The sequence below is a fragment of the Pholis gunnellus genome (assembly GCF_910591455.1).
Source record: "Pholis gunnellus genome assembly, chromosome: 23".
NCBI classification, from domain to species: domain Eukaryota; kingdom Metazoa; phylum Chordata; class Actinopteri; order Perciformes; family Pholidae; genus Pholis; species Pholis gunnellus.
Window position 1 is genome coordinate 4,190,543 of NC_136550.1, and position 116,652 is coordinate 4,307,194.

A 116,652-nucleotide genomic window follows, 5' to 3' on the forward strand; every position below is an offset into this window, starting at 1 on the left:
ATAGTAGTATAAGTGTAAATATATATTAGTACCGTAAATAAAAAAAGAATAAATGACACATAAAGAAACCCAGGATTTAAAAAAAACAGTAACACAGCCAGAGCACGCTATTGGCCAGCCCCTTTCGTCTCGCGCTCGCTCTCTCGCTCTCTCTCTCTAGCTCGCTCGTGCGTTACGTTCTAACTGAAGAGGCGTTGCTCGTTGCTTTCTTTCCATTGTGCGACCGACTACAGCGAGAGAAATTTCCGCTTCCTGCACTGACAACCCCCCCCCCCCCAAACACCAACGCGAAGTTGCTCTAAGGAGAGGACACACAGACAGACGCGGGGATTTGGCGCCTGCATTTCGGGTTTAAACCCCCCACCCCACGACGACCGCAATGTTTTCACTATCAAGCGGAATAGCACGAGACCGTTCAACTTTCCGTTGACGTTGTACGTTGCGAGCGAGCGTTTTACGCATTTGCACCAGCAGGAGAAAAAGAGAAGCAAAAGGCAGGAGGAGGACTTAAAAAAAAAGGACAACACACACGGAGAAGAAAGCAGGCTACTCCGGGTATTCCTCCTCTTCAGCCTCCAGGATGTCGGAGCGAGGAGGAGGAGGGCTCCCGCGGACTGGGGGCGTCCCCTCTCCGCACATGCAGCCCTCCAAGCCGGTCAGCATCACCACCTCCAACCGGCCGGTCCACATGAACCTGTACGCTACCTGGGAGGTGGACCGCTCCTCGCCCAGCTGTGTGCCGAGGTATGTGGGAGGCGAAAGGGGGGGCCCGCGGGCGAATAAGCCGAGCATGACTTCTCATTTTTGTGTTGGGTGTTGTTTTTAAATGGGGAGGGGGGGGATGACCCAGTCTGTGTGTTCACACTGGGGAATGTCATACACATGTCAATGTAGGAAGGTCACGTTAAAGGCGATAATTACCCTTTTCTTTCTCTCTAATTTGGGTATTTATCTCCTTCCGATTGGACCACTGTAGCCCCCTTTAGGACCCTTGGAGACCCCCAGATTGACGACCACCACTTCACCTAAATGGTCATTACCCAGTGGCTTTTACAACCATAATCCGACAGCACAAACAGACATATACCCCCCCCCCCCCTGGTTTGTGTTGGGGCAGGTGCAGCCTTTTCCCCAGTAGTCTCAGCTGTTGCCCACCGGATCAATCCAGACACAAAGGTTGATGAAGCATTGGGGTTGCCAGCTATAGAAGGGGCATTTTTGTTTCCATACGTGACACAGCTGTGACACAGCTGTAACATCTGGCGCTTTGATATACATATATGGGTTTGTAGAAGAAGAGGAATGAAGGGAGGGATCTTGATCAAATCTTTCCCACGAGCAATTTACAGGCTGCGACGCGATGAAAGTGGTCGTTCGCGTGGACAACGCAGCAAAGGTCACAGTGGTGTCGAGACACCTCGTCCACCTCCACAAAGACGTCCGAGTGGGCGTGAAAAGGTCGCGTATCGGATGGGACGCGTATCGGATCTGACTCGTATCGGCTGGGACGTCCGATACGTGTGCCGAAGGGTCCGTTCCCCTTGTGTTTACGACGCCGCGGTAATAATAACCGAGGTCGTGAGTTAGACTCGAGGTCAAGGGTTAACCGCCGAGGCCGCTCGTGTGATTCACGACGATCTGTCAAACCGAGAAGATGAAAAGGAAAAGCTCGAGATTCATTCGTATTTGTTTTACGCTGACAGAAACGTTCACGCGTTTATATTTTCACCTGTTACACCCGGCTCGTAAATCTGCAACTTCTGCAAGTTTTCTTTTGCCCTTAAATTGTGTTTATTTTTCCTCGTCGTCATCCCTCCAGATGTTTACTGAAAGCAATTAGTGGGGAATAAAGCGTGCCGGTTAAAAAGCTTCATACAAAGCTCACATGCTGACATTTTAATGCTGCTTTGCTGGGTTGGAAGCAAAGCCTCAAGGGTATGTTTTGCCGGCCTCTTAATGTTTTTTTGGCAATGTGTGTCTGTGTGTGCGCACCATGCGCTTGTGAATAAATGATGCAGTCCTGGATCTATATTTTGGAACAGTAGCATGAATAAAACATCCATTGTTAGCCTAGATTTTAAATATTTTTCCTCCTGAACTTTCCTCCGAGACTACGGAGGAATTCACTTTTTTTCGTGTTTGCCTGCACAAACACAATTCACAGATGTGTTTTTCAGCAGGCGTCACGGTCCGTCAAATATATTTTGATTTCACTGCAGTTGCAGCAACACACAGAGACAGAGAGACAGAGAGAGAGAGACTCACAGAGCCAGAAAAAAGAAACCCCGTTGGGGATGGAGAGAGAAGTAGAGGATGAGAGACGGGAGAAGAAGCGGTGGCTCTGTCATCTCCATTTAAATAGGATTTCTCTCGGTGGGTAAGTCTGCAGAAACGCTGCAACTAATCTGTGGCGCAGTCCATCCGAGAGCTACAAGCGACCTGCGTCTTCTGAAAGGCTCACATTCAAAGTCCTGGTGATGTTTTTGCAGTCAGCTGAACGTGGCCTGTTGCTCAATCTCCTCCCCCCCCCTTCTCTAGCAGAGGTGTTGTTGCTCTAACCTCTTCCTGTCTACCCAAAATGCCACTCGGTATGCTGTTTACGCTGCGCCGCCGTGGGTAGAATTTGCCCTTGCAGGCACAGACCAACTCCGAATTTTGTAGTGAAACCTGGAAAAAAAAAACATGTCAACCCCCGAAGGCTGTTTGTTTTTGTGGCGGTGTTTTTTTGAGTAATGTTCAAGTGGGGGAGTGACAGGAAATATCATCTGTCTTCAAGTGTAAGCGACCAGGACAGCGAGAATATTTGTTTTGAAGGCACCAGAAGAAATCCGCTCCACGCCTGCCTCGTAACCGCCGCGTGCCTCTGAGGTCTGATGTCTGCGTTCAGCTCTCCTGACCTTCTATTCCACCGTTTACCAGGGAGGAATAAATCATTTCACTGGCTCTGAGCCAGCTCTTTTAGTCCGCTGTAGTGTGTGTTTCCTCTCTCTGCAGCGTCATCAACACACACACACACATACACAGGTGCATGGCACTACCAGAGGTGGGGTGAAACCTTCATTTTCTGCAGCCAAATAATCCCACCGATGAGTCCGTGTGCGTGTATTTGCCGTCTGGTGGAATGAGGACGGTAGCTGTTACGGTAGTTTAGTTAAAGCCTCCTTGTGCTGCTGCTGCTGCTGCTCGGCGTCAGGTATTCCAGGAATGGGCCCCCGTCGCAGAGCTCCTCGCCTTTTTGCATTATTAACGGAAGGCGTCCTCACAGAGCTGAATCATGGGGACTTCAGCTCGTGGGGGCTAAAAACGTGGCTTCCATGCCATTAGTGAGCTTTCCCAGTGCAACCACACATCTATAGGAAGCAGTGGAGAATACAGGAGAGGCAATGGTTTACGCTTTTCTGCTTGCGGTCCCTTTTAAATGGAGCTCTTGTCTACTTGTGACCAGTGTTGGGCAATACACATCCTGACCATGACCCTCTAAAACCCCCACAGTGTTTGTATGAATCAAACAAACAAGATAAAACGGGAGAATTGCCGAGTCTAGAGGTGTTGCTAGGTAGATTTTGAAGCTATGACTATGCTTTCAGTCTTCATGCGAGAAACAACCGTGAAAAGAGAATTCTTCCCTTTTCAGTTGAATGCTTCGCCACGAAAATCTCTCGAGGAAATTGCAAGTTGTGCAACCATGAAGCAAACAATCGGGAACCGCAATCCAAGATGTGAAAGATTTTGAGTAGCCCGGACAAGAAGATAATCGCCTCAGGAACCTTTGTTTGTGATGTTTGTAATGCATCAGATGTAATGTAAATAAGTGAAAGCAGCAGCGCATTAAAAATACATGCTTATCTACGGGCTCGGTAATGAATACTGTTGGCGTGTAGAGGCGGTGGCATAAATGCAGCGTGCTCTGAATTATACATCGTGCGTTTGTTACACCCGTTTGCTGTAATTGCCCTGAAACACAATAGTGGGACGACACTCGTTCCTCCAGTGTCAGCATTACATTATCCACCCAAAAAAACACAGCTGCTGAACACACACAAATGGAAAGAAATGGAGATAGTGCCAACAGGCTATCGCGCGCGCACACACACACACACACACACTGGCAGACGGGTGGCGGTGGTCATTAAGATGCTTTGCCACTTGCCTCGGTGCTGCTCGTTCTTCCGCACAGCTGAGTGGCCGAGAGGTCTGAAGTTTCCTCTGAGGCTCAGCGCGATGAAGACAGATAGGAGTGTAAAGTGCAAACCTCCTCCTCCTCCTCCTCCTCCTCCTCTTGACTTTCCACGGTTATTTACTCTTTCTGATAAAAGCCGACCAACCTCGAGCCTCAGGGAGAGATGGGAGATAATGACATACGTGGCCATTAGTGCCTTTTAATGATCTGTTTATCCAACGGCTTTGGAAAGATTCGGGAATGTGTTGCAGTCGAAACCAGTAAAACCGTCGCAGTGGAGAGAGTATTTTAATGTTGTTGTTTTTATCGGCTGCAGGCTGCAGTGAAACCTCTCACCAGCTTCAAAACGCTGCTAACCCACTCAAACCAATTCTCACTGCTACGCCTTTCAGATGTGATGTCCGAATAGTGGCACGAATGCTCTTTTTATAGGCTCTCCTAAGAATGCTATTCACAGGGTAGCAGCGTCAGTTTTGGAGGCTTGAAAATGAGTCAAAGGTGCAACATTGAGTCTTGAAACCTGTAATGCAACGCTCTGAGTATCTGGTGTTAGCGATATTACTCTGAGCCCACTAGTCTCACATTCAGGTCCGTACTGCTGCCGTCTACACCGTAGGAGTCAGTTGTGGAAGCGAAAGAAGCCTCCCAGTGACGAGTGTGTCAATAAGAAACCCTGTGGCTGGTTGTATTGCTCTCACACGGTGTCTAAAAGTGAGAGACAGGCGAGTAAAGGTAGTGAAAATGAGTTGTCTTCCTCCTCCTCCTCTTCCTCCTCCTCCTGCTGCAGCTGTGTAGACGTTGTGGTTGATTTGTGCTCCACCACTGAGGGGCCCTTTGTTATGGTGGAGGTCGGTGTGTTTGAGGGCTTATATGTGGATTCATAGACTCCCATCTGGCAGCTATCACACACACACACACACACACACACACACACAGATTTCCAAGGTGTAGTGACACCCATTCACGGACAATGTCACTGGCATATGCTTCGCTTTCACCTAATGTGTTATAAACAAGGACACAGTGGCATCCGGTTACATAAAACCACGAATCCTGCCGACAACAGGTACATAATCACACCGGATAATGTTATGACAAAGCGTTTTTTCCTCATAATCTCATTTTCAGCCTGTTGAAACATAAGCCGGATGCTTAGATGGGAATACGAAAGAATAACCATTCGGTGCGTGCTGGGGGTTTGTTTGTATTTTGTATCTGGGGAGGAAGCTGTCTGGAAGGTTTCTCTTGCCAGCGGCGCGGTCGCACATTTAAAATGTGGAAACAAAAGACGCACACACTGTGATGGCAAAAATATATATCAACAACACACACACACACAGATATGGACTCGCAGCAAACACATGAACCGCGTCGGGATGTAAGCAACTCGACACTAGCTTCATGTGCTGCTACTGTATACGCCGCACAGTCCAATGCAAACGATGTGTGTCCGTAATCCCTGAAGCTCTGGTTACACACAGTCTCTCTCCGGGTGATAATAACACAAGCTTGTAATGCACTTAACACAGACTGACCTTGACACCGTGCCTGTGAGGATTTACGGACATTCATTTAATGACATTTCTTCAATTCTTGGGGTCGTTACGCAGATGTTGTTCCACTGCTCTATTTATTTAATGCTACGACTCTGATTTATGATGACTATCGGTACTTTTCGCACTGTTTTGCTCGAGCTAACTACTAGTCAATATGTGTTTCATCGACCAGTTTTGGTCCTTTTGATTGGATCATTTTAACCTGACCCGCCAGGTGATTTGTTACTCAGAACCATCTGAGAAGCAGGAGACAGTTTGGAAAAAGTGGAGGCACTTGCCAAAAATTCTTAGCTGGGGATTGGATGAACCGTCTGCCAATCAAACTCTTGCCGTAGCGAGCCGGGAGAAAAGCATCCGGGAGGCAGTTAGTTTAGCATAAACACTGGAAGCAAGGGGAAACCGCTAGCCTGGCCCTGCTAATTATCCTGAGTTCAGGTAGTATATAATAACCAGTTCAGACACAAAAATATGACTGAATAAAGAGATGCACAATGGGAAAACTAAACCCTTAGTACCCTTTTTGGCTGAGCAGTCGCTGCTCGACTTGCACTCTTGATACTCGCTGCGTCGAGGCAGGAGCGGCTCTGATTGGCTGATAACCAGGAAATTCATACGATCTCCCATCCAGATACAGGTTTCCTGTTCCTCAGCTGTGCTGGGCGGCGGACGGCGGGCTCCGATGGCATTGTCTTTCTCGCGCTCGAGCTAAACTGGATTAGGCGGGTGCTCTGCTCATCAATCTGTAATCGCTCTAACGAAGGGTCAGTCATATAGTGTGTGTGTGTGTGTGTGTGTGACCACAAAAAGAGGACTCCTTCTGTATGTGTGAGATCTTTATTTTCATTGTAAACTCACACATATTTAATGAACACAGAACTTATGTACACAGAATGGCTGCAAGCATTTTCCACTTTCTCCCAGCACAGATCTTATCTTGTTTCTCACACACACACACACACACACACACACACACACACACACACACACTCGCACTCTGCAGGTCACATGCTCGGTCTTGCAGGCCTTGACGAGGAGGAGGAGAGGCCAGACTACAGCTCTGTGCTCTCGGTTAACAAAAGTGCAAACCAGCAAAGACACGATTAGCAAACTTGTCAACAACAACGGTGATGACTTGTGCTCAGGGTGTTTTTTTGTTGTTGCTGTTTGTTTTTTTCAATTTGGCTCATGAGCGCTGCAACACGTGCTAACCTCAATTCTACCCACACATGCTTCTGTTGTTGTTGTTGTTGTTGTGAACATACGAGATAGACTTTGACTGTGTTGAGTTTGCTGAATGAGTGTTTGAGTGCAACTGTTGGGTGGATTCTGCCCTCCTTAGAAAGTAGCAGGCCTCAGTGTGTCCTTGCCTGTGGCTGTGGTAAGTAGAGCAAGACGGATGGAGAGAGAGAGACGATGGAAAGCAGGAAAATATGAGCAGAGGAACAAGACACCTCGTGCCTCTCTGTGTTCATTTCATGTATATAAATACTTGTATTACTTGCGTTGTGAAGACTAAAATGTGTTCATACCGTCACATTATGGGGACTCGCCTCTCATTTTGGGACAATAAGCTGGACCCCTAACAATTGAACTATTAAACTCACTGGTAAAAGCTTGGTTTGTGGTTATGTTTAGGGCTGAATTATGTCCTGCCGCTCCGAAGAGGCACATACCCGTCTCTGCTGGTCTGTGCAAAATAAATATTGGTGGTGTGTTATTGTGTTTTGACACTTTAAGTGCCTTTTCTCTCTCAGCGTTGAATTCACAACGAGCACTTGAACCTGCATCTGATCCTCCGTCACGCGCTAGTGTGTAAATGGGTGTGTTTGTCATTGTCGTGTTTTGCATCATCTCAGTCATCTTGCACCTTGATACAACGGATGAGTGTGTGTGTGTGTGTGTGTGTGTGTGTGTGTGTGTGTGCTCGCACTGCATGCTGCCTTTCATGGTGTGATTTTCGTTGCAGCTACTTCTTGCCTCGCCTTGCTTCTGCAGTAAATGGTGTGTGTGTCTGCTGCTTTTAAGTACCCTCCTCACTGCATTCTTTGCCGCACTTGAATCTGGCCTGTCTCACCTGCACATTACATCAAATAGAGAGTGTGTGTGTGTGTGTGTGTGTCGATTTCTGTGTGTGTTGTTGTTTGTCGATGCTGGGCTTCCACATTGAACGCCACCTTCAGCGGTGTCATTTTCAGTATATGTTTGGCAGCGCTCGAACCAGCGTCCGGTCTTGAAATCGCACTTAAATGCTGCTTGTGTGTGTGTGTGTGTGTGTGTGTGTGTGTGTGTGTTAGTGAGCTCTTCCTGTATTTCTGCCTTGCTTTATCACTGTATGCTTCACAGGGTGCAAATCGTCTTGCCTCGCCGAGTGACTTGTATCAAACATCGCTTTGCTGTGTGTGTGTGTGTGTGTGTGTGTGTGTGTGTGTGTGTGTGTGTGTGTGTGTGTGTGTGTGTGTGTGTGTGTGTGTGTGTGTGTGTGTGTGTGTGTGTGTGTGTGTGTGTGTGTGTGTGTGTGTGTGTGTGTGTGTGTTCCTGGCAGGGGTTTCTTGCTTCAGGCGAACTGTCGGGTCGTGTCAGCAGAGCGACTGTCGCTCGCTACAGAGAGACTAGAGCAGAGAGGATGATGAAGTGAAGGGTGACGTTAGCCTGATTCCAGACCTCTTGACTGTCGCCCCGCATCTCCAATTTTGTCGGCCATTACGAGATGGTCTGGTGTTGCTCACGTGAATTATAGTTTCACTTAGTTTGAGAGACAAGCGAACCAGTTCGAACCGTTGCTGCAAAACGTACACTGGCCAGCGTAGCTGACAGTCCAAATATCTCAGATTGAAGTGATCTGTTCAAATCTACGGCGATGTAAAGCAGAGGAAACCCTTGTGTACCGTCCACAAAGCAGGAGGCGGAGGGTGGCGAGGATCGGTCTGTGGGAACGAGGAGAGGAGGGAAGTCAAGGGGGGAGGGAGCATGAAGCCGAAGGGTGAGATGAGAGCATGGAGGAGAGAGAGAGGGAAAAAAAGAAAAGGGATTAGGCTGTGAAGGAGAGAAAACGGTCTCGAGTGGATGAAGGTGAGAAGATGGGGGAGGAGAGGAGGGCGACATCAAAGCCGGGGTGATTTGGCGAAAGAAAAGGGAGCAGCTGGGGCAGTCCTTACTCCCCCCCCATCCCTCTCGTCTCCTTCCCCTTTCCTTGTCCCCTTTCCGCCTGTCTCTCCTTTATCCGCCGCCTGTCTCCCCTCAGAGTTTTTCCACTCGACGTGCAGCTATGTCTCTTTTGTCTCGAGTCTCGTCCACAACTCAGCCCTCCGGTATTCTGTTCTTCCTCCCGGTGCCACCGTTACAGCTCACATCCTCCTCCTCCTCCTCCTCCTCCTCCTCCTCCTCCTCCTCCTCCTCCTCCTCCTCCTCAACCCACATGAGCCGTGACGGATCCGCCGCCGCCGAGTGCAGCCTCACCTCCGCCGCCATTGTCTCTGTAGCAGTCAACACACCAAGGTGCCATTATTATGGCTCCTCTGAGCAAGCTGCGGATTCACATGCCTGTCACGGCTCATTGTTCGGTCAAATGTTACACTACAAAACACATTTCAAGCAGCGTTTTATTTCTGGAAGTCTCTGCGGCTAAATCTGTGTGTTGTAAAGCTTCCATTGGAGCCAGGTGCAGAGCGGCATGGCTCTCAAACCTGTAATGTTTTACTTCCTTTCAGCGTTTTGTTCTTCGGCGTGGTGTGACAGTCATTTTTTTTATCACATGCCGCTGCCAAAATATGTAATTTCCAGGAAAAAACCCTGAAAGGTGCGAGGCGTTCTATTTCTGCTTTCATGAGGGGATAATGTGCTGCACGTAGGAGTTGTTGAATGTCAGTGACACAAAAAACAATTCACCAAAAGAATATATATATATATATATATATATATATATATATATATATATATATATATATTGTCTTTTTTACTATGGTGCCCTCCCATACTCGTAACAGTGGCTTCTCTAAACACTTCCTTTTAAAATGTAATTTTTTATTGTATTACATGTTCCTATTGTATATTAGGGGCCTCTAACAGTGTTTAACTCAGCACATGAAAATATGTGCGAGTGTGTTTTGCACACTGACCGTGCTTTTGTTTTCACACTTGGTGCCTTCGCACATATTGTCCGATACATATTGTCAGATCAAGGTCTATAAACCGCTCTGGCAATGTTCATTCTGCTCCGTGCATCTGCACAGAACATCGGAACGTATATAGCCTACGTATGAACGATAAGATAAAGGCTCAAATATCACGGCGGACTCGTAAGAGACACATTTCTGTAAACACGGGTAGTTTCCGTCCCAAGAGCCCCTGAAAGTCCACATTGTTCTCCCTCTGGTGCCTTGAAATGAAAAGCTCTGTGTGTTTCAGGCCATATAGGCGGCTGCTATTTGTCTCCATCGCTGAGGAAAACACACTTTCCACTTATGTATTTCTGCAAGCCATTTGTTCAGAGGGTTGCGTAACACGTTTGCTGTTTGTAGCGGGAATCGGACGTGATCAGAGAACCTCGCTTTTTTTAAAATGTCTTTCTTTATTTCTACCAGTGCAGATGTAGAGCGGAGCTCGTCTCTCCTTCCCTCTTGTCAGTTCACGTTAAGCACAGAAACGCCGAACCACTGAACCGCCCCAAACCCTTGTCTTGGTCCATGTTGTTTACTTCCTCTCCTCTACAACCTTTCCATCTTTTTCTCAATGTTGCGTTTCTCCGGGGATCTCCATTATTAGTGAACATCTCGCTCAAAACGAGGCCGCTGCGCTTCCACCCACGTACCAAATACGCATTGGAGATAGCTCAGTATCACAACATCAAAAAAAATGAAGTGCCCACCCACCTACATGCAGTCACACGCTCAAATAGCTCCGCTGCTGTGGGCAGAAAAGCACACAGCGGAGAGATCCACGCCAGGATTCTGTTCTTGATGAGCACTGTGGTGAGCAATAGGTCCACACACACACACACACACACTTGCTGTGATGGAGGAATCACTTCTGCCCTGTTTCAGATTTAACAACACTGATTGACACGTAAACTACCTAACCTAAAGCCACTTACTGCATCCGTGGTACGCGTTACCTGTAACCTACTTATGCCAATGTACACTCACCCACTCTGTTTCTGTGGCTGTTGCTCCCACACACTCACACGTACACACACACACACACACACACACACACACATGTGCTGGGAGAGTGATGTGCTTATTCATCAATGCAAACACATGCATGCGTGGGAGAGATCATCGCATCATAAGGAGACATGGTACAGGCAGGATGGAGAGGGGGAGCAGAAGAGTGTGTGTGTGTGTGTGTGTGTGTGCAGCTAAGCGTGCTTTTGGCTGGCCAACACACACACAGAGGTCAGAAGTCTTGGTGATTTTGTAAGCTGATTGTGATTATTATTATTATTACTCGGCAGCCTTGGGCGTCTTCACACATTTGAGGTCTTTCAAAATAAAGGTCAATATAAAAAATCCTGTTGCTTTTACATCGTAATGTGGTGCTTTCTTTTATCGCCCAACCAATCCTGGATTTTTAAATAGATCACTTTGATTTTTTTATGTGACCCAGATACATACTACATACGTTACATACATTAGTGAGGGCGGACCTTACCGGAAATCCTGACTTGTCAATTAGACGGTGTGACTAGGAGTGAGTCATCCTCATTGGATATTCTGGAGATGAAGTTGGTCTCTTTATCCAGGGTAATGATCCACTTCTTATTTTTACCTTTTATCTTAAAGACGGGAAACCGTAATTACAAAAAGGGGATGTTCAAACACACGGTGTTCCCGGTAGACCAATAGATCAAGGGGGACGACATTCACTCGGCTGCAGGTCAAACCATCGCTATATTTGCTCGTGATCAAGTGTGGCAAAAATCCTCATACGTCATATTAATGATGCTAGTTATCTTAATTCCACGGACTGTAAGAAAGACAGACAGGCGAGCGTCATAAAGTGAAGATATACGTGAAGGGGAGAGACAGAACACAGAATAAATCCAAATCCTACGTTGGAGATAGATGGAGGTAAGCACAGATGGAGATCCAACCGACAAAGACTTTTTGTTAAAGTAAGGACCAGCATACCAATTAGACAGATTCTGCAGGGAGGAGCAGGGAGGAGCAGGCTGATGGGATGGAGGGGAAACGTCTATCAGATGAGGCAGATGGAGAGGAGGGAGCACACAGGAGAAATGAAGACGGCAGTGGGCAGGACATGAGAGACAGAGGGGGAGATAGTGCTGCCTTTTATTGGCGGACAGTGCGGCGGACAGCTAGAGATAACACACACACACACACACACAGAGAAACACACATTTTGGGGGGTCTAATGCATTGTGTCAGTGTGACCGTGACCCTGTTGTAAGAGCCTGCCATCCGCCGTTGCAGGTGACACACCTCCCAAGTTTGTATCAGATCTAGTTCGACGTTTACAGAAACAGCAATGTCGGCTCAGGCATTACACCGTAAAAAAAGAGCATCGAGACCGGCGCGGTTGACGGTGGGCTTCATTTAACGTCTAATCTTCCCGAACAGAATATTCCGTCTCTTTTATCACCCAGCCTCACGTCCACACAGTTCATCTAAGTATAGCCGCTGACTTGCAAAGCACTCCTCCTAGATTGCCATGAAAGCTCACCGTTTCACCAAAACAACAGAAGCAGACGGACGGACGGAGAGATCAGAAAACACGGGAGGCCATTAGCTGATGAGAGGGCACTTTTGACGGCGTTCTTTGCCGTTATTGTCAGTTGAAAGCTCACCTTGCAGCGTCGAGGTGGATCTATTATTGTCGTGTGTGTTGAGTGGATCTGAAAAGAGGAGGAACAGGAAGCCAAACAGCACATTTAAAGCAGTTTATTTTCAGCAGGAGGTGATTATTGTTCGCTCATATCCCTCCACCAGCCTGCCTCTAAAGCCTGACAGATTGAGCTATTTGTCAGCGTTCACAGGGGAATGAATGAGCAAATGAAGTCCAGATATGTTTCTCTCGCTGGCGTCAACATTTTGCACCATCATCCGAGCAAAAGAGTTATGAATATGAGAAGCTAATGAGGCTCCTCGAGGCAGGATGCACCAATGGAGCCGTTTAAAGCAAACAGAGCGTCTAGGCTACATTAATTCTGTATTAACAGTTAACCCCAATTTAATCCCAGTTAACCCTATTTAACACCCGAATACGATCGCTGAGATATAGAAATATGAACACCTGAGCGCTGCGTTTCAGTTGAAATGAGGACTTTAGATCTCACCTGATGGTGATGTTTAAAGCAGAAGGCTTCCTTAAACCGGGCTTTGTGGTATGCTTTACATAATTAACTTTGAATTACTATACAGACTTGTTAAATATGACCCTGTGACATCGTTTCCTGCTCACCTGTCTGAGCAAACTCTACCTGTCGATGAAAGCCGTGAGATGTGGTTGAAAGCTCCGGAAAATACATTTTTAGTCACAAGTCCTTTACGAGACTTGAGAATGAAGCACTCGACCTCCTGTCGACGTGAAACCAAGTCCTTAATCTCAACGGTAAACTCCAGTCACAGTGATGAACTTCTTCTTCTTCTCCCGGATCGGCCAGATTGTAGCCCTGAACTGTTTGGTGCTCATGCTGAGTCAGCTACATCTGGTGTAATGATGACGGTGATGATGTCGTCTTAGCCCTCAGATGATCGGGTTGGCTGACGACGATGACGACGTCGTGCTTGATGTACTGTACCTTGAGTGTTAAGTGAGTTTGAGTGGGAAGCGAATGTTTTCACATTTACATACGCTTAAACTTAAACGCTAAACATCTTTCAAAAAGTACACTTTAGCGTTGCACAGTTTGAAAACGCAAGAATCTAAATCGTCTTTTTTTTCTTGCTCGACAAAATATGGCGCCTGCATTACCCACGATGCAACGTGACTGCCGACAGTGAGGTTAGAGATCCAGGCGTGTTGTCCTAGTAGCGGCTTCATAACTATATTTCACAGATGCAGCAGTGCTTCCCAAGACTTTGATGTGTAAAATCAATCAGGGAAACATAAACTGGCCAGAATACGACGTCTCTTTCTATCTGTGTGAAGACATTCGGGCCTCATATGTCGATAAAGGGATTCTTCTATCTCTCTCACACACACACACACACACACACACACACACGCACACACGCACACACGAACATATTCTCCTCCACACTGTTTATTGCCTTTTTTATTCTCGTGTTACCGGAGCATTAGTCTGCTGCTGCGCCACTGAAGGCGAGGAAGCCTCAGCCTCGCTGGAATCTGACTGCCGATGTGACCGGCATGCTAATACTGTGTAAGACCAGACTAGAGGGGGTATAGCCTGTACACACACACACACACACACCTACACACAGTACACTTACACCCTCTCCTAGCTCTCAATTTTGCCTCAACCCCAATCTCCAGTCTTAACACAATTTCTCTCCTCAATGATTGATGCCTCGGCCACTAAAAAGCCACGCCCCCCCCCCTCCTTCCCTCCTTCCTTCCACTCTGTAAGCCCCGCCCTCTCCAGCAGCTCATTGGCTGTCAGTGGGTCACGGATGAGAAGCAGACTGCAGAGCGCTATGACTCATCCTGCTCCTATAGAGGGGGCTTCGGTTCACACAAAGGCAACAACCTCAGGTGTTTTCGGCTCTTCGCTGATCGGAGCCGGAGCTCCATCTTGTCCAAATCCACCAAGAGCCTCCGTGATGGCGGCTTTAGTCACCACCAGATTACACATACATATCTTAATAAATGTATCTGTAGAATATGTAAGGGGGCTGGGTATTGAGCCTTGATCAATGAGATAATACCTGATATAGTTAATGATTTTAGAATTGGTTTTATTCACCACTTACAATTTCATTTTCTCCATGACACGGATTGGCTCTTATTTCATTATATGCAAATATGAAGTATCAACCACGTCCTCTGTTTCTCCGACCGAGCGACGTCGTCTGTTATTTAATGCTCACGCTGTCGCTCATCCCGTCCTGTAATGACGCACATTGAGAGCTACAAGATCTGTTTTCAGATGAATTAGTCTGTTCGCATCTTAATATAAAAGCAAAAGATTCATCGCTGCTCTGCCAAACTGTTGACGTCCGTACAGGCGGTCTCCACTTAGCCGCGAGCTATTTTAAGACTGTTGTTAGTGGGGAACCAAATGCTGGTTGTTGTTGCTGCCGTTCTTTCTCTATCCTCTTCTGTCTTTACACAGAGTTTCCCTGCTTCCGCTTGTAAGTTGTGAGAGCATATTTGTTGTGTGTGTGTGTGTGTGTATGTGTACATTAGTGTGTCAGAGGTTAGCGTGTGGAGTCCACCGATAAGCTTATTGAGGACCTCGGGATCAAAAAAGCCCCCATGTGAGGTTTTAAGCCACACCAGCTTCACTTGAAAACACACACACACACACACACACACACACACACACACACACACACACACACACAGTTCAAAGTCTAAACTATGTGTGTCATCAGCATCGGAGCGCCTGCTTTTCGCTGATAACCGTGAACTTTCTTTCCTTTTTTGTAAATATGTTTTAATGATTTTCAAAGTTTTTATTCCACAAGGGTAGAAGAAACTAAATAATAACAACAACCATAGTAATTAAAGTTGAAATATTGATACCACACGTAATAATATTGTGTAAATAATTAATTTTGTTTTTACAGTTATGGTTACAGACTCTCACACTATTTTGAGTGTAATTAATTTGCCAAAAAAGAGACAATAGCACGATAAACAAGGTTAAATTTGACTAATATATTTTTTTAATTATAAATATCGTGATGACGTCGTCATCGTGAATTCTTTTGACCACAATAATCGTGTAGTAAAAATCCTAATATCATGAAAAAGTGTGTGTGTGTGTGTGTGTGTGTGTGTGTGTGTGTGTGTGTGTGTGTGTGTGTGTGTGTGTGTGTGTGTGTGTGTGTGTGTGTGTGTGTGTGTGTGTGTGTGGGTTCAAAGTGAGTCTGGAAAGGTGGCAGATAAGTGGATGAAGGGTTTGAAAGGACGGCTCGGCTGACTTCACCTCAACTGCTTACATTGAAACGCACACAAACATCACATTCTGCTGTTTGTGATATCTGTGTGTGTGTGTGTGTTACCTGCTGAGTGAGTGCATGTGTCAGTGTGTGCGTTGCCTTCAGGTTTCCATAAAAGCATTTTGTGCAAACTGTTCTGTTGCGTGTGCTCCCTCTTTCTCACTTCCCATATTTCCCGTCTCTGCTGTCAATAAAGGTTCAGATTGAATGCTTTCAAACCAGCCGTCAGTCACATCGTCAGTCCTTCAGTCCAACTGTCAAATATGCCCCTTTGTGTTCCCTCTTCATCATTGTCCTCAGAGCAACACACGATGAAGGTTTAGACTGGCGACTCAGCGTGAGTGGTGGCTCTGTTGTGAGCAGACTGCGTCTTTGTTTTCCAAATCTCACACGTCTGGTCTTGAAACTTGGTTAATCCGTCGTGCATCCAGCAGTACGTAACGTGTTTAACGTTGTCGTTCTGCGGTTAAGCGGCACTGCTTTGGAAAGTCCTCCTTGAGGTGCATTTGGGTACTCTTGGGAATTGTCGCAAAAGTGGACTCTAGCTTTGAATGTGGATAATATCCATATGTTGTTGTGATTCAGGTTTAGCACAGCAATAAATGTGGCCTTTGTAACGTTAACTCAACGCAACATTTCACTGTATTGTTATTGCTATCAACATGTGTTAAGCTGCTACTGCCGGGTGGCTTATTATCTTTAAGAGGAATCTTATTAGGATGGGATGATACAAGATATATATATATTTATATATATATATATATATATATACACATATATATATCGGACTCTTTACTCTTTCTGCCATCGATCGCTATCACCCAAGGGAGGAGGAGGGACGCCGCGTTGTTTAAGGAGAGGAGACGAGGGGAGGAGACGATTCACTCATGATGAGAGGAGACTGGGGGGAGATGGGAGGGAAGTTATTTAGAGGGTGAGAAGCCGAGGGGTGAGGATAAATGAGAGGACACGGCGTGAAGGTGCACTTAGCATGTTGTTTTGCTTTGTGACACAGCAAGGTCACACCTCCCATGATGCACCTTCCTCCTTAAAGCCACACACACACACACACACACACGTTTTTTAGCTTGAATTTATCATCTGTTTGTCTTGATGACACTTTTCACTGTTCTTTGACATTTTACAGACTAAATATTATTCAATATCTTGGTAAAAATACCGTAAATGAGCAGAGCTTACTTTTCCTTCTAGTAGCTTGATATTTGATGTGTGTGTGTGTGTGTGTGTGTGTGTGTGTGTGTGTGTGTGTGTGTGTGTGTGTGTGTGTGTGTGTGTGTGTGTGTGTGTGTGTGTGTGTGTGTGTGTGTGTGTGTGTGTGTGTGTGTGTGTGTGCATGACTACGGGTGACCGACCCGCTGTCTTTTTTTCAGAGACTGGCCTTTCCAAAATGTCAGAGGTCAATCTTCCCACAGACATTATTGAACCGCTGTCTCCCTCCGTCAGCTCCCCCGCTCTCATCTCACCCAGGCCGCCCTCTCTTCAGCTAATAAACAGACAAATAGCAAAGGCTGCTGGGAAAACACGAGGCGCCGGACGCCGGAGGGGCATTAAACATTTATTCAGTGGTGGTGAGTCAGGCGGGGGGGGTCTTCCCCAGTTTGTCCTGCAGGAACAGGAAGGCTTTCTATGACAAATTGATGCACTCAGTAACCCACTGAGGACGCACACACACACACACACACACACCCTGCAGACGGAGGTCTTTCCTGTCTTTTATTACGTAATGTCCAACGACCGCAGCTCAGTTTCACAACAGAGGACGGGCGCATAAATAACCGTCCTGCGTGTGGATTTAACTACCAAGGATGCATCAGACTGATTAATCAGTTCAGAAAATGTGAAAAAAAACATCAAATATTCAACAAAAAAAAGGATGTAAAACGGAGGAAAAACAGGAACTTGAACATTGGAAACGACTATTATTCGGCTTTGTTGAGTGACTTTCTTGATTCATCGAAATATTCAAAACAATCTCCAGTTAGGGTCCACTTATTTGCTTGTTTAGGAAGCTTATGTTTAAGACGTATGCTATATTTAGGAGATTGTCTACTGTCAACTGGAAACTGAACTGAAAGTGAAACCGAGTCTTTTGGATTTGAAGAGAGTTTCACTTTTAGTTTAGTTCCTCGTCCGACAGGGTTGTCTCTAGATAAAGGCTAAATGATAAATGTTCCCTCATTGTTGTCATCTTCTCAGCTGTTTGAAGCCAAAACAATAAAAAAATCCACATTTAGCACATTTAGGGTTTGGCTCGGACCTGTCAATAAAGCAAAGAAAGTTCTGTAAACTCCGACTTTCATCTTCACTGGAACTAGAGTCTGCAGAAGCAGAAGAACTGAAACTGTGTGTTTCTTTATCCTAGTAGGAGCGTTTCTAATACCCTGGAGCCAGCAGCCGTTAGAGGAACTGCAACCTGAGGCTCTGATGTTCACCTGTGGTGTCTGCGGCTTTATCCAGACATTATCGTTGTTGACATTGAGCGGATGAATACATCAAATCTTTCTTAAAAACAAGAGTCTGATCTAAGAGATTTAGATCCTGCTGGGAATCAATCGAAATCCCAGCTTAGCTGGACTCCCAAAAAGACAAATTTGGTTTCATGCATTGCAGCTTATAGTTGCATCCCAGCTGTTTCAGTGTAGACGCAGGTTCGTAGTTATTTGTCCTCCCATTGTTCCACTCTCCTCTGTACAATCAAAGGCTCTAGTGTTGTTCGTACACTTGTGTGGTTTCCCTTGAGTCCTGCTTCGCTCTGGTCTGTCCCTCTGTGTAGCTTGACGCTAACGCGTAGCGACGGTGGAGGTGTGGTGACAGGCTGGAGAAGTGAGAACCGGACCCGGGGAGGAAGGAGGAAGGACTGTTTTTGACCTTTTACGATGTGACCCCCCCTCGTCGTCTGTGGCGTAACAGTGTGGCAGTCGAGGCTGGAGCTCGGGGTTTTTATTTCATTTGAAAGCATTTGGCTGATTGTCTCATCCAGGAGGGGATTCTCACAGTAGTAGAGAAAAGAGTGACGCAGATACGAGTCAGAGAATGAATACAAACCAGCAGCTAAGGACCAAAGTTGTTGTTTATCGTCATTCCTCTCTTAGTTTTTTCATTTCAGACGAGTACAGAGGTTGAGGTACTGCTTAGATTTCCTTGGTCCTGATGTTCTTAGTTTATCCGAGGCACTGATGACGTCTTGTTCCAGATTCCATTCATCCTTTTAAAGGAGTTTAAGGACCCTCCAGAAGCTATAACGTACAGCTACGATGGCCGGCGATCTCGACAGCTCTGTGATGGATCTCGCTCTGGGAGGGAAGCCGAGCAGGTGTCTGATGTGTGCAGAAAGATGCCAAACATTCTTTACATTTCAGCCTCAGACGTGAAGATTTACTGCTCTTTCTTTCAGGTGTAAAGTGGTTTTTCTAGCCTCCCTAATGGCTGACCCCCATGTGCTTCAGTCCCATCCCTAAATCGACCCCCCCCCCCCCCATCTTTCTGCCTTGAATCACTCCACTCACATCCAGCAGGTGTAAGCAGAAGCTGCACTCAGCCGTTCCTTTCTATCAGAGGAAAGATTGATTTTGTTATTTTTTATATTCATATAGGTTTAGCCTCTGCGGGCCACTTTGATCTTGTGCAGAAAGCCTTTTGGGGGGAGGCTGAGTGTTGGGACGGTTGCATCAGCAGCCGTGGCCACTCGTCCGTCTCTGACAGGAAGATGAAAGGCAGTGTAAGTGGGGGGGGGGGGGGGGGGGGGATCTGGAGGAAGAGCCAGGTGAGATGAGAAAGTGGAGACTTTTCCATTCTGTCTGCCTTTCATCTTTACAGCTGTTAGTAGGAGTTTCAGTATTACTTCTGTGTATCAGCCCCCCCCCCCCTTCAGTCCAGCTCAGCCTATTGTTGTCATTATTGATCGTGTTGATTGCTTTTCTTCTTCTATTGTTTTCAGTCCCGTTGAATGGATTACTGTGTGACTGCAGGGCAGGCTGTACACAGAGCAGGGATACGGGGGACTGATAGCAAAATGTACTCAAATCAAAATGCTACAAAACACAGAAAAGCAGCCAATCTTTGAGAAAAGACAAAGTTGAGACGTTGGAACCAGCTCATTTTTGGCATTTTTACTTCATAAATGAATTAAACGGTTAATTGGTTATCGTAATTGTTTGCGACATATTTGTCCTACATACGTATCCTTTTATTTATTTACTGCTTATCTTCTTTCTCTTTTATCCCGATGCCAGATTAGAGCATTTTTATTCCCTTCTATAAATGTTTTAAATGATTAGGAATGTCCTCATTTCTGAGCCTGTTTGTAAACTACTTCCACAGGCCTGTGCAGTTAAACGTTACATCGTATGTTATCATACCTTTCTCTCCTCTCCTTCTTTGAGTAAAGATGATCCTGTCCTGGAAAATAAAGCCACGTCTTTCATCCTCAGATCTCAACTGTCTCCGTTTAAATGTCCCTCAGCCATTCATTCATTCACGTAACATATTTATATCCATCTTTGTGTTTCTCGCCATCACTCTGAAGCCCCTGCACGTCTCTGTTAGTGGTTTTACTTTCTGCCTCTAAAGCCCCGGAGATGAATTATTGAACGGACTGACCCGCGGCTGCACAGCTGCTGTTTGGCTGAAGTCTTTTCTCCGATTACATTTCAGTTCTTTTAAAGTGCTCGTATGCGTCGCCGTGCTTTTGGACAGTTTTCTGTCTCGGTGTGCATGTGTGAAGCGGTAGGAAGCTTGTGGCCGACGTTCAGATTCTACTTTCACGAGCTCTTCTTTCTTATACACTGTTGCTCATATCGAAGACATCGAGCATCCTTATTTGTGTGTGTGTGTGTGTGCTGACGAACGTGTTGTCTTCAGTTGGAAAAAAGGACACTTTTACAAGAATAGCAAACCATTTTCAGTCCCACCGGGGGCATAATTGAATTTTAACAGCTTGTCATCAGAAAGAACACAAAGCTGCACTAAAGGACCCTTCAAGTGTCCCTTTTCATTTCATTCTCCCTTCATGTGACGGTCCGCTGTATGAGGCACACGCATTCATGCTTTCACATTGCAGTTGCACGCAGTAAAGGTTACGTATGTACGGAATGAATGGAAAGTGCCGTGACGTCCGTTAAACCCGGGCCTCCCTGTGTTCTGTCTTCAGGCTGTTCAACCTGACCCTGAAGAAGCTGATCATGCTGAAGGAGCTGGACAAAGACCTCACCTCCGTGGTCATCGCCGTCAAACTGCAGGTAACTTGATTCGGTTTCATTCTCAAAACTATACTTCTGTACATGGAGATATATATAATATAACCTGAAATGATTCTATGAAACACAAAGATATTCAAACCCCAATGAAACAACGGAGTCAACCGTCTTTCAAGCTTGGCTTTAATCAGCAAAATTGTATTTTAGGACTTAACGACTTTAATTTCTCTTTCTCTTCAAGCGAATCAAACCAGTTGACCAGTAGATGTTGAAATGCTGCTGAATAAGCCACAAAATGAGCATTCTTTTAATTGTTTTTTTTTAGGTTTCTGTAGGAGTTGTTCATTGTTTTGTCGAGTCAGCTTGTTGGAGCTGGACACACTTCCTCCTCTCTGTTTACAGCCAGAATACTTGTGCAACTCCTCCACAGTTGTGTTCTCTAAATCAGGTTTTCCGTCCCCGTCTTGTCCGTAATAGAAGTAAAACAACTAAACCCTTCCAGTTTCTGACACATGATACGAATGAGGGCTGTGGCTCCGCTCCCAGTTTCTGCTCCTTGGCTTGTTTTCCCTCATCACCATCATCCCCATCTTGTTTTCTCTTTAAGTAAACTGACAGATTCTCTGCTGTCTCTGGCACATAATACACTTTAAGTGGTTTTAATTCCTCCATGCTGCCACTTGCTCACTCTTCCTTCTCTCTGCTCCCTCCTATCTGTCACTTTCTTCTTCTTCTTCTGCTTTTTTGCCCTGCTCCCGTGACGTTCTCTCCTTTGTGTCTCCTCCTCAGGGCTCCAAGCGGATCCTGCGCTCCAACGAGATCCTGCTGTCCTCAGCGGGACTGACGGAGACCGACCTGCAGCTCACCTTCTCCCTGCAGGTAAAGACAAAAGGTTCAGAGAGTGAGTCTGTCAGTCAAAAGTCAAACAAAAACTTTGTTCTTGTGCTTTTGACAAAACACAAGAAGTTTTTGACATCTTCCTTATGAATAGTTGAACTCGCATCAACAAAAGTGCATTCTCTCAAATTCTAAACTCTAAAGGTGGAAATACACAACAGATAAATGATGTCAAAAAACACAATGAGACTGGAAGAATGATTGACAGTTGAATACAAATCAAGCCTTGTTTTTCACACAGTGTGGAGTGCTTTCTTTTCTTAGCTCCTGGGTAGTGCTTGGCACCGTCTTCAACCTGTTTTTTGGAACTTGTTGACTTGCCTTATAGACTACATTCAGGGCAAAAAAACAACATCATAGCAGCTCTGTGAGGCTGCACTCAGGGTTAGCGGCGCTAATAGCATGCTACCATGCCCACAATGACAAACATGCAGATATTAAGCAGGAATAACATGTACAATGTCCAGGATCTTAACATGTTAGCATAATGCTACTTAGCACTAAACACAAAGTACAACTGAGGCTGATGGGAACATCTTTAGTTTTGTAACATTTCAATGCAATGTGTAATTGTCAATTTGAATAAAATGGTGTTTTTATCCTATCGTCATGAAAAAGTTGAACGTGTAATAAACATCGACGCTCACGCAGCGTTTCTCTACCTCTGTGCATTCAGGCCGAGCTCAGTTAATTTAATTCCCAGCAGGCTTTTCTTCTGCTCTAAATCATCCTTTTCCAATTTCCATCTTTCTAAATGCTGCTAAAAGGTCGGGGAGTTTCTCTCTCTGGATGTCACCGAGTGTGGTGAGCCAGACATTATACATTATACATTTACCTTCCGGCAGCAGCGCTGCGCAGTGGAAGCCCATTAAAAAGCGAGCGGCACAGTGATTTCATGGCCTTGAACATTGTTACAGGAGTAGGTTTTGTTCCATTTATAGTGCAGCCGGTGAGACACTTAATGAAGGGTTATGTCATAGTAAGGCTGTGACTAAGTGGTTTGACACGTCAGGACGCGGTTAAGCAGCGGTCGGCCTGATAATCACGACCTGGGGAACAAATGTCACTGCGTCTGAACCCGTCTAGCCACGGTCCCACCTGTGTTTGCTCATGTGTGTATTTGTGTGCGTTTGTACCCGCAGTACCCGCACTTCCTGAAGCGGGACGCCAACAAGCTTCAGATCATGCTGCAGCGACGGAAGCGGTACAAGAACCGGACCATCCTGGGCTACAAGACCTTGGCCCTGGGCCTCATCAACATGGCCGAGGTATCACGACTCGACTCTTTTAACAAACGGCGTGACACCGAAATGCAACATGGAGGTTTAAACGAAAACCCATCTCACTGTTCAGTGGGAAGAGAAAAACAAGGATCCGTACATTTCATTTAGTTAAAGTCTGTGTAGGAAAAGGCTCCTCTTTACAACCGCTCGGCACATTTTGAAGGTTAAGCTGCATGTGTGAAGGCATGGCGGCGGGCGAGTTTGTCGAGTCAGCGGAGTCTCGTCCTCTTCACCCTCACAAACGTCCCAGCTGACCGGAGCTGTTGACCCAACAAACCAGCGGTCAGAGGCTCATTTCCCTAAACATGCAGCCTCTGCCTTCTGCTTCACAATCTCAGTTGGACTTTGTTTCTCGAGGCGTCGTCACAAACCGATTTCCAACTAATATCAACACAAGAGACGGTCTCCTCTCATGCAGATCTGATATTCTATATTCCTCCGGTATCACTCGGGAACGTATTTAACCTTCATTTAACTTTCGTTCAAACTCAATCCAAGCAAGTGCACTTCCAGATAAAAACTCAGACTTCGATCTTTGTCCCGGCGTCCCTTCCTCTCATAAATGTCGCCATAAATCAAACCCCCAATAAAATGTTACGCCTCCGCCGAAAGCCCCTCGCAATATGAAACCTTTAAAAAAGGTTGTGATTGATGGGGTGTCGTGTCTGTACGTGTGATTGTCTGGTGGCGCAGAATTATTTACAGCTTGAAACACCTTGAACAAACCGGCTCTCCACGAAATAGACAGAAGAGGACGTAAATACAGACCTGATGAAGTACGAGGTTTGGTGTGAGTCTTTTATGAAATGGAAATTAAACAACAGTGAAATAAGCTGATAGACTACACAGATATAGAAATAGTCCTTGTGAACTTCAAGCCAAGGACCAAAATAATGTGTTGCTGCAGTCTTTGGCCCGCTGGCTGCCTCTGCATGCAAAATAAAGTCAAATTTGTATTCATGAAGCGTCTTCCAGCAGACAGGTTGTGCTTCATAGACGGCAAAAGGACACAAACGCAGACTCGTACGCATGAAAGGTTCAAACTCATTTCCCTTCACAGGCAGAGTGAAAGTCTGAACTCTGCCCAGAGCTCTGTGTGTGTCACAACAATCACATGCTATACGCACACGCAGTCCCATCACAAGTCACAAGGAAACGTCACTTTGATGGTGCTCCTGTGATACGACGTGTTGCTTCCACTGACTGAGGATGAACTGCTGAACCAGGAACGTTTCGCCTCTAAACTTAATCTCTTACAGAAGTTATTCAAAATGAAAACATGATAAAAGCACAACTTCATGTTTAATTCACCCGCATTTCCTGTGATTCTTATCATTTTTTTATCTGCGACATTCTGAAGTGTAACTACATTTATATTTGGACTGTGGAGGTTGCTCCGGTAGCTACCTGTCAATCACTAGATAGCTCCGCCCTAACCGATGCATACCGAGCAGCCGGGTTTCTTCTGTTAAAGGACACGTCGCTGGTTTTTACCTTTACGTGCACCATGAAGTCACCACTAAAGCAACATTTTACAGGAAATAAATGTCAGTGAGATCACATAAAAATGACAGGGCCTACATTTTTTTAAATTAATTTATCGTGCTTGTGCTTTTACGAGGCTTTAATTTGACTGAGACCTTCAAGGATAACAGTGTTGTAACCGCCGTTTTACAACCAATAAAAGCCTTTAGTAGCCGGAACATTTCCTCTGCAACGCATTAAAAACTGCTTACAGAGTCATTGTTTTTAACCGACGCAATTATTGCATTTACCCCCTAACACGACTTCATCGTGCAACATCTTGCGAGTTTTTCTTTTTATCTTGCATTTTACTATTATTTTGCTTCCTCAGTTCCACCCGCAGCACATAACGCTGTGGGATAAAAGTATGTTTTTTGAGCATAATGCGTTGCATGAGTCAATGCAGCATTTTCAGAAGCTCAACTGGCGTTTCCCAATGAATACGCACACACACAGCTCCTCAGATTTCCATAATCATCTCCCCGACTGTTCCAATGAGCCGCTGCGCGGGGCTTTTAGAGCTAACCGACGGCATCCGGAGCGTCTGACGCAGGTTAGCTGAACCTCAGCCAGCCGGATGGATGCACAGCAGTCATGTCTTCCCTTGTGAGGCTGCCTCCGTAACGAGCCGCTCAGACTTCATTAACTCTCTGAGTGTGACCAGACTGCAGAGAGATGTCACTCAGTTAGACGCACACACACACACACACACACACACACACACACACACACACACACAGGAGACTCGATGCTGCCATTTGCTGCAGAGGAATTGTTTGTTATGCCTCCCATGTTTGTGCTTTCTGTGGCGTCGTCGGTGACAGCTTCTGTTTTTTTGTCCCTCCTTTCTTCTTCAGCCTCCTTTTTTGTTTCTCCTCGTTCCGTTATCCACCTCCTCTCAACATCTGCTTCACGTCCGTCCTCGTTTCCTTCCCTCACTGTCTCTGTGTCTCTCTGCGTCTACGGAGCCTTTGTTAACGCCTCTCTCATCTGTCGCTCTTTAAATCACGTCCCGTGTTTATCCCCGCTGTGTGTGTACACGAGTAAAATAAGAATATTTCTGGTGGAAGTTTATGCAATCTGACTTTCTTTCCTTTGCATGCTCATATTTCAGCATTCAGATGCTTATTCAGAGTTATTTTAAACCACATCGGGACGCGTTCAGAGTGAAGACTGCCTTTTGCTTTCATTTGACTCTGAAATAATAAATAAATCTCAGAAAAACAACATTTTGCCAAAAACAATTTCACTTTGTGCGTCCCCCAAAGCATCATGGGAAGAACACGGCATCATCTTGTGTGCTTTTTTGTAAAAGATGAAGGATGTCTTCATAAATAATAATACAAAGCTCAGATTTAGTGCAGCTCACTCCGACGTCTGTCTGTCTTCCCGACGTCCAGGTGATGCAGCACCCCAGCGAGGGGGCCCAGGTCCTGGGGCTCCACAGCCAGCTGAAGGACGCCTCGGTGCCCGTCGCCGAGATCCGAGTCTACTCCCTGTCCAGCCAGCCCATCGACCACGAGGGGCCCAAAGCAAAGATGTCTGGTGAGCACGTCGTCTCAACACGTCCGTCTCTCTCTCTCTCTCTCTCTTTCTCTGCCTCTCTCCTCAAATGTCCTCCGTCTCTCCAGATCGCTCTCCGGACATCGACAACTACTCCGAAGAGGAGGAGGAGAGCTACTCATCGGAACAGGAAGGCAGCGACGACCCCATTCACGGACAGGTGTGTTTGGAGAAGTGTAAACAATGGCGTCACTGTTGCCCTGAGAGGTACGGCCTAACGTAGATAGGATCTGTCCTCCGCGGTCCTCAACGGGGAGTTTTTGGTTTAAATATTAAGCTAATTCCCTAAGATGTCTTTAATATCAGCCTTTCAAATAACATCTTAATACCCCGTCATGTAATAAAGACAGCTTGAGATGTGGTGAGGTCATAATCTGTGTTCTCCTCGCTCAAAGTGAAACGTCTTAGGCCGCCCCACTGCCATCTTTATTTGTTCCTGTTGCAGAGGTTGAATGAGCCGGGGACGAGTTCACAAACAACTGTTGTTGTTGTGTCACCTTCTCTCTCTCTCTCTCTCTCTCGGCTTATGAGAGAGAGAGAGAGAGAGAGAGAGAGAGAGAGGGGCGAGGAGGTTTGGAAGAGAGCTTGAAAGGGAGCAAACAGACAGCAGGGAGAGATAAGAAGGGAGCAACACGGCTTTGGAGGCCGCATTGAAAAGGCTGAAAGGAGGGGGAGAGAGGGGGGGGGGGGGGGGGAGTTGATGTTGCAGGGGTGAGGCAAGCTACTGCAGGACCGGAGCAGTGAGACGAGACAGAATAAAGGGGAAAAAGACCAAATTGGTCACAGCTGCTTTATAATTAGGATCTTTTTCTCACCAAGTCGACTGCTGAGATTTGAGGCCACGATGGCAAAACCGCTCAAAAAGAAGCTGATCGGTCACAGACAGGTTTTAAACACACTCACCCATGTTTCTGACCCTGTTTGACGTTGCTGTATGATCCCAGACCTCAGCAGCACAATGTTATCAAATAGGAAAATAAGGCTGTGAGAGTTTCTTATCGTCAACACTAAGAATACCGCCGTCCTTATCTGACTTCCCTACCTGCCTGTCTGCCTGCTTTCTACTAGTTTCGGTCTCTCAAACGTGAGTCTAACCAGAGGAAATGGAGCATTTGTTTGGGACTATTTGAAGCTGTGGATTAATATGCTTTGTTTGCACTCAGGCTTATCAGGAGCACCCGGACAGTGAACTGGATTACAAAGAACACAGAGTGCAACAATGGAGGCTCACACACTGCGCTTGTTAGTTCGATCTGTTCGTTGTTGCTTTTGGCTTTTTAATGGGATTCGTTGACAGCCTTATGCTTTAACACCGGAGTTGTAATAACCCGGAGTTAACCTCTCCTCTTCCTCCCTCTGCCTCGCTTCTCCTTTTCCTCCTCCCTCCCTCTCTCTTAGTATCTATATGACGAAGAAGACGAGGTGAGGAAGAAGAAACCGAGGCGCAAGCTCCCTTCCAATGCCGCCATCACCAGGGTAAGACCCTCCCTCCCTCTATATGTCTGTTTTTCTATCTGGTCGACTTGTTTTGCCTGCAAAGCAATTTGCGGCGAGCCCGTTTCATGAAAAAAAGCCCTTTTCAAAATAAATTTGATGCGACTGGACTCCGCAACCCTCGCCCTCATCTGCCTCTTACCTCACCTCATTCAACCTCTCCTCCTTATCTGCTCCTCCATCTCCCCCTCCCTCCCTTATTTCCTCCCTCCCTCCCTTCTTCTCCTTTCATTGGTTTTTCTAAAAATCCATTTTTTCCCTCTCATTCTCGGGACATGTAATTCAGGCCAATTTTCCGGGAGAAAAACATTGAAACAAGTCTCCACAAGCTCCCTCAAAAACATTCACCTTCTGTGTGTGTGTGCGTGTGTGTGTGTGTGTGTGTGTGTGTGTGTGTGTGTGTGTGTGTGTGTGTGCACAGCAGCAGCAGCAGGGGTTTGTCTCAGCAGGTTATTAATGGAGGTCTCTGTGAGATTGTCACTGCTGCTCCCCAACACCACCGCCTGTGGACAACAGACACACACACACACACACACACACCATAACCATAATTTCTGCGCTGCTTTAGTTGAATAACACACACATGTTGAACATAAGCACACACTCCAAAGACATTACAACAGCCCCGTACTGCAGTTTGCAGACACACACACACGGAGAAACATTTACATCCCCAGTGTCGAGCATGAAGTCGACGCTCTCCACTTTTCTAGCAGCGAATTAGGACGCGACCTCCAACACACAGCAGCTCTCTAACGCCTCTCAGACTTCCACTTACGTTGATGATGAAAGCTTCGCTCAAAGCTGATTTTCACCAAAAACACCCAGATCTGAACTTGTGTGCCCCCACGCATCCAAATATTGTTGGGCTCCCTCCGGCTAAAAGTTTGTGAAAAGAAAAACTGGAGAGAAATGAGCTTCTGATTATACACCCTTTGAATAAATATAAAGATAAACGCATTTTTACTAATCAAAATAAGAACAGATAATATCTCCAAATTAAAGAGGTAATAAAATGGCCCCTATTACAATCGTTTCAGGTAAAAATGTAAGTAAGCTACCTCAGTGTAAACAGTCCAAAAGCAAACTGTAAGTATGTTATTATGACACAGTCGTAAGCATTGCCGTATTAAGACGTGAGGAGGACTCCAAATGAATGCCGATGTTGCTCCGTCACGGCCGGATCAACCTGTTATTGAAGGGTTAAAAAAGGTTAAAATAGAAGTGTTTAAATAGTCCACGCAGCTGAAGACTCACTGCCTTTCATAGAACAATACAGTCGAGCTAACAGCCATCATTTATTTGTCAAACTTCAAAGACAACCCGAGCAGTCTCTTTTAATAACCTGTATATCTCTTTGTTAAATATATCTCTTTGTTAAATACATCTCTTTGTTAAATACATAAACAGCCCTTTGTACTCATGCAGGCAAACATCTGCGATGGGAGGCGTCAAATTGACAGCCTCAATAAACACGCACGCTCGCGCCTATTCCACTTAAATAACCCAGGATGCAATTCACAGAAACATCTGTATCGATAACACTTCTGCTGAGGGCGACATGCAGAAACATGTCGTGGTGGTGTATCCATTAAATCTCTCTCCCTCCCTCACACACACACACATACATACGAGCATCTCGTCTCCTCATGTTCTCTCTCTCTCTCTCTCTCTCTCTCTACACAGCAACCCAACATCAAGCAGAAGTTTGTGGCCTTGCTGAAAAGGTTTAAAGTCACCGATGAGGTACGCACTTCAGCCTTTTGCCCTCCTGATATCACACGTACACGCTTCATGCATGTGTGTGTGTGTGTGTGTGTGTGTGTGTGTGTGTGTGTGTGTGTGTTTGCTTCAGAGGTGAAGTCGACATGTATTTCAGTTTTGGCTTTGAGAGGTGTGTGGGAGAGATGTGGCGGAACAACTGAGGTTCAGCTGAAACACTAAACACAGAAATGTGTTTAATGTGTGTTCATGGCGCTGCTCACACTTCTGCATCTGAGTCTCTGTGTGTGTGTGTTTGTGTGTGTGTGTGTGTGTGTGTGTGTGTGTGTGTGTGTGTGTGTGTGTGCGTTTCTCTCCTAACATTGTTTTGTGTTAGCATGGCTGCTTTTCTTCTGTTTGTCTTTTTTAACCTTCATTTTTGCCTTTTATGTAGCAGATATATACGTGTTTTTTTGTCATTATTTGTCAGTTTCTTACTGTCATTTATTCTCTTGTAGTTTATAAAATAATGTCTTGTTTAATTTGTCCAGTACGTCTTTCCTTTGTTCTGTTTTATTCCTATCATGCTGTTGTATAGGGTTACACAAACGGACTAATCCTCACTTGCCCAAATGTGATGTTTTTGCATGAACACGTATATAAAAATGTACCGTAGATACGTTGATGAATTGCTTTTTCTTTCATGTAGATGAGCTTGTGCCTTTGCGAATAATCCCTCTGCGATAAACAGGTTTTAAATGAAATGCAGTTTAATGGATAAAAAAGAGCATTGGCACTGGATCTGTAATAGCTCTCTGTGATTGGTCTTCAGAGTTTATGCATCCGGATGTTTAGTGTCACGGATTGACGTGTCTCTTAGTCACTCGTGTCCCCCGTGCGTTCCCGTCCAGGTCGGTTTCGGCTTGGAGCACGTGTCCAGGGAGCAGATCCAGGAGGTGGAGGAGGACCTGGACGAGCTCTACGACAGTCTGGAGATGTACAACCCCAGCGACAGCGGGCCGGAGATGGAGGAGACGGACAGCATCCTCAGCACACCCAAACCTAAGCTGAGGTAGCGTGACTAGTCACACACCTACAGAATACTCTCCATTGACAATTCAGAGCGCCCTCTGTTGGTGAGAACTGCTAACTGCAGTTTATTTGAGGCTTACATGAGCCAGAATGGGATCAGTTAACTTTGAATCCATGCAAATGTAAACCAAAACCTAAAATATGTTGTATAAAAACACACAGCTGGGTTTTTATTATTTTAAGCCTGAGCTTCTGAATGAGTCAAAACTATAAAAACATTTTGTTATGACCCCCAGAAAGTCTTATTCTTAGGATGTCAATAACAGAACAGAAGAGCAGCAGATAAACCATTTTTTAAATGACTTATTTTTAGTCCTTTCTTTTTGAACTCGGCCTCAATTTTTGGGCTCAAAATATAATGAAGCGCTCTAAATAGCACTATTTGATGGTGTCAGCACAATGTAGTGCTATGAAAGCCTGCAAAGCAAAAGGAGCAATAAAAATAAATGTGATACAAGTCAAAATGTCATCTATAAAAAAGCCCCCGAAGAGAAGTCAGTTTTCTTGTGTTTCAGGCCGTTCTTTGAAGGAATGTCTCAGTCCAGCTCCCAGACGGAGATCGGCAGCCTGAACAGCAAAGGCAGTTTGGGTCGAGACACTTTCAGCCCGGTGAGTAGCCGAGGAGCAGCAGCAGCATCAGCAGGAACGTCACTCCTGTGACTGTTTCTTTGGTTTTCCTCCGTCTCATCGGAGCTGACGAGTATGTTGTTTATTGTTCCCACAAGAGCGTCCGTCTCCAGGTAACTCTGGAGCCGGTTCAGCCGCTAAACGGAAAGAACCCGACAGAAAACCTTTTCTCTTTACCCTTATTGTGTCTCGTTCTGAAATGTCGCGAGAGTCAAAATCATCTAAATATTCAGCCTTGACTTTAAGATATAAAGTTGCATGACACAACAACAAACAGACCTCTTTCCATAATGTTGTCCGATAACAATCTGAGCCTGTTAGTGGCTAATGGACGTACATCGGTTGTCCCGACTGATTACATTACGGCCCGTTTAGCTGCTGTCGTCTGCAGGGTTCGCCCTCAATAATGGACCTATTTCTAAAATGTTTGTCCCCATTAGTCACTTAGACGCTTAAACATGGTAAATAGTACTGAACTTAACCTTTTAAACCTTTTTGCATCATGACAGTTTAGAGTCCATTTACACGAATCATGACTGTTGTCATAACAAGCACACAGTGAGCTTTATTCACTAAGTCCTCTCCCAGTGATTCATTTCACACTCACTGTTTACACGCGGCACCAAGTAGCACACACTCACAGAATAACCGTGTAAAAATGCACCACGAACTGAAGCGGCATAAGCTTGGAGAACAGCGTGCCACTCCGCATCGACGAGGTAAACATCCAGACTCTGAAGCCGGTGGAAATGGCCCAGCAGGGAGGCAACTGTGCAAGTACAACAAATGTCAGCAACGTTTCCTTGAATGGAGCAGAAACCCAGCAGCTCTTTGACGGCTGCCATCTGCTCAATACAAAGTGTGTTTGAAAGGATTTCACTGGATGTTTTCGGCTGCATTCAAACAGCTGCAGTTCCTGCTTTCAGGGAAACACTGAAGTAAGCCTTTTGCTGTTGTGACACTTCCTTAAAAGTCTGCTTTTTATTTCTGTTAATGCGCCGCGCGCTAATGAAACTAATGAAAGAAGCGGAGGAAAACCAATATCTTTCGGGCATCGCAGCTGTTGCGTTAGGATTGTTATGTTGGGATGTTTATTTCTTCCTGTTGCTGCATAATGACCTATGTTGTTCCAGTTTTATTTACTGACTCCGGAGTGTCATTAAGCCTCGTAGACTGACTGCTGCTTCCTCGTCTCACCAGCAGGGGGAGCAGCCTCCTCTGGAGAAGATGAAACTGTCCCGCAGCCGCAACCTGGAGGAGGCCCTGTCTGAGACCGACACACTGGTACGGCTCTTATAGTGTGTGTGTGTGTGTGTGTGTGTGTGTGTGTGTGTGTGTGTGTGTGTGTGTGTGTGAGGGAGATGGAATTAATGGTGTGCCGGGATCTTTGTTAATATCACTCCGAGGGGCGATTAGCTACCATCTGTGCTGTAAGTGAGACAGATTGAGAGACTCGGAGAGAACAGAGGAAAAACAAAAGGGAGGAAGTGTCGGGGAAGATGGCTTTAGGATTGCCTGTATCTCCTTTTTTATGACACTGACGGTCTGTCATTGTGTGTGTAGGAGCTAACAGATCAAGAGCTGTTTGCTGAGGTGGGCCCCTGCATCACGGTGTCCGTGGCAGAGAAACCCCGTACACCCATGAAGAGCAGCAAAAGTGAAATCCAGGCCATGCCTTCGCCGAGGTAACGAAACTGCAGAAGATGTAACTATTGTGTCGCCTCTTCTCTGCATCAAACACCGGATATTTAGGAGATACGTGATGTTCCTTTGTCGTCTCACCCCCCCCCCCCCCCCCCCCCCCCCAGGTTGGACGGAGGCCACACGCCCAGGCAGAAGCGCATCAGCACCCCCATGAAGGAGCGACAGCTGTCCAAACCTTTGAGTGAACGCACCAACAGCTCAGACTCGGAGAGATCCCCGGAGCTGGGCCACAGCACGCCGGTGAGCGAGCGTTCCTTTTAGGATCATATCGGCTCCATTTTAACCTCGCACACAGACATAAATCCTCATGTTGCAGTGAAGGGATTCTCACTTTAAATGAATAAATTAATAAAAACAGCTGCCTTTGTTCCGTGGCCTCCTCTACTCGCTCCCTTCTGGTCTTTTCCCAAAGTAAAGAACACAAATGCATCCTGAGGATCTATGACTCGCCTGGAGCTCAGAAATGAATTATGTATGTGCTGATGAGTCATCTGAAGAGTAAATGTGTTGCTGTAGAGGGGGTTATGTACTGAGCGTGTGTGTGTGTGTGTGTGTGTGTGTGTGTGTGTGTGTAGCTCCTGAGGAAGGTCGTGTACGACCAGCTGAACCAGATTCTGTTGTCGGACTCTGCGCTGCCTGAGAGCCTCATCTTGGTCAATGTCAGCGACTGGCAGGGGCAGGTGAGTGTATTTGTGTGAGTGTGTGTGTGTTTGTGTGTGTATGTGTGTATGTGTGTGTGTGTGTGTGTGCGTGTGTGCGTGCATGTGAAGCATTTCTCCAACGACATCTGGTGGCCGCTTTTCTGTTTTGATCGTGCATGCTTCACCTTTCGTGTTGCAGTACGTCGCAGAGCAGCTGCAGGTGCAGAGACACCCGGTGGTCTGCACGTGTTCGTCGGCTGAAATCCAGGCGGTGCTGTCGGCTGTGCTCACCCGCATCCAGAAGTTGTGAGTCTTTTGTGATTCTCACACACACTCACACACACACACACACTCATTATCTGAGTTATAGCCTCCTTTGGTTTGCAGGATGACTCATTTAGTCTTTTCTTCTTCTCTAAAGCCTTATTTTTCTGTCCTCTGTTCGACCCTCTTCTCTTCTTCCCCCACATCTCTCCCTCCTCCTCGTCGTTGCCCTTATCTATCACTTTGCTTTATGCCAAAACAATACTTTTTATATCTCCCTTATATCTTCCCTTTTTTCTCCATCCCGTCACCCTCTCTCGCTCTCACGTATTTAGTTTACTTGCAGTGGACTTCCCCGAAGCATCTAAATACGATACAAATAGTGATACAGCGATACAAATACATTCATGTCAGAGGCTCCATTTGTTTTGGGTTGTATACGGTCATGAAACCTGGAACTCTTATCAAGAACAAATGCTAAACGCTCACAATTACCAGCATCTCAAATGTAAGGATTTTTAGATGAAACGATTCAGTATAAATACCTGTTTTGACGTCTAGGTGAGGGATTCCATGATTTCAAAAATGTGTATATTTATATGTATTTGATGGATGTGACAACACAGCACTGATAACACCCCCTCCCTCTCTCTCTCTCTCTCTCTCTCTCTCTGCAGCTGTAACTGTAACTCGTCCATGCCCAGAGCGGTGAAGGTGGCGGCGGTGGGCAGCCAGAGTTACCTCGGAGCCATCCTGCAGTTCTTTGTCACTCAGCTCGCCAACAAAACGTCCGACTGGCTCAACCACATGCGCTTCCTGGTTGTGCCTCTGGGTAAGAGGGTCTCTCCTGCAGAGTCATGCCGCAGCGAGGTTTTTATCACTTTGCGGGGGAAACCATCTGGGGAGTGACAAACCTACTGTTCTTTCCATTTTCCAGACATCCATTACACACAGTCACTTGTATCTTGAAAGGTGCACTGTGGCGCTACAGTTCCACCTCATAAAGAGCTGACTATGTCTCGTTTTTTGTTGTTGCTCAACTCCTTCCTCTTTCCTTCCCTTCCCTCCGTCCTCTTCATCAGGCTCCCACCCGGTGGCCAAGCACCTCGGCGCCCTCGATAACCGCTACAGCTCCTCCTTCCTGGACGGGGCGTGGAGAGACGTGTTCAGCCGCTCCGAGCCGCCGCAGACAGGTACCATCCCCCCCCCGTCCCCCCGTCGCTTCAGATAAACACATGCAGCCTCAACGGCTGACACAAACACTCATTTGTTTTCCCTCCCCCGTCACCTCCAGATCAGTTGGATGTCGCGGCAAGAATCTCCCAGTACATCAGCGGAGCCACGGTCACGCACCAGCTGCCCATCGCCGAGGCCATGCTCACCTGCAAACACAGGACGTGAGTACAGACGCCACTTCAACACACAAGTGACTCTGTGTGTGTTTACTCTGATCTCTGCTCTTTCTGTCCCGCTCCAGGCGAGATGAAGACTCCTACCAGAAGTTTATTCCGTTCATAGGGGTACGATTTCACTCCTAGGTCACCAATAAAAGTCTAAAATGATAGATTATTGATGATCATTTTCATATTTTGCTTGTTTTTCCAGGTGGTGAAGGTTGGTCTTATCGAGTCGGGTCCTTCTCCAACAGGTGAGTGTTTGAAACAGTTTTAACGGACGCCACAAACTCATCATTGCTGCTGCCGATGCGATAATGTTCATTTTCGTTTGGTGTTTTTCTTTTTAAGGAGACAATGAAGAAGGCGTGGCGGTGAGCTTGGCTGTCCCCTCCACATCTCCCCCCTCCCACGGCTCCCCCACGGGGATGATTAAAGAGGCAGCCACGCCTCCCTCCTCCCCCTCCATGGGCAGCGTCCTGACAGTACAAGGGTAAGACTCGCTTCCTCCCTTCTTTCTCTTCCTGTCTAAGACGTTGATGCTACTGAACAGAAAGCCAGCCTGCCTACTGAAGACGGAAGAAGAAATGGAGACTGTGGTTTCTGTCCACAGGAGTCCCAGCATGTCTCACGGCGTGGACGCCATCGGCCTGCAGGTCGACTACTGGCTGGCCTCTCTGGCCGAGAAGCGGCGCGAGGGCGAGCGGCGCGACACGGGCTGCAAGAACACGCTGAAGAGCGCCTTCCGCTCGCTGCAGGTCAGCCGGCTACCAGGAGAGGGCAGCAGCGAGCCACAGGCCCAGATCAGCACCATGGCCATGACCGTGGTCACCAAGGAGAAGAACAAGAAAGGTGAGCTCAAAAGAGTGGAACTCATCAGATGGGAGATGTCAGAGGAATGCTCTAGGTCCAAGCACGTAATCGTGTGAACACACGCATAACAATCCCTCTCCCTGCCTCTCTTCAGTTCCCACCATCTTCCTGGGAAAGAAGCCAAAGGAGAAGGATCTAGACTCCAAGAGCCAGGTCATTGAGGGCATCAGCCGCCTCATCTGCTCTGCCAAGCAGCAACAGACCATCCTGAAAGGTAGCCTGGAGGATCGGGACGGTCCCGTACCGCCATGTCCTGAAAGCTTTGTTTTTGCGTGGCACTGTAGTGGTTTTTCTCTTCTTGTTTTATTTCATTAGTCTGTTATCCAGCTGATGTTTTGAACTGTGTTGCTTCCGTTTCCTTCCAGTGTCCATCGACGGCGTGGAGTGGAACGAGGTGAAGTTCTTCCAGCTGGCCGCCCAGTGGCCCACTCACGTCAAATACCTGCCTGTCGGACTCTACGGCTACAGCAAGCCGCCCTGCTAGGGGTGAGCGCCAGCCGACTCCTTCTGACCCCCGACTGGACCATCGACTCTCCCCGATCCCGTTAACACCTCCGCCTCACAGCACCCGCTGATGTGAGGGAAGACGTCCGGGGGGGGGCTGGACTTTCTTTCTTTCTTTAGTTTCATTCAGGCTACAGTCGTCTTGTTTCTCTTTGGAGAGGAGGAGGAGGAGGAGGAGGAGGAGGAGGAGGAGGGTGTTGTTACTAGTCACTTTAATGCCCCTTTTAGTGTGTTTATGTGTGTGGCGAGTGTGCATGCACACGTGAATGTACAGTGTGTGTGTGTGTGTGTGTGTGTGTGTGTGTGTTTACAAGGGGCCCACAGCACAAGTTTATTAGCTAACTGCCATTTACGTTTCCGTTCTAAGGAATGCAATAGCATGCAACGACTCACCGATTTTCAAGCCCTTAAAGTCTGACCCTCGACCCCTCCGAGGTCCCGCCCACCTCGAGACCTGACCCGGACGTACAGATACACCACTCATGTGCCAGACAACGGTAACTCAAAATACAAAGAAGCAACGCACACAGGGCTTCAGTGTCTGCATGAGCCGGTGAAAGTCTCCTCTGCTTACGCAGTCAAATAAAAGCATGTGATGAATTTCTGCTCCACACATCAACAACACAAACAACACAGGCCCGGTGTTTTAGTTTTTATTTCAAGGGCTTCCATATCATTTAAAATATTTTCTCTGTACCAAAACCAGTCATTTGGATGTCTAATGCCAAACGATTCTTCTCAAAAGAAAGAAAATATATTAAAGGGTCTGTTTTGTTTAATTGTGCTCTTGTGGAGAATAGTAACGCCTTCCCGTTAACGCTGTGGTGTGACGCATCGTGTTCATTTCTGTGAAGAGTTCCAGGATCGCTGTAACGTGCAGTGTTGTGTATCTTCTTATTTGCTATGCCTTACGAAGACACATCTGGGTTGTTTGCAGAGAGTCCAGCCAGTAATAATATGATTAACTCGAGCAAATATGCAACCGCAAGCTTAAACCACGATATGCATATTTAGTCCAAAACCTGGCAGCGTTGATGGGAATATGATGGATAGACTTTGCTTTTTCCATGAGTGTCTGCACCGCAAAGATGGGATTCAAACTCCTGCAATAAAGCACAATGTTGTTAGCCAGTTCCCCCCCTAATAACCCGTAACAGACCGGCATCTTTCTCTGCATTGAAAACAGCCCACCTGGTCAAAACAATAATTGTTTTTAAGCATTTTTATCAGGAAAATGAAGTGTTTGGGTTGATGTCAGTCCGCTCCATGCTTTCTCTAGGGTGTCGTGAGGTGACTAGTGAGTGTACAGTAACTGGTAACAACTGTGTGTGTGTGTGTGTGTGTGTGTGTGTGTGTGTGTGTGTGTGTGTGTGTGTGTGTGTGTGTGTGTGTGTGTGTGTGTGTGCGTGTGTGTGGTGAAATCAATGTAATGTGGTCTCAGAAACTTTGAAAACAAAAAAAATCACTAAATAGGAGGAATACTTTTTCTACCATGCGACAGAGGGCATGCAAATGGTGCGTGTGTGTGTGTGTGTGTGTGTGATGTGTTGACACTGTGTGTTGATGACGTTGTTATGTCGTTCTCAACATCATTGATTATCAGATTACGGCTGCACAAGCTGCAGTGGTCGTCCCGTTCACTTTGTAGTCTGGCACAAGGCGAATGCAGATCTTTTTTCCACCTCTAAAACACTTTGACAACAAACTAAATCACAAAATAAAATTCCGTTTTATTGAAGCAAGTAGCTTGAAATCCAATGAAATGATCTGCAGCAGCTGCTCTGAAGCTGCCTTGTGTCGCCTACATCGTGACACATCTCCATCTCCAGTAAAGTATTAGAAAACAAAGCTTTTATTTTTGAAATAGTGTTAATGCCAATGTCTTGATTTTACTGCTGTTTTTATTTCCCTGTGTCTAAACGACAGTTGTGTCACAACTCGGCTCACTGTTCACCTGTTACACTGAAGGTTTCACACTGAACAAGCGCTCGGCTTGATGTCGATTAGAAGTTCTTCCAAATGTCTGAATGTATTGAATTTAGTTTACATTTTGAGGCACAGGTAGACGCGTCGCTACGATATATAATCATTTTGTGTTATTTGGCCTAAAGCAGACTTTAGGAAGGAGACGTTCCAAGAAACTTTACTAAGAGAGAAAAGTACAATCATCTTGGTGCCACAAAAATACTTAGAAAGGGTTCATAATAAGCCACTAATGACTTCATTAATGCATTAAAGCTCAGGATTGAGCTGCTATTATGCATAAATTGGGTTGCCAAGTATTCCTTTGGTTAGTATATCAATATTAAAAACAATATGGTTCTGAAAGCTGCACTTCTCTCAGGAGTTGGTGGAGACTCAAACTGAGCTAAAATGAGTGAATATTGATCTGAGACACAAATCCTAACGAATGATAGTTTTCCAAATTGTTTACCGATAATAAAATGACAATATATGTCAATATTGTTTGTTTCTGCTGCCCCCAAGTGGCCAAAAAAACCCCAATAATCCTGCTTTATGTTGAAATTTAGCAGTCATTTTATGCATTGCGATCGCTTCCTGCTGATGTGTTTTAACCTTTTAATGAAGTCATTAGTGACATCTCGGAAAGCTTTTTTTAAATAAGGCTTCATTATTTATAAAAGGTGTTTTTAAATTTGAAAAAATGGATGTATCTGCTGTTAGAGACAGCCTCTACTAAATAAAAAAAAAAGCTCTTTGCCTTGTAGTAACGTTTAATTATTGCTATGACGTGAAAGAGGCATTACAAACTAAATCACTGCCAAAACCATCACAAGTTTAGATTCTATTCAGAGAGATTTGTGGGTTGAGGAGCTGCCGATACTACAAACTCATCAACAACAAAGTGATCCTTGTTCTGAAGTCATCACTTCAATGTTTTGGAGGAACTCCACCGTCACCACTTCACCTTTTATCAGCCGTCTTTTGCCGTCTCTCTTCCAGTTTACACGTCGTCCTAAAGTCTCTGGTTGTGTGTCGAACTCGTTCCGGTGTGTTTTCACCTGTATACCTCCGTTCCCGTGCTTGTGGCGGTGTAGCGATGGTTCCTCTGTCCTCGTTTAGAGACCAGGATCTGTTTTGGGTCCATCAATAATCTCCTGTCAGCGATCAGCAGTGTCTTGTCTCTTCACCTTCCTCAGATATACCTCTGATGATGAGAGTCTTCTTCACCAGGCTTCCACGAGCTTAGCTTACTGAAGTCACCTGAAGCGATGTTGTCCCCCTTCACTAACGGCTTGTACATGTTGCCTGTGACCGCTGTGATAGATCTAAAGCTTGTGGACTTTGTGGAGAGTATTTTGCACACGCTATTGTTTCTTCAGCTTGTTTGCCTTTTGCCTATAACGATAACTATAACAAACTATAATGCTTGTACATATCAGATAGTACTTGTTATATTGTATTCTAGTTCATGGTTTTCTTAATTTGACGTGTTTTGTAGTACTGCTTTTTCATGATTACGTTTGTCAATCAAACAGATGTGGGATGAAAAGTGTTCATTGTTTCATTTGTTTTTTTAAATAAAAATATTCCTGATTTGTAGCTCAGTCTCTTGTATTTTATTATTTTAATAAATAAACATGTTTTGTTGCTTCTATAGCTTCTATAGTGTTTTCCAAATAAAGATGATTATTACACCAAATAGTGATACCAAAATCTAGTGATACTCATGATTACATGAATAAAAGTGCTTTTTAACTGAGAATTAACCAGTATGATAGGTCACTATTGTATGATTTAAAAGGTGTAAATAAATAGTGCACATGATGCTTGTTTAGCAGGTCACTGATGACCTCTTTGGTCTCTTTGGATGAGGCCTCCACTGACTTCAGAACACAAAGAGTGTGAGCACAGCAAGAAGCTACTCTTCAACCTACTTCCTGTTATGTAAAAAACACCAGTTTAGTTATTTAGTTAGTTTTAATGTACTTGGTGATCATGAGTGATAACATTATTTTCAATTACAAATCAACCAGATAACATCATTTTATTAAATCACCTTTAAAACTGGAGATAGGGCTGATAGAAGATACTAGTCGAGCAAAGACTAACCGGGAGCAGCACTTTAGGCTATACGCATGCGCAAGATAATTTCCCGCCCCTCTTGGAAAATAGCCAACCCCATTCATCTTGATATTTCGCTTCATCTTTGATTGTTGGATTCTGGGAGAACAGCCGTTTTTCGTCTCCCATTTCTAAAATTTGAATCACATATACGATAACATCACTTTTTTATCACTGAATAAACATTTCTGAGGGGATGACCGGTCTGTAACGCCACATTTAAGCGTCTTTCTGCTGGCCTCAATTGTCAAGTGACAGTCTGGGTAAGTTAAGGTGAGGTAGACGGTAGTTACCGTAAGTATCGTTAGTACCGTTATAGGAGCACGCCAAGTCTGCTGTTAGCTAATTGTTTCTAATCGTATTAAACTAAACTGAATGATGTGGGAGCTATTTCGGTGTGCACGTGAGGAGTGTGAATCGAACAGGACAGATAACGGTAACCCAACGGTCGTTCACAGCAACTGACGTTAGTAGCTGCCTTCAAAGTAAAGTCAGAGCTAACGTTGATTTCGGCTAACGGTTAGCCATTAGCGTAACGCTACTTGGCTACTAACTGTCGTTAGTATCCGTTGCTTTGCTAAATAACGGTTTTCAAACATGCTTTCTTTAATAGTGTCATTTCCTATGTCTCTGATAACCTGCTTTGTCGTGTTTTGCAGCCTATATCGTCCTACTTTGCGGACTACTCTAACCGGAAGTGATCTTTTATTTTGAAAACTACATCCGGAAGCTGTTTTGTTTTGCATGAAGGCTCGCGGACTTAACGCTGGTCTGTCTTTGGAGCATCACAACATTGTCCTGCCGCTTTGTTCGAGGGACAGAAAAGCATCGCACTTGTCTTCGATGAAGGTAAATATACGGATACATAATATTTAAATGAGCATGAAGACGCAGATTTATAGTTAAAATAGATAAGATCAGTGCTCTCTATTGTGGGTCACCTTGATTGATACGCTGCCAACCCAAACACTGCAGGCCTCGACCATCCACCGGCTCATTTATTTATTTATTTATTTGTGGCCTAAAATAGTCCCATTAGATATGCCTGTATACGTGATAATATGAATTTCTGGATGCTTTTATTTTTGAACGTTTCACAGTTTTCCCTTCTCTGCATTAAAAGGGAAGTTTAAATAATAATGGTGCATTGCAGTCTGTGTATGAGGTGGAGGGGAGGATGGGGGAGAGAGGGTGAGGGAGGGAGAGAGCGCAAGAGAGAGGAGGGAGGGAGGAGGAGAGAGAGAGAGCACAAGAGAGAGCACAAGAGAGGAGGGAGCAGGAGAGAGGGAGGAGGGAGGGAGCAGGAGAGAGGGAGAGAGAGAGAACAGGTGCGCCTCCACCATCAAAGCAGGAACAGAGAGAAAGTCACGATGTTGCACAATTGGCTCCTCTGTCCTGCTGCTGCAACGGTTTCCTTTACAGCTGCTCAGTGTTGAGGCAGGAAGTGACTATTTACTGAGCCGGGCTCTGTCTACTACTGTGAGATCGATGTTTACGTACTGATATGGAACCAAGCATCAGATACAGCTCGAATGTTGTCTTTTCCTAAAGGCGACACCAGGAACGAATGCTGTATTTATCTGTGAGCTCTGGCTGAAGGTATTAACAGTGAAGATTAATTAATAAAGAAAATAGTCATTAGTTTTTGTCACTAATTAGACGCTCAGTATTAAGGCACCGTGTCAGTGTGTTCAGATTAGTCCACTCATTTGTTATTAGCATGAACATTAATAATTTATCATAAACACGAAACATCAACATTTTATTATTAGAATGCTTTAAATTGTGTTGTTAAAAAATGGTGACTGTGCTGTTTTTGATTTAGTCATCATCACCTCACTCTGAATCTTCCTTCCTCATCCAGTGACAGCATCTCATTTTAATTGGCTTTACTGTTCAACAGCTGCTGCGTCAGGTTCAAGCTCGGAGGAATCCTCTTGTAGTAATCTGAATGGGTTTTACATGTACTACAGACACACACACACACACACAGGTTATCTTTTCTTTTCTTTTTCCCCGCAGTGTGTATGAAACCAGGCAATGTCCGCTATGGTGTACCCACGTGAAGAAGCCCTGGAGCGCCTGAGTCAGGATGAGATCGTCCTCAACACGAAGGCCGTGGTGCAGGGCCTGGAGACGCTGCGCGGCGAACACGCCCAGCTCCTCAACTCGCTGCTGGACTGCACCCAGCCGCCCGCCGCCCAGGAGAAATCAGGGCTGCTTCGCAAGAGCATGGAGGCCATCGAGCTGGGCCTGGGAGAGGCTCAGGTGAGAGTGTGTGGGATGCTTTTAAGGAGACAAACATATCTTTACAATTTCATTTCAAGATCAAGTTCCCCTTTTCCCCTCCCCCCCAGGTGATCATCGCCCTGTCGAGCCACCTGAGCGCCGTGGAGTCGGAGAAGCAGAAGCTGCGCGCCCAGGTGCGCCGTCTCTGCCAGGAGAACCAGTGGCTGCGGGACGAGCTGGCGGGAACGCAGCACAAGCTGCAGCGCAGCGAGCAGAGCGTCGCCCAGCTGGAGGAGGAGAAGAAGCACCTGGAGTTCATGAACCAGATCAAGAAGTTCGACGACGACGTCTCGCCCTCGGAGGAGAAGAACCAGAGCTCCGGCGGAGGAGGAGGAGGAGGAGACACTTCAAAGGACAGTCTGGATGACTTGTTCCCCAACGATGATGACCAGGGACCAGGTATGACGTCAGCCGCTATTAGACCACAAACATCTTTGTGTATTTCAGAAAATCACTCGGAGCTCCATACAGTCATGCCTTTCAGGAACAGAAATGTTGAACAGGAGCTGTGGTTTGGTTAATGCTAACTGTCTAAACAGAACCTCAGGCTTGGTAATGGGCCTGTGTCAACAAAGTGAAGTCAAATTGCAGATATAAAAAAGTCACTTAAGCTTTAATGCTTTATATAGCATGTTCAGCGCTCCTCCCCATTAGACAGTAAGTGCTCTTACTTGCCTTCAATAATTAATATCCTCCTCCTCCCTCCCACAGCCCAGCCCAGCGGAGAGGTGGCCGCCCAGCAGGGGGGCTACGAGATCCCGGCCCGCCTCAGGACGCTCCACAACCTGGTGATCCAGTACGCCTCCCAGGGCCGCTACGAGGTGGCGGTGCCGCTGTGCAAACAGGCCCTGGAGGACCTGGAGAAGACGTCCGGACACGACCACCCGGACGTGGCCACCATGCTCAACATCCTGGCCCTGGTGTACAGGTGGGGAACGGAGACGAGGGTTTCTAGATGAACATTTAAAATCAAATTTTACGGATTTTTAACGAATTGCTGCGGTTGCGTTTTTGTCCTCCAGGGATCAGAACAAGTACAAAGAAGCGGCTCACCTCCTGAATGACGCGCTGGCCATCAGAGAGAAGACTCTGGGGAAGGATCACCCAGCTGTGGCCGCGACCCTCAACAACCTGGCTGTCCTGTACGGCAAGAGGGGCAAGTACAAGGAGGCGGAGCCTCTCTGCAAGAGAGCGCTGGAGATCAGAGAGAAGGTAAAAAAAAAAAAACACCACCAAGCCTTCATTCATCACAACCAAGTCTCCAATCTAAATGAAGGATACGTGATTATACATCTGTCTCCAGGTTTTGGGGAAGTACCACCCGGATGTAGCCAAGCAGCTGAACAACTTGGCCCTGCTGTGTCAGAACCAGGGCAAGTACGACGAGGTGGAGTACTACTACAGGCGGGCCCTGGAGATCTACGAGTCCAAGCTGGGAGCCGATGACCCCAACGTGGCCAAGACCAAAAACAACCTGGTAGGGGGGGACGGATGGCATTAAGACATACTTAAAAAAATGTATCCTTCACTTGTTTCCTGCTCTTCTGTCAGCTACTCTCACCCTGTGATTGCGTGTTGCTTCTCCTCAGGCCACGTGCTACCTGAAGCAGGGGAAGTTCAAAGATGCAGAGTCTCTGTACAAAGAGATCCTGACCAGGGCGCACGAGAAGGAGTTTGGATCCGTCAACAGTGAGTAGAGTCAAGAAAGGACTTTGTTACGGACTAAAAGAAAAGATCAAAACTCTGAGAGCCATTTCTAATTCCTCCCACAACTGCCGTGTTTTTTTTTGATGATTCGGCCACGCCCCCGATCCCTCCCGTCCTCCCTCCGTTCTCTCAGCAGATCAGAGGATTATTTAGTGCTGTATGAGCGTGCGGAGCGGCTCAATGTTGATGTTTCCCTCCCGCTGCTGCTAAGCCTATCAAACCCTGATGTGCTCACATGCCCGACACGAGACGGAGGGAGGAATGTGGCGTCGCCCCGGTTTGATGAAACACGGTGTTTTTCTATTTATGGGCAGAGAAGCTTCAGGTTGCTCCAGGGATGCTCGTTAGCAAGTTTCAGTGCAGTCGTCCACTCTCACTATTGTTCATCTAAAGCATTTATATGATTTCTTTTGTTGCAGATGACAACAAGCCAATCTGGATGCACGCAGAGGAGAGAGAGGAGAGCAAGGTCAGTCATTCTTTTTTTCGTTGGCGGCGCAGCTTATTATGGAAATTGATTGATGGAGAGCAGCGGGCTGTACAAATGACAACAAGGACATTTTTAATAGGCTGTTTAATATGGTAATGGTTGATGCTTTGCTCCTCATGCTCCCTCTCTTTCCTCTCTCTCTCTCTCTCTTAAGGGTAAGCGCAGGGACTCTGGCCCGTATGTGGAGTATGGAAGCTGGTACAAGGCCTGCAAAGTGGACAGGTGGGTCAGACGTGTGAATTCACTGCAATCAATGTTCACAAATCCATTCCTGTGTAACACAGGCTAATCGTTGTTCATTCTTACATGGGGTTTGTCAGTCAACGGAGAAGGGAAACAAGAAAAGGAGACGGTTGTTTCAGTAAAAATAGATGAGAAACACAAAGAGCGTGCAAGCAACACATCAAGGCAACAGGCTCTAACCGTGGCTGTGGTTTGGCTCGACTATGTATTACAGTAGAAATCCCCAAAAACCTTATGTTTCACTGAAAGTGAATAGAACCAAGACTAACGTAGTTTAGCCTTATTTTAACATCTGGTTACACACGTTTTAAATAGTAAATAAAAACATGTTTTTTTTTGTGGTTTTTCTTGCAGCCCCACAGTGAACACGACCATCAAGAGCCTGGGAGCTTTGTACCGTCGCCAGGGCAAACTAGAGGCCGCAGAAACACTGGAAGAGGTCGCCACCAAGTCCCGCAAACAGGTGCTGCACAAACCCTCTGAATTACTGCCGTTAGATTAGTCGTCTGGGCTCAACGGCTCGGTCAGTCTACAAGCCTGATTAGCTCAGCGGGCGTTCCAGCTGTGATTTATTAGCCCGTAAAGTATGTGTGTGTGTGTGTGTGTGTGTGTGCTGTAGATGTGCTGAGTGAGCTATTGTGGAAAAGCAGTTATTTTCCTTTCAATGCCTTTTTAATCACTCTTCTACAATGTTTGTCTTTCTTTGTCTCTTTGTGTGTCCTCTTTCTTTCTTTCTCTCTTCTCTTTCTCTCGCTCCTCTCTTTTTCTCTCTCTGTCTCTCTCTCTGTCTCTCTCTCTGTCTCTCTCTCCTCTCTTTCTCTCGCTCCTCTTTTTCTCTCTCTCTTTCTCTCGCTCCTCTCTTTTTCTCTCTGTCTCTCTCTCTCTCTGTCTGCCCCCCCTCTCCTCTCCTCTCTCTCTCTCTCTCTCTCTCTCTCTCTCTCTCTCTGTCTGCCCCCCTCCCCCTCCCTCTCCTCTCTCAGGGTATTGATGCCATCAACCAGAGTAAGGTGGTGGAGCTGCTGAAGGACGGGGGAGCCGGAGGGGGAGACAGACGACACAGCAGGGAGGGAAACAACGGGCCGGGGGGACAGCGGAGGGAGAGCGAGGGCGACGACTCCGCTGAGTGGAACGGGGTCAGTAAACGGACACCAATTCATTACACCACTAAGTAAACACTGGAAGTATTAATCATAGTTCATCGTGTACATGTACATGATGCAAGGTAAATACAGCTGTGCACACAAGGCAGATAAAGTCCTTTTTAATAATGTGATTACATGAAGAATAATTTCCAAAGTAAAGGTCTCTCGTGCCTCGTAACGGGACATCTTTAGTGTCTAATGTCTCCAGTAAATGCTGACTGGTTGTGTTTCATGTTTCCTCAGGACGGTAACGGGTCTCTGCGTCGCAGCGGCTCCTTCGGGAAGATTCGTGACGCCCTGAGGAGGAGCAGCGAGATGCTGGTGAAGAAGCTGCAGGGGAGCGGACCACAAGAGCCCCGCAACCCAGGGTTAGAGATGTGTGTGTTTGTGTTTGTGTGTGTGTGTAAGCTTTCATGGAGATATGATTGTTGTTAGTCTGGCTTTAGGTGTAGGGCTAATGAATGATTTTTCCATTAGTTTAATATCATTTAGTCTAAATTGCCTCTTTTGTCTGACCAACAGTCCAAAACCCCAAAACATTTTACAATGAGCCTGAAGGCTTATTCTTAATATTCTTAGAAATAACAGTTTAGTAAAACAACCTGTCTGGACCTCCATCAGCCAACGAAGGCAAGTGTAAGTGGCTGAAAGCTCTGGAAAAAACAAGTCAACCTTTTTATACATTTTCTGTTCTATTTGTCAATTTCCAACTAAAACAATTCCTCACATTTGAGAAGCTTTAGCATTCTTGCTTGATAAATGAGGATTGATTAACATTCTTGTCAATACACCTTTTCTAGTGAGTGAGTGAATTAACCGATACAAATGTCTCGGTAAAAGTCACGTCTCTTATTTTGAAATCAGTTATGGAAGGCCCTTACAAGCATTTAATTTAATTTAATTATGACAGGAATTTAAATGTTAGTTGGTCATATTTGATTTAATAAATATGTATAAGCCTTGTGTTTAAGATTAGTCTTAATATCTTTTTTTATATATATTATGCTTTTAATGAGTTTTTAATGGCTCATTGTTTGATTGTTTTGTTTTGTTTTGCTCAGAATGAAGAGAGCAAGCTCCCTCAACTTCCTCAACAAGAGCACTGAGGAGACCACACAGGTATTGTTGTTATTATTATTTATTTAATACTCCTCTACAGCAGAGCACATGATTTAACTAGGTCTGTGCAGTATGAATAATATTTTGCACTTTTTCCAAACCGTACATTGTTTAAACTGATTTAAAGATGAAATGACTACATGAGAATATCAGTTTTGTAATAATCCAGTAATCTGAAACTATATATTGTACAGTAGTTCTATAAAACAGTAGTTTTAACATGAACTGGTCTGTTCTTAGGACGCAAACTCTGGCCTCTCGGACTGCAGGGGACTAAGCGCCAGCAACGTGGACCTATCCAGACGCAGCTCCCTGATTGGCTAGTCGGAGACAGGAGGCGGGACTCAGGCGACAGAAAGAGGCCCGGGGCGAAGGGAGAGGCTGTTTGCAGCTTGGTTTGATCCAACAAACACACTTAAAGCTTCAAAGCGAGATCAAACACTTGCACCTGCAGCATATTTTTTAAAGAAAGCATTAAAAAACATTAAACGTCATCCCGTCAGACACCTCGCTGTACAAACCGCTGCAACCCGTCACAAAAGAGAATATTTAGATACACATTAATCCGCATGCTGCTTACTAGAACGTGGGATGTCTGCACCCGAACGCCTCGCGTTCTTGACTCGTAGCTCCGCGTCGTAGTCCGTTCCTCAGAGCTCCGCCACGTGCAGACACTCGACCGTACGCAGGCTAAATGTACTCCGGTTTCAGTTTCAGCACTCCGTGTATTTCACCCGTAGCATGAAGTCTTTTGCCGATGCCGAGCGCCCATCGAACGCACATCCCAGATGGTAGAAATGGTACGATCCGCTTTGATTTGAACAGGCAGAGCAGAGGCATAAAAGAGAATACAAGCAATCTCTGGATTTTCAAGAAGACATTAGCACTAACCATTTAAACCTCACTTTTTGCCTTCTTCTTCTTTTTATGTATATACAGTTTTAAATTATTCGATATTTCATTCTTTGTATATAGAGCACTTTCTTCTTTTCTGTTTACACTATTGGGTTTAAGAAAGGTCTCAGTAGAGAATACTGCTTATCTGAAGGGGGGAGGACGGGACAAGAAGGAAAGGAAGAGAGGGAGTGAAAGAAGGACAGACACGTAGTTCATCGTGTCAATAAAAAGGTCGAGCTCGCTGATACATTTAGTACCTCGATCACTGAAATCTGCTGTCATTCGGACCAATGATTCAGTCTAAAATGTTCTAAAGCACTTTGAATGCACTGGTGACACGAACATCAGGAGAATATCTGTCAAATGAAAAAAAGGGGCCAGAAAGTTTATTTGAAATTTACAAATGAACCTCAATCATTTTCAAACCCTACTAAATACTACCTACTGTCTGTAACAGGAAGTTGAATCAAACACCGTAATCATGACCTTTTTCCTCACTTCCAGGCTTACGGCCATAAGTCTGAACATGAAGGTGAAACGCTGTGAAAGAGATTTAAATACCGTTTGTTTACAATCATTAAATCAGGATATTCAAAGCATCATCAGCACTCATTGAAGATTATGAGTATCTATCTTATCGAGGCCGACGCAGCGCGTCAGCTACAATCTGTTTACTTTCATCAACGGGATTTTTCTCTTGTGAATTTGTTTTTTTCCTTCATTTACTGCTGAACATGTAACATTTTGTATGAAACAATCCTCAGTGTGACGTTTGTAACGCTGAGCAGGATGGACTTCATCAGCTGTGATCAAACAACATAGACATCCGACTGTTGACCGTCCGTGCTCACTGACATCTTTTTTTGTTTTTTTTCCCTGAGCTTTTATGTTGAAAGTACTGATTATGTGAATGTTAGATGTGGATTTTGGGATCTGGTGACATTTACACTGGATTTTCTTTTCTTTGTTGTTTGTGCTGTTTGCAAACTCCACCAAAATATGACCGGTACCAAGAGAACTGTCCACGGAATGTACACCAAGTCAAAAACGAGCTCGGCGGGTCGTGACGTCACTTCCTCGTCTGTCATCAGATTGTCAAGGAATCGCTTTCGATTACAAGAAAGCCGAAAAAACAGCGTTTCTGTCCTTGACAACCTGAGTTTGATTTCAAAGAGAGGACGACGCGGGTTTGTTGTGAAGGCGTTTTGTCCACGACGGTGCGTGCACACCGTCGCCATACGCCCCCAAAAGACCTGAGGTCGGCCTTCTGATGAAATCACCTTTGGATGACGTCACACTGCCGAGTCTAAACTAGTGCTGACTGCTCGATCGGCTGCTGATTGTGCTGATTGTGCTGAATGTGCGAGGCGGAGCAGGTTTGGGATCCTAATGAAGAAGAGGAGTGAAGTGTGTTACTAAAGAAACAATGAGAAGTGGTTTTGGAAAGAAGTGCTTTATTAAGTGTCGTTCGCAGCAAATAATGTACAGAATTATCCGTATACAACATTTATATATGTGTTACCTGTATGTCACTTGGTCACATAAGAATGACGGGAATTCCTCTAATCACACGTAGCTGTGTACAGAAGTTAGTGAAACACTAATTTGTAGTCTAGAAGTTCCTCTACACACACAAACTGTAAGACCGATAATAAGCATCCTTTACTGTATTAATCAGGAAGTTCTCAAGCATCTCTATTAATCTCAAACTCCATAAATATATGAACATTAATACAATAATGTTGCTCATTTAACCGGCTGAGAGGAAAATATAATGTGACTGCTGCTGATTTTGATCCAAAGCTTCAAAGACTAATTGGATCTTTCTGTTTCTCCGATGTCCAAATATTTATGGAGATCAGTGCAGTGACTCAGAGCCCCGGCTGGTAAATGTTGTGGTTATGAGGGCCGTGTGTGTGTGTGTGTGTGTGTGTGTGTGTGTGTGGGGGGGGGGGCTTAAGTCCAGCTCCTGTATTGCTGGCGATTCGATGGATCTTATTGTGAAGGGGCCGAGATAATGTGTATTTTATCAAAGGTTCAATAAAAACAAACTCCACTTTTCAAACTAATTCCGTGTCTCGTGCGTTTTTTTTTTATCCGTGCTTGTCAGAAACTGTGGAGATGATATTGACCATTTCAAAGTGTGTGTGAGAGTGTGTGAGTTTTCACAGCTGAGGCTGGTGGGGTGTGTTAACCGTACGCTGCACCATCACAGCTTCCACAAAGGCGAGTGTGTGTTTTCTCTCTCTCTCTCTCTCTCTCTGTGTGTGACTTCCTGTCTCAATCGACAGCCGAGCACCACAAAGAGGAAACCAGACCCACCAGAGTGCACGTTGAGTCTGCAGCACCACGAGAGACCGATCAGCTGTCACACCGTTGACTTACAGTCCTGCGATTGAGGTCAAAGATAGGAGCCTGAGAGACACGCGATTAGAAAGTAAGGTTACCTACGTTTAGTGTTTCCAGATGTTATTTCAGTGTTTTTATTTTGTTAATGGGAAACTTAAAAAGTTTAGTTGTGACTCTTTGTGTATCTGAATAATGAGCTGATCGTGATTCTGTGAATTACCTGATGTCCTGTCACGTCTTCTCCATCAATCGGTGTTTAACGTCTGTTTTTAGGGACAAAAAGGAATTTGCTTCTTGAAATGTGTCACTTGCTAAACTTAACCTGATGATTCATTATAGAAAATTTGTACTGCAGTTGTTGGGCAACAATTTTAGATGATGAGCGGTCATAAAGCGTCCTGAAAGTTAATCCGTCATTAAGAAATTAAAGTTTTAGCCTAGAATGTGCTTGTTTTGAGAAAATAACTTTTCATTGAATCTCAGTATTTTGTCTTTTCTTTTCATCAATAACTCTCAAAGTAAGAAACATTTCTTTGTTCCTGTAATCATCCCGTGTTGCCACAGGATCTTCCTCCATGTTCGCAGTGACCCCCTCCGGCCCCAGCAGGTTCACGGCGCCGGGTCTGGTCCAGTTCCAGCTCGGCCTGTTCAGGGAGGTGGTCCGAGTCCCAGCTGGCAACCGGAGCTATCGCCATGCCAAGAGGCTGGCTGCTGAGATCATAGAGCGCAAGGTAATCCCAGCAGTGAGGAAAGTGAGGAGCCTCAAAGGGGCTTTTTCATCAAATGTACTAATGAAAGATGCTATTGGGCATCATGGGCATTGTAGGATGAAGTGTTTTTTGGCTCCTGACTCATACAAGGTGAGGAAAGTCAGGAGACTGCGGCCTCTGATCGATTTGACCATTTAAATCTGTTTCCTGTGAATCCTCCATCTTCATGGAAGTGTAAAATACCAAATTTAACAAGGTGGACTGATTTATTTAGAAATGGTTGTGGTGTCTGTTTCAATCCTTTTGAAACAGCCTTTCCTCTGTATTGTAAACTCCTTCTATGTTGCTGGTTAAAACCAATTAGACACCGTTTATAAAAGTCACTGTAACTACCAGTTATAACTGAAACAGTGTTTAGCTTGTGGTCAGAATGAGGTGGTTCAAAGCCTTCACCTGCAGGTAGAATCTGACTCTGAAGATGTAATCGCATTGATCGAGAGGTTCTTGGGGGATTTGCACTCGACCCCAAGCTGCTCCAGTGGAGACCTGCAGCAGCCTCAGAGAGCTGAAGTGAGCCAAAAGATGCTAAAAGGCGTTATTATTATTATTATTATTATTATTAATAAGTTTGTAGTGCTGAGTAATCTGTGACCGACTCAACACAGCCCCACTTGGAAAGTATTCAGCTGACGTATAGCCTCTCAGAAGAGTCAGGAAGTGGACTTTGAAAGGTCACCGTCTGCATGAAGGAGGATTGTGTCGGTTAGTGTGGCTTCTGCACGGACAGAGTTTGAATGATGCTGTAGTGGTTTAATCTGGAGTGTATCTTCTAAATCTGATTTAACCAGCGTTATATGCTGATAAAGCAGGTAACACAGGAGCTTTGAGAACCAGACTCAGGATTCGGTCCGTTATGAATGAATTCTGTCGACAATGTTAAAACCTCAAACCCTCAATTTCACGACCTCCTGTCACTCAACTTGAATCCATTAATAATCTTTCATGAGAGTAGAATTTTAATCTGCAATCAAGTCGGTTCGTGGTGCGTTGAAACCGTCGTTGAGGTCAAATAGAGATGTTCATGAATTGCAGGTGTCTCGGTGTCGGCTGGTCTGGTCTTCAAGCTGCCTCAGCTATAGAGACTCTGTGGTCACAGAGAGCGCAGCAAACTTTCCAACCACAGCTTCTCCCTCTGCTGTCTCTCTCTCACACACACACACACACACACACACACACACACACACACACACACACACACACACACACACACACACACAGTCTGCCTCGCTCACACCGACGCTCCTTTCAACTATGATCTTCGTATCACAGACCTAGCTGATGATGCTGCTGGTTGATTAGTTTTCTCTCTATTCCTCTGCCCCTCCTCACTACATGACCTAACTCAAAGAAGAGCTCCCGTTATCTATCTTCAGAATCATTTCTCAGCCGTGTGGCATATTCATCTCTGATCTGTTATCCACCGAGCACATGAGACCGCACAACTAGGTCATGGTGCGAGTCGGTAAAAAGATTTACAGAAGTGTTTCCCTTCTGAATGTTGAGCTTCTCTCCGTCTCTTTCTCTCTGACCAGGCAACAGTAACACACTCAGCAGTTACACACATTGACCTTTTTGGTGGAACAAGTGATGAAAGAGCTGAATACGTGATCTATGTATCAGCTTCGTCCCAGCTGGTGGATCGTAATTCGTTCTAGCAGCACTTTTAAAAGGTTTAAATGTAGCTGGTTTCTTGGATGAAGTCTCAACCTGTGTGTGTGTGTGTGTGTGTGTTCAGGCTCCAGACTGCAGCGTGGTCGGTGTCGGGGAGAAGATTCTGCTGTTCAGACATCAGTCCGCCTCAGAGCAGCTGCTGCAACGTCTGACGGAACAGGACGAGCTGCAGGATGGAGACTTCATCGAGGTCATCGTCGCAGGTCAGCCAAGAGAGAAAAAAAAACGTATTATGTTGCAGTTATTTATTCTTCTTGTCTGATATTTTATAAGATAAGATAGAAAGTACAGCTGCCAGATCTGGACTTTAAATACGAGCCATCATTGTGTTACAGCAGATAACAGTGTTATTTAAGAGGCATTGGAGTCTAAATTTGGAGGGAAACAATCATAAAACACTTTGTTTTACAAATCAAAGGCCCGATTGTTTTGCTCCCTTGGTCTGTTTTTACCATTCCACACTGCTCGGATCCACACAGGCTGTCAAGTTATCTGTGAGGTGCAGAGTCAGGACGCATTAGAGCCAACAAGCACTACAAAGCTGCTAAATCCTCCCGTGAAGCTTACTCTGGCAGGTCTGCCTCCTTACGTAACAGTCACACTGACTTCTTGGACACGGAACACAAAAATGCTGCAAAAAAAGAAATCCCATAAAGACCGCAGGAAAAAAAGCAGCGCTCTCAAAAGCTTATTTCACATCTTTCACTGCCATTTAAAAACATTAGATAGCAGGAAAAGATTTAGTTTACTGCAGAACAGAAACTACAACATATGCATCACAATACGAATATACCACCTAATAGCTGATACGAATACATGTGGTGAGCATTAAGGAAAAACATGTAAAAGTGGAGCCGGTTTGCTTCAGGACCGGAAAAAACAAACATGCAAAACAAGATGAGATTTGTTAATCAAATGCAATGCAAGTACAAGTCAGTGGTGTCAAGTACTGTCAAAAATACTCGTAGCACTAGCAGTAGCACTGACTGTACGCCATCTTTTTTTTATCCCACTCAGGATCAGCGTCAGTGACCGAGATGAGGATCCGTCCACACACCCTGGTGGTCCAATCGTACCGGACCCCCACTTTCTGCCACCACTGTGGGGAAATGCTGTGGGGCCTCGTTCGGCAGGGGCTAAAATGTGACGGTAAACAAACTCGCTCGCCTCATCGTTCCCCTCAGTTGTGTTAAAAAGTATATTTGTTTGTTTTATTAAAATTGTCAGTTTCTCCTTTTCCTCAGGTTGTGGATTGGACTTCCATAAACGTTGTGCCTTCCTGTTGCCTAACGACTGCAGCCGAGCACGGCGTCAGGTCAGCACGAGCCTCTCCCTGTTCCCCCCCCGACGACCCCGCACACACTCCCTGTCCAACCAGGCAGGAGGCAGCCTGGAAGAGGTACGTTCAGTAAAAATGAGCGTAAAGGAGGTAAAGTTCCCTTAAAGTGAACTTCTATTCAGACGTTTACGGCTCTCCCCATCCGGCCTTCTCCAGATCAGCATGTCCAAGCCCTCATCCAGGCCCGTGTCGTGGGCAGAGCCCCCGGTCTGGCTGGGAATCGGCTACGGCGACACGAGCAGGGCTCAGGTCCCTCACACCTTCCACATCCACAGCTACACCAAACCCACCGTGTGCCAGTACTGCCACCGGCTGCTCAAAGGGCTCTTCAGACAGGGGCTGCAGTGCTCAGGTGAGAGGGCGGGGGGGGCCGGGGGGGCCGGGGGGGGCTTCCTTCTGCTCGGGTTACAAAGTGTTTGAGTTCCACCAATTCAAGCAGACATGTTTATTCCAATGATTCAGGCTTCACGGTCACATTTTTGCACTTTTTGGTCGAGACGTTTTCGTCCTATGAAGAGCAGATCGCGTCATCATTGGTTAACTTTTTTTTTTGGAGCTTTCAACCACGTCCCACGGTCTTCCTCAGCGTCTGGAGTTGGCATGATATTTGAGCAACGTCTATGAGCTTGTTAAAAATCTATGAACATATTCTTACACTGAGGCTATTTTTAGAAGCGTTGATGAGACATTTGTGTATTCGAGGTTCAGAAACATGAGCTGGGTCCAAAGAGACCAATGTGTGTCTGCTGTGTAAGCAGGAAGCTCCGTCTGAAATGGAAACTAATCTTTAAATCACATTTATAGATGCAAAAGTCTGACGCTGTCATTTTGTATGTTTCATGATGTGACTGAGTGCGTCGCTCTGCTTCTCTGACTTTCTTCTCAGACTGCAGGTTTAACTGCCATCGGCGCTGTGAGCTGCTGGTCCCCAGAGACTGTCCGGGAGAGAGGAGAGGCATCAACGGGGAAGGTGAGCGGTCCGTCCCTGGAGGTCTGCTTTACACGCTGTACTCCGGCCTGGAACAGTAACTCCTGTTAGATCAATGCTCTCTGTTCTCGCAACCCCGTGATGACTCAAGGGCTGATTCACCCTCCCATCTCCAGGAGATTTGATAGATTCAGTTATTAAACACCTCACGTTGGCTTTCCTCACAATTCTTTTTTTGTCTCAGTTAACCGAAAATGTCTAAGATAATCATAAGTTGCAGCCCTAATGTCTTTTGCACATGATGTCATTTTCCCAGAATCCTCAGCAGCGGGTCACAGCTGCCCAGCAGACCCAGAGGACAATGATTCAGAGCTCACCCGCACGACAACACTAGAAACGTCCGACGACGAGATGTCCACGGACGGAGACTGGACGACTGAGACGAAGGAAGACGAGCAACCGCGAGAGCCGATGAGGTCAGAGATGAGGTCGTTCATTTATTCTGATGATGTCATCGGGGTTTTAAAGGTGACTCCGGCATCCTGTTGGCACCGGGCGGTGTCCCTGATGAATGTGACTGCTGCACAAACTGAAACACTCATCTTCCCTGTTATCCATCACTGAATTCATCATAAACTTTGTAGGCAGGGAGCTTACTGTCACCTAGAGGCATTTAGGAGACACTACAGGGCGACAGCTGCTCCATCAGTGTAACGAAAAGTGAGTTTAAATCAGTTCTTGTCCCTAAATCAGCCTCTGCTGTTTCATGTCCTTTTGTCCTTTTGTCTTCCTTCAGTCCGTGTTTCAGCAGCAACATCCCTCTGATGAGGCTCATCCAGTCGGTGCATCACTCAAAGAAGAGAGCGGGAGGAGTCCTGAGAGAGGGATGGCTGCTGCATCACACCAACACTGACACACTGGTGAGACACACACACACACACACACACACTCAGTGTGTTTATGGGTATAAGACAAGATATGCAACACTTGAATGTTTTCTGCCAAAAAAGAACATACTGCAGATAAACATAAAATAGAAATACTTACACATGTCTTCTATTCATTCTTTGTATTGTCTTTGCTCTTTGGCTCATTTGGGAAGTTCATTTTCCGTCTCCGCTCTATCGCGGTACAAATAAAAGAGGACACGCTTTTTCACTCCACATCTCTGCCAGTTCCTTCTCTTTTCTCACCGCCCAAGAGAACCAAGAGTTGTTGACGTTCTTGCGCCTCCTTTGAGCTCCATGTTTACTGTCTGTCTACACTAGAAAACGTACAATAATATTAAATGTGTTTGACTTTATCAAGATGAAAAAAAAGACGTTTGAGTTTTATGAACACCAATCGATCATGACCACAAAGGTCATTTGGTCTCAGGTCGGCATAAATGGACCTGACTGACAAAGACAGCGAGTTGGAAAGTCTGCCGTAATGCGTCCTTTGGGATTAAGTGGTTCATTAACTTCCTACAAACGTACTGTACATCATGAATTATTCCTGTCGTCTGTTTTCCCAGAGGAAGCGTCATTACTGGATCTTGGACTGGAAGAGCATCACTCTGTACCAGAACGAGAGCAGCACCAAGTACTACAAGGTAGAGCTGACCAGCAAACACTTCTGATATCGAATCATTTTTAGTATGAACAGGTTGGTTTTGGCACCTAAAAATCACTACAACACACAGGGTGCTTATAGTTCTCTATGAGTACAATTCAAGCAGTTATTTTAAGCAACAAATCTAGAAAAAAGGGAATTCAAAAATCCACATCAGCAAAGAAATGTGTATAAATGTAATATTAGGTAAGTTTGATATTGCTTTTGAACACTCATAAAGGACAATACATAGTGTGATGGTGTATTGATACAATATAAGTAAAAGTCAGTGTAAAGGAGCAGTGAGACACCAAGTTACCTCATTTTATACTGTCAACTAATCAACAATTCAAGTTAATTTTATTTCAAAATGCATTATTACCGCCACTGGAAACATAAATGGATACAAGCCATGAGAAAAAAAGATACGGTAGATTTTAAAGATAAGAATAAAGAAAAAAAGAAAGTATCTTGTACCAAAAATATAGCTTTCCTGTCATTTAGATCTATTTCTTTTTCATTTTAAAGAGATTGTTATGAAAAAGAGACATATATGAACTATACACACATGTGTATACACACATTCAATAAGATGGAATACATGAAAATGGGTGGATGTTCCTTTAATTCAATATTCAAACAAAATCTGGTCTCTGGAGTTAAATCCAAACTAATTTGATATCAGACTTTGTGACGTACGGCAGAGCTTTATTTTGTTATTAACAACGAACCAGTGCTCAACATAAAGAATCCAAACAAAGACAACACATGTTGGTGTTTCACTCTGAATCTCTCCTTCTCTCTTCTCAGGAGATCGCTCTGTCCGAGGTGCTGCAGGTCCGAGGCCCCGCCCAGCTCGCCGTGCCCTCTTTGCCAGGAAACAGCGCCCACACCTTGGAGGTGGTCACGGCCTCGCTGGTGTACTGCGTGTTGGCCGGAGGGAGCGGGCCGTCCTGGGAGAGCGCCGTCCGCCAGGCTCTGATGCCCGTGCAGAGCAGCGGGGGAGGACGCGGCGAGGAGAGCCCGGGTGAGCCAGCAACACCATAAATAAGTATTACGCAACACTTTAAGTAGGCGTTGAAACATGATGTAATGAGTGAAAAAACCTTCAGGCAACCTTCTATGAACATATCATTATGTCTAATAACAAATAAATGTTTATTAAAATGCTTTGATTACAGATAAAGATTTATGCAGTGACGGCGTGGTAAGAATCAACTCTATACTTTCATAATTAATCCCAGTGAACTACTTCTTCATACCTCAGTGTGTGTGTGTGTGTGTGTGTGTGTGTGTGTGTGTGTGTGTGTGTGTGTGTGTGTGTGTGTGTGTGTGTGTGTGTGTGTGTGTGTGTGTGTGTGTGTGTGTGTGTGTGTGTGTGTGTGTTGCAGGACATCAGCTCAGTGTATCAGATCTCCACAGACGAGGTGCTGGGCTCAGGACAGTTTGGAGTGGTGTACAAAGGTATTCAATTATTACACTGTCGTGTTCAGAACCAGTTTATCTTCTTTGGGAGGTTTGCAGCCGAGGCAAAGATGAAAATGTTGACCTTTTACTTTATGGCTCCCTAATTTACAATAAGTTCTTTAAAAGCAATCACCGTTATCTTGTATTTATTAAAGGGAAAACTGTGAAAATGTTAGAATTTTGTTAGCAGTTGTTGATTCTAGAAGAATTTCCTTTACTCATTTTAAATATAAACAATAATTCATATATTTGTCATCTTCATTCTTCATATATATCATCATTTATTCATAATTGATTACTTCCCCCTTGACTGATTTGACATTTTTGGCCTTGTGTGTCCCGAGTAAGGGAAACTATAAAAGGCAATTCATTGTAATTAATAAGAAGTGTGCTGATTGAGTCACAGGGTTCTTTTTAAGACACTTTCCAGGAAATGAATATGAAATGACAGACATCTAATTTAAAGCATTACCAGAACTGACTTAATGCAAAATGAGGAAACATAAATAAAGTAATTTGAGTTGTTCCTCATTCCTCAGGTACTCACAGGAAGTCGGGTCGGTCAGTCGCCATCAAAGTCATCGACAAGACGCGCTTCCCCAACAAACTAGAGAGACAGCTGAGGAACGAAGTGGCCATCTTGCAGGTAATAAGGCATGTTTCATCTCCGTATTTATTTAAAGATTATTATCTTTACCATCTAATATATATATATATACATGTGTGTTTGTGTGTGTGTGTTGCCCAGAATCTGTCCCACTTCGGTGTGGTTCTGTTGGAGGGGATGTTCGAGACGTTGGAGTACGTCTTCGTCGTGATGGAGAAGCTCCACGGAGACATGCTGGAGATGATCCTGTCCAGTGAGCGAGGCCGACTCCCTGAACGCAACACCCGCTTCCTGGTCGCTCAGGTAAGACCGCTTCATCGTCAATAAACGCTCTGGACGTTATGTTTTATGACAGCTGTTCCCAACAGAAAATATCCTAAATACTTCTGAAGTTCCAAAGATGTACTTGAGAGGGACAATAATAATATTAACGACTCTCACTCGTCTCTGGTTCGCTCGCTGTCGTGGACGCACTAATCGTGTCGGTGGAGAAGAAGAAACACACTTTTTAAAGTTAATTATTGTCTTTGCAGTTGATTAATTCATGGTCCGGGTTATTTAAAGCGTCGTCCAACAGTTTGAGTAGCCTGTCAGTCGTTATATTGTAGTCTTCATGTTGTTCCCCGTCTTCATCGTCATTGCCATCCTAAATTAGGATTCCTAACTTCAGAAACCCCCGTTAGGACGGTTCTGTCATAAATAAATTCCCATCCTGAGATAAGATACGATTTGAGACTTTCTGTGGGTGTAATACTGTAGATTTTGGATTTTCTGGACTCTAAATAAACAATCAGAGGAGGGAACATCACTCTTTGGTTAACCCGATCACAGCTCATAGATATGTACCTATTTGTAATGCTTATTTATCTTCATCACTGGGTAGTTTTTACCAGTAACAGTAGAATTACAGCCAGATTGTGTTCTTGCTTGTCCCGTTTGACGCCCTTTTTTCAATTCGATTTGTATGTTTTCATCCAAAAATCCAGTTTTCAGTTGATAACCAAACATAAGATCCCCACTGGTGCACCACAAAAGTGTCTCTCAGCATCCATTAAAATATGAATGTTTTTGCTTGACCTCCTGCATTAATACATTGCACTATAACTAGTCCTTCTCATGTTTGTGTCCTCTGCCTGTGCTGCAGATCCTTGAGGCTCTGCGGTACCTGCACTTCAAACACATCGCTCACTGTGACCTTAAACCTGAGAACGTGCTGCTGGCCTCCGCGGACCCTTTTCCTCAGGTGGGATTTTCTTATAGTTTCACGCTTACACGTTTGAGGACGAGTTGCTCTAACAGCGCGTTGACCACCGCCCCGTGTTGAAGGTGAAGCTGTGCGACTTCGGCTTCGCCCGCATCATCGGCGAGAAGTCCTTCCGTCGCTCGGTCGTGGGCACGCCGGCCTACCTGGCGCCCGAGGTGATCAGCAACAGCGGCTACAACCGCTCCCTGGACATGTGGTCCGTGGGCGTCATCATGTACGTGAGCCTGAGCGGCACGTTCCCCTTCAACGAGGACGAGGACATCCGACAGCAGATCACCAACGCCGCCTTCATGTACCCGAGGCAGCCGTGGGCCTCCATCTCTCTGGAGGGTACGGATGCTTTCTTTTTGTTGCAGCTTTTAAAAGGCACGGCTATGACATCATCATTCTTTTCCCAAGGTTTGATGTTTCTTTGACTTTCTGAGCACAGAATGCATCGAGGAGAGTTAAAGATGCCGGGAACTGTGACAGAAATGCAAATTTAAATCAAGTAATGACTCAACTGACTTAGTAAGAAGAGGACTTAATACCAGTGAACGTTTAAAGTTTCATTCATGAATCATTGTTCATGAATATACTGATTTTATATACTTTTAATTTATGGAAACATTGGAGAGTCGTGTTTGCTTTTCTCATTTATATTTCTTTCATTTTGCTTTGATCTTGTTCCACACACACGTACGTCCTCCTGCTGTCCACTGGGTGTCTCCAATCCTCACTCTCTCTTTTTTGGTCTCCAGCTGTGAGTCTCATCAATAACCTGCTGCAGGTGTCGGTCAGACGGCGGTTCAGCGTGGGCAAAACCCTGGGACACCCCTGGCTGCAGGTGAGATGTACTACACTTGTTTGTAGTCTGACGGGAGCAGGATTATAAAATGGTTCTGTTGAGAAGCTCATTTCGGCTTCCCAGTTTATAATTGTAATATAAAGACTAATGTGGAGGTAGAATATACTGGGAACCAACTGACACCGTCTCGTCGTCCCTCCTGCAGGACTTCCAGCTGTGGTGTGACCTCAGGGAGTTCGAGCAGAGGCGGGGCGGCAGGTATCTGACGCACCGCGGGGACGAGGAGCGCTGGATCCGCTACGCCCAGGACAGAGGCCTGGAGTTCCCATCACACCTCTGCTGGGACCCCGACAACGACCCCGACATGTGACCTCGACACGGAGGGTTGAAAGGTCTGAGGGTTCTGTTGTTACTCACGTTCATTACACATGCACAACAATCTGACGTCCTACTTCTATTCTATACAAAAAGACAACACGACTTCTGTTTAGTAATGTACTATTCCTTTTTTATTCCAAGTTGAGGTTTTTTTAAAATAGAACTGTGTGGAAGTGATTTTTTGTTGTTGTCGTGGCGTCTGTGATGATGGACAGAATGAGAAAATGGAGCACATGAAATTTAAATATCGTACACAACGGAGGAGTCGACTCGCACCGATCCTCATGGCCGAGCTGACAATGGGACCAAAACCCTATTTGCTTCGTCACTGACATAGGCCTGCTATGGTCCCACGTACAGTATTGATTCTTCTTATTTTGTCCACAACTTTCCTGATGCCCTTTGTTGTCTCTCGCTGCTGGACACCTCTCTCCGTCTGTGTCGTTAAACTGAGCTGAAATACATTCTAGAGAGAGGTGTGTGGGATCGGTCTGTCTGTCTTCCTTCATACGTCCCCATCCAGCCATGGCCCTCTCTTTTTGTCTATTTACCCACAGTGCTTTGCTCTCTCTCTCTCTCTCTCTCTCTCTCTCTCTCTGCATTTTAATGTTAAGGTGCTCCCCCATTCACCCTCCGTTTGTTCCTGAGCTTAAGGCTTTAAGATCTCCAGGTTTCACAGTGCTGTAGTATTTCTTTTTAAGAGTATTTTTTATTATTAGACTGGCTTTGTGACATCATAGCACCTGACCTGCTGTAACAGGCTCCTATAGGGATACGGTTTGTGTATGATTTAAGGAAGTCAGAGACTCACAAAGACAGTGTTCCTAAACTTCAACATAGCATGCATCTGCACAATTACACAACCAAACCAACTGACCAACCAGCGTTTTTTTTTTAAATCACGTTTTCTTCTTTAATTACCCTTCTACAAAAAAATATGTCATCTGAGAGAGAGAGGGGGGGGGGGGGGGTGGTGGGGGGGGAGAGCAGGAGGCTTAGCTCAAAATAGCTTCTTTTTCTAACTGACTCTCTCCCTCGCTACCTCCGACTGTTTCTTCTAGAAGCAGGTGTGATATACGTGTGCTGCTTACATAATTCAGTGCAAAACCTGGCACGTCCCTGGTTTTTAAAGGCATTCTAACAGAAATGAGGGACAAGCTGGCCGGTCCAGACAGCTTGATTTTAGCAAAGCCTTCTACTCTCATCCTCTCTGGACAGTGTTTTTTGGGGGGCGTAGGGTGGGTGGGTGGGGGGAGGGGGAGTGGGTGAAGGGAAAGAAAGTTAAGATTTGAAAGAGGAAAAAAGTGATAGTATAGAAGGACAGTGGGGGGGGGTTTAGTCGCTCTCTCCACATAGGAGAAATAGGAGCTGGGAAGAAGGGATAGGCGAAGAGAAGCGGGCTTTTTTTGTTTATAAGTCGCTCTCCCCGTAGAGGGCGCTGGAGAAGGAGATGTAGTCCAGGGCGCCGGCGGCACCGTCGGCTCCGATGTACCTGGTCATGCGGGTGATGCAGTACTCGGCCTGGTCGGGTGGCAGCTCCCTGCGCAGCTCGTCCACTGTGATGTAGTTCTGGAGGGGGAGAGAGGAAGGGGGGTGATTTAGAGAGGCACAGAGAAATTAATGCCAGGAGCTGCTTTTGAAACGAAAACCTACCCTCATTACACAACCTAAAGACCAAAAGAATCCGTATTTCACCTCTGAACTTGATGAGCGTGTCAGCTCTCATGTGTATTCTTAGTAAAAAACCCGCTGTTCATGTCAGCGGGTAGACGTTGAGCTAACAGGACGCTGTAGTGGTTCTGCTCACCTTGTCTGAGGCCAGAATCTTGAAGGAGGCCATGACCTGTTCTGCAGTGTCGGTCTCGGCGGTCTCGCGAGTCATGAAGTCGATGAAGGCCTGGAAGGTCACGACGCCCGTGTTGTTGGGGTCCACCAGGGTCATGATGCGAGCGAACTCCACCTCACCCTGTTCGAGAGTTCAGTTGATACGTTAAGTTACTTTATCATGGAGAGGACATGCTAAAATGAAACTAGTCACGAGTCATGTTTCGTCATTTGTCCTGAAATTGTGCCTGTTGTCCTCACCAGATCGTAACCCATCGAGATGAGGCAGGCACGGAAGTCGTCTGGATCCATCATGCCGTTTCTCTTCTGCAAGCGAAAAACACAATTGTGTTATAAAAGGACAAAGAATCATAGTGACAATGCCCATGTTGTATTCTCTTAACGGTGCTTGAAAAAAAATAACATCTCGGATTGATTTGTAATGTTTAAAAAATAAAAAATAGAAGATCTTTTAGTTAATGTGCTTCTGTATGTCATTGAGCCCAATTTACACCCCCCCCAAAAACAGGTCAGTGAACGCCTCACCCTGTCGAAGTGGTTGAAGGAGGCCCTGAACTCGTTGAGCTGTTCCTGGCTGATGCCCTTGGCGTCGCGGGTCAGGATCTGGTTCTCCACCTCGTTGATGGTTCTGGCGATGGTGGTGAGCAGCTGCTCCCAGCCCACACGCACGTGCTGCAAGAATAGAGGGGAATACACACGTCAAGCTCAGAGGCCACGAGGACGAGGGTCGGCCGATCCCGGAAGCCCGCCGTACCTCCATGGTGTAGTTGGTGTGCTTGTTGTCGAAGATGAGGGACTCCTGGCTGAGCTGGTGGTCTCCCTCCAGCTTGTCGATGTTGGTTTTGTAGTTGATGATGTTTCCCTCGTACTGCTTCAGGCTGTTCATCTGTTCCTCCAGGGAGTTGGCGATGTCCACGCACACGTGGCTGATCTCCTGCAGGGGAGGGAGAACATTTAAATCACACGGTTTTTACATCTGTAAAGTCTCTAGCAGCATGTTTAACAGGTGTATATAGATAGGCTAATATCTGAGCAATGAGCTCAAAGTAATTATGAGTTTCAGGAACAGCGTACCTCCATCTTGGTTTGAATCCAGGGTCCAATGATGTTGGCCTGGGCGGCAAACTGGCGCCTCAGTCTCTCGTTGGCTTGCTGTCTGGCCACCTCCTCCTGGAGCATTTGGTCTCTGAGGGGAACAAGGTGCTTCACCTGCAGGCGAACAAAATCAAACACAGTCGCAAGGAGCGTCGACCAATACTCTTTGAATGCGTTCTTTTGATTTGTGTTCGCTTTGAACTCACAGTGTCCCACTTAGTGCTGATGTCCTGGGAGGAGAGGTTGGTGTACGGGTTGATTCCGGACAGCTTGATGCCGTAGGTCTGGGCGATCTTCAGGATCTCGTTGTGGATGCCCATGGTGGCCATGCGCTCCTTGTCGGCCTCGGGCAGAGTGGCCTTGAACTGGTCGTGAGCGGTGATCAGGCTCTAGAAGCACATCGGGTCATTTACATGATTAGTTTTGAGTCGCCCGGAACTTGAAGCAGAACTATATTTCCTTAAACTAGATATTTCTTTGCTTTTCGGGACCAGAATTAAGATTTATTCAAGTAAACTATCAATTAGAGAAAAATGTGTTTGTACCAAACCAGACTGATTTAACGAATCCTCTGTCTTTTGATGACAAACACATAAAAACACGTAGCGTCCGAGTCTCCATGCATCCACGACGCTCGCTGTACCTGGATCTCCTCAATGCTGTGGACAATGAACATGTCCTGCAGGTCCTCCATGGCTCCGTCCATCCAGTTGTTGAAGGGCGCCGCCCTCTTGGCGAACTCCAGGTAAAGCTGGTCAATGGTCTCCCACAGCTTCTCCACACGCTGCAGACACACAGACAGTTAAAGGAGGCGTGGACAGCGCATGAAGAAGCGCTGTATCCTCGACTGCCGTGCTGTTGTTTTTGTGAGTGTTTTTCAGGGTTGTACCTCCAGTGCGTCCCTCCTCTTCTGGGTGAGGGTGCCCAGGTTGTCCCACTGGTCACAGATGCCCTGGCAGCGGGTGTTGACCGTGACAGCGTCATGGTAGTCCAGCTCACTGGAGGAGACGACGAGAGCGACGCGGCACGATTAATCACCGGCACCCAAAACGTCACAAACGCGTAAGTTCCTTTACAAAAAGGACTTGAGATTGTCTGTACCACAAACTACTCCCCCCCCCCCCTAAAATAAATCTTGAATCATACTCCATTAGAATATTTGATCATATTCTGCATTTAAGGGGTCATCTGAGAACATTTTTCTTTTAAGTACATAATCTCTGCCTTAGAAGTAATGAATGTGAAATTGTGTGTGGCACGCATACATATTCAGCGTGATGGTGCTGAACACTGTATATAGCATCAAAGAGATCATATCAAAACGATCAGTGGAGGGGAAAAAAAAGGCCCAGAAGGAGTGGTGAGGAATAAGAAAAAAGTTGAGATCAGAGGTTTCTGCTCTACCATGAGCCATCCTTTCATCTTTTTTATTCCTCATTAATATGATTTCCACTCATTTGTGTTCTTCACATCGTCTCCACATATCTCTCCCATCACGACCACTAGAGTCCTGGAACACTTATTCACCTTATTCCTGTTTCTTTCAGTGTCTCACACACACACACACACACACACCTCTATCACACTGATCTAACACTTGTACGTCTCTTTTTTTCCCCTGTTTCCTGGCTTCTTACTTCAGCTCCTGGGCGATGGCAGCGATCTGCTCCACTCTGTCCTGGTGAGCGGCGAGGTCGCTCTCGAAAGCCTCGTGCTTCCTCATCAGGGCTCTGATCTCCATCAGAGAGGCCGACTCGTAGTCCTTCTGGGACAGCAGCTCCTCCTTACCTGAAACACACAGGTCTGCATTTCAATACCTGACCTTCAGAGACGACAGGCTTTTAAGACTAAACAGCTGTGACTTTAGTAAGTCTTTGGATCCTTTGTCTTGACTCACTGGAGCATTTTATTATCCCCATTAATTGAGTTTTCATGACCGAGTGCCAATTTAAAGAGCCAGCATATGGAAATATAGGTGCAAACATAAAACAAAATGTGTTCTCCATCTCACCTCCACATTAAATTGCAGACTGCAGCTAACAGCACTAGCACTGGTAACAGAACGTAATTCCCGAGTCACTCGTGAGGTGCCACTAGCATGTCGAAAGTCATAAAAAAAGCGACTGAAAGACGCTTTTTAGGGGTGTGTAGGAGTGTTAAATGTAAGCTCAAATGAAAGAGTTCAACACACGTACGTACGAACACGATCCCGGTTTCCTGTCGATTACGTTCATCACAACTTTCTGTCATCCCTACCTCCGGTCCAGGACTCGTGCATAGAGCACTTCTGCTTGAACTTCTCGGCCAGGTGATCGAGTCTCTCCAAACGGCGGATCTCGGTCAGCAGCCACTCCTCGTAGCCCTTCTCCACCCCCTCCAGACCCTTCCAGGCATTGGCAATATCCTGGTGGAGAGAGAGAGGCTTCATCAGGAGGGTTTTTTTGATACATTTTTGAGGGAATTGAGTGTTCATAATGCGAATAAAGAAATGTATGCGTTGAGTAGACTTTAATATCTGTGAACATTTCTGAGAAATTAGAAATGAGTGCAGCTTATAGTTGCATCTAGGCCACCTTAAACGTGAGCTATGTAACCAAGCTCATGATGTTCTGAGCTCTTCGCATTTCCCTTTCCTTCTTGAGCATTTCTTTCCCATCCTTTCTTATTTCAAATAGCTGCTGTTGGGTTCTTTAACAGAACAGTCTTATTGGATCACAAAGCCGGGGGTTTGAAAGGGCTTTCACCAGCTTTAGGGGATGGGAAAACTACACGGAAAGAAATAATCTTTCAACTGAAGTCAAGCCGGAAAAATCTACAATTCAACAATAGTACTCTAAGATTAAAAACGCGTCCTGCTCACCGACACCATCTTGCCCTCAGACGGCATGAAAGCGGGCCTGTTGCTGAGCCTCAGCTTGGTCTGCAGGGTGTTGAAGTTGATCTCCAATTGGCATTTCTCCTGCACACGGGGCGGTTTGTGGATGCGGCGGTAGTCTCGGAAGTCCTCCAGCTTCTGCTGCATGGCGCGCATGTGCTGCTCCGCCGTGCGGTTCTCCAGCCAGGGGATGGTGCGGCGGATCCACTCCAGCAGCTACAGTAGGAAGGGAAACTGATTATTCTGGTCTGTATCATTACGTTTTATAACCTGTATATATATTTCTACTGTCCTATAATACTGTGTCTTAATACTAGGAGGAATACTTCAGAGCTTTGCCAAGTTGGTTCATTTCATGTGACTATAAAGGCCAAGATGTGGGTGACTTTGGATTTTAGACTATACAGCTATTCCACATGTTTCTCTCCCAAAAAAAAGTATTCTAAAAAGGACGAGAACAATGGAAAAGCAAATCAATCAAAAACAATTCTCAATAGAATAATGAATAAAGAAAATGTTCAGTTGCTGCCACACTTTTTTCAACAGCAAAACAATTCTTTGGCCCCAATCTTGGCTTTGATATCCAGATCTGGGGAATTTAGGAAACAACACTTTGTTGTACTTAGTTGTTGAAAGCTTCTTTCCGAAAAACTTTGCCTTGCTTTCTTCTTTGCAAATCAATATCTAATTATGTTACATTGATCATAACAGTTTAAACATATCGATTAACTGCATTTCTGTATATTGCAATTGCATCTTGCTCTCGGCTGCTCTACGTCTCTGTGACCGTAACACCGTCACTTATCGTCGCACCGCTGATTTGCCTGCAGGGGACGCTAGAGACGTGTCGCGTGAAGTCAGTGCAGAGGATCAGAAACTTGGGAGAAAACCATTGATTTTACACTGGCGGAGAGGAGGATGTGCAGGACAGACTGAGCGTGGGAGTTAACGGTTGCAGCGGTTACTCACGTCGCTGGCCAGCTTCTCGTACTCCTCCATGAGCTTCTCATTCTCCTGGTTCACGGCCAGAACCTTGCAGATACGGTTGGCAGCTGTCTCGGCCTGAGAGCGAGCGAGAGAGAGAGAGAGAGAGAGTAACAAATGATGTTCATTTACAGCATCACATCGCCACTGTGTTAAAAACGAAGCGACGCTCCAAACAGCCCCTTTTTAAAATATTAAAACGGAGGAATCTATTACTACAACGTGAAAACAAAAATACCATCTGACCTGCTCAGCGCCAGCAAAAGCGTGGTAGAAGCAGGACACGTAGGTCATGATGGCCTTCTCATCAGGTTTGGGTGTGTTCACAATATCTGAGAGAGGAAGAAATAACAACGTTCAAATATAGTTTCATCCTTGTGAGGAAAAAGCATAAACAAAGTCAAAGTGTTATTATTAATATTATACCTGATGTGTCATTTATCTTGTTAGGTTATATTGTTAATTATTACTTTAAAAATAAAATGATTTATGATATCTATCCATCCTCTCTTCAGTATAAAATGTGATGTTCCTCCTTTGAAAATAAAATGACAGAATATATATTTAGGAACATTATGATTGATTGTTGTATCTACGAGTCATTTCAGTGATTGTGTCCACAAATAAAACACATGTCTGAGGTCAGAACCATCAGCACTTCAATAGATGCTTTTAAAGTGATTTATGCGTCATTTTCTCAATACTGTACTTTGCTGCAGTGGAGGTTATCACAGTGTGTCGGCAGCACGAACGCACAAGTTCCTGCAGAGGTTTTGTCGTTCTGATTGTTGTCTCACGGTCTCACCTTCAGCGTCGAGCATCTTGGGGATGTCCAGGAACTTCTCAGCCACCTCGAAAGCAGTGTTCAGGTTACCAATAGGGTCGTCCTACGGGCGCACACAATGACTGTCAGACACGCACACATGTAGGAGAGGAAGGTCTTTGACAAGCTAACTAAGTGTGTGGATCTCATTTTTGTTTCCTGTCGTAACAGTTTGGAGAGAGGATGTGTGCGCTTTGCTGTTTGACCACAGTGGGGAAAAAAACAGCTCTGGAGGAAAACAACAACTTTTCTTCTTTTTTTGTAAATGTTTAAATTATATTATTCAAATGTTCAGTGTTCCATGCACACAATAAACTGGTATTATAGGACTTGTTAGCACTGCAAATATGAGTCCCTGGTTAACATATAACATTGTGAATTTGGGCATGAAGGATATCAACTCTTTTTTATCACATATGTGACTCTTATGTTTGCACTGGATGCTAAACTGCATAGCTTAGCTCTGATCACAGCACAGAACATTTTCACAGAATGTCACTTGTAATGCAAAGAAACCGAGTCCTGAAATAAAAGATAAAGAGATTTATGAAGACGTAAAAACGAAAGACTGACTGTCAATCCTCATAATTCAGTATATGAAGAAAGAAAACAAAAGCAAATCAGAAGAGGAAGAAAGGATAAACAGGAAGGGAGGACAGGGCACCTTTCTCAGTTTGGCGTAGTCAATGAGGTCGGGTCTGTGTCTGTGGATGAGGGCGCACAGAGCCAGGCCGTCCTTCCAACTGAGCCACGGGGAGAGGTGGAGGACCACATGAATGAAAAGTGGGAAAAGGAAGTTTCAGAGAAGACTCGTGAGACAAAGGATGAAGAAGGAAAATGATACAGGATAAGGAAGGGGGGTTAAATGTACGGAGGAGGATGTTACATGGAGAGACAGAGAGTCAAAAGTCACGGTTAAACATGAAATCCAAGAAAGATGGCTGCACTTCCCCGTTGAGGCCACAGTTCGGCGTTGTAGACCCACCTGATGTGGAAGTTCTGCACGTTGACGTTCCTGTAGGGGGCAGTCTTCCTCTGGCACCACAGCAGCAGACCCTCCTTAGCAGAGGTCTCTGGAGACGGCGAAGGGAGGGAGATGGTGAGCGTCAGAGCACAGATGAAAGAAAACACAGTATTTTATTCCAGCATTATGATGTAAAATTTAAAAAAAAGGAGGGAAGAGGGTCTTTTTTCAGACATAATGTAAAGAAACCTTCACGGTTAGGATCGAGACCCGGTGTGTAAAGAGGATCATTTAGTCTGGAGCTGATGTATTCGTCCGTTAATGGTAAAACAAACTTTACTTTTTTTAAAGTCAGACTAGTGCAGATATTGTTTCCTGCACTAGAGGAGAGAAGACGCGTTACGAGAGGTGAGGAGGAGGTTGATGGCGAAGGAAGTCAAGCATACATGACAGCAGAAGATATTGAGGAGCAGGAGCAATAAAAAGGGAGTTAAAGGAGACGGAGCGAGGGTCAGAGGTGCGAGGAAGGTCTCAGACTTTATCAACAATAACTCATTGGGAGCTGAACCTGCCTGACAAACATGAGCGTTGTTTAAAGGGACATGAGGTGCAGACGAAGTTCAGGGTAATTTGTAAGATGGACTGAATCATATAATCTGATTTACTGCACACCGGCGCATCACACAGTACAGTAAATACACAAGAATCTGAGAGGAGGCTGAGCTTGCTGACCCGAGTGTGCAAAGCGTGGGGAGTATTAATGTGTTCTTGTGATGTTTGAGGTGTGAAATGTCTTGACTTTGACTCCACTTAAAGTCAGAAGAAGTATTCAGTGTGTGATTTGTAAAAACATCGAGTGAAAAACAGATTCTGTTCCACTTTATTAGTGTGTGAGATCGTGATAGACGCAACAAAGACAAATGTCTGTTGTGCTCATATGACAGACATGGTGATTATATGAAGCTACTACCCACTGCGGGTTAGCTTAGCTTAGCATAAAGACTGGAAAGAGGGGGAAACAGCTAGTTTTTGGATCTGTAAAAAGTAACAAACTCCATCTCCCAGCACCCCCGAGGCTAACTACATAACACTTGCTTGTTTCATTTTTTACAAAAAACAAAGAGCTTTAACATAAATTAGGCGTTTTATTACTAAAGTCATTGTTGCTTTTGGTAAACACACACATACACACCTTCCACAGAGATGTCCTGGATGGCAAAACGCAGGATGATGGTCCAGATCATACCGAGGGTCATCTTCCCGTTACCGTCAACAATTTCTGTAAACACACACACACACACACACACACACATTATTAATCATGGCAAGAGAGGAAATATAAAAGCAGGCATCTCAGTCACAGAGGTTCTCTGTCTGCTATTGAAACAAGGCTTTTGGAGGATGTTGCTGTTGAGACAAATTGAATTTCACGCAGCCTGAAGGCTCAAAAGGAATCTTGACTGCAATTAGAGTGAAGAAAATGTAAGTGAAATGAAGTCACAGCATCGAAACGGTGCCCCAGGATAGCTTCAAATATGTAGAGTAAACTAAGGTATTGCAGCTCATTCCTCATGTTTGTTCCCGGTTGGCTGATCTGTAGTTTGTAGTTTGATCTGCCTCGTCTCATCTGAATTCTCATGATGCTGTGAACTTCACCAGCCAGCTGGTGCTCAAAAAATACGTCCAAGAAATACAAAATACGGTGTGACCGCGTGGCATATTAATTAAAAGAGACAACAAATAGGTAGCAGAGGGAGGGGAAATAACAAAAGGGAACGTTTGTTATTCACGGCAGGACTCTCACCCTCAGCACCGATGGACACCAGCTTGACCCCCTTGCTGCAGATGAAGTCCAGCGCTTTGTTCACGTTGGCGATCTTGTGGAAACGCATCTTGCCTTTGTCGGGTTTGGGCAGCCTCTCGCCTGAAAATAAAGAAAAGAAGAACTTATTACAGCTGAAACCATTATTTGTTGAAGTTAAATATGATTTTATACGTGTGTCTTAAAAATGGTGATGGGACATTTTATTTTTACGGCCAAACAACTACCCGGTTAAAGTAACTATTCAGTGTAAGTATGATATAATACAGTATATCATCCACAATGACTCAGTCGCAACAAATGTGTGTGTGTGTGTGTGTCTCTGTGTGTGTGTGTGTTGATGAGATCCACCTGATATGACCTCCAGCAGCAGCATGAGTTTGAGGCCATTTCTAAAATCTTCTTCAATGTTCTCAATCTGTGTCCCGGCCTTCCTCAAGTGGGAGTTACACCAAGCTGTGAAGGTCTGAGAGAGAGAGAGCGAGAGAGAGCGAGAGAGAGAGAGAGAGAGAGAGAGAGAGAGAGAGAGAGAGAGAAAGAGAAAGAGAAAGAGTTACACTTTCACCTTTCTGACTGTATGACAAACACATTCACAGACACTGACAGCGAGCACTATGACTATACCTGCTACACACACACACAAGAATATAGCCTGTAACTAACACACACATACTTTATATACACACACACATACACAGACACACAGCTTGACGTTTCCCTTTTGAGAGCCGGGTCAAAACTGCTTGGCAATGCAGGAACTGTCCACTTCAATTTGTGACATTTGTATCGCCGTGGCTGCTGACGGTGAGAGCGCACAGGCACACACGGACACATTGTGTCAGTTTGACTGTTGACTCAACGTCCCTGAACAAGACGACACTGACTTCTGGTTTATTTTATTATTTAGTCTTATTTGAATGTTTCCCTTTTTGGAAAATCATCCCATTCCTGTGGGAATCACTCGATGAATACAAAATCACTTTAACAAAACAAAAATATGAGTTGGTTGTCAGTTTTTTCTTTTTTTTATCAGATTTTATGTTTTGGTAACAAAGAAAAACAGACAAACTTAAAGAAATGATCACATAAATGAATAAAGGCAACAGTAAAGCCTCTGCTACTTCTGTTGCCACTTCTCGACAGACACACAGGTCTGTGTTTGAACATTTTTGCAAGAGCAGATGCTGCGTCTCTCAAAAGCCAGATCTGGCATTTGAGAAACCAAACTGTTCATTTCGGGGACGCTGCTGTGTGCACGGGGCGGTGATGTAAATGGCTCTCCGCCGCTGAGTGCTCGCTTTTTGGTCTGTCTGGAAAATTGCCTAATGGCGTCAGTCGTGCACGTCTGGGACAATTCAATTGGTTCCATCGAGCCATTCAATCAATCTCTGAATGGTATTTTGAGAAGCTTTCATGGTGTTTAGCTTGAAATGTGAATATGGGATGTGTGTGTGTGTGTGTGTTCACATTGAAAGTGAGGGGCTGCTACTGTAGAGCCACAACTTTGCCAGGGTTTGGAGGATGTGTGGGTGCAGAAGCAGAATAAGTACATGAGCTGAATAACTAACTACAGATGATAGTGTGGGTGGAGTGAGGAGAGAGAGAGAGAGAGAGAGACTAGTGGAGGTGAGAGTGTACATTTCCATGACAGCGGAGAACATTTAACACTTTATAAACCCAAACGTATACGTCCTCGTACAGTATGCGGGTGTGTGGTTATATATTTGTGTGCGTCCATGTCTATCGCCTGCACTCGAGTGTGACTGTAGATCTGCAGACAGACGGGGGGAGAGACGGTGACAGGAAGAGAGGGACGGAAAGGAAACCGGCGTCTTTGACAGAGAGAAGCCACACGAGTGACTCTCAGACTCTGGAGCTGAAATAATTAGTTGATTGACAGAAAATGAAGAGACCCCGAGCAAGTGTTCCAGTTTCTCTATTCTGCTGATTTTCTGCTTTTCCCGACAGTTAACTGAGTCATCGTTGAGCTTGTTGGACTGTTGGTCGGGCAAAAGAAGCAAGTTGTCACCTTGAGCTCTAATTTGACAAGTTTTAGACCAAAAGAGGAATTTTTTTATTTTTTTATGTGTTTTATATTATAAAATCTACACGGTGCACTGGAACACAAATAGATGTGTTGAACGTACTATAAATCCTCAGATTTGTGGGAAGCAGTAAAGAAGCGTCTAGAGTTACAGAGGAGCGACAGGTGCTCGTTAGATTATGTAATCATGACTCGCCGTCTTCGTATGAACATGTGAAGAGCAGCGGCCAGTGGTGGAGTGAAATAAATGAAAGTTTGAGGAACTTGTTCTCTGCTAGTATTTGTATTTAATCTGTTATGAGATATATTGTACATTTAATTACAATACATTTATTTCACACCTGCAGCTACTTTGCAAATAAGTGTTTTACATAGATACAAATGCATGATATGAAAATAAGATGTCACATTATAGATTAAACTACCACACCAACAACACTTTTACTGTTAATGAAGTATCTTTAAATTGCAGTATCGGTGCTTTTATTTGAGTACAATCTAAACGCTTCTTTCACATTGGCCCGTCTGTAAAACATTATTCCATTCAAACAGAATTTCGGAATCTGAAGGCTAAAGAAAGACGCTCGCAGAAGAGCGAGGCAGCGAAGGGGAGAAGTGAGAGGAGGGACAGGAATGCTCCGGCCCGGGTGTAATTTGATGTACGGGTCTGTCCAACCAGCCGGGGTCCCAGCAGGTGCTCGCCTCCTTTGCCATGCATGACCAAATTTAGACAGGCTCCTAATCCAGCACACACGGGCCACTAGGCCAAGTCGGTGAGGAGACCACTCGGCCAAGTGTGGTGAGGAGACGAGGTGCATGGAGGAGGAAGGGTGTAAGGAGCCAAAGGAGCAGGCTGGGAGGGGGTAGGTAGGGGGCTAAATTAAGTAGAAGAAGGGGGAGGAGGAGAAAAGACTGAAAAGTGAAGGGGGGGGGGGGGGGGGGGTGGACGAGGAGGGGGGAGGCTAAATCGGGTTGCTATGGGACACCACCGGACAGCTGAGAAGGCAGGATTCCTGAGGTGAACTGTAAGAGTCCAAGACGGAGAGAGAGAGAGAGAGAGAGAGAGAGAGAGAGAGAGAGAGAGAAGTGGAGGAGGAGGAAAAGAGGAGGAGGAGGAAGGAATGGATTGAAGAAGACGACGACGTATAAAATAATAACTGGAGACCGTGTGGGGTAAGACGAGAGGGGCGGAACCTCGCCAACATCGAAGGAAACTAAACGGGTGGTAATTGAACTCAGGGATTCGTTTGACCTAATAAAGCTGTAGATACAAACATAGTCCAGGAGACATTAAACCCGATGTTCTCAACGCAGCACCGCGGGATAAAAACAAAACAATTATCTGCCGTACCTAGGATAGCGAAGCTATTATTTCTAGTCCTCTGCGTCTAAAGCTCTATTATCCCATCCCACGGGTTTGTTTTAATGCCTGTGGGGGTCTACAGAGTCCACCGGCATGAAGTCACCCTCCATCCTGGCATCACCCCCGTCCCCCCGTCCTCTGGTCTCTTCTCTGTCCGTCCACACCTGTCGGTCTGGCCTGGCTCAGCGAGACCAGGACCTTTTTTTACAGGTCCGTCTTGTAAAATGAGGTCACAGTGGCCCAGCTGAATGCCTGTCATAACTACAAACCCCCCCCAAGGGGGAATCGGGGCTGCTGACCCTCAATACAGCTGACACACACACACACACACACACACACACACACACACACACACACACACACACACACACACACACACACATCCCTCTTCCCGTCTGAAAGGGCTCAGAGCTCTTAATAATGTCAGCTAGCTCGGCTGTCCATCAAAGAGCTGATGCAACTACTGGGCGGAGATACCGCTGCCGGCCTCCGGGGGGAAGTCGTGAGCAAGATACATTTCACACAACAGACCTGTTCAATATCTGCACCTCATATTAAATCTCAGCAGAGCTCGGCTTGTAGTTTGGTTCGAGTAGAAACTAATAATATCTTCTGGTGAATTGAGGCGTTATTATTCGACCCCTATGTGCTGAAAAAAAACAACTTTCTATTCTTCTCCATTGTTGTTGCTTTGGAATCATCTTTTACAGACAGCTTGTGCTGCAGAACATGTAGCCATGAAGCATAAACTACAGTCACTACCAGAAACTATTCATAATTGTGCCAATTCTCTGAATCAAAGAAGTATTTTGTGTGTAATACTAATTTAAAATGAATCTGTCGTTATAAAGTCAAGACTAAACTGCTCCGTGTTTGAACGTCTGCTGTCCCACCGGGGACGTTTAACTGTGACGTAGCTCTCACCACGGTGTGTGTAGACACAAAATGGCCTCCTGCAGTTGACCAGCTGCCTGTTTTGCTGCTAAGTTACAGGTATGTACCTCCCACCCTCTCTGGTGCCAGTATAACACACACACACACACACACACACACACACACACACACACACACACACACACACACACACACACACACACACACACACACACACACACACACACACACACACACACACACACACACACACACACACACACACACACACACACACACACACACACACACACACACACACACACACACACACACACACACACACACACACTTCAGCTGTGGCTGACCTGATGATTAGCCCAGAGTGAGTGTTACTCCTGCGATGTCAAGGTGCTCTTTACACCTACAGAGCTCCGTTTCTCCGGCCCGTGGTTACACTTGATTTGTCAACGCGCCTTCTGGTGACCGGATGCTCCGGATCAGAACTCAGCCGCGTTCACACACTTGACACTTCCGTACGACCCGAGTGATCGGACAGCGCTCAGACATATTTCACTACTATGATAAACACGTTTCATCAGCCCCAGCTCTCCTCCTCTCTTCCCTTTGCTCTAGCTAGCTCCTGCATCGGGGGAGAAAGATGATTCCAGTGATAGCTTTGATAAATGGTCCAGATTGTGTCCACACCGCACCGAGATCCGGACTCAATGCGATGTGGTCTTGGCTGATCGGATCAAGCGGGATCTTAACAGTTAATGGCATGAAGTCACATTGAAAAGACAAAGTGTAACCGCGGCCTCAGATCATCCTTTGAAAAAGAAAAGAAAACACCTAATTACATTGCTGCTAATTAGGTGGGTAATTGATTGCAGGATGGTTTCAATTTGCACCTAACCTCTGTGCAAATTCTCCCTCGCTGGTGTCCAGTCTTTTGACACGGAGGAGTGTGCGTGATTTAATTATACACGTCTTCGGTAGCTGATTTTCCTAATTAGCACCTTCAAAACATGGACGGGCGGTCTAATTAGGGAAATATGCTGGTGTGGTGTTCGTGTGGATTGAAAAACGTGCGTTCTAATTCCATCTGGCTTACAGGGAACGCTGCCTCCACGTACCCATCTACAGCTACCACATTACTCCTGTACAGCTCTGTGCTCAAGTGGTTTTTAAGATTTGGTGCATTTTTTTTTACCTCTACTGAGTCAAACAATAACGTTTTAAAAGGCTTCATTCAGAAGCACGTGGAGCTAAAAAATGCACTTTGGAAAATGTATTAAGTTAAGTTATCGTAGAGATTCATCTGGTGAACCTCCTTCTTTCAAATCCAGTTAGTTTAAACAAAAGTCCTGACGGAGCACTAAACATGCACACAGAGGTTTTCTGTTTCATTCTCTTCTACTCGTTCGTCTGTTGGCTTGTTTACCTTTTCGTGGTCGAGCTATCGAGCGATAATTATGTTTGACTGATATTGCAGTTGCGACAGTAGAGGGAGCGATAATGGAAAACACTGGAACGATGATGGCGTGATCTCTGCAGGGATCTGTAGTAAACATGTTTTCTGAAGTCTGTAGAACATGACTTGACAATAATTAATTTAAAATAACATTTTTCACACACATTTTGTCTTATTAGTATTGCGCCCGGTGCGATTTGAAACGTGCAGTAGTCCACATTTAAATACAACATAGAATAATTGTGCAACCCTAGTTTGAGCCCATAAACTCGTTCTTTTAAACCTTTTAATTTAGCAACCTAAATACATGTATTTGTAATATTTATAACAAGTAGAAATAACGCATTGTATCTACGTCTGCCTTGTTGGAAGCTGCTTGAGAAAGAAGAAAAATATCAGAAGAAAAATGCGAATTTCAGAGCTTAAGCAGTAGAAAATCTGAAAATAACCTCGTGCTTTGTAATGTGTCCCTATGAATGAGCTGCTGTACAGAGAGCTGTGTTTAAGGGTTTAAGTTAACATACAGCCGGCACATAAACGCGCCTCATCTCAATACGACACAGGTATTTATATCTCACCGCCAGTGTAAAAGGAGTCTGCCCACAAGGTTGACTCCATTCACACCCGTCCACTCCGGCTACCTTTGTCCCACACCTGTTCAGAAGTCACACCACCGCGGCTGCCACATAAACAAATCACAGACCGCTCACACGCGCACAATAATAGCAGCACGCGAGAGAAAAAGAAGAAATACCACCGTGCTCTTTTGTTTATAAAGTCACGACTTGCGACCAGATCCATAAACTGTTGAAATGATAATGAAAAAGAAAACGGTGTGTTCTTAGATTCAGCCTGTATTGTAGCAGGAACACCAAAAACCTACTTTAAACACACAAATCTCCAAAACCTCAATAATGTCACACGACCAGCTTTACCACCAGCAGCCACATTGTCATAACATTTTGGCCCGCGCTAACGTCTCTCCACCTGTCTGTCTGACAGTAACAAGTGTGTTTCCACCCTTCAACCGCAATGACACAAACCGCAGCGCCCAATGTCAACGACCCACAGGCCAGTGGCTATTAAAAACACAAAGGGTTTCCCCTGCACTGTTGTGTCTGCTCATCTCAGTTATTGGATTTCTTTTAAAGCAATAAAGGCGTTGAGAGAACACGACACTCTAGCAATATAGAACTTGTGACCGGACATGCGTTGTACTGTGAATGATGTTAAGACTCGAGACACTAGGAGACTAACTGCACGTTGCCCGTTGTAATTGGCCACTCAAAGTCTCAGTAGGACGCTACGAAGAGAACGACGCTAGCAGAGCGCGTACGACACGTAGCAGGCTGTGTTCATCCGTCAGCCGATAACAGAGTGGAGGAGAAGAGCATCATTTGCTCCTCTGTCGGGATTGATGGACTGAAACGGCTCCGCTGCTGAGCGCTACTGCTTCTCACATCAGTAAGAACTCAACCATATATATAAAAAATACATTGATTCAGTGGAGGCTTCCTCAAAAAAGAGGGTGATAACAATGTTCAAAAAACACTTTCAAGAATTGCAGATATTTTCTTTTTACCTACAAGAAAGAGGATGTTTCTCTCTAAAAGCTATTTATCTATTTTACTAAAGAAACGCATTTAAATGTTAAATATCTGGAAGAAAAAAAATAAAATTGGCAATTTAAAAACAATCAGGAACCGTCTAATCAAAGTAAACGAGATGGCCGGACACTTGATGGCAGCTTTTAATGTGTTCCTCTTCATGACTTCATGTCACGTGTCAGAGGTCTCGCAACAATCGCTTTCAACAGCCGATAAAGTGACAGGAGCATCGTGATGGGAGAGGAGTTACAGCACCCAACAGGTGGAGTAACTCCTCCTCCCCTATGTGGCCTTTAAATAACAGACCTGGAGCCCTGAACTTGGGTCCCACAAGGACAATTTAGGACAATGACAAAAGAGCCAAAAGGTCGACGCCCACACAAACCACTAATACGCCAACCTGTACCCCGCCTGCCCCGGGGACTCACCCCTCATCCCCCCGTAACGTCCAAGCAACTATTACGCATACAGCAAAGGAGCGGCAACTTCCTCTTACACTGTTGATATTAGTACATTGTGGTATAAAGTTATGAGTCGACTAAAGTCAGTGGTTTACAAGCACTAAACCTTTTGCGAGACCAAGATAGGAAATACGGGATGAAACTATTCAAATCTAACAAGCTAAGAGGGAAAATAAGTTTTTGCTTGGAGTACTCGCAACTCATGGATGCACAGTTTTGAAAAGGGGTTTGGGAGTAGACACTACTTTGCTTTAAAGGGTCCCAAGGTAAAACCGTTGGAAACCACTTGCTTTAATTCATTTGTATTTTCACGAAACCGGCATAAAGATTTGTCTCAAAAATGTGACTCAGACCATTTTGTAGCGTCTTAGAATGAAACCTACAAATGTGATGCACAGACGTCTGTCGGTGGGGAAAGATAATTGGCAGATGAAACTGTAAAAAGAAGATTGTGGTGCAGAAACCTGAGAACAAAGGTACGACTCCACTGAAACAGATCCTCTCCGCTATTAACAGGTGGAACCATCATCAGCTTAATTAAAAAATACGACAATGCACAAGCATAGCACAGCAATGTTTGTGAGTCGGAGGAACCAAGCAAAGTGAAACTGAAGAAATAAAGATATTCAGATAGTATAGAAAGAGCTTTCTCTAAATCTTAGTCCTTACTATCATGTGAACAGCTGTTCCAAGTTACATTATCAGCAGGTTGAACTGTAAGTGTATAAATCCCCCAACATTAATTCATCAGCCATGCTTTCCACCTCTTCTCTATAAAAGGATTAACGAGCTAATATCCCAGAGACCTCGTTGACAACAGGGTCACCACAATGCGAGGCTCGAGTCCAAACCCGTGGATTTATGTCCGTGTTTAGGGGATAAAAGGCCTAGCACTCCTCTTCTAGTCAAAGCGCGTGTGTGTGTGTGTGTGTGTGTGCATCCTCCCTGTGCCAGATGCCAGAGAGATATACTGTGGGCACGAGGGATTTCAGCTGGTGAGAGAACAGGTAGAGCAGGTGATGAAAGACAAAGGCCCTCCGCCCACCGACACAGTGGGAACAATACTCCTGTATTTAAATATTCAAGGTTGAGTTTTGTACAAACAGAATGTGTTATTAAGCTCCTTTCTTTAAATCTACATCCACAACGCCCCTGCTGTGTTTACACATCAGAAATCCCCCGTGCTGCCACAAACACATCACCTGTGGCATTTTAATGGGAACAAACTCCGTATGAAGACATCCGATTTTGGGATTCACGGCACACAAGTCGAGCCGAGCACGAGTCACACAGACAGGAGAAGAAATAAGGTCGTGACAAAAACAAAACGACTTGTGCCACACGGATACACAGGGACCGCAGCCGACAATCCTGCACCACATTATCTACAATCCAGGCACACAATTTATGGTCTGTCCGCGGCTGAACAACCCGCAGGAGCGGATGGTTAACCTGATTCAGTCAATCACTTGTTGTGACACAACCATCTGTCTGCGGCGTCACATTAATTGCTTTCGGGCTCGGCGCGGGGAAACATTGTGTCCCGCTCCGCTCCATTATGCCGCCTCACATTGTGTTCCGCTGCCACGTGGCTGCAGGTTGCCGTGCCGCCAGATTGACGACGTTAGCCGCAAGTGCAAGCCAAAAAACTCCACAATGAGCTCCTCCGGCACTGTCTCGGAGTGTGTGTGTGTGTGTCAGAAATGCTGACAGCAATCGAAGAGCAGGAACACGGTGGTGCATCTTTCAAATTTTGGGGGTTTGGCAATCATTTTGAGAAAACAACGACTCATGTTTGGTCCCACGATGAATTGGCGTTTTTGTTTCCTGTGTTTGATATCATTTCAGCTCACCAAGGATGTTGCTAATCCTAATTCGGGGGCAGAATGATGACAGATTATCGAGCTCAAAGTTGCACATGATCGGGGGGATAATTCCTCAAATATGTGTGAATTGAGTTTTTATGCTTGGTGCACCATGAAGTAAAGAAAGTAAATGCTAGTAGCTCTGTGAGCTAAATGCTAACAGTATGTGAATATGCTCACAATGACTACCATGCGGATGTTTAGCAGGTGTACTGTGTTTATCAACCTAGCTTAGCATGCTAATAATGGCTAATAAAGCGTTATGTAAGATGACATGGAAAACTCACCAACAAGGTCAAAAGTAATGTTCTATGCCACTGTAACTTTCAATTATCAGTAAGGTCGTATGTAATAACCCGGATTTTCTGCTTGCGCTGCACACACATAATCACACACACACACACACAGGGCCTCCTTATCTTTCATTGTTCACTCTATACTGCCATCACCCTCTTTCTTGTTACACAAGCTGTCATATGAATTGACTGACTGCGTGATCGATGGTGGAGAATAAAAGGTGAGCGTACCGGTTCACGGTTGACGGCGGCAGCAGCAGCATGCCGAGTCTTTTCTCATTTAATGAGATCTGGACTGCGGAGGCCGACACAAGAGACAGAAATTGGCGTAAGTGGTTGCGGAGGATTTATGACACTGCGGAATGGCGTGAGGAGGAGGAGGACGAGCTGGGGGAGGAGGAGGAGGCAGGCGGGGGGGAGGAGGGGGGGGGGGGGGGGGGGGGGTCTAATTTCAGAAGGCGAGTTCTTTCTCTGAAATAAGACGCAAAACTGTCCGAGCAGATCTAGGGTCAGCTAATTCCATCTGAACTGGAGCCTTGATCATGAGGACCTACTGTATGTGTGAAACTGATGTAACGCTGTCTTCAGTAACATACCACCCAGCTATGTTTCCCAGCATTCATTGAGCCCAAAGAGCAAGTCCCTGCCGACCTTTGCGATTCTACTTCTGCCTCAACCACAAGAAGGTTACCTAATGCTCCAACCAGAAGATCTCACAACTCAGATCTGTACATCGTGAGACTGAAGTGAGTCCAGATTGAACCACACATGCGCCCTGTACACCTCGTCATTCAGGAAGTCCTCGTTTAGCTGCGAGCGCAACGCTGTTAACGCCCGAGGCAACAGCTACCAACCGTCTTTCACTCCGCACGCAACAGCTCGGACTATTAGAACAGGACTGTTCATCGACTGCACAAAGGACTGTGTTTAAAATGCTCTTATCGACGAGGAAGTGAAACACGTGGAGTTGCATCTCAAGGTTAGATACAGTCAAAGACGATGGCCTTCGCAGCTTTCTCCGCCAACATAAAGCACACAGCGATATCTTCATGACCTCAGTCCTATTATAAGAGACCCATCATCTCAGCAGACGTCAAACTGACGACTGGAACTTCTGCTCCCACCTATAAATATCCATCGCATGACACAACATAGACTTCTTTTTTTTTTAATACAAAGACGGCTCAGTGTTCAGTTTGTCTCATTACTAAAGGAAACAGACTTTTTTCGACATGAATGCAACATTTAAGCCTGACACCATTAGGACCTTTGCAGGCCGTGTATCATTTGTCACCGAGGTCACAGAGTTGGCAGCTTCTGCTTCCTCATAAACGAGACTCCATTTTCCCCACCAGCGAGGAGCCTAAAGAATAATAACTATAACTGGGATGGTTCAAACTTAAATGAATTTGTTGACAACACAGATTGTGTGTTTTTTTTTTTTAAAGTGTTTAGTTTGTTCTGCAGATGGAACTGTAATGGAACTAACATCACTGTCAACCACGCAATTTTCTCCAACTAATCCAACCTTTTATTCTATTTACGGACCCACAGGATCGCTCTGATCAGATCAAGATGGCTGCCCTCACAGCAGCCCATCAATCATCATTTCTACTTTCCCCCGGTGGAAGCCGCCGCCGACACCGCCGCTGTATCGAGTGTCTGCTTTCGCCATTAAAACACTCTGCACAGAACTTTTCCGTCTTCAAAACTGGGTCCCACTCCTCATAAGAACTCACACACAAAAACTATTTTGCGCTAATAAAATACGGTGAATGAGGAAAATGTCTCACACACACACACACACACACACACGCACACACACTCCTCAGCCCTTCCTACGGCCTCCCAGGGCTCCTGCACTAAAGCAGTTTATAGAAGCCTCCCTACATGGACACGGCTTCTGGAATAGCAACTGCTATTTGATCTGACTGCGAGTTCTCTCACCTCTCCACTTACATTCAACCCTCGTACACCTCCTCTCTGCACGTCGCACACAGCACAGATACAGTGCACTAATCGATGCTATTATTCATTTTTTTCAAACAAATCACCCGGAATAAACTTTGGGAGGACCAAGGTTTGTTTGATCAACGTCCAACTCACTGGTGAACAGCGGAAGTAATGCCGAAACCCTGTCGCTAGACTTTATGAAAGTGATAAAGCATATTCTAACTTAGTCATATCTTACTAATCTTCTAAAGGCAGGAGGGACCAAAGAGGACTTCTAACTCCTTATGTCCTTCCAGCCCTGTGCTCCCTGCAAGCCCTGTCTTTTTTTGTTTTGTTTACATATGTTAAACATATTAAATAATGAAATCAGAATATCCCACGTTCCCTCTGTGTGGCCCACTGGTCTTGGCGAGTGGAAATATGCTGAGAGGCCCAGAGATCAGCTCGACAGCGTAGCTGTCGGGGGATCACATGATCCTGACAGAGTGACTCATGGGAAGGAATGCCATGTTGCATCTTGGGATGAGGTACTGCGGCCTGAGCGGTGGGCACAAATCGGTGGAGCGGAGTCTACTGTGGTGAATTACAAACCAGTTCGGAAGTTTCCTCACCGGCGGGATAAGTGACGACCGAGGGGAAGGAAAGATGTCTCTGAGCTGCCTCATGTACTCATTGAAAGAAATCTGTGTACTTTCATGAAAACATCCCATCCCAGATAAGAGAGCAGCGTATATGCTACATAACTATGAAACAGCTCGATCCCACACATTATCAATGGCAACGTGATTTCACTATTGTCAGGTTGTCTGACAGATTGTTAAGTAAAGCACATTTAAAAAAAAAAAACACACAAGGACCGTAACATTGCCAAAGCAAAGTGTATAAGCAGTGCTACTAATATTAATAGAAAAGCAGAGAACATTATAAAATGTCATGCACGAGGAAGCATTTCAAATCTCTTGTTTTCGACTGCTTTTTCCTTATATGACATTTACAACAAAATGTCCACAGGCTACAATTACATATAGCCGTCATTTAGTGAGGAACGCTTGCAACGCTGCCGTCAATGTGAACCAGCACTGCCGCTGTAGCCCCCGAAATAGAGCCGGTGTTGTAGCATTGTCTCAGGAACCATCGGGTATAGGTGAGGATCGATGACCCCGTCTGGCTTCTGCACTACCGGCCGAGCTGTTAAAGTGCAAAATGAGATCAGACGAGAATAGATTTGATTACGCGGCACCTTAAGTTCCCTCCTCGCCCGCACAGAGGGACATTACATTAGGGTTGAGTGGATAAATATCCCATTACTGAATGTAACTTTATAACACTTGAAGCTGACGGTGATCAGTCCTTTGGACACTTCATTCTTTTTATGCCCTGTGGAACGGAGCAGAGAGGGGTCGAATAGAGCCGATTCTTTTTTTAATGATGAGGATTATTGTTAATCGTGGGAATAAATGTGAAGTCTTTTGCATTATTATTCAATTTACATGATACTTGCTCATGAGACTGGCTGATAATTCAATATTTTAGCTCAGCATTTGATTGCACAGTGGCAAGATTCTAATTTTTATTCTAACGATTAATATGAATAATATAGAAATATGTTTTCATTGATGGGATGAACTTTTTTTCCTACGTGAATTTGACCTCTTTATATCACATATTAATGTTGTTACCCATCATTACAAAAAAAACACTGACTATTTTTACACTTCCTTAAGAGTAAGGTCACTTTTTACCTATGTTTGAGGATGTGTCTATACATTAATCAGTCACCATGAGGCTAATCGGTCAGCTGTGCCCATAGGCTTGTTGATAACCCTATGTAATGGGTATTTATAGGTTATTGCTAGCATAAGCTTGGCTAGGCGGCCAGTCATTCACTTAGTAAGCAGCTGAACTCTTTAACTATGTGAAACAGAAGAGGACTTCAGTCACAGTGGTGAACCTTTTGGTGAATTCAGGATATACAGCGCTGTACGTCTATCAGCTGTAACATGGTGCTTTCCTAATTAATAGTGCACATGTACAGTATTACAGCTGGTCTTGTGAGAGCAGTTCATCTTTAAACAGCTATTGATCCCCCTTTTTAAAGAGCACTACTGGGCTCGAGTAAGACCGTTCTGAGCCGTCAGCCGAGTATCTGGATGAGGCCGACTTCAAAAAGCGTTGGGAGTTCATGGAAACATCTACTTCTGTCCCGAAACTCACCTGTTGGCTGATTCAAACTGACAACCCGGCCCTTCTTATTTCTAGGATTACGGTTGCTTTGAGGCCAGAACATCGAGAGAGCCTCACTCTGTCCTTTCCTATATCTCATTCCATCCTGACCCCGTTTGCTAGATGCAACATCTAACCCACCCAACTCCTATCCAAGACATGAATCATTTAGCTAGCAATCTCACAAGAGCTGCTTCATGATATAAATATAAACCAATGTGTCAAGATGTACAATTCAGACACATAAACGCCCAAGCAACGCACTATTTCTAAAGTCCGGTATCAGATTCGGCATCACTGTGTGTTGACAAACGTCGTGAGCAGCTTTTTCCGCTGAAATTTTCTAAAGTATGGAGGAGAGAGCAGGTGGTGCTAAGGTTTCCTTTCATATTCATTACATCGCTAGATGATGCACTGGCTATATTCATGGGCTGATATCACCTCCTTAAGCTCGATTTTGCATGCCGAGAAGAGCAACGGGGTACGATGACCTACTCCCCCGGGGGGGCGGAGAGGTGAGGACTCTCGCGAGGTCTCTCGAGGCCTATTGTATCGTCTTACATTCAAAAGACTGACAGGTGCATGATAAGAGAATAAAAGCCGCTTCTAAAAGACAGTAGAGTCTTAGGGAAAACATGACAAAGTGTGCTGTAGAAGTAGATACAAAAGGGATATATCAAGACTGGTCTCAAGAGGAAGTGTTCGCCCTGACTGGAGAAAAGAGCAGGGAGGGAGGGAAGTTGGAGCCGAGCAAGTTGAAAAGTATTTTTAGGAAGATGTTTATTTGTAGGTCTGTGAAACCAACCCGGGGTGTATATCTACCAGCCTTGCGATCTCACTCTCTCTCTCTCTCTCGCTCTCTCTCTCTTTCTGTTACCATCTGTTGAGGTCTCTCAGCCTGTCACGGTGCTCTGGCTCTATAGGTGTGTGTGTGGGGGGGGGGGGGGGGGGGACAATTCTGCAGATTCGGGCAAAGTAACATCTGAACACGCCTGTTAAAAAAGAAAAAGCGCCCGTTGCACTGTTCTATGCTCCAATGCACCACAATAGTCCAGATTAGGTGTTATTAGGTTAGATTAAATGAGATTAGATTGGATTAGGTTAGATTAGAGTAGATTATTCCTCGGGGTAAATTATCTTATCAAAAATAGAATACAGCAAAGAAAAAGGTATTTAAATTGGTATAGATGTATTACAGCATGCTTTTGAACTTTTGAAGGAGCATCATTAGCGACATTAAAAATAGAGTTTAAAAAGCCAAACAGCTTATTTTGTGCTCAAATACAAAATGTATATTAATGTCTGTATTATCTGACTGCTGTCCAACATTAAAAGAAACATCGGTGCAGTCATACGAGCGCATGTAGCTCGGCGTAAACGTCTTTTGACAAGACCGGCGACTGTTCTGGAGACATTTCTGAAATACTCAAAAATGTAATATTAATATACATTGCTTTCACAATAACAAAGAATCAAACCTGTCTTCCAAATTGTGGCTTTTGTTTAGCCAATAAAAGATGGCAACGGAACAGGAAGTGGCTCTTTCTACTTGTCAAGTGATCAAAATTAATCTTAATTCACAATATTGTAAATACACACATTGAAAAAGCTGTTTTGAATTTAATATAGTATTTAAATACTGATATTTAAATAGTTTTATTGTACAAGATGAGTTTCCTGTGTTTGGTTAAAGTCCCAACTTTTATTTTCATTGTGCCACAAACGGAATACTTCATTGTTTTCAGCTATGAAGAAGTCTTTAAAAGATATCAAAGTGTTGTCAAACGACGCTGTGCTTCGAATGTAATGTTAACTATCTAATCATCAGTGTTAAATCTACCTGTAAACTCAGAAACAGACAACAGTATTAAACAGAAATAGAAGATAACGTGAGAATGAATTGTGTACAAGTAGGAGTGCAGAGTTGCAGCGATCTATTAATCCTAATATCCGAATGTTTGATTAAAGATGAACCCTTAATGATATTTCTAAACAACAAGAAACGATGGCGAAGGTGTTGCTGATGAAATGATGATCTACCTAACGGCTATTTCGAGCCTGAGCTCGGATATTTTCTGCGGTGGAGGAATGCAACTCTGGTCATTTTTAAGAAAAATGGCGACCACAGGCGAAGCAAACGTTTGTGCTATAAGCTTGCTACTTTTTTAAAAGATCAAACCAAGGAAGGGTGATAATACCTTTAGATTTATTGGAACACGGCGGTGGGCGGAGAACTTGTGTGTCAGGTGAACATTTACACAAGTGTTAACCTTTGGGGGATGTTGTTTCTGTCCCAGTTCTGCGGCGGCAGACGTCACCCGCGTCAGTTGACTTTTAGCTCAGACAGCTAATTAAACGCACCTGTCGCGCTTGTCCTCCACGCGCGACGAGGCCAAGTGGTCGCCTAGGCAACGGCTAACTTAGTATGGCTGACAGTATCCGGTTAAATTATGATATTATTCCAGGAATAATTTGGGGGTTTGTTTGTAGGTTTACTTGTATTAAGAAGTTAATTAAATAATTAAATTAGGAAGCAGTAACGTGACAAAATGCAGGTGTTTGTGTATATTGTTCATTTAACTTACACATAATTAAACCGACTAAGAAATCGCTGGAAAACGGACTTAAATCAAGATGACTGAATGGAAGTTTCTCCATCCCATCACCCATTTAGTGTCGTGATTTAAGCTTAGAACCCTGACAAACTGATGTGTACTTTATAATTCAAATGCAGACGAAAGACTGGGGAGGGTGGTATTATATTTAGACAGTCTTCGCAAGCCAAGGGGTAAGTTCACTGAAAGACAACACTGAGAGAGTTCCGAGGCCTAAAATATCTTTCCACACAGCTTCCAGCAGGACTGAAGTGCCAGGTGCGAGGACGGTTAAGGCACACACGTACCCAGTTTCACGTTGGGCTGTTTTAGACTTTAAACTATTCGTGGGGAGGCCGGTGATTCCCGAAACCAAACCATTTGTCACGTTAAAATGTACAAAAAAAAAGTCACGCGTTAATAGTGTGAGGGCATGGGTCAATCTGTGCGTAATTATGCACGGCGACACAAGCACATACGCCTCTGCTCAGAGCCTCCAAATCCAAACCTACCTTTCTCTGCTGCTTCTCCCACGCGGGGTCCAGCAGCAGGTCCCTGTCCCAGTCGTCCTCTTGGGTCATGTACCGCTCTTCCTGGTTGATCGTGTAGGAGTTGCTGTATGTCATATGGGTTTCAGTGACAGTCGTCATGATGCAGCCTCGGTCAGGACTTCACGTCCCCTCAGCTTATAGAAAGAAAAAAAATTAATCAGCAATAGACGCCGCCGTGAGGGCAAGAACCACCTTGAGTCGTGGGGTCTCGCGTTCGGGGGGGAAGAGATCGTTAGGGGCTGCTGAGACCAGACTCCACTGGTGCGAGGTGCCTGTGCGGAGGTGGTGCTCCCACTACCAAAAAACCCTGCTGGTCCGGTGCTCCTTTCCTGGTCAAAAGTGTCACACGTGACCGCACCCCAATAAGTATGGGAACTGACAGCATGGGTATCAGGTTCTGACCCTAAAAAGGTTGAAAAGGCGGGGTGGTCTCCTGCGGGCAGGGTGAACTGGCTCGTGAGTGGTGCGGAGGCATGTCAATTCCGCCCCCCTCGCGCCAGAGAGGTTTTTATGGCCTGTGCAATGCACCTGTTGCTGTTAGTGACCCTCAATGGCAAACCCGGGTCTCTGTAGCTTCAGCCTACCTCTCCCGGAAAACAGGACCAAAGAACATTAGCGTTACTCAAAAGCAGTCGAGGCCACATTCTAGAGAAGTCCCCCCCCCCACAACCCCCCAACCCCCCAACAGGGCTTTCTAGCAACATAATAGTCAAACACGGAAACAAACCACCTTATTCCACAGGCTGCAGGTAAAAGCAGTTTATAAGAAACTTTACTACAATGTCTCCGGCCGGTAATTAAATACAAATGACATAGTTTAAGTACATAAATGACATCAGAACAAAAGAGATTCAGACACTTTTATGAGTAAAAAAGAATTTATTCATGATTTACATGCAGACTGGAAAAAAATGCTTTTAAACTTTCTAAGATATACAGATCAAAAAGGCATATATATGCATATCACAACCGTACAATAGAATGTGTGTTTATATCAGGATTTGTCTTTAACATGTTGACACAACATTCCTCTACTAAAATCCCTCCCAACACCAATCTTTCTTTGTGCTGGAACGGATTTCCTTGAAATGAGCGGATTGATATTGCTATCCTCTCGAGGGTGACACATTATTCTGTCACCCTCGATGGGTCTTTGGAAACTAGAATGATGTATATCATAATTAATCAGGCATATAAAAGTAACCACACTCGGCTTGGTCCATTAACCTACTTGAAGCAACTTAGCTACTGCGACTATTTGTGGTTACCGTCGTGTACGTTACTGTGCCACTACTGAGCCCAGGGAATTGGATGGGCTGACCCCCTGTAAACATAACTGTGTGAGTTTGGATAATATGGACAACGAAAAAAAAAAAAAGTGGCCAAAATAACATCGTAGAACGTAGTGCAAGCCAATACTCCTCCATGCACCACACCCTGCAGCATCGAGAGCAGCCAATTCTAATACCGATCAACAGAAATGAAACACATTGAGCTTCTTGATTATTGTATTGAACTGCATTAAATTCTACAGGTGCTGATGTTGTGTCAATCCCCCGTAGAGGAGGTAACAGCTGAGGTATGACTCTACCGCTATCGTCTGAGAGCTAGAATAGCCATGATCACATTGGCTAAAACCTACTGAATCTCAACGTGCAAACTAAAAAAAGTCAATGTGGTCTATGGGTTTTGTGCTCAAACCGAACTGCAGTGCGTTTGCGGACGCACACGCTCGCACATCCCAGCTGATACCTGCTGCAGGAGAACAGATGTGACCTGTGGGATCCCATCACAACAACACAGTACAGAGATGTGATGCATAAAGCGCAACCTGTGGTTCTTCAGCTGTCCAAACCGCAGAAGGCATGTGGGGGAGCGGCGGCGGGGGAGAGTGGGTGAGAAAGTGGAAGTATAGGGAGGAGGCTGCAGCGAGCTGTGGCTGTCAGTACAGTGTGACTGCAGAGCAGGGGGGGGGGGGGTGGAGGGTTTAAGAGATGCGTGGCTGCATTCACCCAAGCACTGGAAGCCCCCGACTCGCAAGCACCCGAAGAAGCCTTTAGTGAGGCGCTGGGAGAGTGGGGAGGATGGAGGAAAAACACTAGAGCGCCCTGATCATGGAGGCCGGGGGGGGAAAGGAGTCGACCCTTCATCTACTCCTCGTTCTAAAGCTGAGCGCTTTCAGGGTCATTCTAATAACATTGGGCCTGGAGTTGCATTGTTTTTCCAGACTAGAATAATAAGATTACCTCTTTTTTTTTTTACATCTTGGGGTCATAAATGTTTCTACATTTTAGTAAACAAAAAGGTTAAGTGTATCCAAGAAATGGACACCTCAAAGTCAAAGCTGCATCATCAGGATACACTAGGGTCAATGTAGAATGACCAGAATAAGATTCTATCTATCGTGGCAATCAAGAACAGGGTCCTCCAAGATCAGGAAAGGTGAGGTTAGAGAGCAGCTTTGGACAGAGGATCCTTCCACTACCGACTCACCTTGTAATCAACTCATCTATTCATCCCTCTCCTTTGTCTGTCAGGCGGACAGAAAGGCAACTTCCTCTTGACTCCATCCTGTAGCTGTCAGAGAAAATGCCGGACAACTCATTTGGCGGTGTGAAAACCTGCGAGTGTGGGGGGTCGTGTGTGTGTGTGTGTGTGCGAGTGTTAAGCTCTCTATCTCGGCACATGGACAATCTTAAACAGGTAAGAAAAACATAAAAACACACACAAGTCACTCAGAGCACGTACCCAGCCAGTCCAGCTGATCCCAGTATTAAGAGGAATAGAGCTGCCGTACCAGAAAAGTCCTATAGGAACCCTGAGATTGAGAATCTACAGGTCAGACTGGCCTCATACCATAGGCCTATCTTATAGGACGTTTCTGGTTGGCACACAGGCTGTGAGGGACCCAAAGGGAGGAACATTTCACTTAAGATGTAATGGAGCTAAGTTCTTTTAACAGGAGTAAAGATCCCTTCCACAGCCATGTGGAGCATAAACCCGGCATTCAACAATTTGAGCAAAGCGACTTGTCCCAACATTGAAGTCTCTCTGTGTCATGTTACTGAGTCCGGCGGCGGGCCACCACACATACACTGTCCATTGGGCGCGGCCAGGCCTCTACGGTAACAAAGGAGGATGTGGGGGAGGTTGGGTCAGGTGGGTGGTTCTGGGAAGTTGAGTCCGAGCCAGAGCCACGAACCCAGATCCAAGGGGGGAGGGGGGGGGGGGGAGTGGTGGGGCGACGGCGGTGGCGGCGGAAAAAAAAAAAGCGCTGTGTGTTTGTGTGTGAACGGCGGAGAGGAGAGGCGCATAGGGACAATAGGGTGGAGGAGGAGGAGGAGGGAAGGGGTCAGGGTGGAAGGAGGGAGGGGAGGGGGAGGGGGAGGGGGGGTGAGGGCGGCGAATACGGCGGTGGAGAGGAGTTGACTAGCGGGCAGGGGAGGGGTAAGGGTTTGTCCGCATGTGCCAAGCTTCACCAATCAATGAAGCACCCCCTCCCAAAAAAAGGTTCTCCACACATCCATGCTCTCTTTCTGTTAAACACACTCACACACTCACACTTCCCTTTATTCACTAGCTCAGACACCAGCGGGACAGTCTTGTACGCTGATGCGAGACAGGACTTGTGGAAGGGGTCCTAAACCCCTCACCCCCCCCCACCCCACCCACCCACCGATGGCACTGCCATTGCATCAGAGGAGTTACGGAGTTGGGGGGGGGGGAGAGGGGGAGGTGGTGATGGCGGAGGAGAGGAAGGTGTGGAGGTGGGAGTGTTGTTGTCAAGGCACAGTCAAAAGGAGGGGGCGGCAGGTGGGGAGAGGAGAGGTCAGTGCTTTTGTTTCGTTGTCGTTTTTTCATTTACCTTGGGTGGTGAGGAGAGAGAGTTGGCGTCGCGCTTAAAAGTCGTCCCCATGGCTCACGCACGGCTGCACGCTGGCCGTCCCAGGTGGCCCGGTGACCTAATTCAGTTGAGATAGTTAGTTCAGAGCTGGACTGTCGCCGGGGGGCATTTAGTTTTTTTGTTCTTTTGTGCGGCAGAGTTACAGATTATCACACATGCAGGTCTGAGTGGACACAGAGACACACGGAAGGGGGGAGAGTTTGGTGCAGCAGGGAGAGACCAGACCAGACCAGACCAGACGCACACCCATCAACCCCAGAAACAGGACTGCTCCACAGATCAAAATGCACCCAGGCCATTCTATCTGTGTGCCTCTCCCCAGCTCTCAACATGATGCCAGTTTCTATCATGTCCTTTCTTGATGTAAAAATGAAAAAAAATCTATTTAAAAAATGAAAAAAAAGGACCATTCCCGGCTTTTTCTTTGCCAGAATTAAATCCTGATGTGCGTTTGGTCAAGTGCAAACCTCTTCAGAGAAATTTTGGTTTGCACCCAGTTTGAGAGGCTGGAGAGAGAAAAGAGCACCAACCGGCACTTACCCTGACCAAAGAAAGCAAAGCTGGGCCAGCATCTACACCCGCGCGGTCATTTTAACACGAGAGAAACAGATAGTGGAGAAGAACAACATAAACAAGAAGGGGAAATGTCCAAACCCTTTGCTTTCTTTTACCACAGTAGTGAGCCAAACATTCTTTATTATAATAATTATTATAGTATACATATTCTCAATAAAAAGCATGCCGATTTTTTATTCTGTTTTTGTCTTTTCCTAATAAAAAAAAAATTAAAAAGGCAAAATTAAAGTACTTCTCTAAAAAATACGATCTCAAACATGGCAAACAAGACATTTCGCAAACCACATAATTCTACAAAGGATGCAACTGGTATGTGTTTGTATATACAACACAGAAAGATTACACTGTGAGATGCAAAAGTCACTTAACCACTAAAAACCACAGCGGGAGAAAGGATGGGGGGGAGGGGGGAGGGGGGAGGGACAGCGAGGCAGTAAGGTGAATTCAGAGGATGTCTGTGTGCGCATCAGACCGCTGTCAAGCAGTAGCCGCAAAACTAAAGTGACAGTTTTAAGTGATTATTTTAGAACCGAACGGGCGGAGTTTGCCACTCGGGACGAGCTTGTGAACGTCAAAAGGTAAACCGTCCTTACAGGTCAAGCTTCCGTCATCCCGACGCCGAAAACCCCACCGACCGGATCCAATAACCGGATTTAAAACTAGACACTTAAATCTTTTTGCAGTTACAATCTGACGCAGGTCTGGTATTTAAAAAAGAAAAAAGTCAGATAGTTGGGGCATCTGGAAGACACTTCCCCATCTCTCGATTCATTGGTGCTATCACTGTTCCTGCTTAAAACCAGCGGCTAATTATGAACCCGTGAGGCTCAGTTTGTGGCTTTTCTTCTATAAAAAAAATAAAATAACTTTGATCTAGTTCCCCCCCCGAAACGATTAAAAAGCACTTAAAATGGGAGATCCCTCCACGTAATGCACTGCACTCAAAGCTTATAGGCACATAATTGAGCTTGTCACATGTCATGATTCCTAATAGGATGCAGTGTACAGATCCTTTGTAAACAGCTCATTCAGTAGTCACACACGGGGGGTTTTCTTTCTCCATTTACATTTCATTACACCCCAGGGTTGACTTGTATTACATGTAAACTACACTAAAACAAACAAAAAAACGCAAAACACTTGTGTTTTAAAAAGGCCTCTGGAAATGTAGGAGGACTTAATACAGAATATCTACAAAAGTCATTGTCACTGAAAATCCGCCCCCCCCCCCCCCCCCTAAAATAAAGACCCTGTGCCTTTACAAGGAGCAGGAACTGAACTGCTGACTGGTGAAAAAATGTTTAATAGAACAGAGATGTACTGTCAGAGGTAGGCAGCTGTAGTTAGAGAGAGAGAGAGAGAAAGAGAGGTGAAGCCGTGTCTTCCAGTGTTGTAGTTAGAGTACAGGTGGGGGGGGGGGAGAAGGGGGTCAAGGAGAGATCCAAACATACATTACAGTACGTCTTATGTGTGCTTTACGTGATATTTTTGTTCTCTTTTCTGCAAGGCGCAGTCTAAGCTGCTGCGTTTGTGCGCTGCAAGGTCAGGAGCCCTCTTTCACACAACCCACATCACATTCAGGACAAACACCCCCCCCCCCCCCCCCCCCCCTCCCCCAAAACAACAACACATCAACCTTGGTTCTGTTGGACACGATGCAATGCAGCCTGGACACAATATGTGTGTTTATCTGACTTCCCATCCGATTACATTACAAATCCAAAACGCTCCCAACGTAAGGCAAAAAAGGTTTCAAACTAGCTGCCCGAACTGATCATCTAGGCCCACGGAGGATGGCTGATAAAAACCAATGTCTTATCGTAGATGTGGCCGTAGAAAAATCATAACTGGGTTGAGGAAATAAAGGCATATGAAACGACCGACTGGGTCAGTCTAATACTGGCACAAGTGTGAGACTGGCACGATAAAGAAAAAAGGAAGTCAACGTGAGAAGCACAAAGAATGCCCGAACAACAGGTGAGAGCCTCCCTTTCATGGCTGCACTGTGTGTATGCAAACAGGACCAAGGTTAGCCGACCGAGTCCCTCGTAAAGCAGGTTAATAAACCAAAGGAGCCCCCAAGTTTCAAACCCCCACCCCCCCCCCCCCCACACACACTTAGATCCCGCAGACGCACGCACTCACTCACACACACACTCACATACAGCTGCTGTAAGGTGGTCAAGTTTGGGGGTGGAAGAGGAGATGTGGGATGGGGGTTCAGGGCGAAGAGGGAGGGGGGTGTGGGGGGTGGAAGGGGCAGAGAGTTGTGTGCGACTATCGGAAGGGGGGCTCAGGCGTGTGAAGGGAGAGTTCGGGGCGGCGGAGGATGGCCTCCTTGCGCGTGGGCGGCGGCAACGGCGGCTCATACACCCTTGGCACAGCCATGGCGGCTGCCACTGCCGCGGCGGAGGGAACCACTGGCCTGAGGGCGTCCAGCGCGGCGACCGACTGGGCGGACATCGCGGAGACGGTGGGGACCGCCGACACTCCCGGCATGCCTTGGATGGCCGCCATGGCGCTCGGCGGCGGGTAGGCGTACTGGAACTGGGGGTACTGCTGCAGCTGCTGGTAGTACTCCGCGTAGTACCTAAGAGAAGGAGGGAGGGGTTAAGGTAGGGGGGAGAGGAGGGTTCAGGTAGGAGGAGGGGACAGGATGTGGGATGACACAGTGGGAGTAACGGGAGAGCGGTGAAGCGAAAGAGAAGGATGCAATGAAGCATTAATCAACTGTGAGAAATGTGGCAAAAAGATTGTAAATGACCTAGATTCCTAGAGGTAAACAGCCGAAAAGTACAGCAGTAGAGACACAGACTCGACTCTCTCTGGGAACGCTTCAGTGGCGGCCGTATAGCTGCTGGTTAAAGAGGTTTGAAGATCATGTCCTACCTGGCCATGGGGTCCTCTGCAGCCTCCGCTGCCTCTTGGCCGGCTGGCGTTGGGAGAAGGGGCCGGCGCGGCTTGGCTCTCTGGTACATGAACGGCTTCATCACCGGGTCTGGTAGCAGAGGCATCGACCTCCGCAGGGGACTGCGGTCCCTCTCGCCGGACTTTGCGGCAGCCGCCGCCGCAGCGGCGGCCGCCTGCTGCTGCTGGTCGGCCATAACCTGCTGGCCCTGGGCAAAGTAATGTGCCTGTCTGGCGGCCTCAAAGATGGCTGTGGTGGGGTCCGTCGCTCCCATGGCGCTTATGTGAGCGTAGGCCTGTGCGCCGCCGCCATAAATAGCTGGAGAAACGGTGTAGGCGGGGTTGACCGCAGCCGCTGCCGTTTGCATTTCTAGTCCATGAGCAGCGGTCAGGTAGACATGGGAGTTGGCCATGGTTGGGGTGTAAACTTGAGGGGAGTAGGCGGCGGCATTCGCCGCCATCTGGCCGTAGATGTTGGGCGCCATCGAGCTGTACATTTGGGTGGCGCTTGATTGTAGAGCTGCTTGGTTGGCCACCGATCCATAAAGCTGACTGGCAACGTTGGCACCGTACACCTGGCTGGCAAGAGCACCATAAACGGCCGGATTCACGGGGTTTCCATCGGTGCGCGTGCCCGTGGTGATCCCAGTGAGAGCCGCGTATGTGGGATCGAAGGTGGAGGTGTTGTAGACCGAATTGTGCACGCTTTGTTGGACCTGTAGCGGGAGGCCGGCTGCTGCGGCCGCGGCGGCCGCCAGGACCGCCGCCTGACTCTGGTACTGCTCCAGAGAGGGCTTCCCCACGGGGCATTCTCCGGCATAGTGGCCCTGCTTTCCACAGTTAACACAGGGGATCTTTCCCGTAGGCGCCTGCTTGCTGGGCTGGACCTTGGACAGCTCTACGGACAGGGGGCGGCCCTTAAACGAGGTGCCGTGCAGGGCCTCGATGGCCTGGAGCGCGTCTTCCTTGTTTTCCATGTGGACAAAGGCATAGCCTGCGGAAGAGGAATGCCTGGCTGTCATTGAGCGCAGGGACAACAGTTAGGATCACAGTGGCACTGCCACTGGCACTTACTTATTACTGCTACCAAGAAGAATGCATTGCACCAAAGGGAGACAAGGACGTGGGCGCGTCTTGTTCTTTTGCACACCCGAGAACTTTGGACTGGTGTATCATAACAACACATCACATGGTCTCAAACGTGTGTGCAGTAGAGCACAAAATCTCTTTAACTGGAATAAGAACTGTCAGATGTAATCGCTTACCCGCTCTATGGCACGACTTCAAACACTAGCTCCACAATTTCACACACAATACTCGAGAGAGAGAGAGATGTTGCCGGGGGCTTTAAAAAAAGAATGTGTATATATATATATATAAAAACAGGCCTTCGCTCACCTTTCACTTTATCACACTCGAGGACTTTCCCGAACGTCTGGAAGAGTTGCTGGAGGTCCTCGGTGGTGCACATCCCACTCAGGTTACCCACGAACACCTTGGTGGAGTGCAACGGCCTCCCCCGCGACTCCTCCACCACCAGATTGCGCCCGCGAAACTCCCGGCCGTTGAGCTCCCGGATGGCTTGCTCGGCGGCGCCCTCGCCCTGCAGGTGGACGAAGGCGAACTGCCGCAGCACGCTGCAGCTGACCACCTGGCCGTAGGGCTCGAAGATGGCCGACAGCTCCTCCTGGGTGGTGTCCAACGCCAGGTTGCCCACGAAGAGCTTCACCGTGTTGCTCTTGTCCATGGCGCTGCAGAGGGGAACAGAGGAGGGATGTACTTGGTTACAGATAAGAGAGGAAGGGGGCGACGAGTGAGAGACCAAAGTCTGACGAGGAGAAGGAAGTAGTGGAGTGTGATTATCTGAATACAGGGCTGGGCTGCAGTACGCAGGGACATCGCTGACCCAGCTATTTAGTTTCTTTTTCAGGGCTGAAAAAGATCTGTGAGGGAGGGTGTTGCTGCTGACTTTGAATAAACAAGACTTTAACACCTGCTGCCTTTCTCCAACGGGACACTTCTGCTTACTATCCAGAGATTAGGCAAATAAAAGACTGAAGACTGAGCACACCAATAAGTGAATTTATACGCGCAATCTCGATAAAGAAACCTCGGCGCGTGAATGAGCCGCCAGATTAACATTCAAATATCTGACCCCACAATTGCCTGTGTGTTCAGATAAAAGATTATGCAAAACAGAGCAGGGTTCCCCGCCCCCCCCACACACACACACACACAGGAGCCGCATTATGTCAGCGAGTAATAAGCGGAATATCTCCAATAGTCGTCGTGGAGCCGAGGCAGACTGAAGGAGGACCTCATTAAATATCTCAGTCTTACTTTAGAGGCTGTAATTACACGTACCGCTGTGAGTCAGGCTCTTACACAGGAGACAGCTGGGATTTTACACCAGTACCTTCAAAGTAAGAGCACTGCGGATCAACACACGTGGCATTTACAGTGATCTTTAAGACCTGGGGTGATACAGAAAGGCCCCATTGTGTCACCATTTCCCCCCCTCCCTTCTTCACTCTCTTCTAAACCAAACTGAGGAGTGTTTTTCTTCAGGTTGGTCGAGACCTTTTTCCTTCCACTTGAGCAACCTTCACGGCTGGCTGTAAATCAAAAGGGCAATGTGGAACATGACACCAGAGAATGACATTTCTAGGTGTTTTTTTGGGGGGTTTAGGCTCCAGTCAGACTGAACTGCACCTCTCATGCTGCTGCTCACACACAAGAGTGTATTAGAGGAGATGCAAGCGTCGGTGTGTCTGTGCTGTGGGGCCTCCACGTGCGAGTGCACCCCTCGGTTACATATGGCTGCTGCATGAACACTGAGTCCATGCGAGGCATAACTACAGAGAGAAAGAAGGAAGGAGGAAGGGGAGGGGGGGGGGGCTGGTTTTCTGATGACGCAGCGCGAAGCTGAGTCAACACATTTTCACAAGCTCGCGTCTTTTTAACAACAAAGGCGAAATAAATCTCGAGAAGACGGAAGTTAAGTAGTTTAGACGCGTTGGAGAGATTTGTTTTAATGTATCGTATGTGTAAGACATGTGAATGAGGCGGGATGCTTGGTTTTCTTGCTCGGGTGCTCAAAGCAAACAAACCCTAAGAGCGAAAAATAAATATATTTGTCAAAACATGTATTTCACGCAACAATGTAACCCAAAAAACAGCAGATTACAACAGCTGGAACCCGAAAGCAGATCGATACAATGTAACGACAGACATTTTTGTCCTTCTCTCCCCCTCGCACAGGAATGAATACAGTGTAACACCGAGTGATTTCCGTGCAACAACACGGTTTAACGGACTCCCACGCGACAACACGCACGTGGAAAACGCTCGAGCCTAAAGACGAATTTAGATTTAATCGCCTCCCGTGCGGCTCGGATGAGAATAATACGGCAGAAAACGGCGATTAAAATAAAAAAGGAACTACCATCTTACCTAGGCGGTGCTGCGTTTCAAAATGGTAGCGCCTGCTTCCGTTTGCATGTCGGGCATTCTGCTGGAGAAGGGCTGCAGGAGGGGGAGGGCTGCTGCTGCACCCAGAGGATGCTGAGTCCTCACAAATATAGGACACACACACAATAGTGCACGTACACGAGGCCAAGTATGAGCCTGTTTTATTTCATCAGTGCCACCAGAAGAAGAAGAAAAGGCTGCTTTAAAGCCGCAGGGTTCTGCTCCGAAGGGGGAGACAGGAAACAAGCGAGTGAGTTCAATTAGAGAGCTCATTATGTTCTATGAAAGAAATATGACACATTTGCTCAGCCACAGAGGACAGATCAAGTGCAAAATTAATACGAATGCAGGCTGTGTGTGTGTGATTGTCAAACAGTCAAGCAGAAAATTCAATCAGCAAAACATTTTATATTTATCAAGCAAAAACTTTTTCTTTTACATTTTCTGGTTCCAGCTTCTCACGGATTTACATCACCGATTTGATTAATTGTCAGAGACAAAAAATGGCTATTTAAAGACATTACTTTAGGCTCTTTTTTTTTAATAGACAAACATCAATTAAAAAAAAAATCTATAACATAAAACAAACAGTCCTACATTCAAGTGGCGTTCACAGCCCTCGGACACAAATGGAAAAAGGGGACACCGACTGAACATTTGAGGGGGAAAATTCAATAAGTGTATTCAGGCGTCAGCGGGACAAGACAGATGCTCAATTTGGACAATCGATGCAAAACTTGCTACGCACTCTCACACGGCCCAATACGGAGCACACCACTCCGTCACAATATTGATGGTGTCGTCAGGGGGGGGGAAAAGAGATGTGTGTTAACAGAAATCAATAAGTGTGACGAGGTAGAAGTTCTGTCCGTCATTAGATTATACTTCAATCAACACGTGTACTTTCTTTTAGCAGGACGGAGGAAGAAGCTGAGCACACAATCCTTCAAGCAACCACACTGAAACTTTTAACCCGCCCTCCGCCTTTCCCTCTGGAATTTGACTCTCTCCTCCGAGCTCTTTCAAAATCGCTCTTAACCAAGTCACTCACACAACCTTATGGATTTAAAATGAACACACTGACGGAGGAGTTGCGGATAAACAGTGGAACAGAACGTATTCTGTGCAGTCGGACTAAATGCAGCTGGAAATGCTTTGTGACAGCGAATCTCCTGATTATAAGCCTCACTCCATTCTGTAATCCCCTGCGTGTGTTGACTTTCCTGCTAAACTCAAAACGTATGTTTTTAACAAATCATTTCTACTACTGTTTTTTTAGAAGGCTTGCATCATCAGCTTAGACACTTTAATTGAATTGATCCCAGCCATGAAGGTTATTCATTTAGACGGTGACGAGACAGTTTGTGTCAGAGGCGGCGGCTGTTTATGCAAACGTACAACAGTATTAACGGACATCTAGCTAATCAAACGGTGGCTTTCACAAAGCCTCAGATTTAAACTGCTATAGTGCTTTTAAAATCCTCAGGCGGACAGTAAACTGTGACTGCAAGAGGATTTGATTTCAAGAAAATAAGGCTGTTTTTCTTTGGTCATCTGTCCAGCTGCGTGGAAACGTATTCCTCAGTGCTCCGAACCCTTTTCTGTTCAAACGGATAAGGCTCCGTGTTTCGTGTCCGGGGTTCAGAGGTGCGCCGCCGGCGTCTCGGTGCCGGCCTTGCTCCGACCTTTCCCCGCTATCGGCCGGTCCCTCTCCTCCCACAGCGTGACCCCGTCGCAGGCGCAAATCTGCTTGGGGTTCTGGAAAAGACCAGCGGATCGGGCGATGATCCCACAGGCCAGTCTGTAGCGGAGAGGAAGAGACGCAGTGTTTGAAACAGTGAAAAAAACAAAAAAGGCTCGCCAAAACAATCCCAACTCAAGGTCCATTTACAAACCGGTGCCGTTGACCCACCTTTCCCCGGAGTTCCCAGTCCGTTTGGAGAGGGGCTGGCCTCCTCGGCCCAGGTCGTCCTCGCCTGCATCCACCACCAACGACCGGCCGATCACGTCCCAAACCTGCAGCGTCAGCATCAAGGAGTCAATGGAGAGGAAAAGAAAAGCCGTCATTCAGGGGCTTTCCCCCCCATTTCCAACTTTGTACATCCTCAATTCCTTCACCCTTGCCTCCTTGCCTCACGTTTTAGACCCGCCCACAGAAGAGATACGAGCAGAGGAAGCAACGATGGAGATAAGAGCCGAGGGTATTTAACAAAGTGAGACATTATTGCCTCACGTCAATTAAATATGATGTGGGGTCGAGCTGTATCGCCTCTTTTATCCGTCACTGGAAAACACTTCCACGAAGGACACACCGGTGCTTCCTTGCTTATAGCTCCTAGGAGCAAGGAGGCGAGGAGGTACAAAATCGGGAAATAAGATGGGCATCTGGTGTTGCTTTGGAAATGAAATGTTTGTATAAAACATATAAAGCTAAATATGTTGCAGTTACCTGCTTTTCTACCCGTGCCAATATGTCTGTGTGTGTGTGTCTGTGTGTGTGTGTGTTACCTTTAGCTGACTGTCCTCTTGTCGAAATGAAGCTCGGCCATCTGGTCCAGCAACAATATTTCCCAGATCACCCACATGCTGCACGACAACGACACACAGAGCGCCCACATAAATAACACAGAACCATAGAGAGACGACACGAGAGTAAAGCAGCATTTAAGAGTTAGGGATCACCGCCTTAAGACGTGCGGCCCCGACTGTCACAGGCTTAATTGAAAACGTGGCCCCTGAAGCGGAACCGCTTCCAAAACAGCTCCTGTGGGACACGTTTGGCAATCGGAGACGAGTATCACGTCTCACATTTGGCTCACGCTGAAATGTTTATTAAATCTCGAGCAGAGATTTTGTCAGAATTTATGAGAAGAGGATCCATTATTTACCAACTCCTTCTACGGCTAAATATTCTGGCACGAGTGAAGTGCCAGAGCAAGTCGTCTCCAAAAACAATGAATGATTATGCAGGAAGTTAAGGAGCAGACGTACCCTTTCAGAGTCCCCTGGACCGCCGTGTTGTCTTCCGAAGGGGTTATAGTGCTCTCCACAACTGTAAAAAAACAAAAGAAGAAGAATTTGAAACTTTGTGTGGCTGCTGTCCACCATTAACAACGAGGCCAAGACACTGTACAGTCTCCTACCTGAGGCAGTCCCGCGTGAGGTCCCCCAGGGTGTGGACGTGGAGGCCGTGGGGTCCGGGCTCCAACCCATCAATGGTCCCGTCGATCAAGCAGCGCTGCTGGGACAGCTGCAGGAAACGCACCACCCCCTGGATCCTTCCCTCACCGGCCAGCATGGCCACAGCTGAACCCAGGTCTGCCATGAAAAAAAAAAGTGTTAATGTCTGTGATCTTGTTCACACTTTCCCACATCTGGCATACAAAGTCTTATACAACAGTCTACAGCTGATTTAAAAGAGTAAATAAGAGTACACATCCGACCAGACTTCTGGTATCTGAACATTGTCATTACTTAAAGCTACAGCCTCACTCCGGTCCCGTTGTTTTTCTCACCGTGCTCCGATCCCCCGATGCCTTTCAGCACCGCCCTGCGTCCCGTGCTCTCTATCAGAGCCTGCACCTCTGCACTGGTCAGAGCCGACTCCACCAGCACCTGCTCCTTACCCACATCCACACTGACGGACGACACACCTGCAGACACGTTCGAACAATCGAGTGATAGATACACAAATGCAGGAATTTTCTGCTTTTTTGCATCACTCTAAACTGAATACCCTTGTTTCTTTAGGAGGGCTATTCTGTCATTTTAATAAACTGTGCTAACTGACTAGCTAACTTGACTTCTAGAGTCATTTCCTGGAAGTAAACATTCATTGATCATTGATCATATTCACTGATCATTAACCTTTCATACATGTTGCATTGCATGCTTGCCTGCAAACATATTGCACGTGTTTTTGCATGATCAGCTGCACACTTACTTAAAAGTTTCTAGTTTACAGAAGTTTAGCATTCAACCTAGATTAATTCATGTGACGTGTAACAGCAGTTGTCCCTATTTAGTAGCAATAAACTCCTTTCACAGTGCTGGTAAACGAACCCTTCAGTGCTCTCTTACCTGGTTTACCTTCCAGCGCAGCTCTGACTTTAACTGCGCAGCTCTCACACGTCATCTGCACCGCAAACTCCAGCTGTGGAGCAGTAAACAAACATGAAACACCTGTAGATAACACAATGTAAGGTTAAGAGCATTATCATATCGGCAGTAGTAGCAAGTGAGCTTAGCACGCTATGTAACTGCGCAGCGACACAGGAGCGCACGAGCTGTCACATCACGCAAGCTGCACAATAAGGCATGTTTTTGACATTATTTGAATAATATCGTGACTCAGCAAAACACGACACGCATTACTGTCGAACCTTGGTTGGCCCCGCAGAGTCCATTTCGTCACCGCGCGGCGCCGTCTGGGCGATGAAAACTGAACTAAACAGACAACTTCCCACTTTTCTGGAAACGGAAGCGAGCCAGCTGTGCCTGATAGCGGGCGCCGCCATGTTGGTGACGTCATGGTTGCGTCGGCGCTCGTTACCGCCGCCACGTGGCCGACTACCCGCTACTGCGACGGTAACTTCAGTCACGGAGACGAATGAAGCCTTTTTACTCGGTTTAAATAAATAAATAAATAAATAAATAAATAAATAAATAAATAAATAAATAGATAGATAGATAGATAGATAGATAGATAGATAGATAGATAGATAGATAGATAAATAAATAAATATTATTACCATAACATCAAATATTTAAATTAAATATCCTAGTGTTATATTTCTATATAATAATTGTTACATTATAATTATGTAGTTTGTCTAAATGCACATGTAGTAATTATTTATATAATATTGATTTTTTAATATTTTTTTTGTATTGTATTTAGGTTTGATGTGGCAGAAACTACTCAACTACACTTAAATAGTTGTACTTAATCACGCTAATATTACAGTAGGCCAGTAGTAGTAGTATGCAGAAAACTGAATATATATATATATATATATATATATATAGCTTTGTTTCAAGTTTGGGGATAGTAGATTTATAAATATTCTTAATGGTTTGAACGTTTTCAAGGAGCATAAAAGTGAGAGAATTTTCTTCTTATCTAAAAAAGACTTCCCAAACGTTACGTTAGACGTGTGGGTTTTACCAGTGTTGGACATTCTATACTTTTTAATTTTTACGTCAGTATAGCAGTCAAGACGTTTCAAATCAATCTGCACACATGATGCAAAAATATCATTTTCCAACATGAGCAGGTGCAGCAGCCATGTGTATTGTGATGGATTACGGGCAGGTGATACGGTTGTATTATGGTATATGTAAATGGCTGATATCTTTGGATATTGCCATCTAGTGCAATTTGAGTAACTATTAAAAGCTAGGAATGTATTCTGTGGTAGAATCTGTTTAAAAAAAAGACCAAAAAAATAAAGGCATTTCATGAAATTGATCCAAAAATCAAATGTTGCCACAAAGCAGACCTCTGAGACAAATTTCTATCATCTAAAATGTTTAAAATCTTTCACTTTCCCCCCAGTGAATAGAAACCAATGGCTGACTTCAGGTTGTGAAAACACGTTCATGTAAAGTACGCTTATAAACGGGCCAAATCATGCAATCTACTAATATAACGACGCGATCAGATCAGGGTCAGAGGAAGAGGAAGAGGAAGAGGAAGAGGAGGGGGTTATCTGGACACAGAAGATTGCAGCGTTTGGATGAACCAACATGAAGGGTGACGCAGTAATAGTGATTGCTTGCTGCACCGCGTGGCGACCTCCAGTTCAATTTCATAATGTGTATAGATTATTGTTGCAGATTAAAGTGTTCGGTATGGGACAAACCACCACTAAGCTGATGCTTCTCAGAAGAGACCAGTGTGTGTGTGCGTGTGTGTGTTATCCATACATCCCTATCACATCTCCTTTCATCTTCTTTGATAGTGGAGATAAGCCACAGGAGGAAGCAGATAAAAGAAAAAACATAATCTGGGATGTGAGTCTAAAATCAAACCTAAATTTGGGATGATGTGTTTAGAGAGCGACACACATATTCGCCGCCGTGCACGTGCGCTCGTGCATGCCCGGGTGTCGATCCAGAAACGTGTAAGCAACACCGAGAGGCCGATGTTTTACACAGAAGGAAGCCAGAGTGGCAGCTCGGTTAGAACACAGCTCCTTCTGTATGTGGTGGCTCATTGGCTTTAACCTCTGACCCCCCGCGTCAGTAATATGACCACAGGCTTTAAGAGGGCTGAGCCACTGTGCACCAGGCTCAAAACACTGCCTTGTGTGCGTGTGTGTGTAGCTGAGAAGTCTTTTTCTCTTCGTCTCTCGCACACACACACACTCACACACACAGCATCCATAGAGCAGCAGTTAATTTATTCGGTACATGGTAAACTGTCTAAAAGCTTTCGCCCTCATGTTGATCCTCGGCGCTGAGCTCTCCGTTCAAAGGAGTGGAGGGAGAGCTGCTGTGACACCTGAGCTCAGGGGAGGAGGGGGGGATTTCACCAACACACACACACACACACACACATATATAAGCACAGAAACACACAGACACAAGAGAGACCACATGGCAGAGAGAAACCTAATCACTACACGAACACAGCAGAATCGGAGAGAGGACAGAAAGGAGGAGAAAGCAGGGATGGATGGAACGGCGGAGGAGGAAGAGGCATGAAGAAGCAGAATAAAGTGGTCGACAAAGAGAAGTGTGTGTATGTGTGTGTGCAGCCGTGCTGACAGGAAGTGTTGACAGCCCTGTTTGGAACAGTAGAGGTATTATCTGTGAACTAAATGAGGCACTATCCACGCCCTCTTTTCCCTCTCCACCCTGTTAGCACTGACCTGAAGTCTGTTTTTGTTCTTCTTATTAAAAAAAACGCAAGAAAGTGAAGCAGCTCTTGTTTCAGCGACTAAATGAAAAGAAGCAAAAACTATATTTTTAGAGCGAGGGCGAAACAGTGATCTTCACACAGAAGCAAAAAAGGAGTGAAATGCAGCGTACTAAAGTTCATCAAATGCTCACGCCTCCAGTATTCAAGCAGCTATAGCACCTGTGGTGTAACCACAGATGACCTACAGCATCGTTTTGGATAAGCAGGTCAGAGAAATAGGCCAGGTGCTGCTGTGAGGACTCTGAAATCAATTCTAGAGTGCTGCAGGAATGAGTCCTAAAACCCGGACGTGAGGTTGCATTTTTTTAGCACTTCTGGTTCCCTCGTCTCTAAGTCAGTGGGTTCTTTTCAAATGGTTTTTTTGGCTAGATGCCTGAAAAAAGGTCTGCGATCAACACGAGCTTAAGAGATTTAAACGTTTTGATCCACGACATGAAATACGCCAGTAAAAGGAATTTTGAAGAAGGCTTAACGTTTTCACGGCGGTTGCTTCAAAACCCGTTCACAGGTGACGATTATCTGACGAAAACGTGTAAGTATCACAGACGTTTGTTGGCCACAGAGCTTATTTTCTGCAATAATACAACATCTAATGCAAAAATCCCATCGGGTTTTAGTCGAGAGTGCAGCACTCTGAAACTTCAGATTAAAAATTCATTCAGTGGTGACAGTAGTTCAAAGTTATTGCCATATACATTTCCAAATGTCCAAGTGGAGCTTGTAGTTTCATTGTTTTGTTGAAGTACTAAAACTCTCTCCGAGGTCATGAGTGAACTTTGACACTCAGCCATGAAGGTGTTCAGAAAAATGTAAACGTCAAACATATACAATTCTATGACAGCTGTGCAAAACGCTGTCTGCTGAGGAAGACGGTGTAATATGACCATAAAAACTCCAGAATCAAACAGGTGTGTCGTGAACAAATGGGCTCTTTCTTGTTAAAAGTCTGGCTGTGGCATTCGTTAATACACAGTTGTCTTCCTGCATTCTTTTGAGGTATTAGTGAAACTAACAGGAACACATTTTAGATGAAAGAGGGAAGTTATAAAATGTTGGCGAGGTTCAGAATCATCACATTTCTGACCTGTGTGGTTCTCTCCAGAGACACTGAGGCTCAAATAGCAAATAGTTCAGAGCCAGAGACTTAACGTGCACTCGTGAAGTTGCAGGAAACTGTAAGACCCTTTATTTACGCATTAACCGTTCACAACTTTTGATGGAAAATGCCAATTTAAAATCATGTATATACTGTTGTTGTCATTGAGGGATTTGCAGTTCAATTCATTACAGAGTTTTGCACGGTAACTGTAATTTACACCGCAATATAGATCGGCATTGTTCTTTTTCAAGGACAAACAACAGCACACAAACACTTTAATTGATTTAAGAATCAGTTAAAATCACAGACTTCCTCTAACACATCAAATGTTGATAGATGTTGAACCAATTGTGCACAAAATCAAGATTTTGCGCTAAACACATCTTTTTCTTGTTCAGGTTAAAACTTCATATCTCGACCATGAAATGGAGTTTTGTTGTGGCTGTGCTTTACAGAGGTTTTATAAGCCCTAATTAGCAGTGTACAGTAAACCCACACAAGAGCATCCGATCCATCAAAGAATGTCAAAACATGAAAACACTAGTGGAAAAAAAAGTTTCTTTTGCAAGAATATCCCAAAAAAAGTCCCAAGTAGCAGATGAGATAAAATGAAATTCAATAAAAATGTCTTTGCTGGAGCCCGGCAGATTGCAGAGAGGCCAATACAATCCAATAGAAATATTTATAAATACAGTGTGCAATGACGCACAGTGAGCCTCGCAGAGCAAACTGTTGAGCTTTACGCCGTCCACAAACTCCTGACGCTGAATTATTCAGCTCCCGGAGAGGAGGGGCTCTGGGGCCTGTTGGCGGTGTGAGGGACCCCGCAGAGGTCAGAGTAATGTCACAGCCCAGCCAGAGCGCCCTCCACGTCTGCTGATTGCACCCTGACAGCTCAAATGGAGGATGAAGCCAAGCGTGTCCAGGGGACGGCGTCCAACAGCGGAGCCCCCCCCCCCCTCGCGCCAACCGCCCACCCAAGCCTTCTGCAGGCGTCCTTGGAGCAGGGGGGCCATGTTTGTAATAAAAGGGATGATCCGTGACTTTGTCCTGGTTTCACTTCTTTTTAAACTTTAGAGAAAACACAGAGGACAGGTCTGTGAGAAAAAAAGATGGACATTTCCAGGAGAGCAAGAAGCCTTTAAATCAAAACTCTGAGCAAAGTGAGAGCAAAATGATCACACAAAAATAATGAAGCTCCTCTTGCAGATAGCTCATATGTGACTACGGACGTCCGGATAAGACACATAACCGAGAGTGACCGAAAACAAACACAGTTTATCATGTTTCTACACCTTCCATCATGTCGTGCTGTGTGGATAAAGTCAATAAAAGTAATTATAGAGAGTCGGGGTCGCGGATCTTAACATATTTTGTATTTTCAAGCGCATGCAGTGACTTATTAAGAGCTGTCTTTAAAACGACATTACAAACATCTCGCCCTAAAATCAATCTCAGGCCATGACAACAACAAACAAATATTGTCCACTCAGCACAGTGTGGGTCAGGCATTATTGCTGACCCACAAACGAGCTAAAAACAATAAATTACAATGCCACTGGGGTGTTTAACACGCTGTGGACAAACTCTACAGCTCATCACCGGGAGGATCGATAGGAAGAAGGGACAGCATTGCCTAATCAAAGTCTTCTGTTCCTCCCTGGAATAATGACCCAGAGTCCCGATCATCGCTCAAACAATCTGCCACGATCCAGAAAGTATCTCCCGATCTAATTACGGAGGGGAACTGATACAACACCAAAGAGTGGGATTTAATAGGAGGTAAAAGCAAGAAAGCACAATAAGGTCACCAGCAATACGTCGTGGTTCATTATGAGTCTCTACTGGAGCTGTGTAAGAAAACAAAGTACAATAAAGTATTTAAAAACTCGCCATTGAGTCGCAGTAGCTCGCTTTAGGAAAGATATACAGAAAGGCATTTAAAGGGGTCGATATAAATGTAGGTGAGTTGCTAATAATATTGCAGCAGAGATAAAATACATTCAATTTAAACGGGCATGCATGTATGCATGGTCACTGTTTTGGCCCCAATGTCATTAAACGGTGTGTGAGCATCAAAACAATGTGCCATTGCCCAACAAAATGGACCTTTTTGAAGTATTTTTGCCTTTGATTAGATAGTGTGCAGTATAGGGCTGACTGGAAATAAAGGGAGAGAGATAGGGAAACATGCTCAGCCCGGCTTGGAGCAGGAAAGCTGCGATAGAGTGTTTTAAACATCTAAGACACCAGGGTACCCGTGGAAGAGTCCATTAAAGGGGCACTCGAGCAAATTAGCATGGCATTACCATAACGTTGGAGGACTTACAAGAAACATGTGAAAGTCAGCATGAGAGGTAGAGCTATCCTGACTTGTATCAGCCAAGCTATAAAAAAAAAAAACACTGGAACCTACATTTCCCATAATCATCAACGTTCCTCTCACCCTCCCTGATAACAGATTTCTACCGTTAAATGCCGGTTTTCTGTCACGACTTTAAAGTCTCACGCCCAAACCCCCGGTGACATCATGGAAGTGGGATTTGCTCAGAAGAAGACACTCTTCAACTTACCGACTATTACCGCTGGTTTCTTTTAACCATGTGGTCGTTCGAAGTAGCAGTTCTTCCCCAAAACCTTAAACAAGTATTGGTGCCTTACAGTGCCTTTGTCATGAAACAGAGTCACCGTTACGGATTTCTTCACAGATTTGTGAAGGCAGACTAAAGATGTTGAGATCAGGAAGGGCTTACCTTTGTTATGCTGAACGGCATGTTACGAACCAATTTGGAGGGCATTTTGGTTTTCACAAGCTCTCAAGTACTCCCAAGGATAAGCAAACGGAGCCTCGCTGTGTTTTATCACTTTTAGAGGATATAAATACAGACACCTTTGGCGCAGGGGGCAGGGGACGGAGATAAATGCATACATAACAATGAGCATCCTCAGGAATAACAATAACATTCTCTGTAGGGAAAAGGCTGAGAATAATGCAAGAGGGGGGTGGGGGGGCTCTTTCCTGGTTTTGCCTCGGGCCCACTAATCATTAAAGGAGCCCCTGGTCTGCTGTAAATTTACATCAGCCAGCTATTAAGTTCCAGTTCACATTCAAATTAACTTTATTTGCATGACAGATGCTTTTCACAGTAAAGCTCAAGACAGTTAAAGAACGCAAGCAGTACGAGAAGAAGTATTACAAGTATATGATAGACACAGTATCCTTAGGATTGTCCATACATGTTAATGTGCACGTGTGTGTGTGTGTGTGTGAGAGAGAGGACCTTATGTGCGTGCTGAGTGCATGCGTGAGCGCATGCCAACCCCCCAGCCCAGCAGTACTCATCCCCGCATCACAGGCACAAACGTGCGCGCATTGGCTGAGAGAGAGAGAGGGAGAGAGAGAGGGAGAGGGAGAGAGAGAGAGAGAGAGAGAGAGAGACCGACTCCCGTTTTGTTGCACGAGGAAAGGAGTCGCGAGGAACCTCTGATGACAGACAGACAGCAGATCTGCTGCCTCGCTGACTGCGACACCTGAACATTCACCAAACAGATGAAGGAGAGCCAACTGTAGGCGAGGAGGAGGAGGAGGACCGGAGGCTTCCCTAAAAGCTATAACAATAAAGAAGAAGAGGGAAAATAAAGAAGAAGAGGAGGAGAGAAAATCGGGGGCAGGCAGCAGTCAGACGGCTGGCCGGGACAAGGAGCCCGAGCAGGGGGGAGAAATCCACCGCCACGACCGTCACATCACATCACAGCTCCGGGATGACAAAGGTGGGTGACCGTGTGTTCCCATTCTGTAACATCAGCATCCCTGTCCTGCATGGCGCCTTTAATCCCCACAGTAGACGAGTAGTAGACGTGTCTGGTGTCCCGTTTACATTTAAAAAAAAGGAAACCGGGGCCGGTGTGGCAGCTTCATTTAGACTCGTTTACGTGCGTTTCTGTTTGAGCCAGCGCTCCGCTCCGCTCTCTGCCTCCTCGCTCCCCGGTGCGGACCGTTACGCGCCGACAGCCGCGCCGTTTCGTAATAAAAAGCGGATTCATGGCTAAGCGGATGACACTTTGTCTTCAGGAGAATGCATTCGCGGCACCGACATGTGTGCCATTTGGAGATGCGCCGCCGGCGGAGTGATCTCACTCAGCACGCCCCCCCCCCCCCCCCATACACACACAAAAAAATCTATTCTGATCTGGCCCACATTAAGCGGTGTAAGACCTCTTGAGGAGATTTCTTTGTGTTGTTTATGTCCTGTTACAAGCTTGGCGTGTGTGTGTGTTGAGGAGGATGATGATGGAAGATGGAGGGGGGGTGGGGGGGGGGGGGGGGGGTCGTGATTGTCTCCTTGAGCGCCCGAGGCTTGTCTGGATGATTGATTTCGCCTGTTCATTCAGATTATGAGTGTGTAAACACCTTTAGCCGGCAAATTAATTAAATTTATCAAATATTATCAAAGCAAATGTTATCAGTGTGAACTCTATTTTTGCACCCCGGAGGAACAATTAATGACAAACTATTTATATCTGGAGCTTTGCAGGATGAGGTGGCCCCAATTGTTGCATGTGTGCTCAATATTTTCCATAACGCAGATTTGAACCATTAGTTGATTGGTCTAGTGTTGGGTGCAAGTTGGCTGAAGTTTTTTTTTTTTTTTTCCATCTGCCCTGTTTGATGTTACAACATCAATTATATTCGTGGTCAATATGTCATCCAGGTTTGTATTCAAAGCAGCTGGCAGGCTGAATGTGGCAGCATTGATAATGAAGAGCTACATCATGCAGGGAGAAGCTTGTGTGATAACATATTCAGGATAGAACGCATTGATTTGACAATGGACAAAACATTTATCTAGCACAAAAATCACAAATGCATCTGCATTCAGGATATTTTTAGACACTCAGTTTGGATAAAGAGATCCCCCCCCCCCCCAAAACCAATGAATACCAGGAAGAGCAACAGAGGAGGGGTCCTTCTTCCAGCACAGACAGACAACACAAGATAATCGACTAAAGAGTCCTTTATTAAACAGAACGAAAAAGCAACAACAGTATTTCTGCAGCATCTCAAATGCGAGAGACTTTCTTCTCTGTTTTGTGTCACTATAAATTGAGTCAGGGTTTCTTTTCACTGTCGGTCGCACAAAACAAGCAGAGACATGGGGAAGCTGTGATGGCACTTTTCTCTATAGTGGACACATCAGCATGCAGGGGGCACACACACACACACACACACATTCATAAATTCTTTGCAGGTGATGGGCACACTGATATATCTCCTTAATTATTCTTTGGTTTTACCAAATAAGCCGGACTACGGACAAATGTGCTCCGTTCCCACTTCTGTCCTGTCCTGTCTGTCTGTCTGTCTGTCTGTCTGTCTGTCTGTCTACCTCGCCTTGTGTCTGTCCCTTCTCCTCCTCTGTGTCTTCAGGAAGTAGGTTAGGAGAAGGGAGGGGAGGTGACTTAATAAAACCTTTTTTTTTGCGGCAGGTCATTTACAAGCACGGACCTGAAAAGGTTTCTTTTTTTTCCCCCTCCCCAGCATGTCCGCAAGAAAGGCACAAGACCGAGTGATGAATGTGTGCTCTGTTTGGAGAATAGCAATGCAGGGAATAACAATGGATACCAATGGAGGTGTGGGGAGGTGTGGAGGTGTGGGGGGGTTAGAACAGTGTCACGAAGCGTCTGGAAAAAAAGTCAATATGATAAAGTGCTGACTAAGATTCACTGCATCGGTGTGTTAAACCTCATCAGAAGAGTCTTCTGAGACCAAGGGCGCCCTTTAAAGGCCGGCGTTCTGGGAAAGGACTTTATTTATACAGTGTGGACTGTGATCTACTGCTCTGTGGCTGCTTTGCTGCACAGCGCAGCGTCCTCGAAGACAGTCGGGCCCTGAGCCAAAAGAGCAGCACTGTTTTACAGCTTCCCCCCCGGGAGCAAAAAAGGACTCAGAAATGTTGGTATGTCACATAAATTCCTCCATTTGTCCGAGTCTCTGTCAGGCTGTTTGCACGTGTTGCCTTCAATTTGAACGTTTGAAGGTTCAGAGAGCCAGCATGGGAAAACGCTTGAGTGCCTTTGAGCAACAGAATCCGAACCCTAAGTAGATGAATAGGAGCTTGCTTAAAGCCAAGTCGCAAAGTCAGCACAATAACAAAAGATTACAAGTTACTTCTTAGATCGATAGATACTTATATTATCATTTTTCGCCATTTATCAAGTACAAATTTCAAAACCTTTGATAGTGGCGGCAAACCTGACATGCCAACCATCTCAGAAGCCGTCAGTGGGAACTGTTTGGAAAAAGGGCGGGAACTTTAAAAAATGGGAAAAACATCTGCTCCATTAAGAAAATCCAGCAGCGTCGTTCTTTGCTTTTTTTAATGAATAAATACTCTCCAGTTCTGAAATAACGGATGCTACAGCAGCATCTTCGCTAATCACCATTATTGTTTTGAACCAAACGCCTCTCCGTGTCATCTCGCACACATCTAAAGCATTCCAGTAGCTCCTCACAGGACACTTTGCTTGATCTCGTGACATCGCGTGAAACCAGCTGCCGTGCAAAGTGACAGTCACAGCCTCTGCAATTTACAATTATTTTTGCCATTAATGGACTTACTGTTAATGATATGACCAGAAGTCGTGCAAAATGGCCAATTGTTCAGAAATCAAATCGCTTGTTTAGCCAACCAGCAGTCCAAACCCCAAATACATTTAAATTTACAATCATGTCCATCCAATCCTCACGTTTGAGAGTCTGCATGATAAATGACTTAAATGTTGTGTCAGTCAACTAATCAAGTAATCAATTAATAGTTTTTAGCGAAAGGTCAAGTAAGAAGTTTATTTTACAGGATAAAGTTGATAGATGTATAATATAAAAAGTCGTAATTTGCGCTACAATCAGATCCAGAGTAATTTAATTCACCCTGAAGCGTTGTTTAAATTTTATTTAACCCAGTGAGCCGACTAAGATGTCGCTATTACGACGTCTTGAGAAGAGGCGAAAAGCCCTCCTGGTGGTGGTTTGGTGGAGAATAAGGGGAGCAGAAAAAAAGAAACGCAACAGCAGCAGTAAAGCTTTGAAGGAACGGTAAAGCAGCGCCGAGCTGCAGGGTCTCATGAGAATGTGCACACAGGAAGAAAAAAAACAACAAACACCAGCAAGCAGAAAATCTTCCAGGGGTGGAGAGAAGAGAAACGTCGTCTTTCTTCTCGGCACAGACGGGTAGCGCTGGTGATCAGCAGGTCTTCTTCATGGGTATTAGTAGAGGTTCAGGACTGGTGTTTAAGATGGACCCGAGTGATTAGAGAGCTTGTGATTAAAAATGTACTTGCGGGCATCTCAGCTCGCCGCAGAGAACTGAGGGAATGTGTGTGTGTGTGTGTATGTGTGTGTGTGTATGTATGTGTGTTTCCATTTATTTTGCAACGTGTGGATGTGAGCCCAAGCAAGATTAATGGTCCATGTTAACAAACCTCTTGGTTTGACCCTGGCTGGCCCTGCAAAAAAACACGCGCACACACACACACACACACATCCCAACAGACCATTTCGCCACTTCATCCCCCTGTTAGGTTAATGCCGGACCCTCTTTGCAGAAGCACACACACACACACACACACACACACACACACACACACACACACACACACACACACACACACACACACACACACACACACACACAACAAAACATTGAACACTGGCCAACTTTCAGCCACTTTGATGCATTAGTGCAAAGGTGCTTTGGTATTTTTTTTTGTCTCGTTGTGGCTTGGGACCAAATTGATTGTGATGTGCAGGCGCGCCCGTGCATGCACACACGAAAATACTACCGTATTTCAGATTAGAGGTGAGATTCGAGGGAGTGTGTGAAGTTCAAAATGACCTCTCACCCCCCCCCCCCACTTGCTGCCGCTTATTATTGAGTCACATAGCCCCTATAGAGAGCCCATCAGCCCCCCAGCTGAATAAGAGGAAGAAAACGTTCTCAAGTGTTCACATGGAGGCTTCAAAAATCTTTCTCAAATGATGAAAAATTGAGTCTGAAGTGCTCTTTATCCCAGGTCAAAGTATTAAAAAGGCTTTTATTGTGGCACCTGTCAGCCGCGGTTCTGACTGCGGCCGCCGGTGCCAGATGGAGACAGATGGACGAGGGTTTTGTCGGGGTCTGGGCCCGGCTCCAGGGAGCTGCCCTTGGCGCGGAGGTTTTCATCTACTTGTAGATGTCCGACAGCCAGATGCCAGCAGACCCTGGATTAAAACGGTCTGGGCAGGAAGATTATGGGAGCAAAATCCTGTATCTGGACGGCCCTGCTGTTCGGCAC

At 45.6% G+C, this 116,652-nt stretch overlaps 6 protein-coding genes across 7 annotated transcripts; 3 read left to right on the plus strand and 3 right to left on the minus strand.

The window, feature by feature from the left end:
* Positions 1 to 318: 318 nt before the first annotated feature.
* On the plus strand, positions 319 to 36,758 carry pacs1 (phosphofurin acidic cluster sorting protein 1). The gene is made up of 24 exons (XM_079184723.1): positions 319 to 744; positions 20,995 to 21,082; positions 21,830 to 21,919; positions 23,080 to 23,205; positions 26,145 to 26,289; positions 26,376 to 26,467; positions 27,706 to 27,783; positions 29,488 to 29,547; positions 30,414 to 30,574; positions 31,110 to 31,203; positions 32,422 to 32,505; positions 32,785 to 32,906; positions 33,030 to 33,165; positions 33,501 to 33,605; positions 33,766 to 33,872; positions 34,508 to 34,662; positions 34,913 to 35,023; positions 35,125 to 35,227; positions 35,308 to 35,350; positions 35,436 to 35,478; positions 35,576 to 35,717; positions 35,838 to 36,076; positions 36,192 to 36,311; positions 36,463 to 36,758. The coding sequence occupies exons 1-24, from the start codon at positions 581 to 583 to the stop codon at positions 36,579 to 36,581; spliced, it is 2,727 nt and encodes a 908-aa protein (XP_079040849.1). The 5' UTR covers positions 319 to 580; the 3' UTR covers positions 36,582 to 36,758.
* Positions 36,759 to 42,727: 5,969 nt separating this feature from the next.
* klc2 (kinesin light chain 2) lies at positions 42,728 to 48,001 on the plus strand (the record flags this gene model as incomplete). The annotated part of the gene is made up of 13 exons (XM_079184471.1): positions 42,728 to 42,955; positions 43,045 to 43,412; positions 43,698 to 43,904; positions 43,999 to 44,188; positions 44,280 to 44,453; positions 44,566 to 44,665; positions 45,103 to 45,152; positions 45,328 to 45,395; positions 45,771 to 45,879; positions 46,397 to 46,549; positions 46,802 to 46,926; positions 47,620 to 47,677; positions 47,918 to 48,001. 13 exons carry the CDS (start codon positions 42,728 to 42,730, stop codon positions 47,999 to 48,001), a joined length of 1,914 nt encoding a protein of 637 aa, XP_079040597.1.
* Positions 48,002 to 50,955: 2,954 nt separating this feature from the next.
* prkd4 (protein kinase D4) lies at positions 50,956 to 61,726 on the plus strand. The gene is made up of 19 exons (XM_079184508.1): positions 50,956 to 51,011; positions 51,488 to 51,654; positions 53,429 to 53,567; positions 54,382 to 54,513; positions 54,609 to 54,763; positions 54,860 to 55,055; positions 55,590 to 55,673; positions 55,948 to 56,107; positions 56,428 to 56,551; positions 57,148 to 57,225; positions 58,035 to 58,251; positions 58,406 to 58,431; positions 58,616 to 58,688; positions 59,231 to 59,337; positions 59,440 to 59,601; positions 60,443 to 60,541; positions 60,625 to 60,892; positions 61,303 to 61,388; positions 61,555 to 61,726. Exons 2-19 carry the CDS (start codon positions 51,499 to 51,501, stop codon positions 61,717 to 61,719), a joined length of 2,427 nt encoding a protein of 808 aa, XP_079040634.1. The 5' UTR covers positions 50,956 to 51,011; positions 51,488 to 51,498; the 3' UTR covers positions 61,720 to 61,726.
* A 104-nt stretch (positions 61,727 to 61,830) lies between these two features.
* actn3b (actinin alpha 3b) lies at positions 61,831 to 89,776 on the minus strand. Its single transcript, XM_079184507.1, has 21 exons — positions 89,401 to 89,776; positions 72,487 to 72,601; positions 72,118 to 72,237; positions 71,506 to 71,592; positions 70,335 to 70,422; positions 70,014 to 70,092; positions 69,332 to 69,413; positions 68,773 to 68,858; positions 68,512 to 68,604; positions 67,528 to 67,758; positions 66,924 to 67,071; positions 66,305 to 66,455; positions 65,557 to 65,665; positions 65,311 to 65,451; positions 64,874 to 65,056; positions 64,647 to 64,781; positions 64,327 to 64,506; positions 64,098 to 64,244; positions 63,813 to 63,878; positions 63,535 to 63,693; positions 61,831 to 63,296 (listed from the first exon to the last, which is right to left on the minus strand). The coding sequence occupies exons 1-21, from the start codon at positions 89,536 to 89,538 to the stop codon at positions 63,138 to 63,140; spliced, it is 2,697 nt and encodes an 898-aa protein (XP_079040633.1). The 5' UTR covers positions 89,539 to 89,776; the 3' UTR covers positions 61,831 to 63,137.
* A 555-nt stretch (positions 89,777 to 90,331) lies between these two features.
* On the minus strand, positions 90,332 to 100,343 carry rbm14b (RNA binding motif protein 14b). 2 transcript variants are annotated; one of them, XM_079184696.1, is made up of 4 exons: positions 100,280 to 100,343; positions 98,225 to 98,577; positions 96,809 to 97,820; positions 90,332 to 96,509 (listed from the first exon to the last, which is right to left on the minus strand). In XM_079184696.1, exons 2-4 carry the CDS (start codon positions 98,571 to 98,573, stop codon positions 96,197 to 96,199), a joined length of 1,674 nt encoding a protein of 557 aa, XP_079040822.1. In that variant the 5' UTR covers positions 98,574 to 98,577; positions 100,280 to 100,343; the 3' UTR covers positions 90,332 to 96,196. The 2 variants fall into 2 exon arrangements, with proteins under 2 accessions (XP_079040822.1, XP_079040821.1); XM_079184695.1 differs by having other exon boundaries at positions 96,809 to 97,841.
* A 1,465-nt stretch (positions 100,344 to 101,808) lies between these two features.
* On the minus strand, positions 101,809 to 104,806 carry ccs (copper chaperone for superoxide dismutase). Its single transcript, XM_079184296.1, has 8 exons — positions 104,680 to 104,806; positions 104,378 to 104,450; positions 103,813 to 103,950; positions 103,441 to 103,615; positions 103,289 to 103,349; positions 102,806 to 102,883; positions 102,210 to 102,313; positions 101,809 to 102,098 (listed from the first exon to the last, which is right to left on the minus strand). The coding sequence occupies exons 1-8, from the start codon at positions 104,701 to 104,703 to the stop codon at positions 101,939 to 101,941; spliced, it is 813 nt and encodes a 270-aa protein (XP_079040422.1). The 5' UTR covers positions 104,704 to 104,806; the 3' UTR covers positions 101,809 to 101,938.
* Positions 104,807 to 116,652: the final 11,846 nt, after the last annotated feature.

Coding starts and splice junctions, on each gene's coding strand:
- pacs1 (XM_079184723.1), top strand. CDS start 581: ATGTCGGAGCGAGGAGGAGGAGGGCTCCCGCGGACTGGGGGCGTCCCC. Junction 21,920..23,079: donor AGCTCACCTTCTCCCTGCAG/GTAAAGACAAAA, acceptor TTGTACCCGCAG/TACCCGCACTTCCTGAAGCG. Junction 35,351..35,435: donor AGTTTATTCCGTTCATAGGG/GTACGATTTCAC, acceptor TTGTTTTTCCAG/GTGGTGAAGGTTGGTCTTAT.
- prkd4 (XM_079184508.1), top strand. CDS start 51,499: ATGTTCGCAGTGACCCCCTCCGGCCCCAGCAGGTTCACGGCGCCGGGT. Junction 55,056..55,589: donor ACAGGGGCTGCAGTGCTCAG/GTGAGAGGGCGG, acceptor CTTTCTTCTCAG/ACTGCAGGTTTAACTGCCAT. Junction 61,389..61,554: donor TGGGACACCCCTGGCTGCAG/GTGAGATGTACT, acceptor TCCCTCCTGCAG/GACTTCCAGCTGTGGTGTGA.
- actn3b (XM_079184507.1), bottom strand. CDS start 89,538: ATGACGACTGTCACTGAAACCCATATGACATACAGCAACTCCTACACG. Junction 69,414..70,013: donor ACTACGCCAAACTGAGAAAG/GTGCCCTGTCCT, acceptor GTGCGCCCGTAG/GACGACCCTATTGGTAACCT. Junction 66,456..66,923: donor GCACGAGTCCTGGACCGGAG/GTAGGGATGACA, acceptor TGTGTGTTTCAG/GTAAGGAGGAGCTGCTGTCC.
- rbm14b (XM_079184695.1), bottom strand. CDS start 98,573: ATGGACAAGAGCAACACGGTGAAGCTCTTCGTGGGCAACCTGGCGTTG. Junction 97,842..98,224: donor CGAGTGTGATAAAGTGAAAG/GTGAGCGAAGGC, acceptor GCTCAATGACAG/CCAGGCATTCCTCTTCCGCA. Junction 96,510..96,808: donor GCAGAGGACCCCATGGCCAG/GTAGGACATGAT, acceptor TCCTTCTCTTAG/GTACTACGCGGAGTACTACC.
- ccs (XM_079184296.1), bottom strand. CDS start 104,703: ATGGACTCTGCGGGGCCAACCAAG. Junction 104,451..104,679: donor ACTCTGCGGGGCCAACCAAG/GTTCGACAGTAA, acceptor ACTGCTCCACAG/CTGGAGTTTGCGGTGCAGAT. Junction 103,616..103,812: donor CATCGGGGGATCGGAGCACG/GTGAGAAAAACA, acceptor TTTTCATGGCAG/ACCTGGGTTCAGCTGTGGCC.